This window comes from Brassica napus, chromosome C4 (genome assembly GCF_020379485.1).
Source record: "Brassica napus cultivar Da-Ae chromosome C4, Da-Ae, whole genome shotgun sequence".
NCBI classification, from domain to species: domain Eukaryota; kingdom Viridiplantae; phylum Streptophyta; class Magnoliopsida; order Brassicales; family Brassicaceae; genus Brassica; species Brassica napus.
The window spans coordinates 9,978,802-10,097,820 of record NC_063447.1 but is presented as its reverse complement, the minus strand read 5'-3'; the positions used below and the strand labels follow the sequence as shown (position 1 = coordinate 10,097,820).

At 37.5% G+C, this 119,019-nt stretch overlaps 11 protein-coding genes and 3 pseudogenes across 47 annotated transcripts; 11 read left to right on the top strand and 3 right to left on the bottom strand.

Annotated features, from left to right (window-relative positions):
- Nucleotides 1-5,367: 5,367 nt before the first annotated feature.
- On the bottom strand, nt 5,368-9,468 carry LOC106441184 (probable LRR receptor-like serine/threonine-protein kinase At3g47570). Its single transcript, XM_013882992.3, has 2 exons — nt 6,243-9,468; nt 5,368-5,912 (listed from the first exon to the last, which is right to left on the bottom strand). The coding sequence occupies exons 1-2, from the start codon at nt 8,920-8,922 to the stop codon at nt 5,551-5,553; spliced, it is 3,042 nt and encodes a 1,013-aa protein (XP_013738446.1). The 5' UTR covers nt 8,923-9,468; the 3' UTR covers nt 5,368-5,550.
- An 809-nt stretch (nt 9,469-10,277) lies between these two features.
- On the top strand, nt 10,278-12,962 carry LOC106444794 (novel plant SNARE 11). Its single transcript, XM_013886226.3, has 9 exons — nt 10,278-10,955; nt 11,034-11,223; nt 11,308-11,345; nt 11,428-11,522; nt 11,621-11,700; nt 11,777-11,833; nt 11,919-12,011; nt 12,431-12,505; nt 12,594-12,962. The coding sequence occupies exons 1-9, from the start codon at nt 10,879-10,881 to the stop codon at nt 12,681-12,683; spliced, it is 795 nt and encodes a 264-aa protein (XP_013741680.1). The 5' UTR covers nt 10,278-10,878; the 3' UTR covers nt 12,684-12,962.
- A 956-nt stretch (nt 12,963-13,918) lies between these two features.
- Nucleotides 13,919-20,983, top strand: LOC106441183. Of its 27 annotated transcripts, none has more exons than XR_007321982.1 (13): nt 13,919-14,272; nt 14,344-14,504; nt 14,654-14,775; nt 15,020-15,116; nt 15,210-15,284; nt 15,381-15,469; nt 15,546-15,602; nt 15,752-15,944; nt 16,055-18,890; nt 19,063-19,879; nt 19,963-20,052; nt 20,129-20,591; nt 20,686-20,983. XR_007321982.1 is itself a non-coding variant. In XM_048753518.1 (9 exons), exons 4-9 carry the CDS (start codon nt 15,096-15,098, stop codon nt 16,049-16,051), a joined length of 330 nt encoding a protein of 109 aa, XP_048609475.1. In that variant the 5' UTR covers nt 13,928-14,272; nt 14,344-14,504; nt 14,654-14,775; nt 15,020-15,095; the 3' UTR covers nt 16,052-16,474. The 27 variants fall into 27 exon arrangements, 5 of the variants coding, with proteins under 5 accessions (XP_048609475.1, XP_048609474.1, XP_048609473.1 ...); XR_007321976.1 differs by having other exon boundaries at nt 13,920-14,272; nt 15,006-15,116; nt 15,825-15,944; XR_007321977.1 differs by having other exon boundaries at nt 13,920-14,272; nt 15,006-15,116.
- A 2,336-nt stretch (nt 20,984-23,319) lies between these two features.
- LOC125585094 lies at nt 23,320-26,954 on the top strand. Its single transcript, XM_048753515.1, has 2 exons — nt 23,320-26,256; nt 26,337-26,954. Exon 1 carries the CDS (start codon nt 24,250-24,252, stop codon nt 24,814-24,816), a length of 567 nt encoding a protein of 188 aa, XP_048609472.1. The 5' UTR covers nt 23,320-24,249; the 3' UTR covers nt 24,817-26,256; nt 26,337-26,954.
- A 14,980-nt stretch (nt 26,955-41,934) lies between these two features.
- On the top strand, nt 41,935-45,916 carry LOC106441179 (secreted RxLR effector protein 161-like). 4 transcript variants are annotated; one of them, XR_007322763.1, is made up of 5 exons: nt 42,524-44,240; nt 44,445-44,519; nt 44,626-44,731; nt 45,214-45,425; nt 45,536-45,916. XR_007322763.1 is itself a non-coding variant. In XM_048756116.1 (3 exons), the coding sequence occupies exon 1, from the start codon at nt 42,390-42,392 to the stop codon at nt 43,143-43,145; it is 756 nt and encodes a 251-aa protein (XP_048612073.1). In that variant the 5' UTR covers nt 41,935-42,389; the 3' UTR covers nt 43,146-44,240; nt 44,445-44,519; nt 44,626-44,967. The 4 variants fall into 4 exon arrangements, 2 of the variants coding, with proteins under 2 accessions (XP_048612073.1, XP_048612074.1); XR_001287858.3 differs by having other exon boundaries at nt 42,530-44,240; nt 44,626-44,757; XM_048756116.1 differs by lacking the exons at nt 45,214-45,425; nt 45,536-45,916 and having other exon boundaries at nt 41,935-44,240; nt 44,626-44,967.
- Nucleotides 45,917-48,332: 2,416 nt separating this feature from the next.
- Nucleotides 48,333-51,675, top strand: LOC111214479. The gene is made up of 6 exons (XM_048755447.1): nt 48,333-48,610; nt 48,695-48,908; nt 48,990-49,329; nt 49,451-49,479; nt 49,687-50,110; nt 50,202-51,675. The coding sequence occupies exons 1-6, from the start codon at nt 48,333-48,335 to the stop codon at nt 50,885-50,887; spliced, it is 1,971 nt and encodes a 656-aa protein (XP_048611404.1). The 3' UTR covers nt 50,888-51,675.
- A 386-nt stretch (nt 51,676-52,061) lies between these two features.
- Nucleotides 52,062-56,343, top strand: LOC111210400 (annotated as a pseudogene).
- On the top strand, nt 53,558-54,128 carry LOC111214260 (annotated as a pseudogene).
- Nucleotides 56,246-62,611, bottom strand: LOC106441175 (uncharacterized protein DDB_G0290685-like). 8 transcript variants are annotated; one of them, XM_013882985.3, is made up of 9 exons: nt 62,293-62,610; nt 61,539-62,066; nt 60,135-60,231; nt 59,979-60,053; nt 59,829-59,901; nt 58,965-59,508; nt 58,787-58,886; nt 58,629-58,695; nt 56,246-58,544 (listed from the first exon to the last, which is right to left on the bottom strand). In XM_013882985.3, exons 6-9 carry the CDS (start codon nt 59,496-59,498, stop codon nt 56,612-56,614), a joined length of 2,634 nt encoding a protein of 877 aa, XP_013738439.2. In that variant the 5' UTR covers nt 59,499-59,508; nt 59,829-59,901; nt 59,979-60,053; nt 60,135-60,231; nt 61,539-62,066; nt 62,293-62,610; the 3' UTR covers nt 56,246-56,611. The 8 variants fall into 8 exon arrangements, with proteins under 8 accessions (XP_013738439.2, XP_013738441.2, XP_013738440.2 ...); XM_013882987.3 differs by having other exon boundaries at nt 59,847-59,901; nt 60,135-62,066; XM_013882986.3 differs by lacking the exon at nt 60,135-60,231.
- An 11,101-nt stretch (nt 62,612-73,712) lies between these two features.
- LOC106442902 lies at nt 73,713-77,176 on the top strand. Its single transcript, XM_013884526.2, has 6 exons — nt 73,713-73,737; nt 73,800-74,295; nt 74,368-74,659; nt 74,770-75,728; nt 76,319-76,421; nt 76,502-77,176. Exons 1-6 carry the CDS (start codon nt 73,713-73,715, stop codon nt 77,174-77,176), a joined length of 2,550 nt encoding a protein of 849 aa, XP_013739980.2.
- A 2,011-nt stretch (nt 77,177-79,187) lies between these two features.
- Nucleotides 79,188-82,502, top strand: LOC106442901. The gene is made up of 4 exons (XM_048755446.1): nt 79,188-79,355; nt 79,426-79,638; nt 80,422-81,282; nt 81,393-82,502. The coding sequence occupies exons 1-4, from the start codon at nt 79,188-79,190 to the stop codon at nt 82,500-82,502; spliced, it is 2,352 nt and encodes a 783-aa protein (XP_048611403.1).
- A 13,328-nt stretch (nt 82,503-95,830) lies between these two features.
- On the top strand, nt 95,831-98,239 carry LOC106442898 (mitogen-activated protein kinase 15-like). Its single transcript, XM_048756119.1, has 3 exons — nt 95,831-96,150; nt 96,215-96,342; nt 96,440-98,239. Exons 1-3 carry the CDS (start codon nt 95,946-95,948, stop codon nt 96,518-96,520), a joined length of 414 nt encoding a protein of 137 aa, XP_048612076.1. The 5' UTR covers nt 95,831-95,945; the 3' UTR covers nt 96,521-98,239.
- Nucleotides 98,240-99,939: 1,700 nt separating this feature from the next.
- On the top strand, nt 99,940-101,159 carry LOC106441174 (non-specific lipid transfer protein GPI-anchored 25). The gene is made up of 3 exons (XM_013882983.3): nt 99,940-100,625; nt 100,701-100,757; nt 100,825-101,159. Exons 1-3 carry the CDS (start codon nt 100,253-100,255, stop codon nt 100,941-100,943), a joined length of 549 nt encoding a protein of 182 aa, XP_013738437.1. The 5' UTR covers nt 99,940-100,252; the 3' UTR covers nt 100,944-101,159.
- Nucleotides 101,160-101,189: 30 nt separating this feature from the next.
- LOC106441173 lies at nt 101,190-102,857 on the bottom strand (annotated as a pseudogene).
- Nucleotides 102,858-119,019: the final 16,162 nt, after the last annotated feature.

Sequence of the window (119,019 nt, the reverse complement as noted above, 5' to 3'; positions counted from 1 at the left end):
ATGATCAATCAAACTATCAACCTTAAGCCTAGACACAATTCTAAGCAAGCTCTATGTCTAGATGAATGCTCATTTGCTAACATATCTCAAACATCAAATGTCTTTGGTTGAATAATATGAAAGCAATCATTACGAACAAGTCTATTAGCTATCTTAGCATCTTTAACAACAAATGTCTTTGGCAAAGTATACTAAAAGCCTAGGAGAGTTGTCTCAGGCATTTCATCAAACACCTTTTGGGTGGGAAATGCCTATTGATCAACTTTTGAGTGGCCAACTCAGAAGATGCATTATGAATACTCTACTAGCAAGGAACAAGAATGATCTACACTAAAACATCCTAGAACTAACCTAATCACCCTTGATCTCCCTAACCCATGAATTCAAAAGGTGATTACTCACTAATCTCCATGATTCCTCTTAAACCCATATTGGATTTCAGATTAATCATGTAGAGAAATAGATAAGAAATCAACAATAACACAAGAACATAACAATCAAAATCCAAGAGATGAACTTCTCAAGAGAGTTTTTGTGTATTTCTTAATAGATCAAAAGATAATCTGCCTGGTGGTGGCTTCCAGAGTAAAAAACATATGTTTAGAAAATAAAAACGTGCATAATGAAATGACCAAAAGGCCCTTGAGAAAACATGAATTCGGCCAAACAAATAGACGTGGAGCGACCTCGGCTCGTCGCTGCGAGAGGTCGCTCCCGGGTCGTTTCCTCGCGAGCGACCTGGCTGTGTCGCTCCGAAGACGTCACTCCCGGCTTGCTCAGAAACCATAGACGCGAGCGACCTTAGGGTGTCGCTCTAGGAGGTCGCTCCCGGCTTGTTCGTCGCTCTCAAATCGACACAACCCGAGCGACCTCTGGGTGTCGCTGCGGTGAGGTCGTTCTAGGAGCTGGAGCAACTTCGCCTTGTCGCTCTAGGAGGTCGCTCCGAAACGTAGATGGCGAGCGAGTTCATGGCGTCGCTCCGGTAGGTCGCTCCCATGCATTGCTCGTCTAATGATCACTCTAATCACCTCTAATCACCTCCCTTGAGCTCCAAATGTACCCAAATGTCTCCAGGAACTCCATGTGGTACTCCAATACCTAATGGAGACATATGTATGCAAAATGCAACCTAGACATGGCTTAATCCTAATCTATATGATGAAAATGCACATGAATAAATGGATAAAACAATGTGAATATGCAAGATATCATGCATCTGTGGGTTGATGCATGTATTGTGAGAGACGATTCACCGCATAGGCCACATCTGGACGTGTGAATGCAAGGTATTGCAGGCTGCCTACTAGCTGGCGATATGTTTTTGGCTCAGCGAGTGAATGCCCTGTGCTGAGCGTTAGTTTGGGTGTAGAGGCCATCAGAGTACTGACTGGTTTGACGTCGCTCATGCCATGACGATGCAAGAGATCATGAATGTATTTCCTTTGTGAAAGATGTAAGCCTTTTGCTGTCCGATGCGCTTCAATCCCTAAGAAGTAATTCAGATCTTCGGGGTCTTTCATGGAGAACCTCTCTGCAAGTTGTTTGAGCACTAGACGGATGCCGGTTTTGCTATTGCCAGTGACGAGAATATCGTCGACATAAACGAGGAGATAGACGACTTCAGAGCCACGCTGGAGGACAAACAAGGAGGTATCTGCGAGTGAATTCTTGAACCCCAGCCGGAGGAGGAATGTTGTGAGCTCGACATACCAGGCACGAGGAGCCTGTTTGAGTCCATACACAGCTTTGCGAAGGCGACATACATGGTGAGGATGATCTTTGTCTATGAAGCCCGGTGGTTGTTCCATGTAAACCTCTTCATCCAATGTTCCTTGTAGGAACGCATTGTTAACATCGAGTTGTTGTATTGGCCAGCTTTTGGAGACAGCAATGTCAAGAATCAGATGGATTGTTCTGGATTTGATGACGGGACTGAAGGTATCTGTATAGTCCCGACCATATTGTTGAGTGTAGCCCTTGGCTACAAGCTTCGATTTACACCTGCGACGCGTACCACAACGTGAGTATTTGTTTTTATAAAGCCATCTGCAACCTACCACATTCTTATCTTGTGGTCTCGGAACAAGATCATAGGTCTGATTTGCAGCAAAGGCATCCAGTTCCTGAGACATCGATCCTCGCCAAATTTTGTCTTTAAGGGTCTGATTCACTGTCTGAGGTTCAGGAGGGAAGACGTTAGAGGTTGTGGCTGTGAGGTTAAGTTTGGTTTTCGGTTTCTGTATATTGTTTTTGCGACGAGTGGTCGTGGTTTTGCGGTGGGGGTTGGGGATTATCGACTGTTGGAAACGGAGGAGAGGTGTCTGTTTGTCGTGGAGGAGGGTTATGGGTTTCATGTGGAGGATTAATTTGGGTTTGTGTGGTGTTTGGGTTTGTGTGGGCCAAAGTTGGTGGGTTTAAGATTGTTGGGTTTTGATGGGCCAAAGAGTTAGGTGTTGTTGTTGGGCCTGGTGATGAAGAAGTGGGTTCAGAAGGACATACCTGAGAATCGCCATTGTTGTCGTTAGTTTCTTCATGTGATTGTTGCGGTGGAAGATCTGTAGCCGGGAATCCTGGTACGACCGAAGGTGAGCTGTTGAGTGGCAAGTTCAATGGAACAAGAGAGACAGGAGGGTGATTGGATTGAGCGAGAGGAGTGGGAGGATCCGGTTTCGGGGAAGTCGATTGAGTGAAGGGGAATGTGGTTTCATCGAACTGCACATGACGTGAAACATAAACTCGGCCTGTAGCTTGTTGAAGACATAGATAAGCGCTCTGGCTGAGAGAGTAGCCAAGGAAAATGCAGGGAGTTGAGCGGTTCTCAAGTTTGTGTTTTGTGTACGGTCTCAGCCAGGGGAAGCATAGACAACCAAAGACACGGAGCTTGGCGTAGTTGGGCGACTTGTTGAACAGTTTCTGAAACGGAGATAACATCTCTGTCACCGGCGACGGCATCCGATTGATGAGATAGACCGCGACATTGACAACATAGGTCCAATAACATTTGGACATTCCAGCTCGCGACATTAAGGTAAGAGCCGTCTCTATAATATGTCTGTGCTTCCTCTCGGATATGCCATTGTGTTCTGGAGTGCGAGGCGGAGAAGTGAGATGTTCGATTCCGTGTTGAGCCAAGTATGACCTAAGTGCGATGAACTCTCCTCCATTGTCAGAATATAGTGTGCCAATCCGAGTTTGAAAGTGATTTTCAGCGAGTTCCTTGTACGCCAGAAAGGTATCTTTTACTTGAGACTTTGTTCTGAGTGAGTAGAGCCAGGTATAGCGGGTATAGTGGTCAACTAGGACTAGATAATATTTGTAATTGTCAATAGACAAGATGGGAGAAGTCCAGACATCAGAAAAAATGTATTGAAGGGGGCGATTTGAAGTAACAGTATGTTTGAAGAAAGGCAATTTGTGGCTTTTATTGATGGAACAATCAGAACAGATAGTAGATTTTGATAGAGAACTTGAATATGGTAGAGAAAAATCTGAAACAATAGTTTTTAAAACATCAAGAGAAGGGTGACCAAGGCGTAGGTGCCATTGGTCTAGAGAAGGGTTTGAAGTTGAAGCAGAGAAGAAAGAGTTGATGGTTGAGGAGGAAACTGGCCACTCGTACAGATCACCCTTGGTCTTGCCTTGGAGCAACGGGATTCTTGAGTAAAGATCTTTCGCCTGAAAGTGCGCAGGAAAGAAATCAACGGACACTTTGTTAGAGTTACAAAGGCGATAGACAGATATGAGGTTTTTGTGTATATGAGGAACGCAGAGAACATTATGCAGGGAAAGAGATCGGTTTAATGCAGGAAAAGACAGTGAACCAGTGTGTGTTATAGACAAACCAGAGCCATCCCCAATAAGGACAGAGTCGTCGCCGTGATAGGGCTGGTGGAGTGCTAAGTTGCTGAGGTCGCTTGTCATGTGATGAGTGGCACCACTGTCCATGAGCCAAGCAGCTTCAGATGGAGAAGAGAGCGCCATGTGTGCACGCGGTTGCCAGGGAGGATTGGTTGGCGGCATGTATGTGCTGTTTCGACCACCAAGCTGCGGACATCTCTTTGCACTGTGGCCCTGAACTCCACACAACTGACATCGGCCCTGGTAACCTCCTTGATATCCTCCTTGATAGTTTCTGTGATTCCCTCCTTGATAGCCTCTAGGTTGCTTGTCTTTGTTGTGAGTAAACTTGGAGTTCTGTGAGGTCTTATTCCAGGGTTGAGACTGACGTTGATTGTATTGTTGGCGCCCTGGAGATTGATGAGACGCTGCATTTGCTGTTATGGGAAGCACAGTGGTGGTGGGAGAAAGAGCAATGAGTTTGGCTTCTCGGTTCAGCAGTTTCTCATGGACCTCTGTCAGAGAAGGCGTCATGTCTCTTCCTTCGAGTTGGTCTGAGATAGCTTTGTAGTCCTCAGGAAGTCCTCCAAGAATGTACTCAAGCTGGTCTTCTCGATCAATAGGTTTGCCTAACAAGGCAAGTTGATCAAACCGTGTGATGAATCCTTGCACATATTCATCAACTGTTTTGGATCCTTTGGTCCAGTGCTTGAGTTGAAGTTTGAGATGTTGTATATGGCCTCTGCTGGGTTTATTGTAGGTCACGGCCAGAATGTTCCAGATGTCAGCGGATGTCTTTGATGTGGAGACGAGAGGCTGCACGGTTTCGGCGATTGATCCAATGAGGCCACTATAGATCAACCGGTCTTGGCGCTTCCACTTGGTGTAGGCTGGGTTTGCAGATGAGACACCAGCGATTTCCACCGTGGGGAGTGGTGGTAAGACAGTTGAGTCAATGAAGCTTGCTAGATCGTAGCCGTCGAGAAGAGCTCGAACTTGCAAACTCCACATCATGTAGTTGCTAGAAGAGAGTTTGATGATGTTACTCATATTGATGTTAAGCAGTGTGGGCATAGTGGGATCTACTATTTCGGCTGTTCTTGCAGATATGATGTCTGAGTAGTTTTGAGAAGAAGAAGATGGGATTTAGAGATAGGAGAAGAGAGAAAGGAGAGATATGCGGCCGTTAAAGGTTAGGGTATCGATATGCGCTCTGATACCATGTAAGAAGAAGATCTTTCTTATCAATCACTAAGGACATTACAAGAGTATTTATATTGTACAAGAGAGGAGAGCTAGGGTTAGCTAGATACAGAAACTTTCTAAAGAGTACACGAGAGTTATTGAAACAATGAATGTGAAAATATTGTATATCCTTAACATTATCCACAATAAGTGAAGTTACTTTTAATCCTGAACAAATGGGCACATTGTTTTGACCCAAAAGTAGAGCTGCAGCTTCATGTCACAAGCTGATTTAACTCTTACAACAAAACTAATTTATCAATCACCAAGGGAAAGAAAAGCATAAATACCTAATTGTAGCTTTTAGGATTTGCAATTATAAAGCTGGTAACACAATATTCAATATAACATAGCATTCTTCAAGCATAATCATGTTTAATTAAGTAAAAACCACAAACTATGAAAGACAATATTGTAGAGGTCTCAGATTCCTTCTTTTAAGTGGGTTGCAAAGTCACGATAAACACATCAACGTCTGGCTGTTCTTGTGGCTTTAAAGAACCTCTCTTTGATTAAGATTAACTCCTTTCTTGCTCCACTTGTTGTCAAACGGTTCTTTGGAGATTCTTCGCAACACTTAAGTCCCACCTCCAAAACCAGTGTCAAACACTCACCAAGAGGGAAACCAACTCTAAGACCGCTATTAAGAATCGAACTGTCTGCAATGTCCAAGACCCTCTCTGGCAACGCCAACTTGGTGTAGTTTTGTAGGGTGACGTTTCCCTCGAATAACTCATTTGTTGGTCTTTTTCCAGTGAACATTTCCAAAAGAAGAACACCAAAGCTATAAACGTCACCATGCATTGATGGTTGTCCTCCCATTCCATATTCTGCATTCACAAGAATCAAGATTGTAATAAAAAGAGTAGAATAATTTATTCATCAAACAATACTTACGGATCCTTTGTTTCAAAATACATGAAGATTAAGAAAGTTTTTGATATTTCAAAATAAAAGATGTTTTCATATTTTAGTGTAACTTACATATTTATTAAAAAATTGTGTTACCAGTGATATTTTCTAGTCTAATTTATAATTGGTTGAATAATTTTTAATATATATTTAATGATACTTTTAAGTAAAATACAAGTTTCTTAATAGTTGGGAATTATTCTACAACTTCATGTATTTTGGAGCAAAAGGAGAGTATATAGTTTTACCTGGTGCGGCATAGCCGATGGTTCCTCTGACGCCAGCTGAGCTTAGATGGTTGAACAAAGACTCCTGGTCAAATTTCATGAGCAGTCGAGCAATGCCAAAGTCGCTAATATGGCCATTCAGATCATCGTCTAGGAGGACGTTACTTGGCTTGAGATCGCAATGAGCTAGAGGTTCATGGCAATAAACATGAAGATAGTCCAAAACATAAATCATATCTATAGCAATATTGAGCCTTTCAAAGAGGGTCAAGGTTCTTGAGGGCCTACGAATCTCTTCCACTTCCTCTGGGTGTAGCCACATATCTAGGCTTCCATTTGGCATGAACTCATAGATAAGAGCTCTGAAATCATTTCCTTGAAAATCAATACTCGAACAAGCCGTCAGTAGTTTCACAAGATTACGATGCCTTATGTCCTTGAGGGATTCACATTCTCTCATAAAGCTCTTCAGAGCTCCACGTCTCTTCAGGTTTAGAACTTTCACCGCAACAACCTTGTTCTCTCTTGGAAGCAATGCCTTAAACACTGTCCCGAAACTGCTTGATCCAATCAAATTGCGGGAAGAGAAGCCATCTGTCGCATTGCGGAGATATGCATAACTTATCTTTTCATGGAAAACCTCAAGTGCTGAAGAAGTTGGATCACTGGTCTGCTGGTTCTTCTTTCTTTTTCTGAACCAACGTAGGGAAATGTAAGCTATGAACACCATCAAAAGCAAAGCTATGCCTGCGCTAGTTACCCCAATGGCAACTTTCTTTGAAAGAGAGGAGTGGCTAGTAGTCTTCATTGGTCGTGCATGCACAATACACGGCTTTAGTTTTAGCTCCTTGATACCTCCACATAGATCCTTGTTTCCATACACTGTAACAACTTTAGCATTCCGAAATTTTCCTTCTGTTGGCACCTTTCCCTCGAAATTGTTAAGGGATAGATTGAGATACTCCAAGGAAGAAAAGTTTGCAAAATATCCAGGTATACTTCCAGAGAGATTGTTGTTGGAGAAATCAAGTCTTTTAGCACCCATCAACCCTTCTATATTTGGAATATCACCATCAAAAGAGTTTCCTTGTAGATAAAGATTCTCCAATGAGAGACAATCTCCCAAGACTTGAGGGAGTTTCCCGGATAATTTATTATGCGCAACAGACAGTGTGCCAAGCCGTTCTAGTGGATTGATAAAATCTGGCAGACAGCCTGTAAAGGAATTATTTGACAAGTCGAGGTGAAAAAGGGATGGAATCTGCATAATCTCATGAGGTATAGTCCCATTCAACTTATTAGACCCAACCCACAAAGATAACATGTATTTGAACTGAGCAAGACTCGGAGGAATGGTTCCTTCAAAACTATTGTTGGACAAATATAGTTTTTCTAACCCAGTGATGTTACCTATTGAAGAAGGTATATCTCCTGACATTCTATTTGAACTGACGTCTAAATCCACCAAACTAGAAAGCTTCCCAATGGAATTAGGTAGTGGTCCAGACAACAAGTTTTTGCTTAACACAAGTCTTTTCAGACTTTTGAGATTTCCAATATCATAAGGAATGGTTCCAGAGATGAAATTCAGTCTGAGGTTTAACTGTTGGAGGTTGGTGGACAGGTTCGAGATAGCGGTAGGCAAGTCACCTCCAAGCCTATTTAGACGAACAGATAATGTACGTAGCTGGGTACAGTTAGTCAAAGCCTTAAGAAATTCAAGATCCCCAGAAGAGTAACTTCCCAAAGAATTACCGTGAAGTGCCACAATTCTCAAATTCTTTAATTTTCCAAAGCTAGTAGGAATTCTTCCTATCATTTTGTTATACTCGATTCCTAAGAATTGAAGATTTGAGATATTGGAAAGCGTTGTTGGGATGGGTCCTGTGAAATTGTTACGTCCCATAAATAAATATTGAATATTTGGTAATAGATTACCAAAATCCGGCTTTAGGCTACCTGAAAAACCATTACCAAATATGTCCAATACCTCAAGTGAGGAAATATTGTACATGGAGGGAGGAAAGAGGCCAGTGAAATTGTTCCCTCCTAATAGAAGAGACACTAACTGATTCAATCTAGCTAGATCATCAGGAATTCTTCCTTCTATTTTGCTCGAACAAAGGATGACGTCCGTGAGTGATGTCAAGTTTCCGAAAGATGCAGGGAGCTTCCCTCCCAGGTTGTTAAAACCAAGATATAAAATTTCAAGCTTCCCCAATGATCCTATTTCTGAAGGAACACCTCCTCCAAGATCATTACGAGATAAATCAAGTTCCAACAATCTAGAGCAGTTAGCTAGATCGACTGGAATATCTCCTATGAGAAAATTATAACTCATATCTAAGTACTCAAGTCTAAACAAGTTTCCCACCTGGTGAGGGATGGTTCCACCAATAGAGTTATTAGAGAGATCAAGTGATATGAGGAAGGAAAGATTACCAATAGATGGTGATATCACTCCCACTAACTCCCATCCTCCAAGGTCCAAACGGGTAACTCTCTTGTGTTTGAGGCCACATGTAACCCCTTTCCAACTGCAGAGAGGAGATGAGTTATTCCATGAGGACAAAACATCTTGTTTGTCTTCAGAAACTTGAGATTTGAAGTCGAGCAATGCTTTCTTATCAGTTTCATCAGTAAAACCATATGGTTCAAGTAGCATGAGAGCGCTAAAAGAAAATAAAAGAAACAATCTCATGCTTCTCAATTTTTTTGGGTTAAAAACTTTTCGTGCAGGAAAGTGAGAATATGAGACGAAGCAGATGCAAAATTTCTCTATCTTATTGTTGTAACTATACAACGTAGAAGATACTCAATGGCTCACGTATAGAAAACTGCATGACTTTTCCAAAATCTTGAGAACTTGTCGTCCGGGTCGAGAGTATCCCACTAATCTCGTGTCTTATTATTTTCTCAAATAAGCGTCTTTTTATTAGTTATTTCCCGTATGGCTTATCTGCAAGAAGATACTAATTTCTAACATCTTCCGATTGTGTTATTTCTTTGAAACTCACCATGGGCGTCTTCCTAGTCTTTTTTCTTTCATAAACTGCATTGTTTTTTTTTTTGTCAGCTTAAATCAATGAAGTTAAGTCTCGCTTGGTCGTTTTATTAACTAGTATATAAAATATTGATGAATCAATCCATTTATCTCAAATTGATTTTATGTTGGATCGACAAATTAAAAACTCGCTATAAATTATATGGAAAATAAATATTCTTCTTTTGGTAAGGAATCAAACATTTAAGCTAAAAACAGTTGAAAATCACATCTGAGATAATAAATCTATGTCTTCTTTGAAGTTAGATAAATCCACAAATTTTAATCATATTGAGTAAGTTCACATAATTCATTTCAAGAATAGACGAATTTATGTTATTTTCAATTAAACAGGTCATAGCTCAATAGAGACTATCATGAGCATGATTAATGCATATTTGTTAGTGTGAGATTCTTATCGTAATATAATATACGAGCTCTTAGATTTTAACTAAAAAAACTAAGAAACGTTTCTTAGCTATTTTTAGTTAAAAGCTAAAAGAATGTTTCTTATATTACGCTAAAAACCTTACCCTAAGAGACTTGCATTAATCATGCTATTAGAGCATCAACATCAATGGTATCTTGATAAGTTTTTGAGCATTTTAATAATCAAATAAATAGAAGAGAAAAGAGAGAGTGTGAGAAAAAGAAGATAACATGAGAGAAGTGTCTCTGTGGTACTAGTGACCAAAAATAAAACATGAGAAACTTTTGTAATATGTGTCTTCTTATCACTGATTTCCTTTTATTTATGTTTATAATTTATTTGTAAAATCAATTATATCAATATTATGTTCTTAAATTTTTTGATGAGAGACAAATGACCAATGCAGATGCTCTAGGAGTTTGCAATGATGTTTGTGTGTGTGACAACATTTATATATAACCTAGTATTCCCACATATATTCCCAAGAGAATGTTTTGTGTGAACTGAATCCATGACCTTACAATCTAACTTCATCCACTTATTTATTTGTTCAATGATTGATGTCATTGTATCTTAATCATTTCGGCAGACAACAAAAATGTGGAACGCTGATGTGGTTTTTGATTAAAGCGTAGATTTGGTTTTTAATTAAAGGAAGGGAGACTTTGCAATCTATCTTACTTGTAAAGTCAAGTGATCGTATAAGCTACTGCAAGAGTTGCTTGCCGTTAGATCTTGAGAGGTGAACAATCCTGACGCCCCGCGTTATACGAAAGAGTGCATATACAGCAAACGACGTCGTATCGTGTCCCACTGATTATCCCGACAGCCCAGGTTTTCAAATCTCTCTCTCTCTATCTATCTTATTTCGTCGTCGTCCCGTTGGAGCCAAATCAAATGGCAACAAAAGACCTCAGATGATTCTATCTCTAACGTTATCGATTTTTTTTAAGACATCCCACATTGTTCTTCCTAGATCTGTAATAGTATATATATATAATAATCCAACGCATTTGGTACGAGGTTTTGTTCTGTAATCCCGACATCGAGATTGGGATGTTTTGTTCGAAGAGCAAGATGATGATTCGATTTGGGATCTGAAGAAGAAGAAGAGAGCACATTGTGTGTTTTTTTTTGTTGTTGTCTCTGGGTGATATAAGAGAGAGAGAGAGAGAGAGAGAGAGATGGATCCAATATCGGCGGTTAGCGAAGAGCTGGCTGAGATCGAAGGACAGATCAATGACCTTTTCCGCGCTTTATCGTGAGAATATTCCATTTCTCATCTGTTCATAATGATGATGTCTCATGCTAATGTAATGTTTGCTTTTGGTGGCACCAGGAATGGATTCCAGAAGCTGGAGAAGATCAAAGATGCTAATAGGCAGAGTAGGCAGCTCGAAGATCTCACTGACAAAATGCGTGACTGCAAGAGCCTTATTAAAGATTTCGATAGGGAAGTCAAAAGCTTGGAAGGCGGCGGGAACGATGCCAACACTAACCGTATGTTGAACGATAGACGACAATCTATGGTACGGTACCCTTTTTATTCTTAACTTGATCACTTATTCATCTTAATTCAAGAGTCTTTATAATGTTGTTGTGTTTGTCTGCAGGTTAAGGAACTAAACTCATATGTCGCTCTTAAGAAGAAGTACGTTTGCTTATTCTGTTGCTTGTTATTATGTTTCTGGTGGTGGTTGATGATAAATGAGGATGATTTTTTTTTAATACAGATATTCATCCAGTCTAGCTAGCAATAATAAGCGAGTTGATCTTTTTGATGGACCCGCTGAAGAAAACATGGAAGAGAATGTCTTATTAGCTTCCAGTAACCCCTTTTTACTTATCTAGTCCTTTGTTATTATATGAATGCACCTACCTACCTACCTACCTAGAGTATTTACTAAAAGCTTTAATCACTTTCAGACATGTCCAATCAAGAACTCATGAATATAGGAAACTCCATGATGGATGACACTGATCAAGCCATTGAGAGAGGCAAAAAGGTCACTATTAATGTCCATTTTCCCATTTCATAAAAGCAGAATCTCACCGTATTTTTTATTGTGGCTTTGACAACAGATTGTTCAGGAGACTATAAATGTGGGAACAGATACTTCAGCGGCTCTCAAGGCTCAGGTTTGTGCTTCTCTTCTAAATCTCTCAGCTGTTTCTTTACAACATTCCACACCTAAAGATAGCTTACCTTTTCACCAATGTTCAGACCGACCAAATGAGTAGAGTTGTCAACGAACTCGATTCTATTCATTTCTCACTCAAGAAGGCCTCCAAGCTGGTCAAGGAAATTGGTAGGCAGGTCAGTCCCCCAAAATCTTATTCTTACTTCTTGTTGATACCATGATAATGAGATATGGTTTTGGAGTTTTGAGTTACCGGTCTTATTGATTTTCCTTTTTAGCATTAGATTAAGCGTTTGGTGGTTTTTCCTTTTTTTTTTTAGTTAAGTTTAAGGTACTTTTTAATTTAGGTTATGATCTCTTTATATTGTAAGTTTGTAACCTATAAAAATAGCTTCTTTATAGGTTACAAAATAGCTTCTTTATAGGTTACAAACTACTGTTTAGGTTAAAGATTACTTCCAACAATTAACTTTAGTCTCTAAGAGAGTTTAGGGTAAAAGGAAGCTCAGCTACTTCTCTTTCATACAGTTTCTAGCTATCAGCAAGCTTCCTCTTGTCCCTTTTTACTTACTTTCTGCTCTTCTTCCTCTCTCAGGTTGCCACGGACAAATGTATTATGGCATTTCTTTGCCTTATTGTCATTGGTGTCACAGCAATCATCATCGTCAAGGTGCACCTCTCAACTTTCCTTTCTTACCCATATATATATATTATATACAACACCCACAAAATCTTCCTTTTTTTCTCCTTTTGGATAGATTGTGAACCCAAACAACAAAGACATCCGTGACATACCAGGCCTAGCTCCACCAGCCATGAACAGACGTCTACTCTGGAACCATTACTGAAAACGTTTGGGCACACGCTTCTTGCCGCTGTAGTTGAAACCGCCTCGCTTGAGGAAAGTAACAAGTTTTTGTTCCCATGGCGCATGACTGCTCTGCTCATTTCAGAAATTGAAGGAATCAAAATTCCCTTTCGTTACAAAACAAGAATCAAAAGCCAATCTATTTTTTTTTTGTTCATGTGTTTGTATAACAGTGACTCTTTTATGTGCCTATATCAATGTGTATTTTTGTAAACGTAGTCTATGTTTCCTGTTCTGGTAATAACTATTTGTTCCTCTGTTTTCACTTGTAGGAGTAGACGACTCGCATTATTTGTGTCTGTGAAAGTGTATTTGGTTCCTTGGAAGAGCAACGAAATCGAATATTTAATTTTATTAGTCGTTGCAACACACGAGGAGACGTACACTATGAGTCCGAAAGCTGCTGCTCGATATATTAGCAAAAGATCGGGCTTGACTGACCGGTTGCTGTTGCTCTCGACTTTATTCGTTCTCTTGTTTGTGTACCTATCTATAGGGGATTAGCATTGATGAATCCTTTCTCCACTTGAAACTAGCTAGGAATCATCACTCATAAGATCATCTGTAGTGGATCACTCTATTATATTTTTTTTTCTTCAAAATAAAAATAATTTTATAATGGAATTAGGTTCTACTCTAATGCTACTCTATTTTAGAATGAAAAAAAAATTGACAAAACATAATGAATTATATTCTATTTATGGAGTAAACGTATATTTTACTCAATTATAAAATAAAAAACAGAGTAGATTATGAGCATTTTATCTCAGAGTGAAAAATATAATGATTGGTGATGCTTTCACAGTTTCATTTATGGGGTAGATTTTTGCAATCTAAGTTGTAGGTTTCATTTTAAAAATTTGAAGGACATTAAAAATGTTACGAAGCAATCAAAATAGGGTAGATTTTTGCAATCTAAGTTGTAGGTTTCGTTTTAAGAATTTGAAGGACATTAAAAATGTTACTAAGCAATCAAAATATTGGATTTATCCAAACTTTGATTCATATTATGCTCTAATTATCATATAGTAGAAGTTGTATTTTGGCTTCAACGTCTATCTATCTATTTATATCTATCTATATATATAAAAGATGGTTTTATCCCTCCTGGTTGCGCCACGCCAGTTGCCACCTAGATAATTTGCTTCTTCTCGCGGCGACACGTGGCAGCGTCCGTGTGAAACTCGGCGTTTCATTTACGATGGAAACGTACCGGGCTTACTTCGTGTTTCATGATGGGCTCTAGAAATGTTATTCACTGCAGTCCGAAAGATGCTACTCGCCTCTAACCCTAATTTTGATCGATCGCTTGAAAGCATTTCGTTCATCCTTTTCTGCAGCGGGTATGACGCCTGCGATTCCTTTATCTCGATCTCATACTCTCTTTCTATCTCTTGAGATAATCTGATGCGTGTTGTTATGGCTATTTCGAGAATCTTCTTCTCTGACTTGAAGTCAGGCAAATGCTCTTACGTCGTCCAGCCAGGGCTACTGCGGTTCTGGGATGCGAGGAACGTCAAACGCGGTGGTGAGCTGATGTGGATCGATACGCTGCTTATGGACGTGAATGTAAGATCGATTCTTCAATTTTTTTTGTGTAGATATGTATTCGATCATTGATGAAGCGTGTTGGGCTGTAGATTTAGTCTCTCTGTCCGGCCAGGTTACATGGGGCTCTCCCTCTAACCCTAACTCCGCTCGATCGAAGAATTTGATATCGTCTCCCCTCTTCGTGCGGCCGCCGTGACGTCTGAGCTTCGATATCTGAAACGGCCTGAGTTATGGACTTCGCTATCTAATGGTCTGAGTTATGGCTTTTGCGTGTTCAATCACCATAAGCTCTCTCTTTCTCTCTCGATAGTTTAATTTTCTCTCTTTATCAATCTGCTATTTTTCATGGATTGATTTTGTTTGTTATTCATTTCTAAACTATTTTGATGTATTTTTCAGTGTTTCTACCATGCTTTGACTTAAATCTTCAGGGCTCTCATTCCTAAACAATGGCTCGATTCCATTTTTCTTGGGGTGACGCTGACTATCACCATGAGACACTTGATAATTTGAAAATTGCTGTATGTTCTCTTCTTCTGTTTGGATGATTGGATTTAATGTTTTTGTATCTGCAGAGTTATTTTTGGGTTCTTTAAGTTACGCTTGATATCATGGGATATCATATTTCTAATCAATGGTTTAGTGTGTTTGCTTTTAGTTATTTTTTTTTTCATTTCCTAATAGCATGAGATCTCTATTTTCTTAAGCTTCTAGGATGGCAAATTCTCAAATTCACTTTTCTGATTTGAAGGCTGGCCACTGTAGGCAATTTGTGGTGATCCGTCTTCTTCGATAATGGAAGGCTCACAATGTAATAAAGGAGGGATTTTATAATGGTAACATGGTCTTGCTTGACGAGAAGGTTCTCTTCTTCAACCTTAAAACCTTCCATCTTTTATTGATTTCCTATTCTCCTACTTCTATAACCCTGCTTTTACAACCCTTTTAAATTAAGGATCCATCACCACACATAAGCTTAACACTTTCAAGATCTATTGAGGGAAGCATCAACCGTGACATTGATTTTCGGGTTTGTTTCTCAACTAATAACGTCCCAACAGACCTTTCCTAAAAACAGATTAATAAATCATGTTTACTCAACTTATGTAACAAATGTTTTTTGCAGATGTTTTTGGTCAGGTGATGAGTATCAACCTTTTGTAACAATGAAAGCCAGTCTATTCAGCTTCTGATGTTAATAATCCCAATGGACAGGTAATTTTCCACAACGATAATGGTTTAGTGCATCCAGTAAAGATGGTTTTTAAATAACGTCGACCCTCCTCTGCAGAGAAACTACGGTTTATGTCAGCATTATTTATTTGATAGCTAATCTACTTCATGAAAGGTAAGTACTCTTGCGTGTTGAGCCAAATGTGACGAATACAACCAACATCTATACGAAATTAGTTGGAGATGAACATAAATCAGCTCTTATCTGTCAGTTTAATTACATAAAGTTGTCAGTTAAAATCCTTGCCTACTGTCTTATGCCAGGTCGCTTACTTCTGAAAGAAATTTCAGATTATGCTTTTATTTAAATACTACATTAAAAACACATGTTATGTAGAGCTCAGGAAGGCCTCTCTTCAGCTTCTGCCAAGTATGGCAGGATTAAGAAACTTGAATATGTCGCTCTCTCTGAGTGTAATAATACCAACGCCCACCACTTGCTAATTTCGCACACCAGGTAAGGTTCCTACATATTTTACTTATTGTACATATCACCATGAATGAGACTAGATTCACAATAGTTTTGTTGGTAGAGTGGTGAGGACCATCCAAATGATGATATGACAGGGGCTGTTAATCCCTCCATGGATTCAAACCCAATTGTAAACAACATTGGTCCAGATAACACCAACCAGTGTGATACTACTGCAACAATTGAAGGTTGTTCATAAGTGTCTGAACCAATTCCTCTGCAAATTGATCCACTGGTAAACACGAAGAGGAAACAACTGATGGTGGCAAGGGTCCAAATCTTAAGAAGCCCCCAAATGCATGATCACTCCAGCGATGGAGACAATGAAGCTGGCGAAAAAATTCCCAATTCCATTTCCGTTTCCTGGGTTTTTATGCTTCACTCAGTAATGTTGTTGTCTTTTTTAGTTATCCAGTTCTGGTTTTCGTTAGTTTAAGTATAATTGGTACACCTGGTAATTTTAGTATTTATGTTGTGGTCCTGAATTTTTTTTATTAACCAGAATGTTGTTTTCATATTGTTCTGTTATTATTTGGAAACAGTCAATATATATATAGAAACAATAAACAGATTTAATTTTTAAAAATTTCAGTAAGAGAAGTCTGTTGATAAAAAAAAAGTAAGAGAAGTCTGTCTTAGAGACAAGGATTAAAATTAAAATAAACGATATCATATAAATACACTTGCGTAACATGATTTTATATACATCTGAATTTTTAATAATTTTGATAAATTAAATTTGTTGGTAAAAAAAACAAGAGAAATTTTGATCGCTTAATAATGAAAGAATAAGATTAAATATTGTTTCATTATATTATTCATCTTAACACATGTATTTCATAATTATGAAAAGTAAAAATTATAATGAGAAACTATCATATAATGTTTTTTGTTTTTGAAACAGACTGCCTTATATGAGTTTAAATATATATCTATATTTAAGTTTGAAAGATTCTATTATAATAATTGGATATGTAATAAAAATTCAAATAGAATTTTAACAAAAATTTATTACTAAATATAATTTAGTTATGTACAGAATTAATCAATAATATTCGATTAATTTCAAGATATCAAATACAATATAAGAGATCCTACCAAATATTTTGAAGACATTGGTATGTTTTTTTTGCTTTTATATTACATAAAATATATTATTTAATAAAACTAGGATTCTAATCAAATATATCTATAAATTTAGATAATTTGAAGAAACTTCGGGTGTAGATGATTGTGTTTGTCTTATAACTACATATCATATTCTGATGAAGATGAAAATCATATAAACAACTGTATACATATTAAACCATTAAGCTACATTCTCTAAAAAATTATTTTAAAGATTACTTAAAGCAGAATATTTAATATAATAGAATATATTATTTTAAGATATATGCTTAAAATTATATTCTAGCTCTTACTTTCACTTATTTAGTTATTTATACAATATGTTTAATCATGCTAATGAAGACCTTACAATTTTGATCATTACAGTAAAAAAAGAATTTAAAGATTGGTTTGAACAAAATATTTAGAATTCTATCATAATTCTTATATATACTATTATTTAATAATGTTTCAAATAATAGTATAAAATTGATTAGTATACCGTTTAAATTGATGACTCATGACTCAAAATTATTAAGAACACCACAAATAATTAAAATTATTCTTAAAATCATGGAGAAACTGACAACTAAGCAAAATCAATTCTCAAAAGTATAGGTAATCCGACTATAGTACTAAAGGCTAAAATAAATAGTTGTAAAGTTTGGACAAATACCTTAATATACAACAATTCAAAAAATAAGAACAAATAAAATAAAATAATTATTCTCTAAAAAAAATATTGTTTCATTTGAAAAAATCACGATTATGCATGTTATTATGCAATTTAGTCAGGCATCTTTGATGCTCAACATTTTGATATCATATATAAGTAAATAATTCATGAAAATAATTGTTCAAACATAATATATTACCAATCCACTGAAGCAAAATAACTTCAAATATTTAACAGAGGTCATTCAGTATCTGTTATATTTCTTTGTAGATATTTAAAATTTTACTGATAAATTTTTGAGTAGAAGTTCAAATTTTACGTTAGGATATTAAATATAATTAATGTTTGGATCCATAAAATAATCCAGTACACACTATAAATACATTTTTCTATAGTTTAATACACTATTTTAATTCAAAAATATTTTCTCTTAACCTCATATGTAGGAATTAAACATAAAAATTAAAATATTCTAATAAATGATAATAAAATTTGATAAATTTACTAAAAATACATTTTAATATCTAAATTATATATTTAAATTATTATGAAAATTAAGTACGTAGCGCGCGAAATCCACTAAGCTCAATGATGCAATACATCGATTTCGCCATAAAGTGTAACCTGAAGGTTGGAAGCCGGTTTAAACTATATAATTATCTATCTACAAGACCCACATTTTAAGTTTGGAATTAAACGTGATGTATCTACAAGAGCACAAATTATTGAATTCTACGCTAAACCTACCAATCATGATTTCATCCTTATAAAAATTTCATATAAATTATAAATAAACAATTAAATATAAAGAACCAAAAAAATCTAAAAGAACACATACATTATAATTTATTTCTCTTCCACATCGTTATATAATACACAGTCAATTATAATATATGGCTATACATTGTAGAGCATATTCCGCGCTACCGACCTAGTATATCTTTATATATAAAAATATGTTTGCTTCAGGTCCTCCACGTCACTAAATAGCTTAATATAGTGCTGACACGTGTCCCATTTACCAAAGTGATGCGTTTCATTTATCGTCTTCACGAACCAGGCAATGTTTCTAGGGTTTGTCTCTTATTCTGTCTTCAACACCAAAACATTTCTTCTGTGTTCTGAAACCAAAACGATGGACTGGCGAGGTATTTCTCAGACTCACATCGACATCTTCAATCTAAAAATTATTCTTTTTGTATTGAGAATTAGAAAGGGTATTGTTTCCTGATTCACTCATGACCTTCAATCTATTTCTTGAAAAGTTATAGATTCCCGATTTGAATGATTATTAAGGTTTTGTTTATTGATGTTTTTCAGGCGGAGAGAAAAATATAGAACGGCTGAGAGATCAGATATTGTGATGCGTTTTAGAAGCATGGTCTGGAAATCTTCAACGAGGGCTGACTTTATCTCCGGAGATAGCTCGATGGGTTCGATCACATGCTCTGTTCTGTAATTTGTTTCTTCGTTGAGGTTGAATCGAAGAACAGAGGTCGGAGAACAGAGGCTCTGTAGTGGATTTGTTTACCATCATCTACCTTTTTTTCTGAAACTTTACCATCATCTACCTTTCAACAACTTTTCGATTTGTTTTATCTTTGCCAATGGGGTTGGGAATCATAATATGATGACTTATTTGATACTCTTCTACTTATTCTCTTTTATGCTTCAGTTGCGGGATTCAGTGAGAAAATAATAATTTTGGTTTTGATTCATCAATAGAAGATTCATATTTTGATTTTTGTGTGTTTTTGCTTTTTTTTTTTTTAGTATTAGGATTATTGTGACTTAACAACAATGTGATAATGGGAGCATCTGAAGGAAGAGCGCAATAGAGCATTGTAACAAAGAACATCACGTCGTGCTTTGTTTTTTTCTGAAACTTTTTTTTTTTTTAAAGGTTGGTCAAATGGTGAATAAATAAACCAAGTGAGCTTACTGCTACGTGGGGAGTCCAGTTTCACATCAATGGGTTAAAATCCCTCCACCTCCCTCTGATCCTCAAGGTGATTCTAGGTACCGTATATGGTTTAATGACTCGCTTGGACGAGGACGGTGTCGTTTTGAGCTTTAAAGTGATTAGGATAGCTTCTTCGAGTTGATTCACACGCCCGCGATTAGCTATCTAAAGCAAGTATGATCCATACATCATCATCGTTTGAGTAACTCTCTCTTCTATGGTTAGTTATTTGGTTGATTCTTTGTTGTTTCATGCAGTTTAACAGGGATGGAGTTCTGCTTTTAAGGAGATTAGATTCAAGATTGTCTAAAGACTTACCCTCTGATCTCCAGAAGCTCCGTTGTAAGGTATGTTTTCTGACTCTTAAAGCAAAAACTGGTTGGTTTCTTTTTCTCCCCCTTGGTTAACAAAATGTGTGTTTAGGCAGCGTTTGAAGCACTGAAGTTCTCGCCAAGGGTTATGGAGATATGGAAGAAGCTTGCAGAAATTAAAGGATGAGGAGCAAATGTCCTTACATTGCCCTTCATCTTCGACTTGAGAAAGACGTGTGGGTGATAACAAGCTGCCTTACTGGTTTGAGCTCAAAGTATGATGAGATTGCAAGACTAGAAGGGATTAAGCGGCCTGAGCTCTTAACAGCCAAATCTAGCATGACACCTAATGAGAGGAAACTTGCAGGTCTCTGTCCGTTAAATGCCAAGGAAGTTACAAGGTTATTGAGTGAGCTACTGTTTTTCTTTACAACAAATACGATATTGTACTTCCCCATGAACTCAAACCTTTCGCAAAACGAGCTTCGATAATGGCAGCAATCGACTATATAGTATGCAAGGAGAGTGATGTGTTCATGGCATCTCATGGAGGAAACATGGGCTGCGCAATTCAGGTACACACACACACACACACTCTTTTGGTGGTCAATTAAATGTCTGCGTTTACATATTCTCAAGGCTAAGATGTTGAAAACTAATCTTTCACAGGGTCACAGAGCTTATGAAGGACATAAGAAGCTTATAACACCAAACAAAAGGCAAATGCTCCCATACTTTTTGAACAAAACAATGACTGAGACAGAGTCTGAGAAGATGATGAAGAAATTTCACAGTCAATCTCTAGGACAGCGAGAAATAAGGGTTAGCAAAGCTGGAAGAGATGTTACAAAGTATCCTGTTCCTGAGTGTATGTGCATTAATAATCAAACCACTCACACTATTTAAAACCTTTTTTTTGTTGTACATACGATTATTATCTTAAATAAACAAAACAATGACTGAGACAGAGTCTGAGAAGATGATGAAGAAATTTCACAGTCAATCTCTAGGACAGCGAGAGATAAGGGTTAGCAAAGCTGGAAGAGTTGTTACAAAGTATCCTGTTCCTGAGTGTATGTGCATTAATAATCGACTTATTCTTGGGTACCTCTAGCTTCACCGACCAATAGGATTGTGTCATTTCATATTCAGTATCTTTTAAAAAAGAAAACAAAATATTGTCAAATTATATTATCTTTTTAAAATTAAAAAGTAAAAAGAAATAAATAAAAATAGTAGTAATTACAAAAAAAAAAAATTTTAATGTCGTCAGCAAAACATTAAACCCTAAATCCTTATCTCTAAACCCTAAATCCTAAATCCTAAACCCTTGGATAAACCCTAAACCCTATGATAAATCTTAAACTCTAGGATAAATCTTAAACTCTAAATCAAAACCACTAAACACTAAAACACTCAAGGGTTTAGGGTTTAGGATTTAGGATTTAGAGTTTAGGATTTACCCAAGGGTTTAGGTTTACCCAAGGGTTTAGAGTTTACCCAAGGGTTTAGAGTTTACCCAAGAGTTTAGGATTTAGGGTTTAGGGATTATGATTTAGGGTTTAGTGTTTTTGCTGACGACGTTAAAAAAAAATTTTAATTTTTTTTTCTGTAACTGCTATTTTTTTTTACTTTTTTTATTTTAAAAACATAATATAACTTGATAATATTTTGTTTACTTTTTTTAAAGATATCAAATTTGAAATAAAGAAATCCTATTGGATATAGAGGTTCACCCTAGGGGGTGAACCCAAAAATATCTCTTAATAATCAAACCACTCACACTATTTAAAGACTTATTCTTGGGTTCACCCCCTAGGGTGAACCTCTAGGTTCACCAACCAATAGGATTGTGTTATTTAATATTTTATATCTTTTAAAAAAGGAAACAAAATATTGTCAAATTATGTTATTTTTTTTAAATTAAAAGGTAAAAAGAAATAAATAAAAAATAGTAGTAATTACAAAAAAAAATATTTTTAACGTTGTCAGCAAAACATTAAACCCTAAATCCTAATCCCTAAACCCTAAATCCTAAACCCTAAACCCTTGGGTAAACCCTAAATTCTATGATAAATTTTAAACTCTAGGATAAATCTTAAACTCTAAATCAAAATCACTAAACACTAAAACACTCAAGGGTTTAGGATTTAAGATTTAGGGTTTAGAGTTTTAGGGTTTAGTGTTTTTATTTAGAGTTTAGGATTTATCTAAGAGTTTAGGGTTTACCCAAGGGTTTAGAGTTTATCCAAAGATTTAGGTTTACCCAAGGGTTTAGGGTTTAGGATTTAGGGTTTAGGGATTAGGATTTAGGGTTTAGGGATTAGGATTTAGGGTTTAGTGTTTTGCTGACGACGTTAAAAAGATTTTTTTAAATCTTTTTTCTGTAGCTGCTATTTTTTTTTAACTTTTTTATTTTAAAAACATAATATAAATTGATAATATTTTGTTTCCTTTTCTAAGAGATATCGAATTTGAAATAATGAAATTCTTTTGGCTGGTGAACCTTTAATTCATCCTAGGGGGTGAACCCAAGAATAACTCCTATTTAAAACCTTTTTTTTGTTGTTGCACATACGATTATTATCTTAAATAAAAGGGTAATAACATGCTCTTCTTACTACGGTTTCTATGCTTTATTTTGGAACTAAGATCCTATCTTCTCATTCATTAATAAGAAGAATCAAAACCCAATAGATTGAACTGATTCACATAAAGGCAGAAACACGAGATGATTCATTTAAAACGCTTATTAATTCATAAAGCTCAAAGTCTTACAGAAAAGGAACAAAAGAAACTTTGCAGGGCACAAACTTGAACGCTTATTTTCCAGTGTATCAAACTGCCTGCACCTAGGACCTGCAGGTAAAACAGGATCAACAATCATCAAGCAGTGATCCACTATGAATCCCCCAAACGGTTGAGACTGTTTTTTCCACAATTGTTTACAAATATAGTGACAAAATAATATTTAATAATAAAAATTAATAAATTGTGCATATTTATTGAAAATATTTTGATTATATATTTACACTGAGTTGTAATTCAGAATTATATTTTAACTATAGTAAGATTTGTAATATATTGTTTTCTGTTTATAGTTTAACAAATAACATAGTACAGTGATATTATTTATAGAAGTTTTAGTGTATTTAACTCTCATACAACATTCGTTGTCAAAAAAATAAAATAAAAAAAGCTCCTATATAGTGTTTTAGAAAGTTTTTTATTTGGTATGAAATATTTTTTTTTAATAAGAGATAATTTAGTTTTACTTAAAACAGTGAATATTTAATATTAGCTTTACCTATTATAATTTTAATAAAATATATTATAAACACTAAATAACATATAAGAAAGCGAAATTCCCTAAGATAATCATTTTTAAGTTTTTGTCATAAAAATAGTCATCAATAAAGAAAATGACCAAAACGAATTTTATTAAAAGGCAAAAATATATTTATACTCTAAGGTTAACTAATCTAGACTTAATGTTAGAGTTAAGTGGTGGAGATTTGAGGATAGTGTTTCAAAATTTTTTTTAAAAAATATTAAAATTAAAATTTTCAAAATGAAAATGGGTTATTTCGATCATTTTACATCTGTTGCAAATATAAACCTGAAACACAAACCATAAAATCGTTCAAAACTTAATAACATAGATCACAACTAAAGTATACGGGCGGACCCACCCTAGTTCTAGCATATTTTAGCTTAACACACTTATACTTCTTAGCATTCCGTATCTCTTTACATAGGCTCCAATTTGATGATAAGGTACATATAATTTTATTTGGTTTTTATAAACTTTGGAAGTTCCAAGCTCCATAACTTATGTGCGGTCTGGAGTCATCTGCCATTAATAAAATCACAGTTTGATCGTAAATCGTTTTATCTCAAAAGTAGAATTAAGCCAATGATTTTTAAATAATCTCAGGAACTGACAATGTGTTTAGTAAGTGAAATGTAGAAGGGGTTACTTCGTTAAAAGCAAATGTATTGATATGGGAAACAAAAACGTTTCACTAAACCAAAAGGTTAAGGTTAAAAACTTAAAATAGAGTTGGGCTTAATCTCAAATAAAATAAAAATTCCCTTTATAAACTCCGCCTCTCTCTCTCTCTCTAACTTTCTCTAGCTTTCAGTCCATACGAACGGTTGTGTTTCGAAGACATAGCAAGCAATAGAGTTTCAGTGACGAGAAAGCTAAGGAACACGCAAAAAACTACTATAATGGATTTGCGTTTCCATGAAGGAGGAGGAAGCAGCGTTTGGCAGAAATGCTCTAGACACCGTTTCGTCTGCGGTGGCGGCGTTTGTCCTTACTGCCTCCACGAACGTCTCTCCTCACTCTGCCCCGACTGCGCCAGCGATCTCCCGTGTTCATGTACCCCACGCGCCTCCGTCGACGTAGATGTTCCCTTCGCTGATGTCGGATCGGTTGGCCGCGTATCCAGCCTGATCGAATGCGAGCCGGCGTTTAGGAGATCCACATCAATGTCTGTTCCGTTTCTCCGGTCTACTAAACCGGAACCGGTTGAGAAAACCGGGTCGAATCTTGGACCTGGTCGTGGACGTTCGCTCTGGAGACTGTTCAGAGGAGAGAGTAGAAGCAAGACTGGTACGATGATGATGAGGAAGTCGAGATCAGTCGCAGTCTCTGACGCCGGAGAATTGTTGTCTTCTTCTCCGGCGCCGGTGACCAGCAAGGGAAATGGTTGGTACTTTCCAAGTCCGATCAAGGTTTTCCGACAGTCAAGAATCTTGTTTCAACAAAGATCTCCTTTGTACAGAGGTTGAACTCTAGGTTATTTTCAGTTTGGTCTTTTTTTTTTCTTTGCTAAATGCTTTTTTATTTTGCTGATTAATAGTTTGATTAATATGTTTCATAATGATAATGTTGATTTTTTACATGAATCTTGTGTCACCAGCCAAGCTCAAACTCACTATATATTCTCAAAACTCAAATGTTTACTGAACCAAAGTACTTGAAACATATGGTAATGTTTTCTAAACTATAGAAAGTACAAGCACTCGGTTATCGAGTAGTAGATAAAGTTTGATGGCTTTGTAAATATTTTTTAACAAAAACGAGAAGCAGTAACATGGTTACATGTGCATGGAAGCCCTACCAGGCTACCAAACACGTGAATGAAGCAGTCTCCATTTTTTATAATACTATAAACCTATTTGCAAGAAACAAAAAGGGAAGAAGGAACGGGAAATAGGGGAACGTGAGAGGACATAGAAAAGAGAGCCCGACAAGGAGTGGCGACAAACATACGCACACGGTTGCACCATCCCTCTCCCATGTCATCATCACCAATTCCACTTCTCAACTTTTTTCCATAATAAACCTTTCAACCTTTTAATTTTTATAAATTTAACACCGATAGAATATTTCAAGGGTCATATTTCAATCATTCTCCATGTTTTCTCCTCTTTTTTTTTTTGAAACTTATGTTTTCTTTTTTTGAGCTGGACTTCAAGATACTAAAAGCATCATTATCCCTGGTATTTGGGGGGGGTTTCTTATGTTAATAATGTATTTAAAATAAATAAAAAACACTAATATACACAAGAAACGTCGCTTATTTTGGCTAAACAAGATACGATTTTTTTAAGACACGTGTAGGCAGGGGATGATATCGTCTCTTCTAGTACAGCGTCCTGACCTCGGTCTCTCTCTATTGCGAAGAAGGAAGAAAGAAGAAGAAGCCATGGCAGAAACCTCGTCTCTCGGAGACTGAAACCAACCCACGTCAAAGAGATCCTGATCGGAACCCTAGACGAACTCAAACTGGGTCTGAGGTTCTTCAATTTCCTCGGCCTGCACAGAGGATTCGACCACTCGACGGCGTCGTTCTGCGTCTTGATCCACGCTCTGGTCAAATCCAATCTCTTTTCGCCGGTCTCGTTGCTCCTGCAGACGCTTCTCCTCTGCGGGCTTAACCCAAGCGAGACTTTTCACGCGCTTTACACCTGTTACGAGAAGTGTAAGCTTGGTTCGAGTTCAAGCTCGAGTTTTGATTTGTTGATTCAGCATTATGTACGAAGTAGGAGAGGTTTAGATGGTGTTTTGGTGTTTAGGTCCATGACGAAAGTTGGTTTACTGCCTGAAGTGAGAACCTTGAGCGCGTTGTTACATGGTTTAGTTCATTGTAGGCATTACGGTTTGGTGATGGAGGTGTTTGAGGAGACTATCATGCTTTGTTCTCAGCAGCTCAAGATGTCGCCGAGGTAAACATATTAAAAAAACTCATGCTTAAAGGCGTTGAACTAAATTGATCAGCATGTTCATATCTTTGGTTCTTATGTAGTGCCTTGATAAAAGCCAGAAGAATCTGTTGACCATATGGACGATTAAAGCAATTGTGGCTAATGACCTCTTTACTGATGACAACTTTATGGTAAGTCACTTTTTTTTTCTAGTTAATGACAGTGAATTATCCAATGACAATAATGTTAGCTATTTTGGGTGAATAACATTGTGATGCGATGTATTAATTCTCGGTTTCATTAACAGAGCTCTGTTGTGTGTTTTATATCTCAGTGTAATAAAGACTGTGCTTCAGTTCTGCAAAGAGAACTCCTTGAATCAAACGTTCCAGACACTACATAGCGAGTGTCAGGTTTCTCTTAACACAGTAGACAACGTGGAGACGTTTGTTTCTGATATTAATAATGGGAGATGAGACTCTGTTCTTCCTCAAGTGTCTCAGCTTAAGCTTCCCAGGAATAAACTAGAAGACCTTTATGAACAGGTTTTTGCTTTCTCTTCTCTTTGTGGAATTTATATAAGGGCTTTTTGCAAGATTGACTCAAAACTCAAAGTCAAACCTAAAACTAATCCATGTTTTTCTTGGATTTTTCTTTTGCCCTATTCACCCCACAAGTTTATGATATTCACGAAAATACCATCACATTTTTTTTATTTTTTTTTTCCGAAAATGACATTTTTACTCTCTCACCCTCATCATCTTCAAGTAATTACAAGATTGCCATTGTGATCAATACCCCAACCACCATGAACAACCAATTTGAAGCTCTTAATGCACCTAAAATCGATTTACACTCTCTCTTTCTCACTTGTTATGAACTAAAAACAACATCTCTTTCACTTTGCCTCCATATTCATCCAAAAAACTCAAGCTTTTGATTCAAAATTTTTTATGGTTTATAGAGCCATTCAAGCATACTATTCTTGGTGGGTTACTTTCGTTTGAGATTGTGGGTGGTTGGAGAAGACTCTGTGTGCTAAGGAAGTCATCTCACTAGTTTAAGGTATGAAACTGAAATTTTTTCCAGATCTGTTTGTGTAGAAGACTTACCCGTAAGTAGTCTGGCTGTAGAAGACTTACAGGTAAGTCGTCTAGGTTTTTTTTTTAACAAACAAAGCTGGACGACTTACAAGTAAGTCGTCGTATTTAAAATTCAATTGCAAAAATGACCTGTTTGGACGACTTACTGGTAAGTCTTCCAGACGACTTACTGGTAAGTCTTCCAGACGACTTACTGGTATGTCGTCTGCGTCAATGTTTAGTAAACTTTCATTTTCTCTATGTTTACTAATGTGTTTTATTTTGAATTTTTGTAGATGATGCGTCAGTTACATGCAGTGTATGGAGAATGGTTGTTGAATGATTGTCGTTGGGATTTTGTGGTTGATAATGTCAAAGGAGCGAGAATCATTTTTTTGGGGGAAGGTTCGACACATGCTGAACTTCTTGCAATGGCTCAAGAAGATTATAACCTGGACATGAGCACAGAATCTGTGGAGATAACCTACTCATTACCAGCAGAAATGATGCAGGCTCCAGACACCCCTCCTATTCATGTTACAAGTGATAGACAAGTTCGAAACTTGCTCGAGATAACCAAAACGCATGGAGTACGGCTTTGTGTATCAAGCCGTAGCAAGGTGGAAACGGTTTTAGAGTTCAGGGAAGATGATGAAGCTGATGAATGTTTTGAAGATGATGATGATGATTTGGTTGAAGATGAAAATCATGATGGGGAGGAGGACGATGGGGATGAGGAGGAGGATGCTGGTATCTCTATTGTTGCTGAAGCGGACGAGAATGGTGAGGATTACAGTGTTTATGGAAAGGTTGAAGATGAGGGTGAGGAAGATGATGATATGTGTTTTGAAGATATCGAAAAGATTGAAGGAGGAAGATCGAATGGTAACAGTATCTATGTCAGCCAGAGTTTTGTTAGCAAGGATGCACTGCTTTCAGAGCTGCGGTTGACAGCAGTGAGGTTTAAGTTCTCCTTCAGAATATACAAGTCAACGAAAACTCTCCTTGTGACAACATGTCCGGTTAGTGGTTGTCAATGGAAGGTCAGAGCGAGTGTGAAACATGGGACAAACACGTTTTGGGTAACAAAGTATGTGGAAAAACATACATGCTCAGCGGGAGACCGACTCGCTCAGCGGAGACACTGTACTCCGAAGTATGTTGGTAGGCTTTTCATTGATCGTGTTGGAATCATTGATGGGTTGAATCCGCAGCATATCACTGATGCAATGAAGAACATGTTTGGCATGACGCTTGATTACACCACTTCATACAAAGCACTTTTATATGCACAAACATTGGTGAGAGGATCAGCAGAAGATGGGTATTCGCGTCTGCCATCATATCTCGAGCAAATCTCCTTAGCAAATCCCGATTCTATCACGGCTATAGAACTTGATTCTATGAATAGATTTAAGTATCTATTTCTCTCTTTTGGAGCTTCTATCAAAGGTTTTAAGTATCAGAGAAGGGTCATTGTAGTGGATGGGACTCACCTAAGTGGGAAATATGGAGGTGTTATGTTAGTTGCAGCCGCACAAGATGGGAATTTTCAGATATTTCCATTGGCTTTTGGGATCGTAGATGCTGAAGATGAACCTTCTTGGGAATGGTTTTTCACAAAATTGGCTAGTTGTGTATCTGATGAGCAGCCTCTGGTGATAGTCTCTGACAGGCACGCGGCCATTAAAAGTGCATGTGATAAGGTGTTTCCTTGGGCAACCCGAGGAATATGTTATTATCACCTTCAAGATAACATTGTCAAAAGGTATAAAGGGAAACATCTCTTGTACTTGGTGAAAGGTGCTGCTTATGCTCATACGGTTTCAGATTTTGACCGGTACATGGCTGAGATACGGAGTGCAAACCCAGACCTTGCAACGTATTTGGAGAATGCCGACGTCAGCCTATGGTCAAGGGTTTATTGTCAGGGGGACAGGTACAACATAAAGACAAGCAACATCGCTGAATCTATTAATTCCGCTCTGAAGCGAGCTAGAGGATTTCCGGTTCAGTTCCTGTTGGAGTTCATAAGGGAGAAGCTAGGAAAGTGGTTTTGGAAAAGGAGAGAAGATGCTTTGAGTCTCCCAATTCAACATAGTCGAGGTGTTGAATACTTGCTTGCTGTTCGATCGGAGATAGCGGATACGATGACGGTACAACCAATTGATGGATGGCGATTCTTTGTGAAAGGTGGGAAAATGGACTGTGTGGTTGATTTGGAACATGGAAAGTGTGATTGTGGTGTCTATGCAGTGGAGAAAATACCTTGCTTTCATGCTATAGCTGCTGGAACATCTGTTGGTTTGCATATCTCCACACTTGTATGTCCAGTGTACTCAAAGGATTTTCTGTTTGCAGGATACTCAGTGAATATATATCCTTGTGTTGGACAACAAGTTGAGGAACGCACATGCTTTCCTCCGGAAGTAAAACGTGGTCCGGGAAGACAGAAGAAATCAAGATGGCAATCTTGGTTGGAGCTATCCAGGATGAGGGGACGCAAACCCCGGAAGCAACACAGGGCTTATAGATGCTCAAAATGCAAGGAAACTAGCCATACGAAACCACAATGTAAGTCGTCCAGTGATTAGTCTTCCAGAAGACTTTCCATTAAGTCGTCCAGGGTTTTTTCTTCCAGAAGACCTTCAAGTTAGTCGTCCAGTGTTTAGTCTTCCAGAAGACCTTCAATTAAGTCTTCCAGAAGACTTTCCATTAAGTCGTCCAGTTAGTCGTCCAGTTAGTCGTCCAGGGTTTTTTCTTCCAGAAGACCTTCAAGTTAGTCGTCCATTGTTTAGTCTTCCAGAAGACCTTCAATTAAGTCGTCCAGAAGGTCGTCCAGTTAGTCGTCCAGGGTTTTTTCATCCAGAAGACCTTCAAGTTAGTCGTCCAGAAGACTTTCAATTAAGTCGTCCAGTTAGTCGTCCAGTGTTTAGTCTTCCAGAAGACATTCAATTAAGTCATCCAGAAAGTCGTCTCGTTAGTCGTCCAGTGTTTAGTCTTCTAGAAGACCTTCAATTAAGTCGTCCAGAAGGTCGTCCAGTTAGTCGTCCAGAGTTTTTTCTTCCAGAAGACCTTCAAGTTAGTCGTCCAGTGTTCAGTCTATGTACTAAAAATTTGTGTTATGAACTTATATGTGTCAACTTCTTTGTCAAATTGCACTACCAAACAAATTTGAGATGGTCTTGCCCTTTATATTATCCGAAATATAGTTACAAAAGGTCACTGCTCAGAGACTTTCCAGACTACTTACAGTTAAGTCGTCCAGACGACTTAACTGTAAGTCTTCTGCGCAGAATATAGTTACAAAATAGGGATCAAGTTCAAATACAAAATAGGGATCAAGTTCAAATACACACATCAGCCTAATCTATCATACAAAATCATCTAAAGTGGCCTGTTTATCACCCGTCATACTTACCCAGGATGTCATCCATGTCCTTGTTTTCGAACTCATGCGCGTCAGGAAGCTCTTGAAATATATCCACCGCCATCTTATCCCTCATACTCTTCCCGTTGGCCTTAGCAAAGTCTTTTTTACTAAACTATATCCCAAGAGCATGACATTCAATGTACTTTAGAGTGTACACGCCACAATCACCAGCTCGGGCCGGAGGTATATTGGTCGGTCTCTCATATGTGAATGGCTCCAGGCTGTATTGGGCACGTAGTTCGTCTGAGGAAGCGCACTCAACAAGCAAATAAGGGACCATGTAGAGAAAAGGCTCCATTACCACATCGAGTTCTTCTGGGGAGATACTGGAACAAATGCTGTCAAAGACGACTATGTGCCTCTTAGGGATCGATATCCAAATAGCAAACCAATGGCTGTCGGCGAAGTTTACTGGCGCATAGATATCATCAATATCCGTCCCCCAAACCTTGTTTGATTGGCAAAATGATGGTATAGTGCCTGCATAATAATTCCACGCCCCACCAGGGAGTCCTCTTCCTAAACCGTTTTGATCGGGCTTCGAGTCCTTAAAATCCTTGAAGTTGAATCTCCATTGCTGAGCAAAGAGATGATCAAGGAAGCACATTCTCTCGCTCCTGAAATGTTGTGGGTTAGCGTTGTACCTCTTCCTCAGCACATTAATCCAAGCATTAATATGCTGCATATAAAATAAAGTACAAGTCAGAAGATATCAGACGACTTAGTGGTAAGTCGTCTACGTAGAAGACTTACCAGACGACATACAAGTAAGTTGTCTACGTCATAGCAGAAGACTTACACAGTCCTCCAGCCACTCTAGGGAGGTTCGGAGGATTTGATACCACCAAGTTCTACTTTTACGTGGTTTATAATCGAGAGCAGTTCTATAATAACTGCAAACACAAAATGTTGAAAAGCAATCAGGTTTTATGGAAAAGCAAGCTATTATGTAAAAAGCAAGCTATTATGGGAAAAGCAAACACTTACGGACAAGATTTCAACCACTCAGCGAGCTCCTTCAACTTATTCTTGTCAATTGGTGCAAAAGGATTATAGCCTGAATAAAGCTTTCTGTTTGAAATGATCACTCTGGCCGTCCTGTTTGCCGTATAAGGAGATTTCTGTGATCGGGCAAGTTTCCTTGTTCGATCACTCTTTGCACGGCAAAGTGCCAAAGCATCATCCTTCTTTTCTAGATATCTAGCATCCTCCTTCTGTAAATCTGAAACAGTAGATTGATTTTTGTCCAATAGAACAAGGCTCGGTTCTGGAGCTTTATCTTCCGAGGTACTAGCATCTGCGGGCACAGCTGCGGGTACATCTGCGGGCACATCTGGACCTTTATCCTCCGCCAAGCTCTTCCTTCCCGCGTTCGTCCCATTGACACTTTCACTCTGCAATATACAAGATGGGTTTATACAATAATAACCAATGAGTGTCTTCAAACATGAAACAAAATACATAGATAAAATCCAAGGATTTGTTACTAACCCTGGGTTCGAGCGTCGGTTTAGGTGGAGAGGTAGTGTTTTGAGATGATGTCCCTTTCCGTTTTGTGGTGATACCAACCTTCTTCTCCACAGCTTCCACCCTTTCCGACAGATACTTGATCTCCTTAAGGCACGTCCCAAACCCTTCCCTCATGGCATCAGCTATGTCCTTGAACATAGTTTTAATATCCTCTTTGGTCAAACCACCAACAGTCGTAGTCACCTCTTCACTAGCCTCTGCAGCTGCCTCTTCACTAGCCTTTGCAGCTGCCTCTTCACTAGCTTCAGCAGGTGCCTCTTTACGAGCTTTCTTCTGAGGTCTTGGACTGTCTTCCTTCACTACCTTTTTCTTCGCTGGACTCACAACCGCCGACTTTGTATTGACCCAAGTACCGGTGACTTCCCAGCAATCCATGGTCCACTTCCACGGTTTCTTCACAAACATGAGTTTAATTATGTTCTCCGCGAGCGGGTCCTCAACATCAAACTCCCATTTTGGAAACATTTCACCAGTGTCCTTTTGAACAAAGTTGATCACCCTAGTCTGCAGTAAATAGAAGATATGAACTTAGATATTTGACGGATTAAGAAAGATGGAAAGAAAAGACTTCACAGACGACTTATAATTAAGTCGTCTGGAAAGTCTTCCAGCTGGACGACTTAGTAGACGACTTATAATTAAGTCGTCTGTAAAGTCTTCCAGCTGGAAGACTTAGTAGAAGACTTATAATTAAGTAGTCTGGATAGTCTTCCCAGACGACTTAATTATAAGGCTTCTACTAAGTCATCCAGCTGGAAGACTTTCCAGGCGACTTAATTATAAGTCTTCTACTAAGTCGTCTAATTGGAAGACTTATCAGACGACTTAATTATAAGTTTTCTGCGAAGTCGTCCAGATTGAAGTAAATACCTGACTGAGGATAGCCTCTTTAAACTGTCTGCGTCCTATGCGACCCTTGTAAGCCAGTATCGGGGGAGACAGATTGTTTGGGAGAGGATTACCAAAAGTAGCACCCAATTCCGGAAGAGCTGTGTACACCTAGACCTGGAGAGCTTGCGCAAACCCATTAATAGTGTAACAACCCGAAATATCTCTGCCCTTCATAGAGTCCATCAGCACCTTAAACGCGACTCTCACCCATGGATAATTCTCAAACCGTTCTAGCTCCATCACTAGCCTTGCCAGACTAACCCGTGTAGGAGTTGAATACTTTCTCCCTTCAATGTATCCAGTGAAGATGGCAAGGTACGCGAGCCGCTTGCGTTCATCCCGAGACCACCCTTCGCATCTCTCAAGTGCTACTATTATCTCCTGAGTAGATGGCCCAACTTCGACATGAACTCCCAGCATCTCCCAAAAAGAAGTCAACTCCTTTGTAACAACAGAGTGAGGTCTCTCAAGGTCCTCGATGTACTCGCAGTTTAAACCAGTGAGGTGTTCAAACTCTAACAGTGAAAACCTCACAGGTTCTGGACCAACGAGACTCCACAGCTCGTACTTCTTCTTTATGTCCAGCTGGAAACCGAGCATGTAGTGAATCAGCCTTGAAGCCCAATCAAATCCCAGCTCTTGGAACTTGATGAAAACTCCCAACTTCGACTCCTTCAGCTCTTCATATTCGTCATCATGAAGAGCTTTCTTTAAAGCAGCATGCAACGTCCAACAAGTATGATACGAAATGCTATGCACTGCGGGGGGCTCTTCCCCTAATGTATATATCCTACGGGGGAGTTCTGGCATCTCCATTTTTTTTGCCTGCCTGCAAAACAATCAAAGACAACCATCTCAAACAATCAAAGACTTATAATTAAGTCGTCTGGCAAGTTTTCCAGCTGAAAGACTTGTAATTAAGTCGTCTGGAAAGTCTTCCAGCTGGAAGACTTCCCAGACGACTTAATTATAAGTCTTCCAAGACTTCCAGTTTTATGTTCATCTTTTCCTCAATCAATCACTCGACAGTAAGAGATATAACTTACCGGCGGCGGAGTTCAACGAAACGCCTCTGAGAGAATGCGCGCTAGGGTTTCCTCTCGGATCTTAAACGGTGGTGAGAACGACGGTGATAACGGCGGAGAGATAACCGGCGGTGAGAACGATGAGAACGATGGATTAGAGAGAATCGACGGAAATCGCCTTCGAAATCGCCTTTGAGAGAAACGGCTTCTGATTTTCGATAAACAGTGAAAAAAAAAACACCTTATATATGGCCGGTAAATAATCCGGTTAGGTTAAAAGTACGTTGTAAAATTAAAGGTTTGGTCCGGTTTGGACGACTTACTAGTAAGTCGTCTGTTGAATATTGTACATCAGACGACTTACTAGTAAGTCGTCCCAGACCCTAAACTTAACCCCTAAACTAAATTGACTAAATTAACTAACTAACCACGTTAGAAACCCGTAGTTATACTTAAATAGTGTTTACTATACACAAAATTAAAACACTGAGGTAAATTTTAAAGTTTTCAAAAAAACATTTATGCATTCCAAAATCTAACCCTAAGAACACATACAATACTACAACATATGTTGGCAAAACCTAAACCAAAGAATATCATGACTCACTACTTTCACTCATCTATGTTGAAAACAATTAACTTTTGTTATATCTTAATTTATATCTCTTAAAACATATATTAATTACATGATTTCAATTTTTCGCTTATCAAAATATTTTTTACAAAATTTTTAAATTATTTCTAAGTAAAACTAGTCCAGATAAGTCGTCTGGACGACTTTCTGGTAAGTCGTCTGGACGACTTACTGGAAAATCGTCTGGACGACTTACTGGAAAATCGTCTGGACGACTTACTGGAAAATCGTCTGGACGACTTACTGGAAAGTCGTCTGGACAGACGACTTACGGGGGTTAGAAACGTAAAAATTTTTTGGTTTTTTTGTTTGTTCACAAGGGGTTGGTTGTAATTTCAATAGCCTTTTAGGTTACTTTTGCATTTGATTCAAGTTTGGGTTAACCTTTGTGTTTGAAATCAAATTGTGAGTCATATTTGGCAATTTTCTCTTTATATAAAGTGTTTACTTTGGAGAAGCCTGTTGATTCAATCTCTGGTTGTTTGTTATAATGATGGCTACTATGGAGAAGCCTATTGATTCAAGCCATGGTGATTCTGCCACTTCTTCAAATCAGGTACCACTTCTTCAAATCAGTATAGACACATACAAACATATGTATGCAAAGTACGAATTTTTGAATGAATTAGACATGTCTATAAGAGGAATTGTGGTTCTTGAACTGAAAATATGAATGTTTTTTTTGTTCTAATTGCATGATATGGCATCTTTGTTTTAATTTTAATGAAAATGTTTAATAATTTTTTTTAAGAACCTTAAAATAAGAAACTTGCAATGGAGACATAAAATGACCAAGGTTCTTAACATAGTCTCTTAACCAAATTTACTCTTTAAATACTATTAAAAAATAAATTAAGAGACCCTTAATGGTCTCTAGGATAATGATGCTCCTACATGTAATAAGGATACATACAAAATTAGTTTCCTAGAAAGATATTTATATTAGTCTTAATTGTACCATCTTATACAATCTTTGTCTAGTGGATACCAGTATTTTGTACATAATCTTTATTTATAACCAATTGTAGAGTGTTGCTCAAAAAAAAACCAACTGTGGAGTTTACTTGTTATGGATTATTGGATTGGAATCATATATCATCCGGATTCCCGGCACTCATCTCTTGGACCCAACACCCCATCATCGACAGAGACATATCAACTGCCCTTAAAGCTCTTTTTCGAAGAAACCCTTAATTTACATGGTTGGCACAAAGCGAAGCTCATGCGCATCTTCACTAGCCATGATTTAGACCGCATCCGATGTATTTTCTATTTTTACCTCTATAATAGAGAAATTCTATAATAGAGATAGATTTTACCCCAATATATTTCTCTAAAATAGAGATCTCTACATATATAACAAAATATAGAGAAATGCTATTTCTTCCTCTATAAATAGATGAAAAAATAGCAATCTCTATTTTAAAGGCCAAAATAGAGATGAGTTGGAGTGATTTTGCTTCCAAATGTTATTATAGAAATAGAAATAAAGGAGGGTCGAAGATGCTCTTAGGCCCAGTTCATCATGCATGGGAAAGTACCAAATCATGGTAGACAAGCTTATATCAATCAAAGTTTGGAGGCATCAAGAATCCTATTTTAATTTCTTGCAGTTATATCTTACGGGTATTTTTACAAGGTTAAATGTGTTTGTTTTGTTTGACAAAAAAAAATGTGTTTGTTTTTATGTGATTATTTTATTTAGTACTTCCATCTTTCTTGGGGTATTTACTATTTAGGTCGTCAAACATGAGATGCATGTTCAAATTGTTTTGATGTTTTTTTCACAAAAGGAATGTTATTTTGAAATTCGTTATAGATAACTAACAGTTCACAACTGCCTAGCTAGCGCTCTGATTACCATCGTAAGTTAATAACATTGGGTCACAAAGCGCAGATACGGATAAGTAAGTTTGTGAGCGACAGTGTATATGTTAAGATTATATAGATCGGTATCGGTTTGAAGAAATCATGAGTTTCAAGAATTGGGGCCAGGTATACAGTATCAAATCTCTAAAACGTTGAAAACAGAACACTAACATATATATCTCATAACTGTTGGAACATTATATTCAAGATTGATTCTCATTCATTTATAAACTTGAACTAGAATAAACATCAGAGAGATAACATTTCAATGATTTATACGGAAAAAATAAACAAAGCATACTAATGTACCTTTTCACAATGATTGTGGACTTTTGTTGTTCATGAGATAAGACGATCTAGAGTTTTCGTAACTAGCTGCAAGATAAAAAATAGAATGACCATAAAAAGCATCAACTCATAAAACTCCTTTTATCCACAAAAACGATTGAACACTAAAAATAAGCAAAACACGATCCAAAAAGGTCACATTTGTTTATTTCTTGTCAATCAAACAAGCACAACCCTAGACAAAAAGTTACCATTTGGGAATTGAGTTTTCTTCGTAACACCTCAAAGCCTGTAAAATACAAGCAAATCGAAACCCAACGAATTTCTCTCATTCTTAGGTTCAATTCCTGTAGGAAGATGAGCCTAAATTGCCTCACTTGCCACACCTTGCAAAGATCAGACTCGGACATAGACATAGTAAGCCTTAAAGATTCAAACATTGAAGGAAAAAACGTAACGTCAGGATATGAAGATGGTAAGGAACCGAACAATGTTGCCAGCGGTGAGACGGGTCAAAATGGGACATCGCAGTAAAGTTGCACAAACACAAAGATTATAAGAACTAGCACTTCTTATTAGATTTAGAAACTCTCTCAAAACTAAACCTTTCAATGTGTTTCTCTTGATGGAACATCTCTCCACGAGAACTCTTTATATAGGAAGAAGTTACATCTTTTCCTAAGGGCGAAACTACATCTTTTCCTAATAATAATATGGAAACATTCCTAAGCTCGATATGTTTTCCTTTTTTCTTAACCCATCAAACTTCACTTTAATGAGTTAACTTGCTCCTCAAGTTAATTGGAATTATCCAACATTCTCCCCCTTAATTCCAACTTGAATCTTAGGTATGTTGATCTTCTTAACTCCGATGAACTTGCGCATTGCTTCGAACTTGATCCTTGCCAATGGCTTAGTGAGTATGTCTGTCTTCTGCCCCACTCCAGGTACGTGCTTCACTTTGATAAAGTCGAACTCCACACATTCTTGAATGAAATGGTACTTCGAGAGTATGTGTTTGCTTCTACCGTGAAACACCGGGTTCTTGGTGAGGGCTCTTGTTGTCAATCTTCAACACGACCTTCTTGTCTTCTTTGTTCATGATCTCGACCATCAACTCCTTTAACCATATTGCTTGTTTTGTAGCTTCCGTAGCTGCCATGAACTCCGCCTCACATGAAGAGAGTGCCACTATGGGTTGCTTGCACGATGTCCACGTGATCGGCGATGTTCCTAGGTAGAACATAAACCCTGTAGTGCTTCTTTCATCATCAACGTCTATGTTATGGCTGCTGTCACTGTAACCTGTAATCTCTGTTGTTCCATCCCGTTTGAAGAAGAGACCATACTCTGTAGTGCCCTTTATGTATCGTATTAGATGCTTCACTGCTTCTCCATGACTCACTCTTGGACTCTGCATATATCTGCTTAATACACCAACCGAAAATGCCAAGTCCGGTCGTGTATGAAGAAGATACCTTAAGCATCCTATGATGCTTCGATACGATGTTGCATCAATCTCAGGTTCCTCCTCCGTCTTTGATACTTTCAAACTCGTGTGCATCAGAACGTGAGTATAGTTACATGACTCTATCTTCGTCTTGACAAGTATACCTTGCGCGTATCCTTCTTGTTTGATGTGAATGCCATCAGCTCCTTGCGTTACTTCTATACCAAGATAGTATGTAAGCATCTCGAGGTCTGACATCTCAAATCTTCTTGACATATCATCTTTGAATTGCTTGATAACATTGAGCGAAGTCCCTGTTACAAACAAGTCATCGATGTATATAGCTATGATCAGAAGCTCCCCCTTCTGTTTCTTTTGATATACCGCAGGTTCCTTGGTGCACTTCGTGAACTCCATTTCCTTGAGAACACGGTCGAGTTTGATGTTCCAAGCTCTTAGAGCAACTGGTGCAAACACTTCGTCGAAGTCTATGCCTTGTTGTTGCACGTAGCCTTTTGCGACTAGCCTTGCTTTGTATTTGATCACCGTTCCATCTGCATTCCTCTTGATCTTATAGATACACTTCAATCCTATCGGTTTCACACCTGCCGGCTTCTTGACGAGCTTCCAGGTCTTATTTTTGATGATAGATTCGATCTCTGCCTTCATTGCATCGATCCAAGCTTGTATCACTGCAGCTTCGATGTAACTTTCTGGTTCACCATCGATGGTGAGCAATAGTCTGCCACCTTCAAATTCAGCAAGTAGGATGTAATCATCGAACCGCTTTGGTTTTCTGATGTTACGGCCATATCTTGATGTTACATGCTGATCTTGGTTTGCATCGTTGTTCTCTGCTACTTCGTGGTGTTGGTGATCTTGATGCTCATCACCATCTCCTTCTTCTGTAACATCAATATGAGGAAGCTTGAATGATCTTGGTTCTTCGTCCACGTTTGTTGATAGTGTATAAGATGCGGTGAGATGTCTAGTTACACCGTTTTCTTCAAAAAAATGAACGAACTCAGAGGATGTGAACTCTCCTCCTCTATCGGTGCGAAAAGTGTTGAGTTGTAGCTTCGTTTGATTCTCCACGTACTCCTTGAACTTTTTGAACCGATCGAACGCTTCACTCTTCTCTCTTAACAGCATCGTCCACATATATCTTGAGTAATCATCAATTAAGATAAATACATATCTATTGTTTGCTGGTGTTGATGGTGATATCGGACTGCACAAGTCACCATGTACCAACTCCAATGCGTGTGATGCTCGATACTTTGCTTTAGGAGGGAAAGACTTCCGAGTTTGCTTCCCAACTAAGCAGGCATTGCACACATCTTTCTCGTGTTTCACCTGAGGCATCCCTACTACCATCTCTTTGTCTACCATATTCTTCATGACTCCAAAGTTCACATGTCCTAGCCGTGCATGCCACGTCCATGTAACATCCGTTTCTTGTATTTGAAGACACTTCGGATATTCAACCTCCATTGGCGTCTTGTACAATCGGTTTGGTTGCCTTGCGACTTGTACTAATAGCCTTCCACGGGGATCTTTCAGCATCAGTAAGTCTTCTTTCATATTAACCTCATAGCCCATCTCGGTTGCTTGTCCAAGACTTATGATATTGTGTTTAAGACTTGGGATGTAGTAGATATATTTGAGTGCTCTTCTCTCCCCTGTTTTTCCGATGAACGTGATCGAACCTTTCCCAACAATCTCGACGTTTGATCCATCACCGAATTTGACTTTGCCTTTGATGCTCTCATCTAGGTTTGAGAAGAAATCTCTCTTGCCTGTCATATGGTTACTTGCACCATTGTCAAGGTACCATATACTCGTATTTCCATCGCATTCATCAAACCTCTTAGGAAACACTCTCTCTTCGTTGAGGAATACCACTTCATGCATATATAATGCATCTGCTTCTTGTATTTCCGTTAGGTTAGCTTCTTCTCTTGGTCGTGTAGGACAATGTGACACGAAGTGCCCCATCTTGTCGCATCGCCAACATCTAACCTTAGAGTAGTCCTTCTTGGTCTTGTCTGAAGCTTCTCCTCCTTTGTTATGACCATCAGAACCATTAGACCTTCCTTGCCCTCTTCCTCTTCCACCATAACCTCTAGCTATTCCTCTTCCTCGCGAGTTGCTATGGCTTCCACGACCTTGTGCATCATTCTTTACAAACATTAGCTTCGATTGATCTTCATCTTGGGTTTCTTCTTTGATGCGTTCTTCGAAAGCCTTCAATCTCCCAACAATGTCTTCGAATCCCGTTGAATTTAGATCCAACGCTTGTTCTAACAAAGCTACGATGTGAGTGAACTTCGTTCTTGGAAGTCCCTTCAGAAATTTCTTTCCAGCTTTGATGCTTCCATTATCTCTCCCAACGCGGCTGCTCTCGATGCTAAGCCTGAAAGTTTTCCTGCGTAGTCATCCACCGTGTTTGTGTCTGTCATCTTCAATTAACTCAGACATCAAAGTTTGTAACCTTGCTTCTCTCACGCGATCAGCACCTAGGTTACAGGATTTGTTAGCTTCCCAAATCTTCTTCGATGTATCATGTTCTCCAATCTGAAGTATTAGCGCCTCCGGGACTGATTGAAAGATTAGAGCAATCACCATATTGTTCTTCTTTGCATCGTTACTCCCTGGATTAATCGTATCCCAAACTTCGTATAAACGAAGCATCACTTTCATTCGCATCGACCATACGGTGTAGTTGGTCGATGTTAGCATCGGACATCATATGTCCTTCTTCATCTCAAGACCTTTATCACGTGCTTGAGAATCGTCTCCCATGTTTTGATCAAAGTTACAACTCCTCTTGTAAACGACCTTCGAAACCTGGAGCTCTGATATCAATTAAAGTTGCACAAACACAAAGATTATAAGAACTAGCACTTCTTATTAGATTTAGAAACTCTCTCAAAACTAAACCTTTCAATGTGTTTCTCTTGATGGAACATCTCTCCATGAGAACTCTTTATATAGGAAGAAGCTACATCTTTTCCTAAGGGCGAAGCTACATTTTTTCCTAATAATAATATATAAACATTCCTAAGCTCGATATGTTTTCCTTTTTTCTTAACCCATCAAACTTCACTTTAATGAGTTAACTTGCTCCTCAAGTTAATTGGAATTATCCAACACGCAGGCTCTACAGCGCGGACGCCGTGGTCTATAGGGATCTTGACGAGCCCAAGCTGGCAAGAAGCAGTGGGCTTAGAAGGGATTGGAGCTTTGAGGATCTAAAGAAACAAAGAGATGAGATAAAAATTGGAGAGACAATAAAGGGATAAGTCAGATTATCTCCTTTGTTTCTTCTCATGTTCTTGTTGTTGTTAACTTGTACGTTCCTTTCAAACTGTAAGGATAACCCACCGCCCAATGTTAAGGTTCATATATGTACATTCATTTTCCTAACGAATAATATTCTAGAAAAATTACCTGAAATCGATTATAAAATCAAACGAATCTGAGGTCTTCAGAATCATTTTCTTTCCTTAGAGATTTGAATATATACAAAAAAGAAGAAAATCTTCAGAATTCAACGATGAGATGTTTTCTTTGCGCTTTACATACAATTTAGGCATTTAGCAAATCTAGGAAGATTCTTCTTTGCCGGTGCAAGATGTTAAAGAGGTTTGACAGCTATATGGTCAAGTTGCGCTGCGACAAGAGTCCTTATGACTGTTGTGTCTACATGAGCAAGGTGGAGGATAAGTCATATATCTACCTGGTGCTGTATGTAGACGACATGCTGATAGCTGCCAAGAAGAAGTGTGATGTTCAGAAGCTGAAAGAGCAACTGAGTTCTGAGTTTGAGATGAAAGATTTGGGTGATGCAAGGAAGATTCTAAGAATGGAGATCTTCAGGGATATGACAAAGAAGAAGCTGTTCTTGTCACAAAAGGCCTACATTTAAAAGGTCTTGACAAGATTCGGGATGCTTAATGTTAAACCTATCGATAATCCACGTGCTGCAAATTTTCATCCTACCATGAGTGATGAAATGTCTGAAGGGGAAATCGATTATATGTCACGTGTTCCTTATGCTAGTGCTGTAGGAAGTTTGATGTATGCTATGGTTTGCACAAGACCAGATCTTGCACACGCAGTCAGTGTTGTGAGTAGGTTCATGGTTCAGCCGCGAAAGGAGCACTGGATCGCTGTGAAGAGGATTTTCCGGTACCTTAAGTGTACATCTGATATTGGTCTTGTCTATGGAGACAAGGATCCGAGACTGGTTACTGGGTATTCTGATTCAGATTATGCAGGAGATGTGGACAGCATGAGATCTATGACTGGTTACGTATTTACTTTGGGTGGTTCTGTTGTGAGCTGGAAGGCGATTTTGCAGTCGACAGTGACTTTGTCTACAACTGAGGCAAAATATATGGCATTGACAGAAGCTGCTAAGGAGGCAATATGGTTGAGAGGATTGGTCAGTGATCTTGGTCTTCATCATGATCAGGCTACTGTGTTTTGTGATAGCTTAAGTGCGATCTGCTTAGACAAGGATCAGGTTCATCATGAGAGAACCAAGCATATCGATGTAAGATACCATTTTCTGAGAGATGAGAAGAGGATTGAAGTGAAGAAGGTAGGAGCAGCTGATAATCCTGCGGATATGTTCACTAAGCCGGTTCCTCATAGCAAGTTCAAGCATTGTCTTGATTTGCTAAACATCTCAAGCTGTTAAATCTGGCCCTGATGGGCGTTTGGCCCTGAGGGGCATCTGGCTCGAAGAGAGCATCTGGCTCAAGTGAGGGCATCTGGCTCTGAGGAGCATCTAGTCCGACGGGACATCTGACATCTGAGTTTGACGGAACATCTGAGCAAAGAGAGAGTCTGGTACATCTGTATTCTGAGCACGAAGAAGTGCATTCTAGTACATCTGATTATGGAGAATTCAAGTCAAGGTGGAGATTTGTTGAATAATGACTTGAATTTGTTGGGCCTTAGTCTTTTGAGGCCCACTAGTGCTAGAGTTTTTCGGGACACAACTATATATATTTTGTGCCTCCTCTAAACCTAGTTAGCAGCCGTAGAAAAACTAGATCTGATTTTCTTGTGGACAGATTTCTGTAATTCCTCCATCAATAAAATATCTCTTTGCCCGTGGACGTAGCCGTTAGGAGTGAACCACGTTAAATCTCTGTGTCTTTCTTTATTGTTTATCCATCTGTTAATCTATATCTTCTCACATCCGTCCGGATAATTCTATTTTATTTCGGAGCCAAATCAAAGGCAACAGAAGAGCTCAGATAATTCTATCTCTTTACGTTATCGATTTTTAAGACATCCCACATTTACTCCCTCCTGGTGCTGCCACATGAGATGCCAGATAGATAAGTAAACACTTCTCATTGCGACACGAGTCAAGGTAAGCAAACGCACCGTTTCATTTTCATGTTCCCGTGTTGTGTTTGGGCTTTAACGTTTTACTCTACAAATCGAACTCAATACAAAAGACGAGTTTCGTCTTCTCCAAAGTACAGCCACCAAAATCTAGGGTTCGTGTTTTGCTTAGATCGTCAAGACCAGTTACGTTCTTCTTCCTTCTTTGACACCAAAGTGTGGTTCTGTAGCACCAACGATTCGTCTATGTGATCCCGACTCAGTCTGCATTGCGGCTGTGTCAGCGATCTCTTCTCAATGCACAGATCATAGTGGCGTTGTGTCTTGCAGCGGCGATCGATGCTGTGGAGGATCCGGTTCGGTTAAGGCATGTGTTTCTTTCTAGGCTGAAGAGAGGTGATGAATCAGAAGATGAACAAACCTGACTTTGTAGTAGGTATCATAATTTTCCAAGATCTGTTATCGTATTATATTTTTTCTGGATTCGTAGTTCACTAAACAACTTACTAGATCATTGGCCCAACGTTAATTGGAAAGGTGAGCGTTACCTTGATTTATGTTTAACGCTTCAAGTTTGTTCCTAAAGCTGTCTTTTTTCTCCCTCACATTCATGTGTTTTTTTTGTTGTTGTTTCTTGCAGTATCCAACTCAACATACTTTGATTGGTTGGTTCCCCCCTCATATTCATCATCAAATTGCTTTCTGCAGTCTCCAAGTAAGCTATGAACATCTTTCAAGAATAGTATTTGTTACTTTTACTTGAAAGTTTTCAATCCTTTGTATCAGAAAGTAGTTACTAATTTGCATCTTTTGTTTTAAAGTCTAATAGTCCTAAGGAGAAGAAGAGATACGGCCATAAACAAGCATTGGATATTGACGAGGCAAACACCGTCTCTATCACCGTCAATCATCTGCCACCTCGAATCAGTTTAGGACTTTACTAGGATTCTGGAGTTGAGTTTTTGTTTGCTTGCTATGTGATACTTGATGTAATCTTTGCTTGAGACTGCTCCTACTTACGAATTATATGATTCCAGTCACTGTGATGTGTTTGCCTGAGTGTTTAAACACGTCCTGTCTATTTCTATAGCAATGTGATACTCGAGAAGAAACGTTCTATGTTTTATGTTACTAAAGTGATCTGAAGCTTTGTTTCTTTTCTCTATTTCAACCTTATATTTGAGTCTCTCTCTCTCTCTCTATTGTTCTGCTCAGTTATTTTAGATGAATATAGCGTATGTATCCCTTCCTTCTTTATGTTTAGAGTGTTTTCATTTTTACTTGGGCAACTATCTGCAGTTTCATGTTAGAATATCTTTATACACCTTGGAGAGAATCCTTTTTGAATCGCTGTTTCCTTCAAAATGATAACCTAACATTCTTCTATTTACTTCATTACTTGTGTACAGGCTCAGCTTCTTAAAGCTTGCGGCACAACACCAGCTACACCGGTTAAACTTAGGAAAGCATCTGAAAACCTGGAAACTCCTCAACGTGGAAAACAATTTACATCTTCCCAGTTTGATTCTTGGATCTCCAGTTACTCTGATGCAGTGTTTCACTTGGATGAGAAAAAACCTGAAGCCTATGGAGAGGAGGTTTCAGAGCAAACTCCTAGCAGGTGAAGACGTGCCAGATGTTACTTTTCTCAGCTAGATTCTTACATAACTTAATAAGTTCTGAAGGTTTCATGGATCTTGAATTTACTCTTCTTTTTTTTCCCAATATCAGTTGCGTAACGTATTCCCAAAACAGTGCAAAGATCTCCACTGGATATAGACATGCTGGTGAAGAAAGCTAAGGAAGCATTGGTGCTGCATTCAGGGATGGGGTAGATATAACCACCAACCACTGACAGCAACGGGAAAGAGAAAGTCAGTGCCGTTTGAATGTGATTTTGATCAGTCTTACTTATATATAGGGATTGGGGTGTCATTATTATGGAAACGAAAGGGTGCAAGTAAGGATTTTAGTCATACATCGTTTTTCTCATAAGTCCATTTTCCACACACCCTAAGGGCTTATTAGCGGAGGTTCTGTGGACCGCCCGCACACATTAACATTTATATACTGTGCGGGCATTAACATTAATGTTAAATTGATAATTACATATTTACAACTATATAATATTTATGTTACATGTATGTGGTTAATATGAAAGATTCGATGTTACATATTAATATTTATACTATGTTTATATGAACAAAGAGTACGTTAGAACGTTTACATTAAAAAATTTAGTGTTTCGTATAAACAATATGAGTTATGGAAAATACAAAGTACCTTAAGTCCATAAAGTAGAGAAACCAGACCTTAAGATCAAGGTTTCGAGTTCTGTCTAGATTAAGGTAAAACTCACACATCATATAAGATCATATTTCCCATGTTTTGAGCGCCAGATCATCATGAAGAGTGCTCTCGATTTTCTTAGCACCAACATCTTTCCAGTCTATTGGAAGTACTGTCCCAATAGATTCCAGTTGATTGTGCAATACTGCAAAATAGTCAATCAAAATGCCAAAACATTATAATTTTCATGAGAGAAAAAAGACTAAATAGGAATATAGATAGATAGATACTCAAAAATGATTTGCTATAGCACTCCTCATATCCTCATCAGAATTCAAATATATCTCACGGAAGAACTTGTTCGAAGCAGTGTCTCTTTCAACCTTATCGTTCTTCTATTCTTCTTCGCTTCAGCTTCAAGCTTGTCATAGTCCTTTACTTTCTTGGAAGAATGATAAGCCGATCTCATTGAAACCTCTTCACCATTACACAAACAAATAATATAAATTTTAAAATGAACCTAGAATTTATTTATATATGCTGAATTATCATCTAAAAAAAAGTTTGACGATAATTTCGTTTGATAAAATATCAATAAGTAATAAGTATGTGTAGTACAGTGGTTATTAAAATATGGATTTTGTATATATTGATAACATATGTATAACGTTTGATTTAAAAATATTCAATAGATACATATTAGGGTAATTCTTTAAAATAGCTATTTTTAAGTTTTTGTCACAAAAATAGCATTCAAAAAATAAAATGACCAAAATAGATTTTTTATTTTATTTTGAAACTTTAAATATTTATTTTTTATTTTTAAAATTTGAAACCCTATCTCCAAAACTCCACCTCTTAATTTTAAACCTTAAATCTAGATTATTAATCCTTGGATATAAGCGCATATTTACTTTTTAATAAAACTTATTTTGGTCAATTTCGTACTTGAAGTTTATTTTTGTGAAAATAAAATAAAAAAGGATATCCAAGAAAATTTTTCATAAAAAAACCACGTAAAACTTCAACATATATAATATATTATACGCAACGACTTCTAAACACAAACATTAAAATAAAATGTAATAAATTTAATCTACATAATCCCTCAACCCTAAAGATTCTTAACAACTATAAACATTCTAATACATTTCTGTTGCAAATGCTAACACAAAACACATGCAATCAAAATACACAATAAAATTGTCATACAAATCACACGTAAGTTATATCCTGTGCGAAGCGCGGATCGATCCTAGAACGTTTATAGTTGGTTCAACCATGAACCGGTCAAGTAGTCTGATTGGATCCATGCTAGATAAAGTTTACTTTTTTACATAATGAAAAAAGTAAACTTTATCGTGAGAATATTCCATTTCTCATCTGTTCATAATGATGATGTCTCATGCTAATGTAATGTTTGTTTTTGGTGGCACCATGAATGGATTCCAGACATGATGAGAATAAAGAGCAAGAGTAAAAGACATGAATGTTGACATAAAGCAATAAAAAACAAGAATAAAGACATGAAGAACCTGATTGATCATGGACAGGAGATCATGGCAGGAGATCATGGACATGAAATCATGAACAGGAGATCATGGACAAGAGATCTTGGACGGGAAATCATAGACAAAAAATTATGGACCAAAAAACTGAAGCAAAGAAATGTGTGAGATTGATTTAAATATCATGACTATAGTCTTGGACGAATTTAAACAAGTGGAAGCAACTGGATGGAGCTGTTGGAGTATGTAAACAAGCCAAAGTCACATGATATGCTAAGGAAGGAAGAGAGAAGGGAGTTGTCACTATCTGAAAGTGACTTCCCCATGGTCTCCATTAGTTTATTCATCTCCATTAGTTTATTCATTCTCATTGTCTTATTCTCCTTGCTAGATCTATTTATGTAACTATTGTATACACTAAATCTATCTAAGGAAAAATGTTCCTCAAATATTCTTGTCTCTCTCTTGGATTCCCTCACATATCTCTCTTAGTTCTTCACCAAAATCTCTCAAACAATTCTCATAAACTCTCATTAATTTTCATAAACTTATATGGTATCAGAGCTACAAGCTCTTGAAACCTAAATCTCTTCCGCAAACTACTATGGTTTTATTTCTCTTTAAAGTCTCTTATCATTCACACCAGTCTCTCTCTTCTGTTCTTGAACTGTTCTTGAATTTTTCCAGTTCTGTTCTTGTGATTCTTGATGGATTCAAGAGAAAACTCAAGAATGGTGGTGATTCCAGTTACTCTTAAAGGAGCTAACTATCTACATTGGGCAAGGCTTGCTAAGACAGATCTTGGAGGCAGAGGGCTTTGGGAGATTGTTGAAGAAGGCAAGCCACAAAAGAAGACTATCCTAGGAGAGGATGGCAAAGAGGTTGTTGTTGCTGATGTTGGCGCCAAGAAGAAATGTCAAGAGGACCAGTTGGTGTTGTCCATTCTTCAGCACAGTCTTGACCGCTCACTTCAGGAAGGTTACTCCTATTGTGAAACTTCCAAGGAGTTGTGAGATACACTTCAGAAGGTATATGGAAACAATTCCAACTTTAGTAGAGTCTTTGATGTCAAGTGGGCTATCAATACTCTTAGTCAAGAGGACAATGATTTTGATAAACATTTTGGAAAGTTCATATCCTTGTGCGCTGAGCTTGAGATGCTCAGGCCAGCAACTATTGATCCTGATGTGCTTAGTCAAAGAAGAGAGCAAGACAAGGTCTTTGCTTTGCTTCTTACCCTCCATCCAAGTTATGGTGACCTCATCAAGCACATCCTAAGGAATAAAGAGCTACCTTCTCTAGATGAGGTATGCTCTGAGATTCACAAAGAGTAAGGCTCAGTTGGTTTCTTTGGAGGAGGAAAGAAAGATCTGGTGCTTGCAAACCAGGCTGATGGAGCAGCAAACAAAAGCTCTTACAAAACTGAAGACAAAAAGGTGTGGATTTGTGATCATTGCAAGAAGAAAGGTCATGGAAAGGACAAGTGCTGGATACTCCATCCCCATCTCAAGCCACAGAAGTTCAGGACAGGTTACAATGATGCCAAAGCAAACTTCTCTGGTGATATTGGTGAGCCATCTATACAAGGCAGCATGCGCCAGACCAATAAAGCTTGTGAGAACAAAGGGGGAGCTTCCAGCAGTGGCTCAGTCTTAAGGAACACTCAAGATGAGACCATCAGGAGATCTGATATTGAGGCTCTCATCAAGCTCCTTAAGGATAACTCTGGTAACTTCCTTGAATGCTATAACTAAATTTAATTTGGCAAAACCTTTAGTTATAGATTCAGGAGTTAGTCACCACATGATCAATGATTTAAAATTAATTAAAAACATTGTCTCTGCCTTAGGAAATGTTACAATAGCTAATGGTGAAAGAGTACCAATTAAAGGAGTAGGTGATCTTAGGTTGTTTAACAAAGATTCTAAAGCTTTCTATATGCCTAGCTTCACCTCAAACTTGTTATCAGTTAAAAAAACTATAATGACTTGAATTGCAGTGTTACTTTGAATGTCTACTTTCAGGATATTGAAACTAGTAGGTTGCTTGGCAAAGGTGTCACCAAGGGAGACTTGTAATTTTTAGGGTTATCTTGGGCTGAGTGGAGCAATTCTTGTTCAAATGTACCACATTTTCTGTGAAGGTGACCCAGCGAATTACCTTTTTCTCTTGGCCGTAGTACCATCAATTTTCATCTTGACAATGATGCCCTTCGTAAGGGCGTACGACGCAGTCGTCGCTGGCCACAAGAAATACTTGAACGGTCTCTCCTCCATCTCCTTGATCGTTGTCTCCTATCTTATGATCGTCATATTGGTTGAAAATGTTATCGGAATGCCAAGGTCCATGAAGATATGCTCTTTCACTCTTTTAGTTCTCTTGCTCGGTTTTCCTCTCTTCGTCGCAGTTAGAGCGCATAATGAAGAGAAAGAGAGACTCCTGTCTTTGGATTTTCCAGTTACCGAGAGATCTACCTTGCTTGACACTCCTAAGCCCAACACTTCGAATGGTAAGGGTTAGTTTTGGTTCTGAGGTAGTGGCAAATGATATGTTAGTTTTTTTGTTAGTGATTGTCCTAATACATTTCAATTAACGGACAAATGTTGATGTTGTCACGACCAATGACATGAACGTCCCGGAAGCAATATGTACAATAAACTTCTGGCTTCTATTCATGGCGATGATATGTGGAATGGGATCAGGGCTCGCCACGATAAACAACATCAGACAGGTGGGTGAGTCACTTCGCTACTCTACAGTTCAGCTCAATTCTTTGGTGTCTCTTTGGAGCATATGGAGCTTCCTAGGCCGGTTTGGGGCAGGTTACATCTCAGACGCATATTTACATAGTCATGGCTGGCCAAGACCGGCTTTCATAACCTTAAGTCTAGTCATAATGGCTTTAGGTCACATTGTTATGGCCTCTGGTTTTCTAGGAAGCCTATATATCGGTTCCTTGTTGGTTGGGTTAGCGTATGGCTCACAATGGGCACTCATGCCGACTATAACGTCTGAAATATTTCGGATTCTTCATATGGGAACTATATTCTATACAATTGGGATAGCTAGTCCCGTTGGTTCTTATATTTTCTCAGTGAAGGTAATAGGCTACTTTTACGACAAGGTAGCTTCTGAGGATCATTCTTGTTATGGGAGTCATTGTTTTAGGACTTCATTTGTGATAATGGCGGTCATGTCAGTGCTTGGATCTCTTATTTCTTTTGCGTTGTTCCTCCGCACAAAGAAGTTTTATGCAACGCTTGTGGCCAAGAGGATCTTGAAGTGATTAATTCTTGAAGCTAGGGTCTGGACTCTGGATTGTGACTCTATTTTTTTGGCATTTTCCCTTACATTTCAAATATCGTTTTTAAAATGTGTGTTATGGATTGTTTGAAAGCAATCAAAAGGTGAGTAATATAATCAGAAGAATTGATCATATATAATAACCTTACAAATTACATCAACAGCCATTTGATAAACTAAGAGATTGTTATTCAATTAAAATATAGGGTTAAACTAATTTGTGGTTCACTAAATATTTTCAGTTCTGCATACATTTTAATTTCCAATAAGCTGTACTATTTTACGTGCGAATTAATTATCTAGTTAATTATGTGTCTGCCTATCGTAATGCTGGTTATATAATACAGTACAATAGTCAGGCCTGACAATTATACAACTCACCTTGTCTGGTAAACGTGTCCAGAGAGTCAGGAGCTCAAGGCTAATACCCGTAGATCTCGCAAGAGCAGCATATTAACTAAACAGTTTGAATGTTAAATTAATTCTTTTATTCAGTCTCGACGATCACGATGTCTACAGAACAATTGAACACTTCTTATTTTCATTCAACTCCCAATTTGTTACATCATCCAGAGCTGAGATTTCCTTATCATACAGTTGTGTAGTATAAACCAAAATTAGCAGAGAGATATGGAGAGAGTAACACGTTGTAGACTCTAGGGTTTACGACCCAGCCACTATCTTGGATCTGTTTTTGTCAGTATTTGTTGTGAACAAACTTGAACCAAGAACGAAAAAGACCAAGAATACTCAGAGAAAAAATACAATTGAGGTAAATATAAGTTTTAGGATTTGTAAAATTGAGATCATCAAGTGGCTGATGTTATGACCAAACTTTTGTTCCCTCAACAATTTTATCATCTTATGTCCAAGATGAGTCTTCGCAATATCTTTGGAAGTTCATCTTGAGGGGCCTATTGGTTTATGTATACCTGTTTAGTAGTTTGGTTAGATTAGTTGGTTCAATATCAATTGTATAACTGACTATATATACATGTAAATGAGCATTTTAATCAATAAGAGATATTTTGATATTATCCTTTTTCTTGTCTCCAAGGAAGCTTGTACTTAACAGCTCTCTCCTCCTTTTGATAGCTATCTTCTTGTTTCTTGCTTCTTACGGTTCTTGTTTTTAACTTTTGAATCTCAGAGAAAAGATGTGTGGCTCAGAGAGCAACCTCTGCTCTTCAAGAACCTTAACAGAAGCCGAGTCCATGAGACAGAAATCACAAGAGGGTGTAGCCGCGGCCGCCACGTGTCTTCTTGAACTCGCCGCATGCGACGATCTTCCCTTTTTCAAGAGAGAGATCGAAGAGAACTCGTTGGATATCAACAAACCGGGTTTTGGTACTGCAGACGGGTCGGGTCAAAGAAGATGGGTTTTCAAGAGATAACACCTCTCATGGGTGCTGCTATGTACGGAAGCATCGGAGTCCTAACTTACATAATCTCCACCGGAAGATCAGACGTGAACAGAGTTTCCAGCAACGAGAAAGTCACTGCTCATCACTGTGCGGTTTCCGCCTGTTCTGTCTCAATCGTTGAAGTCATCAAGATCTTGCTTGATGCCTCCACTTTATAAGAAACCTCAATATCACACACAGAACAAAGAAGATAAAGTTTCAATCTTTATTCATTTCAGCATGAAGGTTGTTCTCTTACAAGAGTTGCATATTTAAACAAAGAAGAGAAAGCAAGTGAAAGCCCTAAGCTAAGACAGATGGCTTCATCCAGTATCAGCTTCACCATCAAGGGCTGAGAATGCATTGGACAGCTTTAGACAAAACGCTCTATCCGTACCGGTCTTGAGTAGTGTTTTGTCGTCAAGCTTCTTTTGGAAAAGACTAACTCTTTGTGACCGTTGATCACTTGAGTCTGAGCTGTCACACTTCGACTGGAGAACAGCACAGGGTATGTCTTCTTCATACATCTTAGCTTTTCCCTTTTCTTCTTGAGTAAGTCTTGTTTTGGTGGGAGTTTGTGATGATGTTTGAACTTGAGCTTTGGTAGAGCTAAGTTCACTGATATCCCTCCCCCCCCTCAAACTTGGTGTAGGTAGAACATCAACACCCAGTTTGAAACGAAGAGATTGGAAAACAGCAGTGGGAAGAGACTTGGTAAATATGTCAGCAATTTGCTGATGAGCCGGAATATGCTTGACCACCAAGGCTTTCAGTGCGACTCTCTCTCTCTCTAACGAAATGATAATCAAGCGCAAAATGCTTTGATCTTTTGTGATAGGCCGGATTAGCTGTGAGATGAACAGACGAAAGGTTGTCTCCATAGAGCTCTGGTGTATCAGGAAGTGGAACACCAAGTTCTCGAAGAAGGATACACATCCATGTAATCTCGCAAGCTGTTTCAGAGAGAGAACGATACTCAGCCTCAGTGGAACTTCTTGTGACAGTAGGTTGTTTTTGAGAAGACCAGGAGATTAGATTGCTTCCAAAAAATGTGCAATATCTTCCAGTTGATCGTTTAGTAGTTGAGCAACCTCCCCAGTCACACGAAGCATGAAATCAGTATCTTTGATGATGCTTATGCCCATTGAGGTAGTACCTTTAACGTACCGGAGGATCCGTTTCAGAAAATTGAAGTCTGAAACCATAGGTGAATGCATCTTCTGGCAAACATAGTTGACATCTTCTCCTTCACCTAAACTGCGAGAAGAAAAAAAAAGGCGAAAAGCTCGCCGATCGGGAGTCCGCGAAACCAAAGAGATTGTAGGTTTTGGATATGGCGTCGAAGCGGATCTTGAAGGAGCTGAAGGATCTGCAGAAGGATCCACCCACCTCATGTAGCGCAGGACCTGTTGCTGAAGACATGTTTCATTGGCAGGCAACGATAATGGGTCCTACAGACAGTCCTTAATTATGCTGGAGGTGTTTTCCTTGTTACCATTCACTTCCCTCCAGATTACCCTTTCAAGCGTCCTAAGGTTGCCTTTAGGACGAAGGTGTTCCATCCCAACATTAACAGCAACGGAAGCATTTGCCTCGACATCTTGAAGGAGCAATGGAGTCCTGCCCTCACTATTTCCAAGGTGCTGTTATCGATCTGTTCTCTGTTAACCGATCCAAACCCGGATGATCCTTTAGTGCCTGAGATAGCTCATATGTACAAGACTGACAAGAACAAGTATGAGTCCACTGCACGGAGCTGGACTCAGAAGTATGCCATGGGCTGAAAGGAAGGATCCCAAACTATCTCTTTTTATGGAAAAAGATCTGCCGTAATTTCTATGTATGATTTCAGTAGACATCTGTTTCTGTCCTCTTTTTAAAATTTCTGAAGACAGGACCAAATGAAGTAAGTCTTGTTTTGGCGGGAGTTTGTGATGATGTTTTAACTTGAGCTTTGGTAGAGCTAAGTTCACTGATACGCTTCACCTAATACCGTTGACACGAATGGAAACAAACCGGTTGATCTATTGGTCAGAGCTTCCCGGTTTATACCTAACCAGACTAGAAAAGCTGTTGAGATTCTCTTAACCGGAAGCTCGGTTAGTTTGATGGAAGAACAGGAAGAGGAGGAAGTGAAGAGTGTTGTGTCTAAGTATCCAGCGGATGCGTCCCTTCCCGACATCAACGAAGGCGTTTACGGAACAGACGAGTTTAGAATGTTTAGCTTCAAGGTCAAGCCATGTTCTAGGGCTTACTCACACGATTGGACCGAGTGTCCTTTTCGTTCATCCTGGCAAGAACGCGAGGAGGAGAGATCCGAGGAAGTATCCTTACACTTGCATCCCTTGTCCTGAGTTTCGTAAAGGGTCTTGTCCTAAAGGAGACTCTTGCGAGTACGCGCACGGTGTTTTCGAGTCTTGGCTTCGCCCTGGTCAGTACAGGACACGGCTTTGTAAAGATAAGACAGGTTGTGCGAGGAGAGTTTGTTTCTTTGCTCATAGAAAGGATGAGTTGAGACCGGTTAATGCTTCTAGTGGCTCAGCTATGGTTTCACCTCAGTCGCCGATGAGCTCTCCTATGAGTGATAACGGTGTTCCTTTGTCTCCAAGAAACGTTGGTTTATGGCAGAACACACCACCACCTTTGCAGCTTAACGGTAGTAGATTGAAGTCTAGTTTGAGTGCTAGAGATATGGATATGGTGATGCAACTTCAGTCTCCAAGCAGGCATTCTCAGATGAACCATTACCCTTCTACTCCTGTGAGGCTATAAATTTCCTATCCATGATTTCCTATCCATGATTTTCCGTCCATGATTTACTGTCCAAAATCTCCTGTCCATGATCTCCTTTTCATCTCCTGTCCATGATCAATCAGGTTCTTCATGTCTTTACTCTTGCTTTTTATTGCTTCATGTCAACGGTAGTAGATTGAAGTCTAGTTTGAGTGCTAGAGATATGGATATGGTGATGCAACTTCAGTCTCCAAGCAGGCATTCTCAGATGAACCATTACCTTTCTACTCCTGTGAGGCTACAAATTTTCTGTCCATGACTTCCTATCCATGATTTTCCGTCCATGATTTCCTCTCCAAGATCTCCCGTCCATGTTCTCCGTCCATGATCTCCTTTTCATCTCCTGTCCATGATCAATCAAGTTCTTCATGTCTTTACTCTTGCTTTTTATTGCTTCATGTCAACACTCATGTCTTTTACTCTTGCTCTTTATTCTCTTCATGTCAACAGAGGCAAGCGCCTCCTCAGAGGTTTGAGTCTTCAGCAGCTATGGCAGCTGCGGTGATGAACGCTAGATCTTCAGCGTTTGCTAAACGCAGTTTGATTTTCAAACCAGCTCCGGTAGCAGCTTCTATTGTCTCGGATTGGGGATCACCAAATGGGAAGGTTGAGTGGGGGATGCAAAGAGAGGAGATGAACAAGATGAGGAGAAGCGTCTCCTTTGGGATTAATGAGAATAATAATAATAACAATAACAATGTGTCACGTCCTGTGAGGGACTATAGTGATGAGCCAGATGTGTCGTGGGTGAACTAACTGGTGAAAGATAGTACACAGGACTACAGGAGGCAGCCTTTGGGTTGAATGGTGCAGCGGTTAGGGACGAGTTTAAGATGCCGTTGTGGGCAGAGAAAATGTACATAGAGCATGAGAAGCAGCAGCGTGTGGCATAAGAAGCAGAAAGAATGGGGTTCTTATTGCTTTCTTTTGGGTTTCTGTTCACAGAATCTAACAATTTTTTTTTTATTTATGTTTGACCCCATAGTTATATGTTTTTGTATTCTCTTGTTTTTTTTTTTTAAAGATGTCTTTCTCTTGTCTTTGTGGCACTATGTAATGATTGAAAAATAATTTGATGAATGAGTTCAAAGATCTTAGAGCATGATTAACGGGGAAGACCCATTTGAAGTTTTTAGAGCATGATATTGAATTAAAATAAAAGAACAAAAAAAATGCTTATACTTTCAGATGAAATCATCAAATCTAGAACTAAAATCAAGGCTTGAAATTTTGAAAATAAAAATAAAAAAACAAAAGAAAAATCTGAAATCAAAATAAGAAGTCTAGGAAAAAGAAGAAGACTAAGAAATCAAAATGATAAACCACTTGTTAGAAAACTTGTTCCTGGTGAGAAAGCTCATGTCTTTATACATTTTTGCATGTCAAGAAGTCTAGGTAAAAGAAGCAAGCAGTATTTGGCGATTTTGCCATTATCGGTGCTAGCCGCACTTGATATGCTTTGAAGAAGTGTGAGATTTGGTCGATGGATCTCTATTCATCTTTTTGCTTGGTCATTCCATTTCTGGATTTTGACAATGATCTTGTTCAAGACGTCTTGTTGTATTATAACAGCTGAAGTTAAGAAGTGGTGGAGGTGGTGGTACATCATCAACTTGTGGTACTGGTGCGGGTACTGGAAGTGGTGGTATAGCAGGGTTAGCGTTAGCATGTGCTTCATTCGCATCATTATAGTCATTTCCTCCATCCTCTTGCTGATCATGGTTATCATTATTGACATTTCCACCAACTTGCTGCTCTTGCTGGTTAGCCACATTGGCATCATCAACTTGTGGTACTGGTGCGGGTACTGGAAGTGGTGGTATAGCAGGGTTAGCGTTAGCATGTGCTCCATTCGCATCATTATAGTCATTTCCTCCATCCTCTTGCTGATCATGGTTATCATTATTGACATTTCCACCAACTTGCTGCTCTTGCTGGTTAGCCACATTGGCATCATCAACTAGTGGTACATGCTCACCTTGGTGAACGTTACCAGGTACTCCTCGTCCTCCTCGTCCTCCTCTTCGGCCCCCTCCACGGCCACGTCGTCCTCCACGGAACACAGGGATGTGCCTTGGTTCATGATAATTCCTAGGAAGTAAAGGTCTTAGGGGGCAACCTGGATCCCCACGAGGAGGAAGTGGTGGTGCAGCAGCGTTAGCGTTACCATTTGCTTGATTCTCATCATCATCGTCACTTACTTCATCCTCTGACTGATCAGAGTTAACGATAAGTTGAGGAGGAAGTGGTGGTGCAGCAGCGTTAGCGTTACCATTTGCTTGATTGTTAACGATAAGTTGAGGAGGAAGTGGTTGTGCAGCAGCGTTAGCGTTATCATATGCTTGATTCTCATCACCATGGTCACTTACTTCATCCTCTGACTCCTCTGACTGATGGTCATATCCATCTTGAGGAGGAAGTTGTGGTTCACCAGGGATATAAGGTTGTTGATCTTGATGATTATCGTGGTTATGAGGGATATCAGCAGCAACTTGAGGATCTTGCTGATCAGGGTCATCTTGATTAGCAAGAAGATCATCATCATCAAGTTCATATACACCATATTCATGCTCTTGCCCTTCAACTACTCCACGGCCACGTCCTCCACGGCCAGGTCCTCCTCCTCTTCGGCCGCCAATTTCTCCGCCTCCACGTCGTCCTCCACGGCCACGTCCTCCACGGCCACGTCCTCCACGGCCATGTATAACAACAGGTTCTCCATGATCTTGATGATTATCATGGTCACTTACTTCATCCTCTGACTCCTCTGACTGATCAGGGTCAGCTTGATTGTCATATCCATCTTGAGGAGGAAGTTGTGGTTCACCAGGGATATCAGGTTGTTGATCTTGATGATTATCGTGGTTATGAGGGATATCAGCAGCAACTTGAGGATCTTGCTGATCAGGGTCATCTTGATTAGCAAGAAGATCATCATCATCAAGTTCATATACACCATATTCATGCTCTTGCCCTTCAACTACTCCACGGCCACGTCCTCCACGGCCAGGTCCTCCTCCTCTTCGGCCGCCAATTTCTCCGCCTCCACGTCGTCCTCCACGGCCACGTCCTCCACGGCCACGTCCTCCACGGCCATGTATAACAACAGGTTCTCCATGATCTTGATGATTATCATGGTCACTTACTTCATCCTCTGACTCCTCTGACTGATCAGGGTCAGCTTGATTGTCATATCCATCTTGAGGAGGAAGTTGTGGTTCACCAGGGATATCAGGTTGTTGATCTTGATGATTATCGTGGTTATGATGGATATGATGATAATCCACATTGGCAACTTGAGGATCTTGCTGATCAGGGTCAGCTTGATTAGCAGGAAGAACATCATCATCATTAGGGTTATTCAAAATGGCAGGTTGGCCATTGAGAATCTGAATATACACATATACCACCAATCTAGGTGGAATGATGACGCTAAGATACCAACTGAAAAAAGAGAACAAACATAGTAAGTAATCAAATTTAAGACATGAAAGTATAGAAGGTAAAAACATAATACTATTTACGTACCTTGGGAACCTTTCATCATCAAAGCCTCGCTTAGATATCTCACTTGAAGTTTCTCTTGCTTGTAGGCCTGAAGAATCAAAAGAGCAGTACACATGGAAGTGTAAACAAGAAAATAGAATCCTCCATTTGTACAGAAAATAAATAATTAGTGAGCATACCTTTGTAATGGGCCAACGCAGGTGAGTCTTCTATTGCTCCATATGAGACTTCATTCGGCTCGGGAGAACTCTCTCTTCCGAAAGAATAATATCCTAAGTCCTGAAAATAAATAGGAAACACAAAGGTCAAAGAAGAATTCTTGAGTGAAACAAAGCAGTTTGAGTTGAGAAAGGTTACATGAAATCTCTTATCTAACGCTTGGCCTTTTGTCCCTTGGGAGGTGAACTCTTCTGTGCTTTTGCCACCTAAGATGGCACCAGTTAAAATGGATCTATTCCGAATACCTTTGGCTCCTACCATCCTCTGCGACAAAGAAGTAGTTCTGGTTGAAATTTCAGAGGTTATATGCTTGATAAGAGAACTCTTTATGCCTTGACACGACTTAGAGTTTGTCTTAACCACTTCTGGGGTCTCAGAGTTGACATCTTCATTATTTTCTGGCGAAGCTTTCCCCAATATTTCCCACAGTTTTGATCTCAAAACCTTCTTTGGTCCATCCTTCCCATCTCTCTGTGGTGCAACCTTTTGCGGAAAGACTGCAGATGGAGGTTCTTCAATCCTCTCTGGACTCTGACTCTCATCCATCTCTTTACCGTTCCTGCCACTGATCAGCTCATCGTCACTGAGCTGAAGACTAGAGATGGGAAAGTTTTGAAATGAGGCCGGCGCCTGATGTGCTCCAGGGTTTGTCTTTGGTTGTGAGTCGGCCATAAGATCGATCCTGAAGATTATCAAAATAACAACGCAGAGAAGCAAGTAACACAACATCATCAAAATATCAACGCAAAACAAATCAAGGAGGCATAGATCGCACCGATCAACGAGAGAAGCAAGTAACACAACATTATCAAAATCTCAACGCAGCTATCAATAAAACAGCTAAAATTGGATAAATATAAGAACAGAATCATTTTTTTTAGAATTTAACATCTAAGCTCTGAGACGGGAGTAAGATAGAACTACCAAAACCTAATCATCACGCATGTACGATCACGGATTTCTAAAAATTCAGAGAAATAATCAAAAGGAGGAATTGGTTACTCGATTGAACGCTCTTACGTCGAGATCCTTTGATCTTCCGAAGGTAATCGAAGTGACAAACACTATCACACGCCTGTGACACGGAGGCATAGATCGCACCGATCAACAAGAGAAGCAAGTAATTAGTCGAAACCAGTAGAAATTTCTTACTTGAAGTCGAAGCAAAGCCTCTCGCCTCTCGCCTCTCGCCGGTAGTAGTCAACTCCCGATCTCCGAAAGACTGATCTGAAATTATGTTCAGTGTGTGTGTGAGAGACGCGGATTAACTGGAGAAAAAAACGAATTTGATTTTGGCAAATACATTACCAGCTGAATTTGCGTGTGGCTCAAGTAGCGGAGTTGACGCTTTTACCCCCTATTATCTCCTCTTAATTACATTATATATACCTATTCCCCCTTACGACTAAAATTTAAAACACGTGTCTTCATCTCATCAGAGTATTATTTTCCAATTTTTTTCCTCAGATATTTCGTGAAAAGTTTCGTCGGTTAAGTCAAGATAACCGGTCAGGTTACGGATCACTAATTTCAGCTGTATTTTAACAAGGAACATTTTATCCTTTAATTGTTACTAGAATTTAACCCGCAGGCATTTTTTTCATTTTATAAACTTTGACATTATCATACAATTTTTTAATATATGATTTATATTTTAGTGCTATGTATTATATAACTATTAAATCTTATTTTTTAGGTTTCATATTATTTTATTAATATATAGTGATTTATTTATGTATTTTACCCTTGTTATTACATTTTCAAGTTTGGTACAATTAATATATAATTTGAAGTAATCAAATTAAGAATCTTCTTCAACATATGATTTTTTGAAAAAATATATAGCTGTAGAAATAAAATTCCAACATATGTTAATAACTTTATTTTGGTATAAAATATTATGTAGTTAACTTATTTTAACCCGTTTAATGGTAAATGATAATTTATTTATATAAAAGTTTTCTAAAAAATTAAATAAATTAATTTACCAGTTTAATATATTTTTCATTTTTTTTATATAATAATTCTATTTTAATATAATACAGATTATAATTATAAATTTGTAAAAAATAGCATAGAACTTTTTTGTTTTATAATAAAATTTAATTAATATTAATTTAAATTATATCATTAATTTCAAAATTAATCAAACATTATTTAATTAAAAAATATTTAAAAAGCTTAGTAAGATTTTGTTTGATTTTTCTCAACAGATTTTGCTATAACTAAAATTAAATTCAAATTTGTAGTTAGAATTGATTTATTATAATATTCTTATTGATTATTATGTTATTAATGAAATGGACCTATTGTGACTTTTCTATGGTAGATAAAAATAGTACGATTCAACATTCCATAGTATTTACTATTACCATCTATACTATACCCTTAATAAATAATTATTATATACTATATTATAATGTTATCCGAAAAAGAAGAGTTTAATCATATAAATTAAAATTAGGAAATAGAAAAAAACATATAAAAAAAACTAATTTAGTAATAAAACAATCGATTTTTTTTTGTAATTCTTGATATTTTAATAAATTAATAATGAATATTTGTAACATGCGAAAACACAGGTATGGAAATATCATATTTGATATATGATATAAAAGGCATATATATATAGAGTTATAAAAGAGTGTATGTAACGAAACATTTTCTATGAAAAAAGGTTTTTAAAAGAAAAAAGGTTTGATGAGGCCTTACTGGGTCAATGATGAGAAAACGGACACAACTCTAGTAGTTGTTGTGACGTTGATGAGATCAGAGCCTCGCACGGATCACCTGATTTGGCCAACTGCGTCGCTTTCCTACCCTGGCTATAGCAAGCGTCGCACCAACTGGATTGTCTGTGTCCAACGCCTATCCATGTTTCCTTATGTGAGCTACCACGGCCTTGACATGCTACTCTCAAGTGATCTAACCACCGTGGAACCACAAATCTGTTTTCAAGATTCAGATACTTGGGGATCTATTTCCAACACTGGTCGTAAAGAAGAAGGCTTTTTCGCAGAATCAGTTGTCCCATGAACTGCTCCTTGCTTAGAGTTGGCTTCGAGAGAGAGAGAGAGAGCGCTTCTAAAGTTTCATCCAATGTGATGTACGGCTTCACCACCACACTAGAACGACTCTCTTTGCTCTTCTTCTTCTTCTTGCACTTTCCTTTGTAGGCGGCTGCACATTATCAGCATATTCATCCTGCTTCTTCTTCTCCTCATCATCTATCTCTGTCTCCTGCAATCAAACCACGCCCCCAAGTGTTACGAAAAAGAAAGATCATATTTTTAAGCAATCGTGGATTAGCTCCAGACATAAAGACCAAACCCTTTGCGATCCGACATCACTTTGAGTCATGTAATAACAAATCCAACATCACACACAGGCACGATTCCAGATACGAGAGTCAGCCAAACAATCTAATTGTCAAATCTGAGTGGGGGCAATATCCAAAAATACGGACCTTTTCGGAGTCAGGATCTTCATCACTTTCGTTCAAGAGATCCAAAGGATTAATCGAAGAACGGCCACCAAGATCCCCTTCTTCTTCATCGAGATGATTCTGGCGTTTGGATTCTTCTTCGTGTTCCTTGAGAACCTTCTTCAACAACCACCCAGACATGTCTGCTCCTCTACTTCGTCGTACGCTCCAAATCCGAGAAAGTCGATTTAAGACGGCGGAGACACCGACGATATGCTTCTCTCCCACACACTTTCTTTTAGAGAGAATTAGAGTTTAAGACACTTTTCAGTTTTCGTTAAACAGGAGATAGAACACTTTATGACTTTAGAAGTTTCACACATGTTTTAACACACAAAATCCCGAAAATAACCTTTCTCCTTCCTTCATTTTCTTTCTTTTTTTTTTTTTTCTTTTTTAATCCCATGTGAAGTTACCGTCAAAAATAAATTTCTTTTAAGATTTGGATCTGTATTTTTTTTTTTTTTGGATTCAAGCTTTAGTTTCAATTTTGCTGCGTCAAAATTCCATTTCTATGCTTTCAAAGAGAGATTTTGTCTCCGATTTAGGATTTGGTGTATGACGTATAACTCAACACACACCAAAAATAATTTATATACATTAATTTGAAACAAAATTATGAACAAACTTAGATAAATTATGTATAAAGTTTTAGTATTCGTAAAATATTTTTTTTTTATAAAACGAAATTAAACTATGCATTTTCAAGTTCAAGTCAAAATCTATTATAATTTCTTTTCTTTTTTAAACATCCGCGCACGAAGTCTTTTGTGTAGTTTTTTATGTTATAATAACAACTAGGTTACTTACCCAAATTCTCCGATATATATTAAATGAGAAGTCAATTTAGTGATTTCTGCTGACGTGTCGCTTATAGAAGAGTTTTCAAATAAATTATTTTAATTTGATTGGTCTTCTGCTGACGTGTCGCTTATAGAAGAATTTTCAAATAAATTATTTTAATTTGATTGGTCCATGCATTTTATTTTTAATCTATTTAAAAAAAAAACTATAAAGATCAATATTCCTATAATAACAGAAATGGAAAGAGAGAAAGTTAGTAATAATCAGTGTTCAAAATAGTTAATCAGACAAACCGATTTATAGAAACATGTTCGCGATGGTAATAGTTGTGTTTCGTATTTATAGAAACACTTAATTATTGTATGAACTCATTCTATGAGACTAAATAATATCGATGACCATTACAATATACCTTAACAAACTAACATGATAGCAACAAATATATATATATCACTACAAGAAAATGTTTCTATAACAACGAAGATTTACGAGGAAAATATTTCCTCGTAAATTTACATGGTGTTTACAACGCAATTACGTGGAGACCAAATTTCGTCGTAAACTCCATGTAACTTTACGATGAAACAGTTTCGTCGTAAAGTCAATGTAAGTTTACGACAAAAGTACGTGGAAAGAGAAATTTGCCGTAACCGTTACATCGACATTACAACGAAACATGTTACCGTCATATTTAGGTGAAAACGTGTATTTAATGTGCTTTAACTTACCTAAATTCGTTGTAAAGTGGTTGTAAATCTTATGCTAAAAACATGTAAAATCCATGTAAAACATTTTTTGTAAAATCGTTGTTATATTTCAACTACCCAACTCGAAAATTTCTCTATATATATGTCATTTCCCACAACTCTCTTCCTCACAACACACAAACGAGAAAAAAAAATCAGAAAAAAAAAATTTTCAAAACAAAATCTAAGAAAAAAATGGCCGGTGGCGGTAGTATTTACGAGTTACGGAGTTGGATGTATTTACACAAAGGTTCCGACGGGAGGGTGACGAACACATTTCTGAGCGGGCTAGAGACATTCATGCACCAGGCGGGATGTACACCGATCACGCAGGAAAACGGTAAGATGTTCGGCCCCTGTCGGAAATGCAAAAAATCAAAATTTGCATTGTATTGAAGCATTTAGTAAACAGAGGACTTACACCACGGTACTACATTTGGTATCAACATGGAGAGGGTTATGGGGGAAATGAAGCTAGTAGTAGTAATAATAATTTTGAGGATGCTCATCATAATGAAGAACCGAATCATTTGCATAATGAATATAATTATCATCAAGAGGAGCAGATGGTAGATCATGATAGGGTTCAAGATATGATTAGTGATGCATTTTTAGAAACAACTACAACAATAGCTGATGGAAGTGGAAATGTAGAAGAACCTAATTTGGATGCAAAAAAGTTTTATGAAATGCTAGATGCTGCAAATCAACCAATCTACAATGATTGTAGAGAAGGTCTCTCTAAATTGTCTCTAGCAGCTAGGATGATGAATATTAAAATGAATCATAATTTACCTGAGAATTGCATGGATGCATGGGCGGAGTTGTTTAAAGAGTATTTGCCAGAAGACAACGTGTCTGGTGAATCTTATTATGAGATTCAGAAATTGGTTTATAGTCTTGGGTTGCCTTCGGAGATCATTGATGTTTGCATCAACAAATGCATGATCTACTGGAAGGAAGATTACAAGTTAGAAGAGTGTCGATTCTGCAAAAAACCACGATTCAAACCGCAAGGCCGTGAGAGAAATATGGTACCGTACCAAAGGATGTGGTACCTACCAATTACAGACAGATTGAAAAGATTATATCAATCTGAGAGGACTGCTGCGTCGATGAGGTGGCATGCTGAACATGTCCAGAGAGATGGTGAGGTTGCACATCCATCAGATGCAAGAGCATGGAAACATTTCAGCAAGGTACACGCAAATTTTTCTATAAATATTCGGAATGTCTATTTTGGTTATGCACCGATGGATTTAGTCATTTTGGAATGTCTGGTAGACAATATTCTTTGTGGCCAGTCATTCTTATGCCGTACAATTTACCGCCGGATATGTGCATGGAACAATAATTTCTATTTTTGACCATATTAATCCCTGGGCCGAAGCATCCACAACGGTCTCGTGATGTTTTTCTTCAACCGTTGATAGAAGAGCTAAAGCAATTGTGGTCGGAAGGGGTGAGGACGTACGATTGTTCCTTGAAAAATAATTTTACGATGCAAGCAGTTCTGCTGTAGACGATAAGTGATTTACCTGCTTATGGGATGTTGTCTGGCTGGAAAACACATGGAAGATTATCTTTTCCATATTGTCTTGAATCGACAGATTATTTTCAACTGAAGAATGGTAGGAAGAGTTGTTGGTTTGATTATCATCGTTGTTTTCTTTCACTTGCCCATCCGTACAGAAGAAATAAGACATTGTTTCGGCACAAAAAAATTGTCAGAGACAGTCCTCCTCTATATCTCACCGGCCAGCAGATCGAAGCGGACATTGATTATTACAGAGCTCAGGAAACAGATAAGGTTGGAAGAAATTGGCATGTTCCTGGTAATATGCCTGATGGGTATGGTGTCTCTCAAAATTGGCATAAGAAGAGTATATTTTGCGAGCTACCCTTTTGAAAGGATCTTCTCTTACGCCACAATCTGGATGTCATGCATATTGAGAAGAACTTTTTTGAGAACATCATGAATACATTACTTAACGTCCCTGGGAAAACAAAAGATAACAAAAAGTCAAGGATGGACTTACCTGATATTTGCTCAAGAAGTGAGTTACATATCAAGAGCAATGGAAATGTTCATGTTCCCATCTTCCGGTTGTCATCAGAAGCCAAAACAACCTTGTTTGACTGGATTGCATCAGAAGTTAAGTTTCTTGATGGTTATGTTTCAAATCTGTCAAAATGTGTTGAATGAAGTCAAAAATTCTCCGGAATGAAGAGTCATGATTGTCATGTGTTTATGCAACGACTACTTCCATTTTTTTTTGCCGAGCTCCTTCCAGCAAATGTCCATGAAGTACTTGCAGGTAATTATAAATTTATAATATATACATATGTTATGAAATGTTATTAATTTGATTACTTTTTCAATATACAGCCATCGGAGTATTTTTCAGATATCTTAGCACACGTACGTTCAAAGAAGAAGTATGGTGGTCATGTGAAGAGGACAAACATAGTACACACACTTATATTCTGCTCAACTGTGAGGATGCAGTGACCCGTTACTTTGCAAGGTAAATATTTTTGTGAATGTTAATTATATGAATTGAAGTTAATTATATATGACTTGATTATTTGTTTAATTTGCAGCATGTTTGTATCTCAAGTTGAAGAAGCAATACCAGAAATATCTGCGACTGATGTGGACACACGGAAAGATAATCACTTTGTCAAGTGGTTAAAATCACAGGTACGTAATATATCTCATACATTGATTAATTAAGTAAGTGTTTTGATACTTCAATATTAATTAAGAATATCTGTTTTTTGCAGGTTGATTATGACGATCCATATTATCTCGTATGGTTTCGCGAATTGGTTCAAGGTCCAGTTGCAAAGGTCACCACATCACCTATGTATTTCACACGAGGACTTACCTTACACATATATGAGTATGGGAGACATCGGGCAACGAGTAACTACGGAATATGTGTGATTCGTGAAACAGACTTTTACGGGATCTTGTAGGAGATTATTGAAGTTGAATTTTCGGGATTATTGAAGCTAAAATGCGTGCTCTTCAAATGTGAATGGTTCGATCCTGTTGTGAACCGATGGATTCGGTATAACAAATTTGGTGTTGTGGATGTCAATTTTGGGAGAAGATACAACAAATTTGAACCTTTCATTTTAGCTTCACAAGCCGAGCAAGTTAGCTTCCTTCCTTATCCTCGGCTTCGAACTTCCGGAATAAACTGGTTAGCTGCTATCAAAACTACACCTCGTGGACGCATTGTCGCTGGAGAAGAACCGCCCTTGCAAGAAGAAGACGCTATCACTGAAGTTGAGGTACCAGAACAACAAACTGATGAAATCTTTTTGATCGACCCGAAAAACTTTCAATATGAAGATATTCCCGAAGATGTGACAAATGAAGCACGTGAAGACGAGTTCGAGAGAAGCCACGATGATGATTGTAATGATAGTGATGAGAACGAAAACGATTTAGAGTGATGTAATATTGATGAGAACGAAAACGATTTAGTGTAATGTAATATATGTAACAAATGTTATATTTCTCTATTGTAATGTATGTTTAAAGAAATATTATTTTTATATCATCTTAATGTATGTGTACCATTAAATGTTGTTTTATATAATATGTATTTTTTCAGTTTTTAAAAATTTATTTGGAGTTTTAGAGTTTAAGTTGGAGAAAGAGCAAGAAGAAGTAAAGAAGAAGATATGATGTTAGATGATATGTGACTTTGGGGTTTAGGGATTTCATTCTCGGGGTTTAGGGTTAAGCATAGTAAAATCCTTGTAAAAATAACACGGGACTGGTAACTTCGTCGTAAATGGTTAAATCGATTCCACGTAATTTCGTCGTAAGTGGAAAAAGACGGACCTGGTAACTTCGTCGTAATATTACGTTGCATTTACGACGAATATATTTTCTATATATTGAGACGCCGCAGAGCGAGCCTGCCTTGTTCATTCCTTCCAAACTCCTTTGCTCTCCGTCTAAGGTAAACTCCCTCCCTCTTCTATTTTTTTTTAAAGTTAGTTTAGGTGATTAATTAGTTAGGTAATTAGTTTAGGGGATTAGTTAGGTGACGGAATAATAGTTTAGGTGATTAATTAGGTGACGGAATAATTTTTTTATTATGTAGTAATTGATTAAATTTATTTTAATTTCTTTTAGATGGCTCCTAGGAGAAAACCAGCAGCACCTACTTATTCTCAGTTGTTTGGCGATGGTTCCGGTCCATCATCTTCCGATGCAGTTCCAGACTCTAAGATTTCTCAGAGAGTTTCTTGGATTCTTCCTCCTCCACCACATATGCCTCCACCTCCTCCTCCAGCGGCTGCACCTCAGCCCAGAAGATGCAGTTCATCCAGATTTGTGTGTGCCTTCATATACCCCATTCGCGAGATATACGGTGGAAGATTTGCTTACCCAGCCTGAACAGAAGGGTTTGGAAGTTCTAGACCCCGATAGACCCCGAGGAACTTATTGGTAAGTTATTAATTTTTATTACATTAAAATTTAAATTATTTTTATTTTCTAACGGTTAAATTTTTTTTTTCAGGTTTGGGTCTAACAACCGTGTTAGCCGGAGCGTTTCGCCGACGATTAAGAGTTACTACGACGGGGCATATCCGAACTGGAGCAAGACACCAAATCACGTTAAGATCACTTGGTTTAAATGTTTTGCGGTAAAATTTTTAAATTTAATTAAATTTCCACTTTTAAATATTATTTTTTATTTTAAAATATTTATTATTAATTGTAATTTCTTCAAAATTTTTGTGTTTCAGCAAAAATGAGATTGGTCTTTGGGAATCACCGAGAGGATGAAGGCGGAATTCGTTGCAAAGGCAAAGACCCGCTTTTGCAACACAGTCTCCGATTGGAAGGACAAGTGGGAGATCTACGGGTATGAGGGAAAGCCCACTGAGCTCACGAAGGATGTGTGCGATGGCCTCATCGCTTATTGGGAGCACCCCTCTTCAGAGAACCGGACAAAAACCTCATGCAGTAATCCGTCTAGAAGCTGTAAGTTTTGTTTTTAATATTTATTTTAAAATTTTCAATTAATTTAAATTTTAATATTTTTTTTTTTTTGTAGTTAGAGAAGACGGGAGTCTTACCATCTCTGTCTGAGCTATTCAAGATGATTCATGCCACATCAACGGAGTTTTTGTGGATCCTGCATCTGAGAAACTCTTCCAAGTAGTGGCTGCTCGGATTGAAGAACGGGAGACGCAACTAACCCAGCAGTCTCCCGATGGATTACCCGTCACATTGACCACCGAAGACGCTGACATAATCTTCGAAGAGGTACAACTTAAAAATTTTGTTTACATTATTTTTAATATTTTAACATAATTAACTATATTAATATATGTTTTAATTTTATAGGTGACTCATAAAAAGAAGGGACGGATAGTCGGTATAGGCTCTGTTAACGAAGTTGCAAGGGCAACTTCGTCATATACTTCAAGAAGGGATGAATAGACTTCTCAGATGAAAGCTCGAATGGATAGCCAGCAGGTTCGTTTAGACTCTCTTTTTGATGGCCGTGGGAAACCCGGTTATGCAGAGAATGTTGAGTGAGAGACGAGCCGCTCTTGGGTTGCCAGTACGAGATCCCCAAGAGTCCGATCCAAACCGTCAACAGCCGAGCAACCCCACCGACTACTTCGAGGATATGTAGTTTTTTTTATATTTATGTTTGTATTATGAGTTTAAATATTATTGTATGACTTTTAAATGCTTTTTTGAAATATGTTTTTCATTTTCATATTTGGTTTTAAAATTTAAAATATTTGAAATTCTGAATATTAAATAAATTCAAATTTATTATATATTAATAATAAGAATCGATGTAAACTCCAAACATTCCATCGAATGTTTACGAGTGATTAACATCGAAAGATTTACGAGGGTTTTACATCGAAATGTTTACGTGTTCTTTACAACGAAAGTATTTACGTGTGCTTTTACATCGAAATCGTTACGTGGAGTTTACCACGAAATCTTACGTGGAGTTTACGACGAATACTTGCCCTGCTCTTTACGAGGAATTTATTTCGTCGTAAACGTAACAAGTCGTTTACGACGAAACCTCTGTTACGTCGGACGTTTTACAACGAAACGTCTTTCGAGGTTAATTTGTCGTAACACCTCGTTTACGACGAATTTACAACGAATACTGCCTTCGTAAAAATATGTTTTTTTGTAGTATATATATATATATATATATATATATATATATTCATTTTTTACCCTATACACAATATTACAATAACACATAAACTAGAGTTATTTTAGTCAGGTCTCCTTTTTATTAAGGAGAAATTTTATGTTTACCACTTTCATGGTATCACTTTTTAACTTTAGTGTACCATCACTAAAAAGACATTTTCAAAAGTACATTTTTCATTAAGTGGCAAAAGACTCTTATACCCTTGTTATTTGTATATATAATAAATCATTATTTAAAAAATATACTTTTTATATAGTTTTGAATTATACTTTTTCAAATTCGAAATTTTTTAAAATTTTTTTGAATTTTCTTTTTTGAAATTGTTTTTTATTGTATTTTTAAAATTTCTTTTTGAAATTCGAAAATTATGTATGAAACTATTTTTAAAAAATTTTAATATATATTTTTAAGTATTTATTTATATATTTATTAGAATCCTAAATTTCACATTTCAAAAACCATACTCTCTCCACTCTAAATCTTAAGTCTAGATTAGTTAACCATAGGGGTATAAGCATCTTTTACCGATAATTAAAAATGAGAATTAAAGTGATTAGTGTAAACATGAAAAGTGATACTATGAATGTGGTATTTGTGCAAATTTCCTTTTTATTAATGTCAAGGGTTTGACGTTTGGTTATCTATTCGACTTAATGATTGCTATGTTTATGTTAAAAATATTAACGTTTACTTCAATTTTTTAATTATATTTGACATAAAATGACTTTTTGTTACATTATAAATTTCATATGTTTACACTCAACATTTTAGTTTCAAATAAAATTAACATATAATTTTTAATAATAAAAGTAATTTAGTTTCATGAAGATATACTATATTGCTCCCTCCGTATCACTAAGTGATGTTTAAAGATTTTTTTTTCACTTTAAAGAAAATGATTTTTTAAGCTTTTAACTATTTTAGATAGAATTTAATAGGATTTGAATTTTTTGACCAATTACAAAATACTGTATTTTTCTTATTGGTTGAACAAGTTTCATTTAATGATATTTTTATATAACCAAAATAAATTATGTGAAAGTTTGAATTTTCTTAATTCACTAGGTTAAGATCCGCACCTTGCGTGGGATGAACATTATATATATATATATAAATTATTTTATGTATTATATGTTTTTATATATTATGAAATAATAAATAAATATTGAATAATTAAAAGTCAACAACTATTACATATATAAATAAATTGGTGCAAACATATAAATCAATTTTTATTATCTAAACAATAATATTTTTTTTCTATTTGATAGGATATGTAATTAAATTTAAATGATATTAACATACATAGTATATTTTTAATATTAATGTCTCTTAAATGATGTTTCCTACTCTTATGGGTTTTTGATCATTAATAGTTTTAGTAATTTATATTTTTTTTTCAAAATTAAGTTGTCAATATTCATTCAAAGCTTTTATCAGAAAAATTGTTTCAAGAAAATTTCGAAACTAAAATATTTATGTATTTTATATGGTTTATAGTTTAATTTAAATATATATATATATATATATATATATATATCTATATATATATTATTCTTAATAATTGATTAAATTAGACTTTTTACTTATATGATTTTGTCATCTTTTGTATTTTGTCATAAAAAAAATTTTAAACCCTGGATCACAAAATTTGAATTTGAGACTTTTAACGATTTTAATAATTTATAATCGTTTTTAAAAATTCAAAATATAACATATACAAAAAAAAATCAAAAATTTTATTATATGGTTATTGTGGTTGTTTAATTTATTTTAATAGTTTAAAATTAAACAAATATGATAGATAATATACTAATTTTTATTAAATATTTATTATTCATAATCATTAATTGTCATATATACTTTATCTACATTAGGCAATTCTGTAATTTTTATTTAAGAAAATAATGAATAACATTAATAATGAATTTATGCTTAATTTAATCAATAGCTTATTATATAATTCGAATGAACCAACATATTTCTCTAATGATTATAAGAATCATCATAGTAATGACCTATGGATACAAAATAAAGTTGTAATATTTCTCAATTAATATATAGGAAATATGCAAAAACTTTAAACACCACTTACATTGATACATAGGAAGTGTGTTTTCATAAAATATTAATATTAGCAAAATTGCAGGCAACCACCTAGTATTTGTTAAAAACAAAAATATAACATTGTTTATTAATATTTATTTATTTTATTTTTTGTTTGTATAGTTTTATGTTAAGATTGTTATTTATAACTTGTTGAGTTGCGATGTTTTCACTATTTGATACCATTATGTTAAAAACAAAAACATAATATTGTTTATTAATATTTATTTTATTTGTTTGTATAATACTATTATGTTTAAGTTTGGTGTAGAAAGTTAATTATGGTTGGCATTTTTATTTATGATTATAATTTTATAATTTGATTGTTTTTCTTAGTTATTTTGGATTTTTTTTTTAATTTTTGAAAACCCAGTAATCACCTGCAAATAAATAATTTGAGAAACATTTTTAAAATTCATTATTTATTAACTTATATTGTATTTCTTAATATATAATAGATTTTTGAAGTGTTTTTCTTAGCATTAGATTCTTGTAAAAAATCTAACACTAACAGTTTGTCCTATTATATCTGCCTAAGGAAAATGTATGAATAAATTAAAAGAAGAGAACATCTGAAAATAACTTAAAACTTTGGCATATTAAATAGTGTTAGGATTATAGTTAAAACTGTTTTATAATTAAGATGTTTTTTTTCTACAACTAAGAAATTTTATAATTATTAAAAGTAGAATTTAATAGTATTAAAAAAATCTATAATTAAGAAAAATAAATTGTTTAGAATCTTTCTAACTAATGTGATTTCTCTTTTTCAGTTAAGAAAATGATATTTTATTATATAAAGTTTGGTTTTTAGAGTTACTAATTAACATAATTGTGATAAATGGCAATTATATATTTAAGATTATGCCAAATAGTATGGTATCCTTACATAAATAGGTACAATAAAATATAGAGAAAATGATTAGACTAATACAAAAAAGTGAGGTAATGACTAGACTAATACAAATCTTTTGAAAATAACTAGAGTGTTTTTAGAACCCTAGTAAATTACTGTTTAAGCCCTTTATTATTTTTTTTTAGTTGTGATTAATTTTAATTTGAAAATCCACATCAGAAGTAATGATACCACGTCACTTAACCCGAAGGAAAATCAAACGACGATCATTAACTTCTCCGAGACTGTTCTCCCACTAAACCCTAACTGTTTTCGAAATCGTGTTCACTACAACTCTTCTCGGCAAAGCGGCTTCTCTGAAATAATCTCCGTAATCTTCTTCTCTAGTCTCCGTTTCTCTGAAATCGTGTGTCCGTAAGCTTCTTCTTCAGATTGGTTGTCTCCTCAAATCTTTGTAATCGTATTCTCTGGTATATTTCGAGGCTTTGCTCTGAGTTTTTCGAGTATTTGAGTGAGTATAATTAATGCTGTGAGTTAGATATATGTTTTGTCTGAGTTTGAGTTAGTATTCGTTACGGCTGATTTAGGATCCTTAACGACTGATTTATAGAAGGTAATTGTGACTGATTTAGTATTCTTTGAGACTGATTTATTTATGTAATGATGGCTGAGTTATGTTTTGTGGCTTGTTTATTTTATGTCTTTCTTCTGATTTATCATTGATATGTTATATATGTCTTTTTTGATCAGATGGATGTTTCCGAAGATCTAGCAAGGGATTACCCTCCAAGACTTACCCTGAAGCGGCTTCTATTTTTGAAAACAAAAGCATTAATACGAATAGCCATTTTTCTGAGATCCCTCGACTTAGACAAGCAATTGGAATAGATGTGTGGGATAATCTGAAGACGTATCCTGTTGGATTGATTGCTAAACTGGCTGAGAGCAAATTGGTGTGGTCTGGTAAGACTGTACATTATCTACTTTGTAGACAGCTGCGAGTCTATAAGAAGGAGATTTGGTCTCTCATTGTTGATCAACCTCTCAGGTTTAGCTTAATAGAATTTGGTGAGATCACGGGTTTAAACACAAATCCACTGCCAGAAGAAAGTTTTGAACCTGATCCAGAGAATTACAAAGTGTTGTGGGAGTTGTTGAAAGTGCCGCTTGGGTACGGACCCAAGTTTGATGAACTTATAGAAGCTTTAACGGAGTGTCCATTCTGGAGTGCTGATCAGCGAAAATGGTATTGGCTGTTGTTTCTTCAAGCCATTGGACATTATGGCTTGCATCATAATTGAAGAATACCCTTTGAAAGTGCAAAAAGAGTATTCGATGATGACGCCCTGATGACTTATCCTTGGGGTCGGACTGCCTATGAATTTCTTGTTGATTCTATCAAGTTGTTGCATCCACAAGGAGGGTCGTACACCCTTAGCGGCTTCAAGGACGTGGTATTGGTTTGGGCGTATGAATCTGTCACAGTGTTCGGAGAGCTTTATGGCAGAAAAGTGAATCCAGACGAAATTCCGCTTTTGCGATGGGGTGGAAGTCGTACTCGTGCAAGTCTTGCTACTACAATAGCTAAGGAGATGAATGATCATGGAACGGTAAGGTTTAAATCAGACATATGAATCCTGTAATGTAATGTCTGAGTTATTGGATTATTTTATGGTTGAGTTGTTAATTTTAATGACTGATTTATGTTTTTGTGTTGTAGGTGCGTGTGAGGAAAATGGTGATGAAGGAGGGTCTAGAAGAGCTGTTTCCTCAGTGGAAGGATGAAGCAGATGACCCACAACTTGATAACCTAATTAAAGATATACATGCAGATAGGTTTGTTAGAGATTTTTATGTGCAATCGAATGAGAAGAACAAAAAAACGAAGGCTGGAGTTTCGTCAGAGGCTGAGCCACCCTCAAAGAAGCAGAAGAAAGGTAAGAAACAGAAGGAGGTGAAAATCAATGAGGGTGAAACTGCTGTTGTAGAGGAGAAGGAGAGTGCAAAGGAGAAGGGTCGTAGCGAAGCGGTTCTGCTGAACATAGTTGCTCATCTCGAGAAGTTGGACCGAAAATTTGACTCGAGATTAACAGAATACGACACCAAGTTTGGATTTTTTTCCCAAGGCCTTTTGGATACCATTGGAGATACAGTGAAAACTACAGTTGAAGAGCGTCTGAGAGTTTTGGGGGTGTCCAATAGTAGTCAACCTGAAGGTCAACACGTGATGGTCTCAGAAGACAACCAACAGCCGGAGTCCAATAGTGGTCAACCTGATGGTCAAAACGTGATGGTCTCAGAAGACAACCGACAGCCGGACTCCAATAGTGGTCAACCTGCATCTAAGACCCCTATTGATAAACAGTCCGAAGACAGCCAACCGCAAAAGACCCCTGATAAAGGCCAATCTGAGAAGAATCTGGCAGATGATATTGCTAAAGCTGATGCGAAAGGTATGGGAGCAAAGCTGAATTCGAAGGTTGTCAGGGATAAGGCTGCTGGGGTGAAAAAGAACTTGGATTCGGCGTTTGGTAATGCCGATGCAACAAATGCTGATTTGGTCTCTGATTCTCCTGGTAAGGAACCACCATTCGGACGCGGTTGCAGGGGCTTAGGGAAAAGAAATAACTTAGCGGCTGATTTGGAGAGGAATGAAGCTGAGTTAAAGAAGAAGCAGAAGCAAGAAGAAGCTGAGTTGAAGAGGAAGAAGAAGCAAGAAGAGGCTGAGTTAAAGAAGAAGCAGAAGAAAGGAGAGGCTGAGTTAAAGAAGAAAAAGAAGCAAGAAGAGGCTGATTTAAAGAAGAAGAAGAAGCAAGAAGAGGCTGACTCAAAGAAGGATATTCCTGCTTCAAAAAGGACTCGCAGTGGTACAATAAGAATACCCATTCCGACTAAGCAAATTAAGAACACCAAGTATTCAGACGAACTGTGGCCGGAATCTGATGTGGAGGAAGATGAAAGGAAAAGGTGTGGAAGAATAAAGGAGTATCGGCTGAAAGCTGTTCAATTATCTCCAGATGGGTCTCAAATGAGTGCGGAATTTGGTCCTTCTGTACCATTTCCCCACATCGGAGACAATGTAACGACGTGCATGAGAAAGGTTTTGAACCTTCACCTGCAATATATGATCCCTTAGGACCTGTTGATCCGGTTAAAAGGGATAATCTTTTGCAACACCTAAAGCCACACGAGTAAGGACTTTTGCACCATTTCGTTGATTTTAGCTAATAAAAAGATTTTGCAGAGACTGAGTTGTGTTAAATTATCAGGGAAATTCCACATGGAGAAGCTCACGAGGATATTGAGTTCTACAGAATTCTCATCACTCCAAGACCTTGGCCCATCAAAGAATATGGATGGCTGGTTCAAAATGTAAGTATGCAGCAGAGTTATATTTACTTTACGGCTAAGTTATAAGTATGGTACAGCTGAGTTATATATTATCTGTGCAGCATATTGCTTCGTATATTAGAGTCCTCATTCAAAGGTCCAAACAAGATCCCAGCCTATTCTGGTCCAAGCGCGTTGCCTTTATAGACTCTTGGTTCCTTGAATCATGGGTTCACGATTATAAGGAGTTCGAAGTCAAACCGGAAATGGTCAAATTCAAAGGAAGTGGTTACGAGGGGTTAGCAAACGGTTTGATCCCCACAGACATTCAGACAAAGTTGCGGTGGTTTACAGATGTAGATCACTTGTACGGAGTGCTTAATACTGGCGGCAATCATTGGGTGGGTTTTCACGCGGATCTGCATAAAGAGAAGGTTGATTGCTATGATTCAATCGTTGGAGAGCAAACACTCGAAAGTGATCTGAGAATGCTAAATTTCTTTGGGCCGCTTACTCGTATGATCCCTGCGATTCTGAATGCCCTTATTCCTGATGATATCCGAGTCCCTACCAAGAAAGAGTTTGTATTCAGACGAAGAACAAAACGTATTGTTCCACAAAACAACCTGAGAGGCGACTGTGGAGTGTATTCATTGAAGTTCGTCGAGTGTCTAGCGCTTGGTGTAGCTTTTGATGGGATATTGGATGAAAATATTCAAGGTCTGAGAATGAAGATGGCAGCAGATGTCTTCAATGAAGGAAGTTGTAGTTTGGTAGGGTCGTTTGGCGATGAATGAAGATGAGTTTTGTATGACTTATGGCTAGATATTTTGTACTTGACTTAAAGTTATGATTTGTTTATCGTAACTCAGCCACCTTGTTTAAATTACGCAGCCGTTACGTTAGATATAGCTCAGCCAAACCTCAAACCATACCCTAAAATAGGGAAATATTTAATAAGTCAGCCGATTCGTCTTCATAAAGCAGCCGTTAAGGTAGATAAAAGTCAGCCATACCTCAAACCATACCCTGAATTAAAATAATTGATATGTTTATACTTAAAAATGTTATAACATTCCCTAATAAGTGAATATATAATCAACCGAACGTCTCTTATTTATTTAATTAACGAGTTTAGAATCGATCATGATCTTGAGGTATATGTTGTCTTGCAGTTACTTAAAACCTTACATGTAGATATAGAGTGTGATCATAATACAACTCTCCTAAACTATATACAACGCATTTTAAGACTAAATTTATGTTATTTGTTATATTTATCACACCGTTATTCCAAATCCTAAACATAAATCCCTAAATAAACAAACCTAAACTCTAAATCCTAAACCCTAAACCCTAAATCCCAAATATTAAATCAGCCGTAATAGGCTATATAACTCGGCCGCCACGTTTGTTAAATGTTGTCGTTTGGCGGGAAATAAGATAAATGAATTTTGAGAAATTTCAATTCCCGCCGTTTCACGTTCTATGTTTCTCTATATATAGTGCCCTCTCTAATACCCTTTTTTACGCCTTTATCTCTCTAGAAAAAACCTAAACAATATCTCTCTATCCCCATCAAAAGCCATGCCGATTGTTCCTGAAAATTCAGAGAGGTTAGAGAACAGTGTTTTTGCGATACTAAGCTCTGCAAATCGTGAAAACCTCCCTGTTCTATACCCTGGTTCGTGTGACTTGCTTGACACAACCAGCCCTACATGGTTTAAATTTTTAACTGATCTCTCCCTGGTCATCCCGACGATTCTTGCAGAAGGATGGGTTCATGCATGGCCGACATACTGCGACATTCCCGATCATTTTAAAGAACGATGGTTTCTTCAACTCGCTGTAAGGCCCGACATTTGTTCATATATATTAATATATACCATCGGTCTGTAATCTTTGTATTTTTTGTTTGCCGTAGCGGACAAACACATGGGATCGAAGGCATCATTTGACAGTTTGGCGTAATTTTAATCTTGTGGCCAGAAGTCTATTTCGTTGTCAGATGCGCCATTTGAGGTGGACTTGGTTGGAAGGAGGCGAGAAGCCAACTTGGATGCTAACCAGCGTTTGGCTTGATCTCTGCCACATGTTTGAAGAGTCTGGTCCAGATAATTTTGGTTCCTGAAAGTCTTTTCGTGTCTGTATTTTGAACTTCATTATTTCAGTCATAACTTGTTTCAATGATTCAGCCGCAACTAGTTTGAATGTAATCTCTGCCACATGTTTGAAGAGTCTGGTCCAGATAATTTTGGTTCCTGAAAGTCTTTTCGTGTCTGTATTTTGAACTTCATTATTTCAGCCATAACTTGTTTCAATGATTCAGCCGCAACTAGTTTAAATGTAATCTCGGCCACACATTTTATATAATTCAGCCATAACTTGTTTCAATAACTCAGCCGTAATTGTATTTTGAAACGCATTATTTCTGTTTGTGAATATTATCTCGGCCACATATCTAATATAATTAAGGTATAACTCAGCGATCATTTTATTTAAATAAGTCAGGCATATCGTATTTAAATAACTCGGTCATCATTGTATTTAAATAACCCAGCATCGATTTAATTTTAAGAGGCGGAATATGGGAAGTTCCATCATTATGCGCGTGGGAAAATTTGGCTGCCATGATAATATCGAGACTCATTTTACGAGTTTTTATATATATGTTTCATTTACAATATCGAGACACTGATATTATATTGTATTTTATATATTTAATAGTATTATATCTGTGATGTCGTATCTCTTCTTACAAAGTAAAACAATTTTTAGTTTCCAAGGACTTTGAAATCTATTTTAACAATGTCTTCCTCATCCTTCACCTCAGGAAATTATTACAGACGACGTAGGAATACGGAAAGAGGAACGCCGAAAGAGTGTTGGTGTGGTGCACCATCTGACATTTTTACATCTGGAAGCGAAACAAATCCAGGAAGATTGTACTATTGCTGTGCAAAAGGATATCATAAGGTTAGTTCTGGTTCTTATTTCCCATGTTCGGAAACGTAATACTTAGATCTGGTTACATTGGTGAAAACAGAGTCATTTATTCAAATGGGCGGATGAGTGCTTGGTGGAAGAGGTTGAAGATATTAAGGCAGTGATAAATGGCATGAATAGAGACATCTCGGAGTTGCGAGTTAACGTTGCTCGGTTGGCGAATGGAGTAAAGACAGAATCTGAGAGAAAAGGAGGCGAATGTTTGAGTGAGAATCAGTGTTTGAGGAATGTGGTTGTTTGTGTGGCTGGAATGGTGATACTTTGCTACTACTACTTCTCTGTTTAGTCATGTTTTGTCATCATAAGTCAGCTTTCGCGTGTTATGTAACTCAACCTTTATTAACTTTTAAGTTGTTTTAACTCAGTCGTATGTAAACAAAACTATGCGTTTATTAATATATAACTCAGCCGTTAAATTAAATTGATAAAAGCGAGAATGTTTTGTTACCTCTGGTAAATGACATAAATAGCCTTTGGTTAGTTTTATTTACTTTTATGCTCAGATAGTCTCATCAACCAGTAACATTGATTGACCTAACAATTAGAAAAAAAAACATTGTCGTAAACGGAGAAGGAACCGCAAGGATACGAAATCGCCGTCGACATTGTGTCTACTTCCTCTTCCTAAAAATAACTGTGAGATCTCCGTTATCGTTATCGTTATCGTTCGTTTGTACGAAATCGTCTTCGCCGCATTCATATCTACAAGTTCGTCTTTTCGGTAGGATGTCGCGACGTTAAATATTGATTTGGGGTTTTGTTTCGAGTGAGTTAGGGTGTTGTTTCGAGTGAGTTAGGGCTGTGTTTTGAGTGAGTTAGGGTGTAGTTGTGATTAGGTTATTGTTGTGTTGTAGCTGAGTTATTGTTATGTTGTGGCAGAGTTATTGTTATGTTTTCCCTGAGTTATTATTATGTTTTCCCTGAGTTATTGTTATGTTGTGTCTGAGTTATTTTAATGTTGTGGCAGAGTTATTGTTATATTCATTGAGTTATTGTTATATGTCGTGACTGAGTTATTGTTTGTTTATTTGTTCAGATGGATGTTTCTGATGTTAAATCACGGGGTTACCCTCCAAGACTTTATCCTGTAGGGTCTTCTAACCTAGAAAATAAAGACATTAATCACAATTTCCGTTCACGAGATTTACCTCATATTATAGAAACACTAGGAGAAGATGTATGGAAAGCACTGGTGAACTCTCCCATTGGAGTAGTTGCTAGGCTAGTTGAACGCCGAAGCGTGTGGTCTGGTAGAACAGTACACTATCTACTATGTAGACAGCTGCGAGTACATAGGAAGGAGATATGGAGTCTGGTGGTTGATGAGCCTATCAGGTTTAGCTTGGTAGAATTTGGTGAGATAACTGGGTTAAACACTGGTCCATTGCCAACAGAAAGTTTTGAACCTGATCCTGATAAATACAAACCGTTTTGGGTGAAGCTGAAGGTGTCGCTTGGGAGGGGACCCACGTTGGATGAACTGAAGAACTCAATAGAGGTCTGCACGAGTTGGACATTTGAAGAGCGTAAATGGCTAGGGCTATTAGTTCTTCAACACATGGTACTTTATTGTTTGCATCAAAATTCTCGGGTGCCATTTGAAAGTGCCAAAAGAGTGTTTGACGATGAAGCCATGAAGTCGTATCCATGGGGTCGGACTGCATACGAAGTTCTCATTGACTCTATTAAAACGTTGGCTCCAGAAATGGGTTCATACACATTAAGCGGCCTAAAGGATGCGTTATTGATTTGGGCGTATGAATCCATCGTCTGCTTTGGCGAGTGTTTTGGGAGAGTGGTGAATAATGAAGACGTTCCACTTTTACGATGGGGTGGAAAGCGTACTCGTGCAAATTTCGAAAACTTGTTGTCTGCCGAGATAAAACAACATAGCCAGGTAAGGTGTAACACTGCGTTTTGATTTCTTAAATGGCTGATTTATTAGACTTAATGGCTGAGTGTTGTGTTTATTTGGTGGCTGAGTTATATTATGACCTGGTGTTACAGGTGCGTGTTAGGAGAATGGTTTCGAAGGAGTCAATCGAAGAGTTGTTGCCTGAATGGTCGTGTCAACCTGACGACCCACAACTCGTTAACTTGATAACAGACATACATGCAGGTAGATTTGTAAAAGGTTTTTGGGAAGTGCATGGAAATGCGGAGGGGAAGGGTAACGAAAAGAAGAAGAAAGCTGAGCCACCCACTAAGAAGCAGAATAAAGTTAAGACCAATGAGGGTGAAGCTGCTGCAACGGGAAAGGGTTCAAGCGAAGAGGAAGGTAATAAAGATTCGGGGAACAACGCGAGTCTGATGGCCATTGCGAGTACTCTGGATAAACTTTCCAAAAAATTTGTCCTGATGGACGCGCGATTTAAAAAACCATTGGTGGACCAGAAGTCGATAGATGACATGGTGAAAGTTGCAGTGGAGGAGCGTCTGAAAGTTATGGGGATAGGAAAAAATCCCCAAAACAAAGATAACCTCTCAAACGTCGCCGCCGACCAACAACCTGAACCGTTGTCATCACCGCAGCCTAATACCCGGCAGAAGTCTGTCTGTAGTCCACTGTTAGCTGAAACCCCTGGAAAGGATATGGGACCTAGAAACAATTTGTCCAACGAGCTTGATAAGGAGAGAGGGATGAAAAAAACTTTGGCTAAGGAGTTTGGAACACATGCTGAAGATGAGGGTGCTAATGTTCTTGATTTCCTATATGTTTCTCCTGCAAAGGCAACTAAGGCTGAAGACTTACGTCGCCGCTCCACGCGCAACCGTATTATAAAGGATGAGGATGCAGAAGATAAGAAAAAATCTGTGCAAGCAGAGGCTGTGTTGAAGAGGAAGGAGAAAGCTGCCGCTAAGAGAAAAGCAGCTGCCTCAATGAAGCAAAAACAGCCTGAGTTAAAGAAACCAACACAGGCTGAGTTAATGAATGAAGAACAGGCTGAGTTAAAGAATCAAGAAGCCGATAATGAGAAGAGAAAGAATATAACTACACCGCGTGCCAATGTAAAAAGATGCAAGGTTGAATATTCTGTAGAGGACAGTGAATTTGCTGTAATGACCGACGAAGTTCTTGCGGAGGAGAATGAAATCTTGCCGGAGTCGCCTATGTAGAGTCAGGAATTGATTAGATCTGCTATAGTAAAGGAATATCGGGAGAAAACGGTTAAATTATCTCCACAAGGGTTTGCATTGTCTGAAGGTTCTTCAAAACCAGTTTTTCCGTACATTGGAGACAATGGAACGACGTGCATGAGGAATAATGTTGAGCCTTCATCAGCAATATATGACCCTCTAGCACCTGTTGATCCGATTGTATTGGATAAACTTATGCAACACATCTCGAGAATTCCACCCAAACCACCAGCACCAGCAAAGAAAAGAGTTGTAAGATCCGCCGCTCGTGAGGGTGACTTCTACATCATACTCATCCTTGAAAGACCGTGGCCGCATAGCCAATATGGATGGTTGTTTGATGATGTAAGTCTATAATTACGACAGAGTTTTACATTATATTTCAGCTGATTTATATCTTCTATTAAGGCTGACTTATATATTTGTTTACGGCTGACTTGTTAATATTTATTGGGTAGCATATCTCTGCGTATATTAACGTCCTCATTAAGAGGTCCATGCGAGATCCCACCCCATTCTGGACCAAGCGAATTGCCTTCATTGATCCTTGGTTCTTGAAGAAGTGGGTTGACGATTACAAGCAGTTCAAGATAAAACCTAATATGATGAAGTTCACAGGGAATGGTTATGAAAATCTTGTACACGGTAAGCTTCCCTGTAACTTTCAAACAAACTTGAAGTGGTATGAACACGTGGATCACTTGTACGGATGTCTTCCAACCGGAGGAAATCACTGGGTGGCTTTTCACGTGGATCTGAAGAAGGAGAAGGTTGATTGCTATGATTCAATCATTGGAGAGGTAACACCCAAAAGTGAGAAGAAAATGCTTGAAGAGTTTAAACCGATAACGCTTATGCTTCCCGATATTTTGAATCAAAACATTCCTGCCAATCTCTGAACCCCGAGTAGGAAGAAGTTCGCATTCAGGAGGAGGAGCAAAAGGTACACTCCACAAAACACCCAGATTGGCGATTGTGGGGTGTATGCGTTGAAGTTGTGGAGTGTCTAGCGCTTGGTGTAAGTTTTGCTGGGATAAACGATAAAAATATTCAAGGTTTACGGTTGAAGATGGCGGCAGAGATCCTCGATAAAGGAGGAAACAGGGCGGAGAACAATTAGCTTTCCAAATGAATATGTGTTTGTTATTTTCAATCAGACTTTCCAATTACCTTAAGTTGTTTAATGTTGTTTTATTTTATTAAGTCAGTCGTTACGTTAGATATAGCTCAGCCATACCTCAAACCATACCCTGAATTAAAATAATTGATATGTTTATACTTAAAAATGTTATAACATTCCCTAATAAGTGAATATATAATCAACCGAACGTCTCTTATTTATTGAATTAACGAGTTTAGAATCGATCATGATCTTGAGGTATATGTTGTCTTGCAGTTAGTTAAAACCTTACATGTAGATATAGAGTGTGATCATAATACAACTCTCCTAAACTATATACAACGCATTTTAAGACTAAATTTATGTTATTTGTTATATTTATCACACCGTTATTCCAAATCCTAAACATAAATCCCTAAATAAACAAACCTAAACTCTAAATCCTAAACCCTAAACCCTAAATCCCAAATATTAAATCAGCCGTAATAGGCTATATAACTCGGCCGCCACGTTTGATAAATGTTGATGTTTGGCGGGGAAATAAGATAGCAACTAGGAATTTTTATTCTTTGAATTTGGCGACTATTCGCATTTCCATTGGGCTCTATATATGTCCAATTTCCCTTTTCATTCTCTTTCCAATATCATTCACTCTTTATAAAAACCTAAACCATATGGATATGGAGATTGTTCCTGGCTGGTCATTAAAGTTCGCCAGCAGTGTGAATGCCATTCTAAGTTCTGCAGATCGGGAAAGCCTCCCGGTTATAAACCCTGGTCCAGGGGTCTACGTTGACAAAACCTCTGTTACGTGGTTTAGATTTTTACATGATCTTTCGCACGCGATCCCAAATATTCTTCGAGAAGGATGGGTTCATGAGTGGCCGACATACCGCTTCATCCCCGCTCATTTTAAGGAACGCTGGTTTCTTATACTCCCTGTAAGCACCGATTATGTATATATATTCCATTAAACAGCAGTTATATGTTTAAAGGAACGCTGGGTTTCTAATATTCTGTTATCTTCTTCTTTTAGCGGAGAAACACTTGGGATCCGAGACATAATTTTTTAGTATGGACGCATTTCAATCTGGTGGCCAGAACGATGTTTCGATCTCAAATGCGATGGTTGAAAAGGTGTTGGGCGCAGGGTGGCGATAAGCCTGAGTGGATGATAACTAGAGTTTGGCTTGCTCTTGTCGACATGTTTGAAGAGTTTGGACCTGATAATTTCGGTTTTTGAATGAGATTTGGTTTTTTTCTTAAAAATTCGACCACATTAGTATGAAAACTTCGCACTAATTCAGCCTTATCAGAGTTGTATAGATGCTTTCCAAAGGACATGAATTATAGTATAAAAACTTCGCACTAATTCAAACGTAACTCAGCCTAAGTAAAAATGAACTCAGCCCCCGTTAACACTAATTCAAACGTAACTCAGCCTTATTAATCAATAACTCAGCCCCTGTTAACACTAACTCAGCCGTTATGCATATCAGAGTCGTAGGGATGTAAAGTTTCGTATTTAACACGCCTTTGTAAATATGTATTATATTATTCAACCTTCTCGAATTTTCGTTATACTCAGCATCAGAATTATTTTAAAAGTTGTGGTTCATAATCCAGTATCGAAAATCGTGAACATTATTATGCGTGTGGGATTTTTTGGCTGTCATAATAATATCGAGATTCATTATTAGTATGTCTTTACATATAGGGATACTTATATATTGTGTGATTATCCGAACTAATAAATCAAAATTAATATTAGTCGCTTCAATCAATTATGCCGCCCTTTATTAGGCGTGTGAAAATAAGTCAAGGTTCAAACAAATATCGAGACCTTTATACTATCGAGACAATAAAATTTTCGTTAATGGAGTTTCTTGTTAGGTTGGTTTAATTCAGTCCTTTGTAAACGATAACCTGACCGAAACCGTAAATCAGACTTTTGATAAATCAGTATGTTTTAATTAAATTAACTCAGCCGTGAAAACAAATAATTCAGTATTCAAATAGCATTTACCTAGCCTAAGAAACAATTAACTCAGCCTCCAAATAGATTTTACGTTGCCTTAGGAACCATTAACTCAGTCTTCAAATATATTTAACTTAGCCAACGAAACAATTAACTCAGCCTTTAAATAGCATTTAATCAAATATCAGAAAATAACATACATACTGGAATAACAAATAACATAAAAAGATAAGTTCTGATACATATTCTTGTGTCCCTATAAAGGCTAACCGGTTCAAATTCACGTAAGAATAAGCCGATCTCTTTGAGCCACAAACAGTGGGGACACATGTTGTCATTCTTAGTGACATCAATGTGCCACAAGCAGGGACAGTCTCGCTCCACAGGATTTCCGCATTGGCAACTGTAGAACTTTGGAAGAATATGTGATATGAACAGGGCCATTCTTTCTTTGAACTCGGGTGTGTGCCACAAACCCCAAGCCCATTTGACAGATCGCACTAGTTTCCCGATCCTGTCAAGTGATTCTATTGGAATACGAGATAAATACTTCCCTTCACCCAAAAAGATTGCTCGAGTCATTGCGTGTGTATACACAGCACGCTCATAACCTGCATCTGCTGCACGCTTCATGAGAGAAAGCCCTTCTTCTTTAAGGTCGAAGGAGTAGAAAACTGTACACCCTTTATATGAAGCGTGCTTGTATTTCCCTCAGCGTAGCAAGCTTTCAACAACTCAGAAGACATATTGAGTCCCCAGGGAACGGATAAGACATCGAGGAAATGGTAAACCCCACGCCCCTCTGCTAACGCCTTCAGCGACCTCGACGATGCTTTGAGGCCAAAGAGATCTTGGATGGAGTTACGGGCCGCACGTTCAACCATTACCGCCTGAATTTCTTCAGGCAATTCAAGAAGAGGAAAAAATTCCATCTAGACTAACTCAGCCTATAATTGATTTAGAGAGATAGAGAAAATGTGCAATAATTGACTGTTGAGAGTCCGGTTGTTCTCAGTACCTTATTTATAATTCAGCCAACTCAAGCCGAAACATGATTCGCGACGGTTGGGATTTCACGTGAATTTTAATAAATCAAAATTAATATTAAGCGTGAAATAAAATTGACTCAGCTGTAAACAGAATTAATTCAGCCTTCAAATAGCATTTACGTAGCCTAAGAAACAATTAATTCAGCCTGGGAAACAATTAACTCAGCCTTTAAATAGCATTTAATCAAATATCAGAAAATAACATTATTATGCGTGTGAGAATTTTTGGCTGCCATGATAATATCGAGACTCATTATTAGTATGTCTTTACATATAGGGATACGACAAGCACTCATGTATTATAACTAACAATAATAAGAATTATCTAAAATCTAAAAAATATTTTAAAATAAAAAAGATAATTCTTATATATTGTGTGGTTATCCGAACTAATAAATCAAAATTAATATTAGTCGCTTCAATCAATTATGCCGTCCTTTATTAGGCGTGTGAAAATAAGTCAAGGTTCAAACAAATATCGAGACTTTTATACTATCGAGACAATAAAATTTTCGTTAATGGAGTTTCTTGTTAGGTTGGTTTAATTCAGTCCTATGTAAACGATAACCTGACCGAAACTGTAAGTCAGTCTTTTGATAAGTCAGTATGTTTTAATAAAATCATTCAATGACCGGAAAATTAAATTAACTCAGCTGTGAAAACAAATAATTCAGTCTTCAAATAGCATTTACCTAGCCTCATAACGTGGATAAAGGGCACACTTGGCATTTAATAAATTAAAATTAATATTAGGCGTGAAATAAAATTAACTCATCTGTAAAAAGAATTAATTCAGCCTTCAAATAGCATTTACCTAGCCTAAGAAACAATTAACTCAGCCTTGGAAACAATTAACTCAGCCTTTAAATAGCATTTAATCAAATATCAGAAAATAACATTATTATGCGTGTGAGAATTTTTGGCTGCCATGATAATATCAAGACTCATTATTAGTATGTCTTTACATATAGGGATACGGCAAGCACTCATGTATTATAACTAACAATAATAAGAATTATCTAAAATCTAAAAAATATTTTAAAATAAAAAAGATAATTCTTATATATTGTGTGGTTATCCGAACTAATAATTCAAAATTAATATTAGTCGCTTCAATCAATTATGCCGCCCTTTATTAGGCGTGTGAAAATAAGTCAAGGTTCAAAATCATTATGACCTGACCGAAACCGTAAGTCAGTCTTTTGATAAGTCAGTATGTTTTAATAAAATCATTTAATGACCGGAAAATTAAATTAACTCAGCCGTGAAAACAAATAATTCAGTCTTCAAATAGCATTTACCTAGCCTCATAACGTGGATAAAGGGCACGCTTGGCATTTAATAAATCAAAATTAATATTAGGCGTGAAATAAAATTAACTCAGCTGTAAAAAGAATTAATTCAGCCTTCAAAGAGCATTTACCTAGCCTAAGAAACAATTAACTCAGCCTTGGAAACAATTAACTTAGCCTTTAAATAGCATTTAATCAAATATCAGAAAATAACATTATTATGCGTGTGAGAATTTTTGGCTGCCATGATAATATCGAGACTCATTATTAGTATGTCTTTACATATAGGGATACGGCAAGCACTCATGTATTATAACTAACAATAATAAGAATTATCTAAAATCTAAAAAATCAAAGAGATGCTTTCCAAACGACTCCAATAGATCATTTTTTATCTATAAATACAAAGCGCACAATGCCACAAATCCAAACCCTCATTAAGTGATCAAGTGGCAATGGAAGGATCGAAAAGATCGATGAAACGTCCTATGGAGGATGTCTATGGAGCGGATGCTGTTGAAGGTTATAACAAAGGGAAAATGGAAACGACGGAGCATTACAGGGCGCTTCTCCGCTTGGCCAAGGACAAAGGCAATCTGAATCTGAATGGAACGACGCCTCCAGCAAAGTAAATTCTATTGCTGCGCGCATGGAATTGCTTGATGCCATTATCAAGGCCGAAGGCAAATTTGACCTCGTGGCTGAGTTGGAGAAACTTACCGCTCAGCATTGTGAAGCCGAAGCAGAGTTGGGAGCTGTGAAGGTCATCGACCCTGACTGGTGTAAGCTTCATGAAAAATGGATGCTGGATGATTAATCTCATGTCATCAACTTCTCTTTTATTTTTATGTTTTTAAGACCGGATTTTATGTACTATGTAACACACATCATGTTTTATTTTCTACCTATTCATATAACTCAGCCGTGACATAAATTAACACAAATCAGTTTTTATGCATCAATAACTCAGCAAGACGGTTCATTTATCCAGACTAGTGTAAATCGAGACCATTATTATGCGCGTGATCAAATTCAGTTGCCATGAGTTTTTCGATGTTTTCCTCGACTCTAATTGGCCAGTAAGATATAATTCAGCCAACTCCGTCGAAACATGATTCGCGACGGTTGGGATTTCACGTGAATTTCAATAAATCAAAATTAATATTAGGCGTGTGAAAAGAAGTCAAGGTTCTAACAAATATCGAGACCTTTATACTATCGAGACAATAAAATTTTCTTTAATGGAGTTTCTTGTTAGGTTGGTTTAATTCAGGCCTATGTTTTAATCAAATCATTTAATAACCGTGAAATTAAATTAACTAAGCTGTAAAAACAAATAATTCAGTCTTCAAATAGCATTTACTTAGCCTAAGAAACAATTAACGCAGCCTTGGAAACAATTAACTCAGCCCTTAAATAGATTTTACTTAGCCTTACAAAAATTAACTCAGCCTCGAAATAGATTTTACGTTGCCTTAGGAACCATTAACTCAGTCTTCAAATATATTTAACTTAGCCAACGAAACAATTAACTCAGCCTATAAATAGCATTTAATCAAATATTAGAAAACAACAACTTAGCCATAGAATATTAGTCTCGACATACAACATACTGGAATAGCAAATAACATAAAAAGATAAGTTTCGATACATTACATCTTCACCACTTCCTTGTGTCCCTTAACAGGCTTATCGGTTCAAAATCACGTACGAACAAGCCGAGCTCTTTGATCCAGAAACAGCGGTTACACATGTTATCATCCTTAGTGACATCAATGTGCCACAAGCAGTGACATTGTCGCTGCACAAGATTTGCACATTGGCATCTGTAGAACGATGACATAAAAAAGCAAATGAACAGGACCTTATGGTCGCGAAAATAGTCACCATGCCACAAACCCCAACCCCATTTAACAGACCGCACTAGTTTACCGATCCTGTCAACATATTCAAATGGAATACCATCAAAATACTTCCCTTCACCCTCAAAGATTGCTCGAGTCATTGCGTATGTATACACAGCACGCTCATATCCAGCATCTGCTGCACGCTTCATGAGAGAAAGCCCTTCTTCGTGAAGGTCCAAGGAGTAGAAAAATTGTACACCTTTTATATAAAGCGTGCTTGGATTTCCCTCATCGTAGCAAGATTTCAACAACTCAGAAGGCATATTGAGTCCCCAAGGAACGGATAAAACATCGAGGAAATGGTAAACCCCACGCCGCTCTGCTAACGCCTTCATCGACCTCGACGATGCTTTGAGGCCATAGAGATCTTGGATGGAGTTACGGGCCGCACGTTCAACCACTACCGCCTGAATTTCTTCAGGCAATTCAAGAAGAGGGAAAAATTCCATTTACTCTCTCAGGGGTGAAATTGATTTAGATAGACAGAGAAAATGTGTAAAAATATAGAGTTGAAAGTCTTATTTATTGGCATTGTGAAACTCAGTCGTCTGACGACCCTTCTTTTTTTTTGGCGGGAATTTTTAAAGTATAAACATGAAAATCAACAAATCAGCCGTAATACAAAAACATTAAAACCATAAACTAAGCCGTAATACAAAAACATGAAAATCCCTACAACACTTGCTTACATCGGACAAGTTTTCGCATTATGATATAAGAAAAATATGATGAAATCTGCTTTAGAAGTTGCACTATCAACTTCTAAAGCAGATTTCATCCTATTTCATACTACTAATTCAAAATAACTCAGCCGTTAAAAAGGTAACTCAGCCTTAGTAAACAAAAACTCAGCCCATGTTAACACTAACCCAGCCGTTACGCATATCAGAGTCGTTGAGATGCTTTCCAAAGGACATGAAAAATAACAGCCCGGCCATAAGTATTAACTATTAAAATCAACAACCCAGACGTAAGAAAAACATGAAAATCAACAAATCAGCCGTAATACAAAAACATTAAAACCATAAACTAAGCCGTAATACAAAAACATGAAAATCCCTACAAAACCCAGACGTAAGAAAAACATGAAAATCAACAAATCAGTCGTAATACAAAAACATTAAAACCATAAACTAAGCCGTAATACAAAAACATGAAAATCCCTACAACAACCCAGACGTAATAAAAACATGAAAATCAACAAATCAGCCGTAATACAAAAACATTAAAACCATAAACTAAGCCGTAATACAAAAACATGAAAATCCCTACAACAACCCAGACGTAATAAAAACATGAAAATCAACAAATCAGCCGTAATACAAAAACATTAAAACCATAAACTAAGCCGTAATTCAAAAACATGAAAATCCCTACAACACTTGCTTACATCGGACAAGTTTTCGCATTATGACCACTCTGTCTACATCGAGAACATGTGTGCTCTTTCCTAGGACGTTTGTTTGATAGTGCAACTTCTAAAGCATATTTCATCCTATTTTTCTTCGGTCTGCCTGGTGGTTGACGTACAGTCGGGGGCAAGCAGCGTTGGTTAGCCACGAGTTCTGGAACAGGTTGCGCTGAATCAACCGGCATGACCGATTCAGCGTATGCGCTAACCAAATAATTGCTGGTATAGTAAGGACTGCACAGGGATATACGAGAAACATTCATGTACTCCGCCGCTGCGATTGCGTGTACACATGGTAATTTCTCGAGTTCGAAACGGCGACATGTGCACTTTCGCATTACCAAATTAACAACATGCAAAGACTCGCCGGAAGATCCATATTTAACTTCAGTGTGATGATCATCAATCCTCTGTACCGCCAAATCTCTGGCGGCAGTTACACGACCCTATTAAAAAATATATAATTAATGTGAAACGACTGACTTAGTACATCTTAAGGGCTGACTTAAGAGCTGTAAAGACTGACTTATGAATTTAAAGGCTGACTAAATTTTTTAAAGGCTTACTTACATGTAGTAGTTTCTCCACACCACGAGTAAGCGTGGTTCGCTGCGATCTGGCATCCTCTCTTCGTTCAGCAAACCATCTGGTCATCATAACCCGTATCGATTCTAATATCCGAACAATGCTAAGACCTCTAGCATTCGACAATGCTCTGTTCATTGATTCCGCTATGTTCGTAGTCATCAAATTGTACCTCTCGCCCGGGAAATGAACACGCGTCCACAGTCGGACATCAGCCCTTTGGAGGTTGCCGTGGAGTGCTGGATTAATCGCTTCAATCTCCTCGAAAATCTGAGTAAAGTCAGACATCCTAAAACATCTCGCCGCTTTCTTCACCAGACGAAATGCATCTTTTCCTTTGTACCGTCCCAGTATATTCTTATATAGATGGTACGTGCAAATTCCACGAGAAGCAAGCAGATACACATTTGTAATTGCTTTCCCAATCGAGTTATGCCTATCCGAGATTATCGCAAGACCCTCGTCGTCAGGAATCAAAAGTTTTAGTTGCGTAAAAAACCAATGCCAGGAATCATCATTTTCAGTGTCAACCACTGCGAAGGCTATTGAAAAAATCTGAAAGTTACCATCCTGAGCTAGTGCTGTGAGAAGCGTCCCTTTGTATCTACCATTAAGAAACGTACCGTCGACAACCACAACTTTGCGCATGAAAGGAAACCCATTTACGCTCGCACCAAACGCAAGAAACACATACATGAATTTTCCATTCTCATCGATTTGAAGACGCGCAACTGTACTCGGATTTTCCCTTATTATCATGTATAAGTAAGAAGGCAAGCGTTCAAACCCACTCTCAGGTGTTCCCTGAACGATTTCCCTTGCAAATTTCAGCGTCCGGTAAGATTACCAATATTCCATCTGTTCACATGAAAAACGATACACATAACTCAGCCACATCATACAATTAAGTCAGTCACAACGTAAAACTAATTCAACACTATTTTAATATACCTCGGCCGCATTGTGTAAATATATCAGCCGCTACGAAACACATATTACTCAGCTGTTTCGTAAACATAACTCAGTTACACTAAAGTAATTACCTTTACACCAAACTGCTTAGTGATAGCTATTCCAACACTCGTAGGGCGAACGGCCGGACCAACGTCGCCGAGAAAGTTCTTGTACAACTCTCCTAAATTATCTGATGTTGCATTTCGACATCGATTAAAACACTCAGTTGTAGAACATGTATGATTCGATTCGTAAATACAAACATAGAACGCCGGGGATTCCCCTTTGGTAGAAGCACGAACCCTCCAGATACATCCATCAACCCAACACTTAACAATGAATAATGTTCGGGTTGATATGTCTACGTCATAATCAAATCGATCCTTCACTGTAAGAAGTTTCAGTCGTCTCTCCAAATCGGCTTTACTCTCGTATCGTTGCCCTACCGCAAGATTTAACGACGACATCTCCAACCTTAGAAGAACCTCCTCACTCTCTTTAGACCCGCTCATCGAGAAGTTCTGATATATCTTCTTGGGAGGTATCGTTGGTGACTCTTCGTCTTCTAAAGGAGACTCACCGTATGAGCTGAAGTTATCATCTTCAGATGACGCACCGTCCGAGTCGTCGAACATATCAAATCGGCTATCAAATTCATCGTCTTCTTCGTTTTCATTGCCTGTTTCATCTTCTCCGCCTACGTTCTGATTTTCTCCTTCCACAATACTAGAGCAATCAATCTCATTGTCCTCTTCTTCCTTCTCCGAACTGCAACCATCGTAACTCCCACTGTAATTATCGTCTCTGGACTCAACTTCTGACGCTTCTACTTCTGAGCTAAAACTGAAGTTTGTTTTAGTCTTCTCTCTTGCTCTGTCGTCCTTGTTCTCCGTAATCTCAACACAAAGACGTAGTTGTTCGATTTTCTTTAGGGCTACAAAACCTTGCAACTGCCGAGTATTGGACACGTACACTGGTGGAGTGTCGTGCGCCATTGTTTTCAATGATTTATTCGAGAACATGTAGCTTAGCTGAATATGATCACTCATTTCATTCAATCCGTAATCATCGAGAACAGACTTTGTGAAAGCTTCATGTGTAGAGTTCTCATCTAAATGGAGAACTCTACACCCTCTACTATCAGCGTTGAATACATATTTGTTTTTCTTAATCCAGTTACCGGAAACAATAATAACCAGATCCATAACCAACTGAGATAGATGAAGAAGAGAAATAACGGGTATGAAAGGGGAGGAGAGGAATATGAACAGGCTGATTAAAACCTAGTTTTGAAGTTCTTTCGTTACTGATGACATGGCAAATCCGAATTGATGACATGGCAGCTGACATGGAAATTCGGTTTTTCAGCCACCAAAATAATATATAACTCAGACACCCTAAGTCAGTCCACATGTAGTAAGTAAGTCTGCCGAAACGTGGATACTAGTTCAGTAATTAATCTTTTTCGATAACCCAGCTGTAAATAGGATGAAATACAATAAGCCAACCATATCGTTTAACAATTCAGCCGTAAAACAATATTATTCTAGTAATTAATCTTTCGCTAATAACTCAACCACAATATAGCTGAGTTTCATGTTAAACCATCCAGTTTCGGCTGATTTAAAATAACCCAGCCGTCAAACATCCCATAACCCAGCCATTCGGTGTTCATTAACTCAGCCGTGGGTATATAACTGAGTCGTGTCTTTACTACGACTCAACCAAATTTTCCAGAAATCAATCCATCGATGATTAAGTTAGCCGTAACGTCAGTTCATAAGTCAGCCGTTGTCCAATAACTCAACTAGATTCATATAACTCAACCCTTATGCGTGGTTTACTTATCGTCTTAAATCAGCTTTTTTTTACTAAGTCAACTATTTTATTATAAGTCAGCCGAAACTTATACATATACCAGCCGTAACGAAAGACGTATTCTTTTACGGCTGACTTAATGAAAACACGGAAGCGTATTCCTACGTGTCGCCGGATTTTTGCTTACGTGGCGTTAAAAAGTAATGGCATTCTCGTAAATACGTTTTTTCTCATAACGTGGATAAAGGGCACGCTTGGCATTTAAAAAATGCCAGTAATAAAAAAAAGATTTGTATGGTTCTGGTCATAAGTCCTAAAATATATAATATCTGAGTCAACTTCCCTAAAATATATATACTATACTATTCCTTTCACCGAATATAGTTTGGACGGAGAGTTTATTTTCTTCATTTCTTTTTTTTAGACATGTTGATGGTGATACACATTGACTAGGCTCACAATCATTATTCTTCATCACCATATAGAGCTCGTCTTCATCGCCTTTCTTTTTTTGACAAGGCGACATTTTTACCGCTCTGCTGTCGTTATTCTTTACCACTGTATCTGGAAAACAAAACCAGAAACGAAAAAACAAAGTATTAAATTAAAAGTATAATTGTAAGCAATCAATGATTTAAGATAAGAAGAAAAAGAAATGAAAGAATTTTTGTGTCTGCTCACTGCAATCCTTCGCCATGAACACAATATAATGCGTCTGGAGGCGCTACACATCTGAACAAAATTGATTAATTTTTCTAATATTTACTAATAAAAATAACATTTAAAGATATGTGTGATTATCAAAAGGTATGACTAACAAAGGGACACGAGTAATTTTGCCACATTAATTATTATTAAATTTTGGTTCTTGTTTGTAGGTTTCTCCGGTTATTCATGAGCGCAATATGGCTATCTATCAAACAAGTAATAAAAGGAGAATATGAGATCCATTGAGCCTATCCACCTCAGCATGGAAAATCATCCAATGTGGTGGGTTCTTTTTGCCGCGTCATTCGTTCATTCACACAACACAAAATTGACTCGGACCTCTCCGTTTCGTCTTCCTCCAACGCACGCTGTTACACCACTTCTGATTCTCCTTGACCTCCACATCTAAGTCATAAAGTTTATGTGCTTATCATAACCCAAACGACATGAATCTGTTCCCCTTCCATCAGCTCCACAATTATATATCTCCCTTCTTCTTTGCTTCTCCCCTTCACCCTATTTAAGCTAACCAAATTTTCAGAAACAACGATGACAGAATGAGGAAATCAACCAGAAAAGCCCCTACATCTCTGTTCTAAAATGATGTTGCTCATGTCCAAAGGCACTCAGATCAAACACATCATGCTACCACCTTCTCGCCGAGAGTTCAGGGATATTTATGTTGTGTTCGAGTTGAAGGAGTCTGATCTCCACCAGGTGATTAAGGCCAACGATGATTTAACTGCTGAGCATCATCAGTTTTTCTTGTACCAGCTTCTCTGTGGTCTTAAATATGTTCACGCAGGTTAGTATATATTGTTCTCTTTCGACCCTTGTGGTAATATTTTAGATTTGGGTTCTGTTCTCAGCTAATGTGTTTCATAGGGATTTGAAACCAAAGAACATTCTAGCTAATGATGATTGCAAATTGAAGATTTGTGATTTTGGACTCGCTCGTGTTTCTTTCAACGACGCTCCAACTGCTATATTCTGGACTGTGAGTTTTCTTTCAAGCAACTAAGCTGCTCGTTAGATTTTCTTTTAACTCTTTCATGGTTTGTGAACTCACTCCTTTAATGTATTCTTTTTTGTAGGATTATGTAGCTACTCGGTGGTATCGTGCCCTTGAGCTATGTGGATCGTTTTTCTCGAAAGTAAGATTATTTTTTCACTGAACCCAACTTCTATAGTTACCTCTCATTCTAAATGTACTTCTTTTTCATATTACAGTATACACCTGCGATTGTTATCTGGAGTATTGGTTGCATTTTTGCGGAAATGCTTTTGGGTAAGCCTTTGTTTCCTGGAAAAACGTGGTGCACCAATTGGATCTTATGACTGACTTCCTTGGCACTCCACCTCCTGAGTCTATATCAAGGGTAGTCACTCAATAATTTTAAGAAAAACACTAGAGATTGACCCGCGCATCCGTGCGGGTATTGGTTTGTACATTTTTATAATCGATATTTATTTCTCATAATTAACGTTATATATTTTAGATGTATCATAATATAACTAATGATATTCAAAAGACTTGGACCGAATCAGGTAATATGGCTATTTTGTTACAAATATCCGAATCCGTTTTAGATATATTGGTTATTTAGATATTTTTAGGTTCATATACATCAGAACTGAATTCATCCAGATCCAAAATGACTCAACTCAAAAACCAAACATAAATTTGTAATATTTATGCGGGACCTTGTTTCAGAACAAAAAAAAATGATATCCGAAGGAACAACATGTACATAAATGGATAGATAATGTTAATTTATAACTGATTTTATAAACTAATAAAAAATATATTTTTATGTGTTTGACTAAAATAAGTGAAATAGAAAGAGGTTTTTGTTAAGTAAAGTAATTTTATGGAGTGAAATTAAGTGGCAATAAATGTAACACATTTTTATTATTTTGATTTAAGTTATTATTTTATTTACAAAAACATATCTTTAATTATGTTTTAGGCTACGTAATTTTCTACCGATTGAAACTCAATAAAAATGTTTTATAAAACAAACTAAACCAAACATTTAATCATATGAAAAACCTAGTTATTTAACATTTTTGATTTTATAATTGGCACAAAGTTAATATTGATTAGCTAATAAATAAAAATATACACTATTATTATGGTAATATAATTAATGATGTGAATTATTGTTAAAGTAATATAATTAATGAAATTGTTAAACTAAGTGAAATATGAAAATGTAATTAATAGATACTGCTATTCATATATATAAACAAATTTCATTAAAACTACTATTCAAGTTTCCAAACAATTCATTGTGTACTTCAACTTTAATAATATAGATGTTCAATTTTTTGTCTAGCAGATTAATGTGTTACATACCATCGTCATTTGATAGTGAATTAATCTAATAATATAAAGTAGAAGGAGATTATCTTCTCCTTGTGCCACGGCAGAAAATAAAACAAGGAGAACGCGCCACGTGTCCCATGATGTCTCGAGTTTTTCTTTTTTTTTTCTTTTGTGGACTGATTTTGATGGGCTTTGACAAATATTTATTCTTTTGTTGGCTAAGAAACGTTATTTGGGATGACCAAAAAAATCTAATAGGTTACCATCTTCACACTTTGTCTTCTTCGATGTAAGTGTTGTTCGTTTGTGTTGTAGGGGGTAACCCACGAATTGGTTGAATAAGGAACCAAGGTTTAAATCGGATCGACCAAAGATGTGGCCGATTGGTCGATATGGCCAGATTATGACTTGGTAACCTGAAACAAAGGGAATTAAATGATATGAGGTTTATGATATGAATGGAATCAAGCTGCTGGATGTGTATCACTCTCAGCTTGATTAGAAGATGAACTGAAGTGGATTTGCGGAGGAAGGTTTGATTGAATCTCTCAATCTGATGGAATGATGGATCGAAGTGATTGAGTCTCTCAATCTGTGTACTGATCTTGTTTGATTTGCACAAACAAACTAGACTCGTAAAATCAATAAGACAACAAAGAATCTCTCTTTGAATCCTAAAGACCGATATTTTATACAAAGAACAACTTTGATAAAACTGAATAAACTTTCTATTAACTTGGTGATTAAGGGTTATCTTTACAATGGACGTCTAGGAGCTTATATAATGCTCAGAGAAAAAGTTCCTAATGTTCTAAAACAAATAGAAAAGGAAACAAATCAAAACTAAGAAAGAAATCGAAAACTAGCCGTTGGAGCCTTTTGTGGGATTTTTGGCTCCAAGTAAAGAATCTGATCTTTCTTGAACCTGGATGGTTTAAGGGGATAAGTAAGCTTGCTGGGAACCTTCTTGACTGCTTGGAATGTGCTGAGGTCGTGCCTAAACTGAAGAGGAAAGAGCTGTTGGACATTAATGTCGGTTTGCTCCAAATAAGGCAAGTTTGAGTAAATGAGGATCCTCCTGATCCAATGGCTGCTGGTGCATGGTATGAACTTGTAGAACCCCTCCTGGACGCTTATAATATCTCCTGATTGGTTGAAATGATTTCCTGGTCGCCAATGTCTGGTTTGAAACTGATTGAACCGGTTAGCTTCCAATTGAGGCAAGTGTAGAACTGGTTTGACCGGTTTTGGAGATTGGATCATAACTTCATAATTCTGGGGCCATTTCGCCTGATCTTGGGCTTTCTGGAAATCTGAGAGATCCCTCTTGAATCCTATGATGGGATTTGGTTCAGGCCGCTTCTTACTTGGGCTGGAATCGCCTTCTAAAGTCAGGTACTCGCAGATGGACGGGCTGAAAAACCTCTAACTTGTAAAATTCATAACTTCTTGCTCCGTGAATATTTTGGGTCGATTCCAATTGGGCTGGACTCCTTCTTGAGTGTAGAACCTACCTAGATTGTGGCAGCAACATGGTTATACTCACCTTCACTTTGGTGTAGTAAGAATTGGTTTGACCTTATATGCAAGAAAAGAACTACCAGTCATAGCCCGAAATAGACTTAATCGACTCTTGATTAAAGTCATATCAACAAGCTTGCATCAGAACGGTTCAAACGACATTAAATGCAAGAATGGTATTCATAACACTGTTTCCAAACTTTAATGTTTTGTTACAAGACCTAAATCTCTTAAAGACGCTCAAGGTTCAGCTTCAACTAATTGGAGCACCTATGCAAGAAAAAAGTGTAGTAGCTACCCTACATCACAAGATCGTCTACCGAATTCAAGATCATACTCTTGATCTTATAACCATGTTGTTGCCACAATCTAGGTAGGTTCTCCGGGATATTCAGAGAAATAAAACTGTTTTGTGGCTGGAACTTGCAGGATGAGAATCTGTTGGACTGGATATACTCCATTACTTTCCGGTTGGAGACTGTTTTACGAGTTCACGAACGTCTTTGACCGAGAAGGCGCTAGATTTTTTTGCAAAGTATTTGTATGAATTTACCAGAGGAAGGGTAGTTTCAGGTAGTTGATCTCGTAACATACTCGATTTCATATATATATATAAAAAATAAATATGAAAGGAGAAAGAAGGGTATTTACTTTTTGGAAGAGTGAAAATTGCAAACCAAGAATCAATAGATGAAGGATGGAAAGTAGATATTTTGTCCACACTCTGTGTAACTGAAAGGATGGAATGTAAGTAGATATAATTTCTTAAAGAAAAAGTTCAATCATTTTAACAGTCAATATACATATCCATATAGCATTTGCCTTTTCACAATTAAAGTTTGCTTGGTGTCCCTATTGATACACAAATGTTAAAACTTGAAGCCAACCAAACTTCAAAAAGTCAGGAACACGTGGACGTATAGCAATGGCTGATCACTGCCAACTCACCGCTTATCAAGAGACCTCCTCCTCAAGGGCGTTATTTTCCCGCCACCATCGTTAACGAGAGTCTCAGTCGTCAGTTTCAGGTTGTAACTGAAATCACGAAGAAGCTCCAATGGCCGCCACACGCAACGCCGTCGTGTTCATCGTCATACTTGCGATCACCTTCTCTTCCTCCTCCGCAGTGACCGAGACGCAGGCCCCTTCTCCACCGGCTCTCACCTGTACGGAGGAGCTAGTTATGTTCTCTCCATGCCTTCCTTACGTCTCCGCTCCACCAAACAGCATGTCAGACGCGCCGGATCCTCTTTGCTGCTCGGCTTTCTCCACATCCGTTAATTCCGGCGCCGGAAACTGCCTCTGTTATCTTCTCCGGCAACCTATGATCCTTGGATTCCCGTTCAATAGATCACGACTGCTTTCTCTTTCCCAGATCTGTAGCGATCTTAGCTCCGACGAATCTTTCGAGTCTATCTGCTCGCCATCAGGTTGATTCCGATTCCGATTCTGATTCTAATCTAAATTGAATCAATCTTGGGTTTGTAATTATGTGTGTGATGCAGAGTCGCCGGAGCTTCCGCCGCTTCAGAGCATTCAGTTCACAGCTCCTTTTGTTTACGGTATGATTGAATCGATCTCGGTAATAGTTTACTTGAATTCAGAGACGAGTTTCATTGATATCTGCAGGTGATAGAGCTTCCGCATCTTCTCCACTGTTCGCCATCTCACCGGAAGCCGCCGGAATTTCACCAACCTCCGATCAACCCTCACCAGAAACAGATAGCTTATCATCAACACCAGAATGATCAGAAGCTTCTGCTTTCTCTCGACCATCATCATGACGCTGCCCACTTCTATCTTCACTCGCATCTGAAGCATTCCTCTTTCTTTCCTTTACAATCTCAAGTTCATTACATTGTTCTCGAGTGGTGGGTGTCTCTTTAAAACCCATACTTGATCTCTTCCTTTTGGCTTTGTGTATCGAACAAAGATGATATAGGTAAACCATTGTTCTCAGAGTACATTGTTTCCTTTTAGCTTTGTGAATCGTGGATCAAGAACATGGTTTAGGTTGTTCTCTCATAAGAAAGTCATTTCAAAGTTTAACACAAGTCATCTAAGCTTCTAAAGTTGAAAGAAAGAAAAAGAAAAAGAAGCTAATGCCAGCTTAGTAGAAAACACAACATAACAGACTTAGACAGAAGCAGTGGTGACATCTTGAACAGACTGACGCCAAGCGTGAGTACGAGCTCCATCCTTGTCCACGATCTTGATCACAAAGTTTGGGGGTGCAATCACCAGCCTTGACCTGATCTCAGTTATGCATTTGTCCACCAGTTCAATGGCTTCTTCAACGGACATGTCGCTGCGGAAGTGCCTGTCCATCGTGGAGAGAGAGAAGTATGAGCCGTAACCGAATGCTCCCTTGTCAACCTTGTGAAGAGTTGCAATGTAGTCAATGTAGTATAGAGATGCGCCTGCTTCTTTGTCGTAGCCAGCCTCAGGATGTTCACAGAGTAGGGATTCTGGATTCAAACAGAACAAACGGCAATGGCGAATCTCAACACGATTGATATATGCAAATATATCACAAACAACGAAAATAAAGCAGGAAGGAAATACATCAGATTAATTAATTGTTATAAACTAATGGACTTTTGATCATTGGAAGGTTCAGCAATCTAAAGCAAATCCCACATGTAATACTAGATTCTACCCAAAATCGGCCAGAAAGATCACAAATTAGTATGCATGATGCGTATCTGCTTAAGTCAGATAGTCTTTCAAAGCAATTACAATTACTTGATATAAGGAGACTTCTAGTTTTGACTAGAGTATCATCTTTTTCTGCCATAAGGACATATCACGGTTCAAAAGTTTGTTACTTGAATCAACCTGAAGAGCAACACTTGCGTGACACAGAACATGAAAACTTTCAAAACTGCAACAAAGTTTTGAAAGAAAGCCAAGCTTCATTTGCAAAAATTATTTCAATCATATCAAAAGAAAATATTAATAATGACTACATAATGAAAAGTTCTGTTTGGAAGAAAGATCCAATCCATAACAAGTTCAACTAAGTAGAGTATCAAAAGAGGAAAAAACAATATCTTTCTATCACCTTCAAACACCATCTAGAAACCCTAATTCCCGAAGCTCAAAATCACAATAAGAAAAGAGGTGACCTTTCTCAAAGCAGTGGCGAGCTCACCACGAGTGAAGTTGGCAGCAGCAGCGGTAGTCAAGGGATCCCGTTTCTGAACTGATACAGTGACACATTCTTCTGTACATACTCAGTAAACTGAACCCTATACAAATTCCCACAACACCATCATCAATTGATTCAGAGAGAGAGAGAGAGAGAGAGAGAGGCGAGGGAGGAGGATTTACCGGTCACCAGGCTCTCCGCTTGCGGCAATGAGCTTGTGTGAGTCAAGGAGCATGATCTTGTCCTCGTTGTTCTTGTGGACAAGGATACTGTGAACCGCCGATGTATCCGCCGCCACGATAGCGAATCCATTTCCGACAAGGCCGAACACGCACTCCATCTTCAGATCTGTTTTTCGCGAGACAAAAGTTGTTTTTGAGTTACTTCGATCTTCTCCGATTTGTTCTTTTCCTCCTGGTCGATGGAGATATAAAGAGCTTGGATCAAAGCGACTTGAGGAACAAGACGGGTGCTACAAGATAGTCAGGGGTAATTTCGAGATATATGGTTGCAAATAAGTAAAGGACATAAGATATGGCCAAAAAACACGAACTGCCGAACCCAAACAGATCTAAAGCAAAGTATATGTTTAAACCATTTGGTTTAAAATTTTATCAGTTCAAATGGTTTGGTTTGGTTGGTTTTAAACCGAACCAAAACCAAAAAAAAACCTAAGTATTTTTTAATTAGACTAATTAAATATACTACTAATATTAAGATCTAATATAATTAACCATTTAGCTAAAACAACTAAACATAATTTTACATATTTTACTTCTAAATAAATAGAATAAAAAAACTAAAAATAAAATAAAAGAATATGAATCATATATATTAACATCAAAATCAAAAAGTTATTTATGATATTTATATTAGACTTGAAGATAATAATATAAAATTTTTGGATTACATTTTCTACATATTTATTGTGACGTTTGGTTTTACGTTTAAATATGAAGAAAATAATGGTTTAGTATCAAATAAAGGTTTGTTTATTATTTTATAAATTATATTTTTGTAATTGAATTAGAACAAAACTAAAAGAAATTAACTCGACGGAATTTTAAAATAAAAACAAAACCAATTAAACCAAACACAAACCAAACTAAAACTAAAACCGAACATAACAATAATTTAACTAAACTAAAACCGAACATAAACCAAACCCAACTAATATTGGTTGACTTTGGTTAAAGTTTTCTTAGACTAAATAATCTAAACTAAACTGAAATTAAACCGAAATGCCCATCCCTACCTCCATCACATGTCCTAGACGGCGTCTGCCTAAGAGCATTATTAGTAATAAATATGTAAAATTAAATCTCTTAACATAAATTTAATAATATTTAAACATAATACTTAAATGTCACTGAAGTAATTACATTGTAGTTTTAAGGGTTAGCTCTAAAATTGTATTTTATAGACACATGTCTCACGTTACTTGAATGGGACGAGTCGACGGACATGAAATTTCCACTATGACTTTTGCCTCTGGGAGAAAAAAACAGTGCGCTGTTAATTTAGATGTATTCTTTGTTTACACGTTTCGATTTTGGTGATTAACTATTGGATTAAATTATGCCCATATAACACTAATGGGCTAAGCTAGTTGAGCAAAGGATATGACTGGCCCATGCGATAGGGTCTTATTTCCCTTGTTAGTATTTATTATTTAAGCAACAAGATTGATAGATGCGAAGGATAGCTAAAATAAGGTTGTTGTAGTTAAAATATAAAGATTTTCTTACCCATCAGTTAAAACCACTAACCACTAACCACTAGACGACAGATTAGCACACCTAAAGAAACGGGAATAAAACCATTATAAACAGTTATTTGCTCCCATTTCTTGTTTTGCCTTTTCTATTTTGTCACCACAATACAATTATTTGAGCAAAGTAGCCTTTGTAAAAGTCACTCATTGAACAAATTTTTACGTGTCATGCCGAAAATAAATCCTTCCACCAAATGATGTTATTATAGTCGAAGGTTTTGCTTTCCTAACAGTGAGATGGAAAAGCCGCTTGAAACTGATCCTAGTTCTCTAATTTTGAAAATCAGCACAGCGGATTTAATTTTATTCATTAGATCATTTGTCTTTCTAGATTTGCATGGCTAATCAATACAAGACAAGTTAACAAAAAGGGGTCACAAAGTTTACCAAATACCAAAAGGCACATTAGAAAAGGAGAGAGAACATAAGTGTGCTATAAATGGGGAAAGTAAAAGATGCTATGCGGATGTGGTGGAGCATGAGAGAAAGAGATATGGAGTATAATATGTTCTTTAGGCTCGTGATTATAGGGTCCCCGTGATTGTATATTAAACAGTCTTTGATTCTGCGCAGTGGGTTTGGCCTTTGTTATTGGTGTACTCTCTCTCTCTCGTTATGTATTGAAATATCTTTGTTCTTCTTTCAACATCACCAATAGCATTTGATAATTTTCTTTTTGTGGTTTCAAATCAATTAGGGCCAGGCATGCCTCTGAAAATTTTTGGACTGAAAGGAAAAAAGTAATATGAATTTATTAATTAATGCTCCCAAAAAAATTATTAACTAAAATAATTAATACTTTAAAAAAGATTAGAAGAATTTGGAACATTAGTTTTTTCCCTCCACCAAATCAATTCAAGAATTAACTAAGCTATTCAAGATTTTAAAAAATCAAAATACATCTTCACTTATGGACTTATGGTTGAAAGCATATGTTTCCAAGACTTTTACACAATATCGGTATTGATTTTGGTTGATCATTAAATAGTTATCGGAGTTGTTTTGTTTTTACAAGTTTCTACACAATATCGGTTTAAGAGTTTGGAGTCGAGATTATTTGGTTATATATAGGTCATCATGATCAGTATGCAAAACTTTAGAGATGACTCATCAGTATGCAAAACTTTACAGATAAATTATTAATTATCCAAATCTTTCTTTTATGTAAATTTGAGAGGAATTAGCCATTTTCTCAAAAAAAGAAAAAAATGAGAGGAATTATACATTTTTAAGTTGCGTGATCTAGCTATCTTGTTTTATCAAAATTTATATATTTTAAATTATGAATGACAACTAATACAAACAAAATATCATTATGCATGTACGCAACGTTTTAGTGCTTTTATGATTATCATGCGTAAAATGTGTCATGTGTAAAGTTTATCCATGTCTATCTGTGTTTTATTATTTTCATTTTACTATTCCCATTTTTACCATTCATACATCACCTAAACGTAAAGATTTCTTCGTGTTTAGAATACAATATTCGACCTAAAGATAAAACTATTACTTTATTGTTTTGCCTCAACTTTTAAAAATGTTTTTTGCCTCAACTTTCCATTTGTTAACGATGAAATCTATGTCTAGACGTGTTATACTTTTAATTTCTGTTTGTGAACAAATAATTTTGAATCAAAATATTAACACAGCCGAACAGTGAACTCCATTCGTTAGTTTTAAACGAGACAAACATATCCGGCCCCTTCATATTTGATTCATAATTTGTCCTACCTCTTTGAGTGATTTTTTTTTTTTTTGTTCAACACCTCTTTGAGTGATTAGTATTGTAAATTGGACACTAAAGACCCACAATGCTAATAGTTTCTTTAATTTCTGTTAGAATTTTTTTTTTTTTGAAAAAGAATTTCTGTTAGAATTACAACAAAGATACAACTTAACATATAATGGCAACTTCATCATTTCCGTAATCTAATATTATCTCGCATTGCTCCCCACCCTCCCTAATGGATTGACCGACCTTTCAATTCTCAACTTTTCAAAATGTCAAGTCGCTCTTTCCTCTATTTTTCATCTTTCGATCTTTTTGTTTTGTCTTTTTATACGTGTTGCAATTATTTCGTCGGCTTATTACATATAGTAGTCTTGGTTCTCAATCAGGGGTTTGATTATCGACCAATTTTAAAATGACTAACAATTAATTGGCATGGGTTTAACTCATCTGAAATTCAAGAAAAACGACACTCATCACTAGTTCGCTAGAATTTGGACAAGAACTTAAAATACTTGTGTATTCAGGTAGACCGGACGAGATCCATATTGATAAGTCAACTATGATGGATTGATGGTACTTATGGATGGTTTAACAAAGTTTCATCATGTTGGTTTACTTTTTCATATTGATTTTGATGCGGTTTCTATATATATCCCAGGTCTGATGTGATGCACATTTACAAGAAAATTATGTCAACTAGAGTCTCTCTGCGCTACGCACGGAAAAGTGGTTTACAATTTATTTTCTGATAAGAAGTTTTGAATGTTTTGGTTTGGAATAAGGGCATTGTATTCTTTAAAATGATGGGAAATCGGTAAATATGAAGTTCATGTAATAGTAAAAAAAAGGCAGCCTAAGCCAACATAAATAATGTAAGAAAGTGGATCTCATATACATTAAGAAAGTTTTTCCCTACAATATGGGCATGTTAAGGATTTTTTAACCCAGTCCAAGATGCAGTGATGATGATAGGAATGTTCACAATTTAAAGAGTTGATATCTCCCTCTGTGCCAAACTCTATGCAGCAAATTGGACATAAATCATCTTTCTCGCTAGGGATAGGTTCTCTTCGGTTTGCACGAAGCTCGATGGTATAGACGTCTAGGTCAATTCTGCGGAAAGCGTCTAGGTTGTGATCAGATATCTTAACAATTATATTAAGATCTGTATCTGTGGGATTATCGAGCTTCAGAATAGTGCGTGCGACAAACTCAGAAGTCTGCTCGATAATCTCCATCACCGAATCAAAATCAATTTCGTGGTATTCAAACATGTATTCCATTTCAGCAACCGTATTGTGGATTAGGTGGCCATTGCTCGCTGTCTTCAGAGCGACGGATATCACAATTTTTGTTTGTTGTGTCCATGGCCTCTTTATCTCCATGGTAATGATTCTTTTTGGAGATGATATAGATGGTTCAGTTTTGTGGCATATAACCCAATATACCTGGCTTATGTTTGAGTTTTGGAGGATTGTTTAAATGTATAGAGGAGGTATACAATGGAATCAGATTATAGGGGTTTATATAAGTGGCAAATTCTAAAAGGCTTTTTAATACACCATAGGTTACAACATTAATATATGTTGAATAGTAAAGAAGTTACGAATTAATTAGTATAAATTGGTCTTAACCTTAATAAATTGGTCATAGTTATAAAATATGTTTCAGTTTCAAGTTTTGTATCAATATCGATATAAAACTATTAAGTATTCATACATAAAATAACATAACTATGTGCTATAAAAAGAAAAAAGAAATCTACATATATACCATTAAAAATGAATAGTAAAATAATCAAATTAGTTTGTTCAAATATAATGAACACCAAACTTAAACTAAACGAATAAATGAAAATTATAAAGTGTACATGCAAATAGTGATAACCGGTTGCTTTCTTCTGATTATTATTTTTACTCTTTAATGTGATTACCTACATTGGCTGTTTTTAAATACGTATAAAAAATATTATCACCGCAGCCTCTTATTTGAAACTTTAAACAATAAAATCATAAAAACAATTATATTAATATAAGTATATGTAATATAATTATTAGTGTACCTGATCTAATTTTTTATACGCTCCTCATATCAAAATGTTTATATTAGTAATCTATTACTTAATTTTAATTTTTTGTTTTATAAAATCTAAAAAACTATATCTTTTTTGGTAAACACTATTACGGATTATTAATATTCCTTATTTTTATTACTTAAGACTATTAATAACAAACGATCAAGTAATATATAATATTATATTTATATTTAAATTATATACTAAACCTATTAATATATACCTGATTTTTTTTTGTTATTATCCTCATATGTAAATGTTTGTTTTAGTAATTTAACTTTTTTATTTTAAGTGATAATTCATTTTTTTTGTCAAATAGAAATAATATAATTTCTAACTAAACATCTTTTATGTAATTCATATAAAACAGAGCAACCACATTCGTTTATACTCTTTCATTATAGTTGACATTGTGACGGAGAAGTCTAAATCGAACATATGTTTGCTTAGTAGTTTATCAAAAGCAAAGTAGATTGTTGTTAAATGAAGCTGCCAGTGGTAGGCACGAAACGACCACTAACAAAGTTAATTATGATATATTCTTGAATGTATAATCCAATATCTTAAACAATAAGAATCGGCAACCAATCAAAGGAAATGAATATAAATTTGGACGCATCATATATATTATTCTTTTTGCAGAGAATGATGCAGGAGATTATTTACTTACCTGCGACTTCTATGGGTTGGTTAGAGGGGGAGGAATCCATTCCGGTGATAATCTAATCCTTGCAATCTACAAACTATCACTTTTTTAGATGTAATAACTTGTATAAAAGTTGAGTAATGAATGTATTAATCTTACACAGTTTATGGATGATAGGCTTGTAAAGATGGCCGACTTATGTTTCTTCAGTATATCAAAGTGAATGATGTGTGTTCGGTGAGAATGATGTGTGTTCGGTGAGGGTCTGAAGAGATACTCGAAGATTGTATGCTGGTTTAAAGAATTATTCCACATTCTTTTTTTTGATGTATGATTTTCGTAGATATGGAAATTCTTAATGAGTCCGTATAAATTTCATTAATCAAGTATCTTAAGAAGATTTTTGAGTTTACGTTATGCAATGACTTCCGACTGGTGAGATAAAGCTTCAACCACAATATACTATCGCGGTTTGTTTATGAGTTGTTTACATCAAGGATCACATTTTGAGTTTGTCTTACACTCAGAGACAACATTTGGGACACTTTTCTTTGTCGTTTTCTATATGGTTGGACAACAATGTCCCTGTTGAAAATTTTGCTGGTTTGGTGTTCCAATATGGGAAACCGGTTCGGTTTGGTCCTCGTTTCCTAAGATGCATTAATGTGTTAAGTTTATTGATATAAGCTGCCAATTTGGAGAGACTGTAGTTTGGAATGGAACTTGTGGATGACATGAGAAATGTGGACGTGGTCATAGCTATATCCATATTATAGAAAATTCAGTAAATGAGAACACAAGTTGCATAATAGATTAAACTGAGGTTTGGGTTATGTTAATATACAACTACAAAATGATAATCCATACTCTACAACAGAAAAGGGGAACAAAAATATGTAACATGGAGGATAACAAAAGAGGTCTTCGTATGCAGATTTATAGATAAGAGAAGCTTATATTAGAACCATGAGATAGCTCTCATTACTCCAACAACAACTGCAATGTTACTGATTGTGCACGGCTCACCTGCACTCACTTCACCAAGCAAGACATCATCAGAAACCACCCCACTAGACCCTGGAGATTGCATCCACACGGACCATTACTACGACAGCCTCGTCCATCCACATCATTCGTCCCCTTATTAACCGTCCACACACAACCCATCCACGCTCCAGTATCCACGCACCGCCCATCCACACACCACCTGTCCACCCCTTCCGAGTCCACACTTTACCCATTAAAATTAAAATCAAAGCTTCGCAGATATGGGTTTTGAAATTCAGAACGACACTAAAAAACCAACAAAACAAAGACGGATCTTATAGAATCTAAACTTGGATAAACCAATTAAAACCCAGAATCAGAATATGTATGGGTTGTGAAGAAACTAACCTCGCATGTCTTGAAATCAAACAAACCAGAGTGGGATTAAAATTTGGGGATTAGACGAAATGAGAAAATCGGTTTATTTATGGAGGAAGATGAAGTCGGTGTGCTTCAGAGATTCGAAGGATTTAGAAGATTGGACAATTTCAGAAAATCTAGGGTTCTTAGACATCGTTGTTTGAGGGGTTGGCTAGAAGAGGAGAAAAATGGGTCTTTTGTTCTTTTATGCTATATTAGGGTATGACAGCGACGATGTGATTCGGAAGGCTGAGAACGGAGGTGTGTTACAGAGGCAAAATCGAAAGGAGGAAAGTGTGAAGAACGATTAGTGAGAGAGGATCTAGGATTTTGAGAATTAGTGAGAAAGATCTAGGGATTTTAAGAATCGCCGTTCAGAGAGAGGCTGCTACTTTTCATGAAAATTAGGGTTGGAAAACTGATTCAAAATGACTTTGGTTCAAAAAGAAAATCGAAAAAAGTATTTGATCGGTTTGATGGATTGGTTTAGTTTCTGGGTTTCTATTAGAAGAGGGCATATATGACATTCACTATCTTGAAAGGTTGTCACATGTTGAAAGTGTCTTGGGATGTAATTCCAAAGTGATAAAGTATCTCACATAGTAAAAAAATTCTTTGTTTATCATAATTTATAAAGTTCTAGTGTCATCTAACTTGAAGACTAATGTTAAATATAAACATGGAAAATTTTCATGTTTGCCACATTATTGATACTATTATTCATGTTGATATTCATTGAAGAGATATTTTTCAAAATACATTTTTCGTTAAAAAAACAAAAGACTCTTGTACACTTGCTTTATATATATAATAAATAATTATTGAAATAAATAAATAAAAAATAAAGGAAATTTTACTTTTTATAGTTTTTGAATTATAAGTTTTCAAATTCGATTTTTCTTTTATATAAAAAAAATTATTTTCGGATTTCTTTTTATTTTTTTCAAATTTTCCTTTTGAAATTCGAAAAGTCTTTTCGAAGCTATTTTTCTATTTTTTTTAAAAAAAATTAAGTATTTATTTATATATTTATTAAAATCTTAAACTACACATTCTAAAATCCTATCCCACCCTTCAATTCTAAAACTTAAGTCTAGATTAATTAACGCCAAAGTTATAAGTGTTTTTTTACCTCTTTAAAAGTGATGATAAAAGTGGTTAAGTTAAACATGGAAAGTGGTACTAAAAATATGGTATTTTAGATAACTTTCTTATAAACAATTAAGTTAATCTCATTTAGTGCAAGTAAATCCTGGAAGTGTTTGTATTAGTCATATTTCAATTTTCATTAAGAGAATTCAAAAATTTGTATTTAATAAATTTTAAAATTTTCCCATTATTCAATATGTATATTAAATATTTGGTTTTACAACATATGATTTAACTTTATAATTATTCATTTGCAGAGCAGGTAGCCTTACCATCATTGTACGAGTCGGACGATCCAACCGCTTCCGACTCGGAGACATCATACGTCCCAAGAAGTCCAACGTCCCCTTTTTCGCCGCCAAGCGAACCGATCCACATGCCTCAAATCCCACCAACCAAAGCAGGATACGACTCCCCGACCATGCTTTACTACCTGTTAAACAGAATCAACGAGTTAAGCCAGGAAGGGGGAGTCAGAGCCGCAGTGATAAACGAGGCTCAGGCAGCATGTCTTAACCGAATCGACGAACTGGAATGCCAAGTAGCCAGACTACAAATCAGGTCAGAAGTTCAAGCCATCAGGATCCGAGGCTCTCAAATGACGAACACACCACCGGCGAATGAACTCCGCCAAGAAATGACCGCAGCCCAGACAGATCAAGTCCAAATCCTCGGAGACCTCTTGGTACAGCTACGCGCTTCAACAAGATCAGCCCTGCAAGCACTCGATGTCACCGCTGAAACGCATGCCCCAACCACCGAGCATACGAGCAGGAGAAGGAACAGCAGAAACCCGGAAAGAAAAAATCGAGGGAACAGAGCAAGAATACTGTACATGGGAGGAGGACCCTGGCCAAATACCTTGACAATCGCGCAGCAACAATTATACTGCCAATACCATCGATGCGCAGGCCACGAGACGACCGAATGCAGACAACTGAAAGAGGTGCTCCTCGTGAAATACCAAAGAGGCGAGATCTCAGTTTGAAAGAACGACCCGCCAGGACTTAACGCCCCGAATCTATGTAACCTGAGGCAACAACACCGACGAGAGAATCCCGGAGCAAGCGAGCAAGGAAGAAAAAGAAACAGAGAAAACAAACTCCACCCCCTGCCATGCCTTTGAAGACGAATAAACGTGATCATGGGCGGACTCACCTCGTACAACGACTCTGTCAGATCCATTCGAGCACATCAAAGAAGAGGTGACATCACGAACCAATGGAACGTTTAGAGCCAGAAGGAAACAAATACCTTCGAAACCCCACCCACGAGCGATGATACGACGACTTTCACAGACGTCGATGCCGAGGGAGTAAACTTCCCACATAACGACCCCTTAGTTATCGAGATCATGGTCGCAGATTGCAAAGTATCCAGAATCTTAGTAGACACCGGAAGCTCGGTAAACTTGATCTTCCGAGAAACCTTGCAGAAGATGGAGCTCTGAGGATACAAACATAACCCGAAAACCCGACCTTTGACGAGATTTGCCGGAGAAACCACAATGTCTGTCGGAACGATAAAACTTCCCATTCACGCAGGCGGGATAATGAAGGTCACGACGTTCACCATAATAGACAAACCCGCAGTCTACAATATCATCCTAGGAACGCAGGGGCTTCACGACATGGAAGCAGACCCTCTTCATATCACCAGTGCCTGAAGTTCCCAACAACGGTAGGAACGTATACGTTAAAGGGAAGCCAAGGGGTCGCACGAGCATGCTCTGTCATGAGACCCAAAGGAATGAGGGTCCGAAATACGTGTAATGTCGTCATCAGCGACACCCCCGCCAAGCAAGCCAGAGCAGGAGAACCGCCGAGAGAAGCTATCGAACAAGTCATCATCGAGAACGACAATCCAGAAAGACGCGTTGGAATAGGAAGCGAATTAAGCCCGAATATACGTGCCGAAATAATCGACTTCCTCAGGGAGAACGTCTCGACTTTCGCATAGAAAACAACCGATATGATCGGGATCGACCCCAGCATAATCTGCCATGAACTGAACGTCGACCCGACCAACAAGTTGATCAAACAAAAAAGAAGGAAGCTAGAACCAGAACTCGAAGTGGCAGTAAACGCCTAAGTAGAACGTCCCGTGAACGCCGGTTCCATAAGAGATGTCAAATACCCAGAATGGCTCGCGAACCCGGTCGTAGTCAAGAAAAAAAACGGATCCTGGAGAGTATGTGTAGATTTCACTGATCTAAACAAGGCATGCCCGAAGGAAAGCTTCCCGTTACCACACATAGACCGCATCGTGGAAGCTACAGCAGGAAACGAGCTTCTCTCCTTCATGGACACCTTCACCGGATATAATCAGATTCTGATGCACCCAGAAGACCGAGAGAAGACCTCGTTCATCACCAAAAGAGAAACTTACTGTTATAACGTCATGCCATTCGGGCTCAAAAATGCTGGAGCAACTTACCAGCGGCTAGTGAACGAGATGTTTTCGGATCAACTAGGAAATACGATGGAGGTATACATCGACGATATGCTGGTAAAATCATTCAGAGCAAACATCCACGTCAACGACCTGCAGAAGTGCTTCGCGATCCTCAACGAATACGAGATGAAGCTGAACCCGAAAAAATTCACCTTTGCGGTAACGTCTGGAGAATTCCTAGGATATATTGTAACCAATAGAGGAATTGAGGCCAACCCAAGAAAGATAGCTTCCATAATGGAGCTCCCATCGCCCAAGAACACGAGATAAGTCCAGCGACTACCCGGCCGCATCGTGGCACTAAACCGGTTCATCTCCCGATCCACGGACAAGTTTCTCCCCTTTTACCAGCTGCTTCGAGCAAACAAACGCTTCAAATGGAACGACGCTTGCGAAAAAGCATTCACTGAACTTAAGGAGTACCTAACGACGCCACCAGTTCTAGCTAAACCCGAAGAGGGAAAAATTTTATACATGTACGTATCGGTCACAGGGTCGGCGGTCAGCGGAGTGTTAGTGAGAGAAGAACGAGGAGAGCAAAGGCCGATCTTCTACATTAGCAAGACGCTGGATGATGCCGAATCGCGTTACCCGACCCTGGAAAAGCTGGCGCTAGCAGTCATAACCGCAGCCAGAAAGCTCCGCCCGTATTTTCAGTCACAGTCTATATCAGTAATGACAACTCAACCATTGCGAAACATTCTTCACAGCCCAAGCCAGTCAGGAAGGATGGCCAAATGGTGGTCGAACTCAGCGAGTACGACATAGAGTACAAAAACATGACTTGCGCGAAATCCCAGGTACTAGCCGATTTTCTCATTGAATTAACACCGGAACTGGAAACATCTATACCTAACCCGTAGGCCGCATGGACTCTCTACGTCAACGGATCATCATCGCGTCATGGAAGCGAAATTAGCATCCACCTCGAATCACCAACAAAAGAAGTCCTAGAACAATCTTTCCGACTCGCATTCCCAACATCTAACAACGAAGTGGAATACGAAGCTCTAATAGAGGACCCAAGACTGGCGGGGGCGATAGGAGTCAAGAGAATAGATGCTTTCTACGACTCGCAGCTCGTCGCGATGCAATTCTCGGGCGATTACGAAGCAAAAAACAACCGGATGGACGCCTACCTCAAAGTCGTCCAAGAGCTGGCAGAAGGGTTTGCAGGGTTCACCCTGACTAAAATACCTAGAGGTGACAACACTTCAGCAGACGCTCTGCCTCTGACGGCCCTAGCATCAAGCTTTGACCCAATGCAGAAACGCGTAATACCCGTAGAAAGCATCGAAAAGCCCATCATCGACATAACGCCGAGCTTAAACCTAATCAAAGAGCATATCGGAATCAAAAAAGACGAGGACGAACAAGCGGAAGAAGAGCCCTTATAAGAAGAAGAGACACACGTCGACTGGAGAACCGAAATCCTCCTCTACATCGAAGACAAAGAAATCCCGAAAAACAAATGGGCCGCGGGGCACCTGAAAACCCGGTGCACAAATTACATGCACCTGGAGGGAAATTTATTAAGAAGGAGCCCAACGGGAGCGTGGTTAAGTTGCATCGATGGCGCCGAAGTCGATAGCGTAATGAGAGAAACCCACGAAGGTGCGGGAGGTAATCACTCGGGCGGAAGAGCCTTAACTTTAAAGATTAAAAAACACGGATTCTATTGGCTAACGATGGAAGCGGACTGTCAGAAACACGCAGCAAGATGCGAAAAATGCCAATGACACGCGCCGATGATACACGCCCTGACCAAACTCTTAAAAGCAACAGCGCCACCATACCAGTTCATGAGGTGGGTGATGGACATAGTGGGACCATTACCTCGATCAAGCCAACGACCGTACCTACTCGTCATGACCAACTACTTTACCAAATGGGTAGAAGCCGAGGCATACCCTTCCATCAAAGACGAACAAGTCAGGAAGTTAGTCTGGAAAAACATCATATACCGCCATGGCCTACCATACAAAATCGTCACCGACAACTGCTTGCAATTTATCTCAAACGAATTCGAAGATTTATGTGCAAGTTGGAGAATCAGGCTAAGCAAATCAACTCCACGATAACTGCAAGGGAACGGCCAAGTCGAGGCAACAAACAAAACTATCATCGACGGACTAAAGAAGCGGTCGGAGGCCAAAAAGGGGCTATGGGCCGATGAGCTAGATGGGGTATTATGGTCACATCGAATCACTCCCAGACGGGCAACCTGCAGAACCCTATTCTCATTATGTCATGGGGTGGAAGCAATGGCACCCATAGAAGCTTCAGTAACTGAAGGACCCTAAGATCGGCTCACTCGAGTGGATCAGATTTGGATATGAACTCCGGATGGAGAACTGAATGGATTGAATGGTCGCACGAAGGTTGCGGAAAGGCCTTCGATATTCCCGACTCCAAATGGTGCTTGATATGACTCAAAAGACCACCAAGTGAAGGATCTCTCGTCCTTGCTTGATATGACTCACAAGACCAACGATTTGAGGAAGTATTTACTTGGATATGACTCACCAAGAAACAAGACAAGTTCTTAAACGAAGAACAAAGAGTTTAAAGTCAAAAGCTTTTGACAAAAACGATTTCTGATTTATTAAAATGAAAGAGTTTCATACTTATAGAGTTTTGTAGATCTAGGAATTAAATTGAAAAGTAGATCTAGATCTAGATCTAGTCTTTAATACAAAAATAAAGAGATGAGACTAGACAATGTGACTGTTCGGCTTCTGTCCAGATGCATCCGAACCGGCTAAGTCCAAAGCGGTAAGGATCAGCACATAGGCAGGACGATCAGCAAGGGCCGCGGGACGTTCTGATCGGACAAGTTGCGTTCCAACAAAGCCGAAGTCTTCTGATAGCTTAAGGATCCTTGCCTTAAAGAAAGTTCCAAAGGAAAAGTCCATGATCGGATCAAACAAGGTAGAGAGATCATCAGTACGGTCGTCGGTACATGCGGTACGAGCCAATCGAGCCAAAAGAGAGAAGTCTCGATCATTTTGTGAAACCTCATGATCCAAGTCAAGTCTGGCATAATCCAAGTCAAGTCTGGCATGATCCTTGTCAAGTCTGGCATGATCCAAATCAACTCTGGCATGTTTCTTGTCAAGTCTGGCATGATCCAAGTCAAGTCTGGCACGGTGAAAAACATGAACCTCGGTTGAAATGTTCAGACTGTCCTGAACTCCATGCTGAGCTGGTTCTATGTAATGATCAATGGACTGTGGCACATCATTCCCTCCCTCTTCAGAAGTATTTGTCCTCAAATCCATTGTACCTGTATCAAAAGGAAATAAATCAGATACAAAGGATTTAAAATTCATGGAAAATTCAGTGAATGAAAAGTTTGGACAGAAACTTCCTTGGAGGTTTGAAATCGTTTTCCTCAAGTATGTCCGGTTCCATGTTTCACGAACACAAGTCCGTAGGCATTCACCAGTGCTTGCTCTTCTTGGAAACTGATCATGCTTATCCTGTTTATTCAAAACAACTAGAGAAACCACATCAAATCTGCGAAAGAAATAATCAAAGGGTTTCTCTATCCTTAAGACATCAAAATCAGGATCCAAGCCCTTAGGATAATCATCAAGCACGTGGGCAAGTATCAAGCAAGTAAAATGATTGCCAAAAATTAGTTTATCAATCTCAAAATCAGGCCAAGCTGTGAAACTGTTAGGAAAACAATGAGGCAATGCCAATTTCGAAAAATTCTCATCATCAATGAAATCAAATTGATTATTTGGCCTAAGAAATTTTGGTTCATGCCTTTTCTTAAACCAAATCTCTTTCAAAGCACAGCTCAATGAAAATAATTCATGAAAAAGTTTAAGTAAAACGTTTTTCAACCAAGTAAAGATTTGTTTTGCTTAGAAATTCTCGGATTCAAAATGTTTTCATGATGAGTAGAGACAATCAACCCATGATCCTTACAATGCTTTTGGTTTGTACATGAGGTTTACTGAGGAAACACCTTTGGTTCGTTGAGGATCGGTTTTGGCTCAGGCCGCTTCTTTCTTGGGCCTGAATTTCCTTTAGAAATCTGGTACTCGCGGATAGACGGACCGGAGAACCTCCGGTTTGGAAAATTCATAACTCCTTACTCCATGAAAATTTTCAAGTGATTCTAAGCCGCAGTGAATCCTTGGTGAGTTGTTTGTCCAGGAAAATTGGATTCATGACAAAAGACCTTTTGAATGTTGAGATATCCGTTTTTGACTGAACCCCTGTCGCTGGCATCTCCAAGGTAGCCGGTTTGGACAACAAAGCTTCTCCGAATCTCAGGCTGTTGGGCACGGTCTATGCTTTCATTTCTAAGAGGCTGAACCTGCATTTCCTGGATACTCCAAACAAACAAGTGCTCTTCAAGATCAGGAGTCAACGGGACAAGAGTTGTGCCGGGATCAAAACATAGATGGCTCTCCATAACGATGGAGGTGATGCTTGTTGCTTCTTCATCAAAGACTGGGCCAGGTTCGTCCTCCTCATCAAAGATAGGACCTAGATCCTCATCCAAGGGGTTTCTAGTGTCAAGACGTGGTCCTTGATGTGGATAGTCCAGTGGCTCTTCCTCAAAAACCTGTTGAGACAAAACAAGACTACTCAGATGCTCTGGTTGCAAAACGGTTAGTTCTACAATAGTTTGTTCATTATCATTCATAAACTCAGATTCAGAAGAAGGAAATTCACCATTTTCTCACAAATCATCAAGCTTTCAATTGGTTCTTCATCATATTCATCAAACGTAGGTAAAGAATCTGAAAAATCTTTCAACTCCTCAACATTGGTTTCAGATTTACCTTTGGATTTCTTGCTGATGAATAAGGATAGCTCAGCTACAGGTGCACGTGTGGATGTGCTCTTCTTATGGGTCTGGTTGACATCCTTGAGGGTTTTCACCACTTCCTCCACAAAGTTATCACAAAACTCTTGGACATCAAACTGAAGCAAACGCCTCTTTGGATCAGCCACATCTCTGGTCGTTTTTCTCCATATGTTTGGCTGTTCTTGCACACTAACAAACTCATCAAAATTATTCAAAGAATATTTAAAAGGAGTTTGAGAGATAGATTTTCGTGGGAGCTTCTCCTTGCTACTCCTTTGAAGACCAAACATCGTAACCTGAAAATCTCAAAACAAGAGTTTAGGATTTATCCAAAGGGTTAGGGTTTATCCAAAAGTTTAGGTTTTAGGATTTAGGGTTTAGTTTTTTCTGACGACGTTAAAAATATCTTTTTGTAATTATTTCTATTTTTTATCTTTTTTATTAAAAAAATTTAATATAACTTGACAATATTTGGTTTTCTTTTATAAATTATATCGAATTTGAAATAACACAATAATCTTATTGGTTGGTGAACTTCTACAACCGGATGAACCCAAGAATAAGCATTTTCAAAATTCCTTATATATTTAAGATTTTTTATATCCC

What these genes read in the sequence shown, in the direction of transcription:
- LOC106444794 (XM_013886226.3), top strand. Translation starts at nt 10,879, where the DNA reads ATGGATCCAATATCGGCGGTTAGCGAAGAGCTGGCTGAGATCGAAGGA. An exon ending in TATGTCGCTCTTAAGAAGAA is followed by an intron (nt 11,346 to 11,427) that starts GTACGTTTGCTT and finishes TTTTTAATACAG; the next exon opens with ATATTCATCCAGTCTAGCTA. An exon ending in GAATGTCTTATTAGCTTCCA is followed by an intron (nt 11,523 to 11,620) that starts GTAACCCCTTTT and finishes AATCACTTTCAG; the next exon opens with ACATGTCCAATCAAGAACTC.
- LOC111214479 (XM_048755447.1), top strand. Translation starts at nt 48,333, where the DNA reads ATGGTGGTGATTCCAGTTACTCTTAAAGGAGCTAACTATCTACATTGG. An exon ending in AGCTACCTTCTCTAGATGAG is followed by an intron (nt 48,909 to 48,989) that starts GTATGCTCTGAG and finishes CTTGCAAACCAG; the next exon opens with GCTGATGGAGCAGCAAACAA. An exon ending in GCTCCTTAAGGATAACTCTG is followed by an intron (nt 49,330 to 49,450) that starts GTAACTTCCTTG and finishes TCTCTGCCTTAG; the next exon opens with GAAATGTTACAATAGCTAAT.
- LOC106441175 (XM_048756111.1), bottom strand. Translation starts at nt 59,558, where the DNA reads ATGATGTTGTGTTACTTGCTTCTCTGCGTTGTTATTTTGATAATCTTC. An exon ending in TGCGTTGGCCCATTACAAAG is followed by an intron (nt 58,696 to 58,786) that starts GTATGCTCACTA and finishes TTGATTCTTCAG; the next exon opens with GCCTACAAGCAAGAGAAACT. An exon ending in GATGATGAAAGGTTCCCAAG is followed by an intron (nt 58,545 to 58,628) that starts GTACGTAAATAG and finishes CTCTTTTTTCAG; the next exon opens with TTGGTATCTTAGCGTCATCA.
- LOC106441174 (XM_013882983.3), top strand. Translation starts at nt 100,253, where the DNA reads ATGGCCGCCACACGCAACGCCGTCGTGTTCATCGTCATACTTGCGATC. An exon ending in GTCTATCTGCTCGCCATCAG is followed by an intron (nt 100,626 to 100,700) that starts GTTGATTCCGAT and finishes TGTGTGATGCAG; the next exon opens with AGTCGCCGGAGCTTCCGCCG. An exon ending in CACAGCTCCTTTTGTTTACG is followed by an intron (nt 100,758 to 100,824) that starts GTATGATTGAAT and finishes TGATATCTGCAG; the next exon opens with GTGATAGAGCTTCCGCATCT.
- LOC106441183 (XM_048753518.1), top strand. Translation starts at nt 15,096, where the DNA reads ATGGTCTTGCTTGACGAGAAG. An exon ending in TGGTCTTGCTTGACGAGAAG is followed by an intron (nt 15,117 to 15,209) that starts GTTCTCTTCTTC and finishes TTTTAAATTAAG; the next exon opens with GATCCATCACCACACATAAG. An exon ending in GCTAATCTACTTCATGAAAG is followed by an intron (nt 15,603 to 15,824) that starts GTAAGTACTCTT and finishes CATGTTATGTAG; the next exon opens with AGCTCAGGAAGGCCTCTCTT.
- LOC106442902 (XM_013884526.2), top strand. Translation starts at nt 73,713, where the DNA reads ATGGCTGAGTTATGTTTTGTGGCTT. An exon ending in GAGTTAAAGAAGAAGCAGAA is followed by an intron (nt 75,729 to 76,318) that starts GCAAGAAGAAGC and finishes TTAAATTATCAG; the next exon opens with GGAAATTCCACATGGAGAAG. An exon ending in ATGGATGGCTGGTTCAAAAT is followed by an intron (nt 76,422 to 76,501) that starts GTAAGTATGCAG and finishes TTATCTGTGCAG; the next exon opens with CATATTGCTTCGTATATTAG.
- LOC106441184 (XM_013882992.3), bottom strand. Translation starts at nt 8,922, where the DNA reads ATGAGATTGTTTCTTTTATTTTCTTTTAGCGCTCTCATGCTACTTGAA. An exon ending in CATCGGCTATGCCGCACCAG is followed by an intron (nt 5,913 to 6,242) that starts GTAAAACTATAT and finishes TTGTGAATGCAG; the next exon opens with AATATGGAATGGGAGGACAA.
- LOC106442898 (XM_048756119.1), top strand. Translation starts at nt 95,946, where the DNA reads ATGATGTTGCTCATGTCCAAAGGCACTCAGATCAAACACATCATGCTA. An exon ending in TCTTAAATATGTTCACGCAG is followed by an intron (nt 96,151 to 96,214) that starts GTTAGTATATAT and finishes TTCTGTTCTCAG; the next exon opens with CTAATGTGTTTCATAGGGAT. An exon ending in CAACTGCTATATTCTGGACT is followed by an intron (nt 96,343 to 96,439) that starts GTGAGTTTTCTT and finishes TCTTTTTTGTAG; the next exon opens with GATTATGTAGCTACTCGGTG.
- LOC106442901 (XM_048755446.1), top strand. Translation starts at nt 79,188, where the DNA reads ATGTCTTCCTCATCCTTCACCTCAGGAAATTATTACAGACGACGTAGG. An exon ending in GTGCAAAAGGATATCATAAG is followed by an intron (nt 79,356 to 79,425) that starts GTTAGTTCTGGT and finishes TGGTGAAAACAG; the next exon opens with AGTCATTTATTCAAATGGGC. An exon ending in AGATAAAACAACATAGCCAG is followed by an intron (nt 81,283 to 81,392) that starts GTAAGGTGTAAC and finishes CTGGTGTTACAG; the next exon opens with GTGCGTGTTAGGAGAATGGT.
- LOC106441179 (XM_048756116.1), top strand. Translation starts at nt 42,390, where the DNA reads ATGCTTAATGTTAAACCTATCGATAATCCACGTGCTGCAAATTTTCAT.
- LOC125585094 (XM_048753515.1), top strand. Translation starts at nt 24,250, where the DNA reads ATGGATTTGCGTTTCCATGAAGGAGGAGGAAGCAGCGTTTGGCAGAAA.